General features: G+C 32.5%; 11 protein-coding genes and 2 long non-coding RNA genes across 18 annotated transcripts in view; 8 read left to right on the top strand and 5 right to left on the bottom strand.

Moving 5' to 3' along the window:
- Positions 1-702: 702 nt before the first annotated feature.
- LOC111718407 (uncharacterized) lies at positions 703-3,607 on the bottom strand. Its single transcript, XM_023493985.1, has 5 exons — positions 3,468-3,607; positions 2,215-2,288; positions 1,721-1,818; positions 1,229-1,352; positions 703-762 (listed from the first exon to the last, which is right to left on the bottom strand). The coding sequence occupies exons 2-5, from the start codon at positions 2,284-2,286 to the stop codon at positions 703-705; spliced, it is 354 nt and encodes a 117-aa protein (XP_023349753.1). The 5' UTR covers positions 2,287-2,288; positions 3,468-3,607.
- Positions 3,608-14,223: 10,616 nt separating this feature from the next.
- Positions 14,224-20,039, top strand: LOC111718392 (dual specificity protein phosphatase 18). Of its 2 annotated transcripts, XM_023493969.1 has the most exons (3): positions 14,224-14,320; positions 16,212-17,130; positions 17,225-17,388. In XM_023493969.1, exons 2-3 carry the CDS (start codon positions 16,240-16,242, stop codon positions 17,300-17,302), a joined length of 969 nt encoding a protein of 322 aa, XP_023349737.1. In that variant the 5' UTR covers positions 14,224-14,320; positions 16,212-16,239; the 3' UTR covers positions 17,303-17,388. The 2 variants fall into 2 exon arrangements, with proteins under 2 accessions (XP_023349737.1, XP_023349736.1); XM_023493968.1 differs by having other exon boundaries at positions 14,225-14,320; positions 16,212-20,039.
- Positions 20,040-25,857: 5,818 nt separating this feature from the next.
- LOC111718394 (aspartate aminotransferase, mitochondrial) lies at positions 25,858-37,938 on the top strand. Its single transcript, XM_023493970.1, has 14 exons — positions 25,858-25,948; positions 26,499-26,618; positions 27,610-27,796; positions 28,046-28,194; positions 28,954-29,066; positions 29,248-29,336; positions 29,598-29,665; positions 30,549-30,627; positions 31,291-31,412; positions 32,269-32,354; positions 35,305-35,378; positions 36,335-36,376; positions 36,611-36,693; positions 37,347-37,938. Exons 1-13 carry the CDS (start codon positions 25,863-25,865, stop codon positions 36,689-36,691), a joined length of 1,296 nt encoding a protein of 431 aa, XP_023349738.1. The 5' UTR covers positions 25,858-25,862; the 3' UTR covers positions 36,692-36,693; positions 37,347-37,938.
- A 2,191-nt stretch (positions 37,939-40,129) lies between these two features.
- LOC111718406 (uncharacterized) lies at positions 40,130-43,055 on the top strand. The gene is made up of 5 exons (XM_023493983.1): positions 40,130-40,145; positions 41,026-41,110; positions 42,025-42,138; positions 42,547-42,627; positions 42,908-43,055. Exons 1-5 carry the CDS (start codon positions 40,130-40,132, stop codon positions 43,053-43,055), a joined length of 444 nt encoding a protein of 147 aa, XP_023349751.1.
- Positions 43,056-43,534: 479 nt separating this feature from the next.
- Positions 43,535-45,240, top strand: LOC111718391 (uncharacterized). 2 transcript variants are annotated; one of them, XR_002769039.1, is made up of 2 exons: positions 43,535-44,335; positions 44,516-45,240. It is a non-coding gene; the product is annotated as an uncharacterized LOC111718391 (long non-coding RNA). The 2 variants fall into 2 exon arrangements; XR_002769038.1 differs by having other exon boundaries at positions 44,510-45,240.
- Positions 45,241-45,635: 395 nt separating this feature from the next.
- Positions 45,636-57,254, top strand: LOC111718390 (dolichyldiphosphatase 1). Of its 3 annotated transcripts, XM_023493967.1 has the most exons (10): positions 45,636-45,735; positions 46,383-46,486; positions 49,463-49,553; positions 51,270-51,386; positions 52,025-52,108; positions 53,058-53,097; positions 53,479-53,563; positions 55,505-55,704; positions 55,912-56,273; positions 56,456-57,254. In XM_023493967.1, exons 1-8 carry the CDS (start codon positions 45,649-45,651, stop codon positions 55,599-55,601), a joined length of 705 nt encoding a protein of 234 aa, XP_023349735.1. In that variant the 5' UTR covers positions 45,636-45,648; the 3' UTR covers positions 55,602-55,704; positions 55,912-56,273; positions 56,456-57,254. The 3 variants fall into 3 exon arrangements, with proteins under 3 accessions (XP_023349735.1, XP_023349733.1, XP_023349734.1); XM_023493965.1 differs by having other exon boundaries at positions 55,912-57,254; XM_023493966.1 differs by having other exon boundaries at positions 55,899-57,254.
- An 11,939-nt stretch (positions 57,255-69,193) lies between these two features.
- Positions 69,194-79,226, top strand: LOC111718405 (cytosolic non-specific dipeptidase). The gene is made up of 16 exons (XM_023493982.1): positions 69,194-69,245; positions 70,248-70,355; positions 70,621-70,701; positions 71,397-71,438; positions 72,384-72,524; positions 72,766-72,839; positions 74,426-74,561; positions 74,750-74,868; positions 75,121-75,225; positions 76,093-76,165; positions 76,521-76,565; positions 77,510-77,623; positions 77,690-77,766; positions 78,292-78,380; positions 78,526-78,601; positions 78,964-79,226. Exons 1-16 carry the CDS (start codon positions 69,207-69,209, stop codon positions 79,022-79,024), a joined length of 1,380 nt encoding a protein of 459 aa, XP_023349750.1. The 5' UTR covers positions 69,194-69,206; the 3' UTR covers positions 79,025-79,226.
- Positions 79,227-80,098: 872 nt separating this feature from the next.
- Positions 80,099-83,734, bottom strand: LOC111718389 (uncharacterized). Its single transcript, XM_023493964.1, has 6 exons — positions 83,509-83,734; positions 83,154-83,231; positions 81,939-82,003; positions 81,562-81,613; positions 81,136-81,204; positions 80,099-80,826 (listed from the first exon to the last, which is right to left on the bottom strand). The coding sequence occupies exons 2-6, from the start codon at positions 83,205-83,207 to the stop codon at positions 80,707-80,709; spliced, it is 360 nt and encodes a 119-aa protein (XP_023349732.1). The 5' UTR covers positions 83,208-83,231; positions 83,509-83,734; the 3' UTR covers positions 80,099-80,706.
- Positions 83,735-84,388: 654 nt separating this feature from the next.
- On the bottom strand, positions 84,389-94,269 carry LOC111718385 (uncharacterized). Its single transcript, XM_023493959.1, has 10 exons — positions 94,183-94,269; positions 92,562-92,689; positions 90,937-91,086; positions 89,886-90,451; positions 89,223-89,507; positions 88,802-88,921; positions 86,833-87,258; positions 85,732-85,934; positions 84,943-85,019; positions 84,389-84,530 (listed from the first exon to the last, which is right to left on the bottom strand). The coding sequence occupies exons 1-10, from the start codon at positions 94,264-94,266 to the stop codon at positions 84,416-84,418; spliced, it is 2,154 nt and encodes a 717-aa protein (XP_023349727.1). The 5' UTR covers positions 94,267-94,269; the 3' UTR covers positions 84,389-84,415.
- A 12,525-nt stretch (positions 94,270-106,794) lies between these two features.
- Positions 106,795-118,232, top strand: LOC111718404 (uncharacterized). The gene is made up of 7 exons (XM_023493981.1): positions 106,795-106,844; positions 108,923-108,941; positions 110,669-111,371; positions 111,780-112,067; positions 113,270-113,624; positions 114,587-114,719; positions 118,149-118,232. The coding sequence occupies exons 1-7, from the start codon at positions 106,795-106,797 to the stop codon at positions 118,230-118,232; spliced, it is 1,632 nt and encodes a 543-aa protein (XP_023349749.1).
- A 3,553-nt stretch (positions 118,233-121,785) lies between these two features.
- LOC111718401 (mediator of DNA damage checkpoint protein 1) lies at positions 121,786-133,127 on the top strand. The gene is made up of 8 exons (XM_023493979.1): positions 121,786-121,847; positions 123,866-123,926; positions 126,998-127,384; positions 128,097-128,243; positions 128,481-128,573; positions 129,299-130,080; positions 130,381-132,882; positions 133,012-133,127. Exons 3-8 carry the CDS (start codon positions 127,045-127,047, stop codon positions 133,087-133,089), a joined length of 3,942 nt encoding a protein of 1,313 aa, XP_023349747.1. The 5' UTR covers positions 121,786-121,847; positions 123,866-123,926; positions 126,998-127,044; the 3' UTR covers positions 133,090-133,127.
- Positions 133,128-141,638: 8,511 nt separating this feature from the next.
- Positions 141,639-142,118, bottom strand: LOC111718400 (uncharacterized). The gene is made up of 2 exons (XR_002769040.1): positions 142,043-142,118; positions 141,639-141,898 (listed from the first exon to the last, which is right to left on the bottom strand). It is a non-coding gene; the product is annotated as an uncharacterized LOC111718400 (long non-coding RNA).
- Positions 142,119-143,399: 1,281 nt separating this feature from the next.
- LOC111718413 (glutamate receptor ionotropic, kainate 2) overlaps positions 143,400-144,179 on the bottom strand; it is a 67,753-nt gene continuing 66,973 nt past the window's right edge. For both annotated transcript variants that reach the window (XM_023493991.1, XM_023493992.1), the window contains exon 35: positions 143,400-143,478. The gene's annotated coding sequence lies outside the window, so the exon portion shown is untranslated. The remainder of the gene's footprint in view (positions 143,479-144,179) is intronic.

Raw genomic sequence — 144,179 nt, 5'->3', positions numbered from 1 at the left:
TGATTTTGAACGTCGACTTTGCGCTCTAACTCAGTAAATATACGTCGCAGAAACGTTTTATATGTCTCAAATGAATCCTAAAAAATGTTTCCACAAGACTGCATACTCAGTTCAACCACCATACATTGCCAGTCACTCCCATTAAGGATTAACTAGTTAGTAGTGACCCCCTTTTACTTTTAATAAAAACATCCTTTAATTGAATAAGATTTTTATTTAATATAAAAAATGTTTATTTTGTGCTGCTGATTAATTGTGTAAAGTATAATGGTAAAATATTTAAAATTTACATTTACATTTTTTTGAATAAATGTAAAAAAGGATATTTTTTATCACCTGAACCATAGCATCGACTCCTTGGCAAAGATGAGTGGAAAATCTAATAAATTGAATCAAACCCATACATAGAACTATATCCAGTAGTATCTAAACATAGAACTATATCCAGTAATATCTAAACATACATAGAACTATATCCAGTAGTATCTAAACATACATAGAACTATATCCAGTAATATCTAAACATAGAACTATATCCAGTAGTATCTAAACATACATAGAACTATATCCAGTAGTTTCTAAACATACATAGAACTATATCCAGTAGTATCTAAACATAGAACTATATCCAGTAATATATAAACATACATAGAACTATATCCAGTAATATCTAAACATACATAGAACTATATCCAGTAATATCTAAACATACATAGAACTATATCCAGTAGTATCTAAACATAGAACTATATCCAGTAGTATCTAAACATAGAACTATATCCAGTAATATCCAAACATAAATGTCCTGTAGTATTCAAACCAACTACATCACATGAAGATAGTTAGGTATGATTAAATTCAGATTCAGAATTAAAATCAGGATCAAGATTAGGATTATGATCTGAGGTCGGAAATGTTGAATAGTAAATCAGTGGCCGAATTTAAAGAATTTGAGCGGTGGTTTAAATTTAAGCCGCGGTTTAAATATGGTTGGTTCCACTAAAAATTGTATCAAATGTTTCAAGATTTAAGTCGGCGCATAATTTAAACCGGGTTTTGGTGGATTTAAACCGCGGCTCAAATTCTTTAAATTCCATCTCAAGCTGGTTAATTTTTTAAGAGATTAACAGCGCACAAGTTTTTATCTCGGAAGAACTAATTTCTCTCGTCAAAAAAACTATTTACACCACTGCAATATATTCCTTTAATATCATAAAAAGATATTTACCTCAATGAATACACCCGAAGATGGTAGAAGTATTCCGGTAGCGGTTAAAGACATTACCGCCGGCGGTATACAGATTAACCAGGCTAAGGAGGGTCGGAGCTGGGGTGGACAGAAAGAATTTAACCTAAGTTAAAATATTTATTTATACTTTTCTTATTTGTTTTTTAACCAATTAACGTTCAAACGGTTATACCGATCCGGCCAAAATCTTTAGTGGGGCCTCACATGACCCTAGGGAAGGTTTGTGGATGGTAAAAATTAAAAAAATTTGCCTAAAAAATTTCGATTAAAAAAAATATATATTTATTACTTTAAATCAAATCATACAAATCTGAAATGCAAAAGGATTACACCATCAGGTGGAGAGGGTATAAGGAGCCGAAAATTAGAGACTGTTCAGTTTATTTCCTAAATTAAAAGACTTTTGCATTGATCCTGGTTTAAACTGAACCACATCAACCGTAAAAAGGGGCCGGCGGGGGGTAAAATTACCTGAAGAGAGTAAAAGATGCCGCAAGCCAAACTGGCAGTACATGCAGGACAAGAATTATGTACACTGCCGTCATCCAGTGTCCCATAGAACCGTACATCTAGAAAGAACTCATTAAAGGGAGTGTTCGTGAAAATCCGAATATCAACATTTTTTTTCTATCCAACTTTTCTGAAAGAGAAATTGTGATAAACAGTTCTTTAGACAATTCGCAAGAGTTGTTTTTAGATTTAATTCAACTTATAAAACTTACACGTACTTTTTACAAAATGCAATGATTTATTTATTTTAGAAAGTTTCATAAATATATTTATTAAGGTTTCCAAATTTTTGATAATTAACTTTCGCGAAATTTTGATCAGCAACATTTTTGAGAAATCTCTTTTGCGAAAATTTGTCGTAGACAATCGTGCAGCAAATTTTGCCCTTGGTTCAGCCTTTACAACCGAAATTTACAATTTTGTAACCCTGGTTATAAAGATTTCAAGCTGTATACCTGAACCGGCCCAACTAGATCTGTAGGCTCTAGAGCAGAGCAGTTCACCACATTAGATTCAGAACCAAACATTTCTAAAAATATTCGAATTTTTAAGAATATTAAAAACTAGGTAGAGTGCCCGGCGTTCAACATTTTCCAACAATTTTTAAAAGAATTTAAATTTTTTCTAAAAACATTTGGTTTTGCGGATTTTTTTTCAATGTTTAAAAATATTTTCATTTTTTTCATAGCCTAAGTCCAAACAAAACAAAAATTTAAAAATGTTGTCCAAACATCGATATAATCCCTGTTTTGTACTCACCCTGTATATAATAAAAGTTTTATCTATATATACACTTTGCTTGTCTGTCTGTCTGTCAGGGTGTCCGTGTTTATCCAATGACCGTCAGAATGGCTGGGCCCAAATTTTGTGTGGGACCTCACATGACCCCAGGGAAGGTTTATGGATGTTCATAATTGTGTTATATTGTACAAAGAAAAGATGCTCCCAGATAGAGATGAGCACGAAGCGCCCTTACACTGTACAACTGCTATGTTTCATTTTTATTGAACTATTGAAAATAAAACTTGAGACTAACTGTATTGTGAAACCACAATAATAACATGAAAACTTGAGACTAACTGTATTATGAAACCACAATAATAACATAAAAACTTGAGACTAACTTTATTGTGAAACTACAATAATAACATAAAACTTGAAACTAACTGTATTGTGAAACCACAATAATAACTTAAAAACTTGAGACTAACTGTATTGTGAAACTATAATAATAACATAAAAAATGTTTCTTTATGCTGTTTTAATGTTTTGTATTAGACCCCTTGTGAAATGGCATCAAATCACTTTATTATTTTACCCAATTTCAGTTTATGCGAATTTTCTACAATTAAAAAGTTTGGGTTAAAAAGGTGCAGGGCCTTGCGCTTTGGCTAGGATAAACGAGTCAAGAATGCCAGGGTCATTATCTAAAAAATTATGTTCGAACCCCATCATTCAAATTTATATGTTGATGCACAAAAAGTCAAATGAAAAAATATGTAAACTTCAATTTAATTGGTAAATACATTCTGCTAGAACATTTGGTCTGATTACGAAATTTTCAATTTTAGAAAATGTCAATTTTTAGATGTCTATGAGAAAGCTAGGAGTGTTAAGTATTGATTGCACTATAGAACTTAAGGGTCACTTTTTAATAAGCCATAAATTCAACTTTTTACTGTATTTGTAATTTGAGTGTTCGAAATACCTGCAGGTTTTTGTGTCTGCTTCGAGAGAGAAACCCAATATATGTTATCTAGTGAAGCACCAACAGACGAATGCTTGACTCTTGTCAACTATTTGACATTACCTCAACATGGTTTCTAGAATGCAAATAAAACATTTATCACTTGTTTTTATTACAAAAATAGCTAATAATATTTATTACATAATTTTTATTCTACAGAAACCCACCCTGTTTTTCTGAGTACTCGGCTTTAAAAGGGCAATGCATGACAAATCTGTTTACAGTCAAAATTTTTAAAATATCATCCTCTCTTGGTTGAAGTCTTTAATTCTAATACTTTAAAACAAATTTTAATAAAAGTTGGTGCTTTAGCTGATCAGTTTGTTTTTACTTCTATCATTATAAGAGCCATCCCTAACAGTTTTTTTTGATTCTCAATTGTGATATTTTTTTCTTTTTTCTTTTTCTTTTTTTTTTGTTCTTTCTTTCTTTCTTTCTTTCTTTCTTTCTTTCTTTCTTTCTTTCTTTCTTTCTTTCTTCTTTCTTTTTTTCTTTTTTTTTCTTTCTCTCTTACTTTTTTCTTTTATTCTTTTTATTTCTTTCATTACTTCTTTTGTTCTTTCTTTGGTTCTTTTTTCTTTCTTTCTTTCTTTATTTTTTTCTTTCTTTCCTTTTTTCTCTCTTACTTTCTTTCTTTTATTTTTTTTATTGCTTTCTTTATTTCTTTTGTTCTTTCTTTCTTTCTTTCATTGACTGGTTCACACGGGTAATGAGATGCATGATTCAAAGTTTACAATTTATTTTGCAAATCCCAGTCACTTGATTGCAATCAGCAGTGTGAATAGATTTCTCTTACTTCTCCCAGAGCACAATCCAGTTATTTGGTCTGTTAAAGGATTTTCAGGAATAGCAAAGGGATCATGTAAATTCAACGTTTAGATCTGTAAAAGAGGGGTACAAATCTGATACAATTTCTTATTCGTCCTCGCTGAACAATAAAATTTTATATTAAAGGAATCAGTTATTACTGCTGTGTGAGACACGTTTTATTCTAAAGGTTAAAAGGTCTTAATGAGACTAAAGGTTTTATTTCAATTGACGCAATCTAGAAAAACAAATAATATATTAATCAGATAAAGGTTTCAATAAAAGGTTCAATAAAGGTTGTGAATCGGGAATTGCTATTTTTGCATGGAGGGTCACTTTAAATTAGGCGTACAGTCCCTTTAATTCTCATCACCCAATGTTTGTATGATTGTTTATAGTGTACATTCTTATTCTTAACATCCTTCCGCATTCCACATTCCCTATCTAGATCCTTTATCAATTCTGTCTGCGGCCTGGGCCCGAAATTTAAGACAGAGTGTCGTCATGAAACCCAGTTTCGTGAATGGGGTAAGATCATCTTGTAGATATCAAGTTTTTGGTTAGAAGACCCCAAAAAAGAAACTCGGGAGTTTCGTTCAACGTTACTCTTTGAAATTCCCGGTCGGCTCTAAGTTGAAAATGTACCAAGGAAAGTACAACAGGAATTCCCATTACTGTAAATACTAGTTCATTTAAACCACCTTGCCGACTTTTAGGCAGCCAGAGCAAGTTAAACCGTTTACAGGGATAACCAGAAACTGTGGAATAGAAAGACGACATTAAACCAATACGAAGTGCATAATATAGCGTTATTACTAAGTTGTTACACCACTTGTTTAGTGAAAAAGGTCTGTTTGCAATCGGTCTGCATCATGTTATACATTGGCCCATTTATAGTAAACAAAATGGAGCTTAAAGGTCGACTTTCTATTCCTGAGTTTCCTTGTGCTACTATGATCCTTATATCTATATAAACTAACCCTTCTTCTTTACTTTTCTGAAAAAAATATGAATTAACAGACGGTGGTTATTTTAATTCTTAAATAAACTTCTTCCTCTAAATTTGAGCCTGCAGCTGTCCATTGTTTACATCATATTGTGTTTATTATTGTCCTAAACATATCTACGGGGGAGTGGGGGGTAAGCTTTCCCTGAGTTTTAAAGGCAAAGATGGCGCCCCCATACATATCAGAAAAATTGTATAGGTCTAAAACAATTGTACAAATGACTAAAATGCCATGATTTTATGTCTTTGAGATTCAGATTTCATTCTAAAAAGTACAACAGTACACACAAACAACTATAGAAGATTCTCTGCCCCCCCCTTGAAAAAAACAGTTGCGCCCTGCATATAGTAGAGTTTTATCTTATCCTGTTACCTTGACCATGAACTTGGCTATGTAACAACACAAAAATACAGTTACGCATTCCTTATACCAACAAAGCGTATATACGCATACACTTTAGTGTATACACAATATAGTGTTGTAGGTGTGCGTACAGTGTCTAGCGTATATCACTGATGTCTGAAGTCTGATAGACCGAAAGATCAACTGCGTGCACGCAAACAGACACACTCAAGAAAATAAGCAATATTTTAAAACATTATTTTACACAAGGTTCTAATGCAAGGAAAGTTATTTCGAAGGTATTTGCATTTTTGAACTGCAGTGTACTGTCTTTGGGCGGAAAAGTAAACACAAGACGGATGTCACAGCCTGACATGGAGCGCCATTTCCACAAAAATAATCAATGAAATATTTTGGTCATGGGAAACTATCATGTGATCTATCAAAATTATCAAAATTTAATGCTTTTATACTCCTCGGATACTAAACGAACACTGATGAATCTTTTCTTGTTTACAAATTCTGCCCAGAGAGAACTGGTTTCAATATGTACGCAGAGTATATGCGATTGCAATTAACTTTCCCTGCATAAGTACCTTGATTTTACCATTCTATCTCCAAAATAAATCTCATTGTAAATATTATATTTAGAATGAAAATAAATGATGTGAATATATATACAATATCTATTAATATAGCAATAAAGTGAAATGACTTTCTGTTTGCTTAACACTGAGATTATGGAATAGCTGCAATATATACTTTAGTATTTTTTCAGTATTTATACATTTTTATATTTTTATATTTTTTACTTTTATCTCTGTAATCTCTGTAAACTCAGGAATCTCTGTAATCTCTGTAATCTCTGTAACCTCTTAAATCGCTGTATCTTTGTAATTTCTGTAATCTCTGTAATCTCTGTAATCTCTGTAATCTTTGTAACCTCCAAAAACTGTGGAATCTCTGTAATTTTTGTGATTTTCTTAATTTTTTATCATTGATCTGTGTAATGAATAAATATCTTTAATCTTTAAAATCTAAAACATTTCACCTCTAACAACACCTAGTTTCAGGTAGTAGTTTCGGTATATATTTCTAGTTTAGTTCGGATTTCTAATAGCATTAGAAATAAGCTCATGATATAAAATTTCCTATGTCGGGGGGGGGGTGGGGAGCCCCCTTGTATTGTTTGTTACGTTTTCTTGGTATGCCCCCACCCCCTGCAGAAAAATCCGATTACGGCCCTATAGTTTTCGTAGATAAAAAAATATAATCTTTGTAGAGAACCCCTAATTCAACATTACAGAATTTAATTAGGAAAACTAAGCCATGTTTGTCGTTTTTGGCATGCTCAGACAAAAGTGAACCGTTGTGAATAGAACATGCAATTCTTTGAAATATAAAGGCACCAGAATATAATGCAAACCTTAATGTAGTTTTGCTTTTTTTTGACTTTTCATCAAACTGTTTAGAAGAGTTTTTATGTTTGAAAAAAATTACTTTTTTATCACTAATACATATATATTATATAATACATATATATTATATAATGAGAAACCAAATCCAGGAAAAAAGATTCTACATTTTAGGGTAAGCATAAAGGTAATCAATTGTATAAAAAAAACTTGACAATATATTATTGTTATTTTCGAAAAATGTATCTAATCATTGTACGGATCGGCAAACATCGACAAACAAAAAATCGTGAAATATAATAAAAATTGTTATCCTAAATTTATGAGATTTGACTGAAATTGTGTAATTAAACATTTTTTGAAAAAAAACATGTTTATATCTTTGTCTCTTTTATCATTTATTGTTTTTTGTTAAATATTTTTGGCATGTCAAGCACGACAGTGTCAATAAATAAACAAATAGTTTTTATTCAGCAAATGTTTCACTTTATTTTCCTGGTTTAAGAATGAGGTAAGAACCGAACTGTAAACTGTATGCTGTAAGAGGATGGGTATTCAAGTATGAACTGCATGAAACCAAGGTATATAAACCCCCCAGGTATATAAACCAGTTTAACGCAACACTGTGTAGACTGCAGGGGTAAACCAAATATCTGACAAAAACTTTAAAATAATTTTTAACAAATTTAAAAAATAATTTTGTGTAAAAATAAATGATTTTTCATATTTTTCACCCTGATATTTCTGTTGTGTTGAATGGTTTGGTTGCGAGTTTTCAACCATTATAATTTTACAGAAATTTTAACATTCTTGGGCATTAGATGGAATTCATTTGTTTTCCTCCTTTCAACGCATTCCTTCTCTCATCTTTACCATCTTGGGAACCAGGTATATGCAATTATGTTTTAGATAAGACTAGAGTTCTAGTATTGGGGTCAGTATGCTAAAACCATAATATTGGGGTCACTGCAACATCTCCTTGCGGTACTCCACTTTCGATATCTTTGTTCCAATGACCAATACTAGACTCTTCGTGAAATAACCAGTATAACTTAATACATTCTTAAGATTTTACCCAACGGAATAATTCAATATTTCAATTAAACCAATGTAGTATTATTCCCTCCCCCCGCCCACCCTGAATTAAATAATGTTTTCAAAGTTATTTTCAACCCTATTTTATCCGTTATTTAGGATTAATTGGACTAGATATATTGATGAATTTTAAATACCAGATGAAAACGAATAGGAAGGAATATAATGATAAAAAAGGCTTATTTATAATCAAAGATATGAATAGTGTAAACCTGGAGGCTGCATTCAATTCCATTTTGTGATGATTACAAATAATTAAACGTGAAATATTAATCTATATAACCATTTTGTGATGATTACACATGATTAAACGTGAAATATTAATCTATATAACCATTTTTTGATAATTACACATAATTAAACGTGAAATATTAATCTATATAACCATTTTGTGATGATTACAAAAAATAAACGTGAAATATTAATATATATAACCATTTTTTGATAAATACACATGATTAAACGTGAAATATTAATTTATATAACCATTTTTTGATGATTAAACATGATTAAACGTAAAATATTAATTTATAAAATCATTTTTTGATAATTACACATGATTAAACGTACAATATTAATCTATATAACCATTTTTTGATAATTACACATGATTAAACGTGAAATATTCATTTATATAACCATTTTTTGATAATTACACATGATTAAATAAACGTGAAATATTAATCTGTATACTATAAATCCATTTAAGACAAGTGAGATTTTTAAGATCACAAAAAAAAACAGTTTTACATCAGTATATTTCACAAAATTATTGATTGGGTAATTATTAATTATTTACAACTACTTTACAGGGAAATTAAAAGGATTTTGCTTTACCAAGGGTTACCCGCATAGATAAAGATAGATTGCGCATAACACGACATTTTTCATCTTGAAAGATATAAATGTACAGAGATGTTTTAAAGATATGCCTATTATATAGATTAACTAGGTCGGTTGTGAACATTGGCTGTTCTTATGTCCTTGAGTACTTGTGGTGTACATGAGTTCTGTAAAAAGAAATTTAAGTTAGTTTAGTTCTTCTCATGTCCTTCTTCAGTTCACGTCAATATGATATATTGCTCATAATTTGATATTCTCAAAATAAAATTCACTCCTGAGTGGTTTGATAAATTATGAAATCCATTAAAACACCAAACCACCCCGCTTATCATTGAAGTACACTTTGACCCCTAGAAGTATGAGTTCGCGGACTGTACAATTCTTGGTGATTTTGCGTACATGAGCTAATGTTTATTTATTTATCTATGGTTACCCGTGGTTAAGTAAAATATTTAATTTTTCACAAGAGTAGTTTTACACAATTTTGTCTTCTTTTAGATGAAAATGCGCGAATTTTTTCTCGAAAACTTCGCAGACCGGGTGATTATTTTACATAACTGTCCCAAGGGACGTTGATAAACTTAACCTTCCTCTGTTGGTGGAATCATAGGTAGATAATGTTGGTCAAAATGCGGTAAAATGTATAATAACATTTATACTGATCTAATCCACATGCGAATGATTACTGTATATGTCGAATTATTCATGAAAATTATGTTTGAATGCTCCAAAACATATTTGGAAATTACAGGGGGTGTACTCAAATAAACACTGGTCTTAACTTTTATAGGTATCTTCATAAGCTTCGCGAAAAAGTGCATTGAGAATTTTTGAGAATTTTTTTGGAGAAGACGACATTCAAGAACTTATCATTTTACAGAGGACAGATAAACTTCATAAATCAGAGGACAAAAAAATTGAGTTTTTGCCACAAACATTTGCCACATCTCTGCAACTGGTGGATGTAAATCTTTGATATTTCAAACTTGGATCATTTAATCTAACATAATTCATAGTTTGAAATATCAAAGGTCTACAGCAGAGTTTGTTTCAAAGACTCAATTCCTTTGCTAACTTGTTATGAAAAACATGTTTAAAACAATTTTGCAAAAAGTCGAAAAATGTTAGGAATATATGTCAACTAATTATAGTCCATGAAGTCAAAAACTTGTAACCTTAGATCAAAGATCTTTTATACATATCACTTAATTAGTGATTTAATAACTAGTCAGATTTAAGGCTATTTGCTTTGCAACTTTAACATCAAATGCACTTCAGCATTGCATTAATGTCGTCTTCCTATTCTACATTTTTCTGGTTGTCACGGTAGTATAAGGAGCTTGTAACAAACTCGTTCAAGTTTTTCATCCAAGTTTATGTCTAGTTTTATCTTTACAACATCTTAGAACAAATCTTTAGCACAAAATTTGAGCTTTACAAATCTTGTAAAAATTTAAATTTCCTAGTTTATGTGCAAGTTTGAACTCAGTCAAGTTTTTTACAAATCTTTGTTCCAAGATGTTCAAACTTGGGAAAAACTTTTTTTTCGAAATGTTCTCAAGTTAAAGATTCGTTTTTAAACTTCTGGGATGTTCTAGACATATTTTACAAGCTTTGTTCCAAGTTCAAACTTACAGAGCGTCCCATTTCATATTAGATTATCTCCAATCTTGAACGCCAAAATACGCACATAATACTAAAAAAATCTAGCATTTTCTGCAAACAAAATTTCTATTAGCCTTATTAATTTTTTTAAAATGATTCATTCTTCTTAAATTTTTGATTTATCCCCCAAAATGTAATTAAGACCCATTGATTCAGTCTAGTTTGATGTGGGACACCCTGTAGATTAAACTTAAACTTAAATAACAAACTTATTTTCCAAAATGATGTTAAGCTTAGGACTATAAGTACCTAAGATTAAAAAAATGCGTCTTTAAGAATATTTAATGATTTAATTTCTAGCATTTATATGTAAACAATTGAATGCAAACATTTTGCTAAATAAAATGTTAGAGATGTATTATCCTTTTCTTTTCTGTTAAATCAATGTCATTTTATTTCTTGAGTTTGATTAAAGGGAATGTAATTTCAAGTGACCCCCCATGTGACAATTCCCGATTCCCAACTTTGATCAAGGATGAATCATTTAAGATGCCTTCTCCAAGTGCAGAATAGGTTGTCAGAAAATGCAAGGTAAAAAATGTGAAAAGGAATTGGGTCTTTGTCACAAACATATGATTTTCTAATCTCAATATCTTTGTAATCCAATGCCGTAGACCTTAGATATTTCAAACTATGAATTCTGTTAGAAGAAAAAATCTAAGTTAGAAATATCAAATATCAGGTGGAAAAAATATAGGTATTAGAAAATCAGAGTTTGTTACAAAGACTCAATTCCTTTGTCTAATTCTACTAAGCTGAAATTTAGTGCAAATATTCGAATAGAAAAATGTTAAATTAAATGCCTTTTCTTCCTAAATAATAGATTAATAGTAATTGCCATTTATGAACAACTTTAAACATTTATGAAATATTCTGCAAAGTTAAAATTCAATGATCAAAGAAAAAAAAAAATACGATCAATTTTTATTTCAAAGAATTTTCCTTTAGCCAAGATTTCTATATAATCCAGATGTTATTTTGAAACTGTACACTATTTATTGTTGTAGTTTTTATTGATCTAGTCTTTGGGACTTGAGTTAGTATTAGAATTATAGAAATAGGCATTGAATGGAAAGTTTTTCACATGGTTTACATGTAAAAACTATGTAAGCTGTTGTTTTGTAAACATGTCTGATCTGAGTAAAACGTTTCTTCGGTTAGTTAAGAAACAGTTTAAATAATTTTATGTCCAGTCAAAACATGCATGGAAAGTTTTAATTTTACAATAACTGTTAAATTCAAGAATGAATTCAAAAATTTATATGTTAGGATTTGAAATTGAATTGATTAATAAAATGTTAGATATTTCATGTAATCTACATAATAAAACAAGACATTCGTATATATATATATATATATATACAAAATCAAAATCTGATGAATAGAGCCATACTGATGAGTCCTAATAGGACGAAACACTGTGTCTGTGGATATATATATATATGTTTCGTATGGCCGGCCAAACAGCTGAACCGATTGGACTGCATTTTTTTGTGGACACTCATGGGTGGCCGGGGGGTGTTATAGTGAAAGTCCAGAGAAAACATCTAATAAACACACCCGTCACCCAGGCTAATGAAAAGGGCACACTCCTCCCTAAATGAGAGCCAAAGTGCTAGTGAGCTAGGGTTATTAACAAGAATGCCCATGCCACCTGATAGCCAGGGAACAACTCCAACCCACAGTTCAACGTTTGATAACAAATCAATCTAGGCCAGATTTCTTTGATCTCAATCTTGGCCCTGTGAATCTCAACGAAAGTATTGCTCAATGTCATGTCTGTCATGTCTGTCATGTCTGTTACGGGTAACTCTGAGATGAGGCATTCTGAGTCTTTTTGCTTTGAATCTAGGGCTTAAAACTAAATTAGCGATTAAATAAGTGTCTAGAGAAAAACTTTGGATTTACAGATCTTTAAAATGTTTTAAATGTCTCAAATGAATTCAAAAAAGCTTTCCACAACACTGCATACTCAGTTCAAATACGTTAAATAGCCGGTCACCCCCTTTCAAGTATATAGATGCTATGATGTTATCTTTCTATTCCATTGTTTTATGGTTATCACTGTAAGGAAAAATATATGGTAAAATCTTATCAAAATCGGTCGTTTTTCGGATAAATGTTGCTGTTTTTTTGTTGCATGTATCTTTTTCTGGGGATCAAAAGTTGACAAAATGTAACGAAAGCCAAATCTTTTGAATATGCAATTTTGTTTACTAAAACATCTTTTATTTGGAACCTTTTTTAGTAAAAATTTAAAATCCAAAAAGTTTTTTAAAAACTTCAAACTTATTTTCGATTACCAAGGTTAGGAATTATTAGCTTTGATAAACTACGGTGGTAAGCGTTTATATAAACGAAAATGAAATGAAAATATTTTTAAAAAGCTTGGAATGTGTATCCATGTTGTTTAACAGCTAAGTTTATATGAAAATTTAATTCGAAAGTCGTCTTCTTTGTATTGATACAATCGCCTACCACGGTGCATAATTTGGTTTATGAATATTTAGACCTAAAACTTGACGAAATTGTTTAATAGGTTTAGTGGGTATACCTCTTACATAGCGGTTCATCCTGTTTGTTTTTAACTCATAACTGTATATAGACTACAGAGTTTCCAGCGAAAAATATCATTTTTTTGGAAAACTTTTGTTAAATTATCGCAAACTTATTTTTTACAAAATTTCTCATAGTGCACTCCCATAGATAACTAATTTATACAGTTTACACCTTTAATCAACCTCTTAGTGAGAATTTCTTCCGCAAAATTGCGCAAAACAGAATAACGCAAAAGCGGAATAGCGAAATTTCGCGCTAAATGAAGTTTGCAAATGATTGCGCAAAGTGCTATTTTTTCGTGCAAAAATGTAGCGCAACGAAAGCAAAAAATTGCGCTTTCTTTCGCAAAAATTTCGCAAAAGTTTTGCGAACATGGAAACCCTTGGGAGTGAGCCCTGTAAATTAAGATTAAATACCAAAATTTGCATAATTAGCCAAGATAAAAAATGAAAGAAATGATTTTTTAAAGCTACAGTAATGACCGGAATACAATTGAAAATTAAGACGATATTTTAGAAATAGATAAGTATATTTAATGTTGTTACAAAGCAAACAGTTTTATTAGACTCTTATTAAATCACTAATTTAGTGAAATGGGTCTGTTTACAATGCACAATTTCTGTGTCTCTTCCTTATTGAAATTTTAAAGTCATAACTTGATTCTAAAAGTCGTCTTCCTATTTCAGAGTTTTCTGGTTATACCTTTAGTCTCTGAATTGTGTTGTGTGCTGCGTAGGAGTATAATTGTGGATGTTAAAGAATCGAGTTTGTGTGCGGGTCAGCCTCCCTGCAGCCTCCCTTACGTAAAACTAACTATATAGTAAAGTTCTTCATGTTGAATCAGAATATGTTCCTTCTCATTCAGAACTTAGGAACTTTTTTATTCAAAATTTATGACCCAACAAAAAAGTAAAAGCTAGCAGATACAAAAGATCTACATTTAACGGGTAAAAATGGACTCACTGGATTTTAACCAGGACATCTAATTTACCGTGCCCAGCAGTTTCTAAGGCAGGTTAGACTTATCCTGAGCCAGGTCAAGTTTTGTTCAGTGCTCCAGTATACATACAAGTAGACACAGGTATAGNAGTTAGCCCTGTTTATGTTTATGCAGTGGAACTTTTTTGCCAATAACTTTTATGTTAAAAATCAATATTTTTTTAAAGGACTTGAGTAAAGGAATTTGAGTCTTTGCCACAAGCTCAAAATTTCCAATTTCATATATCTTTGCAACCTGATGGTGTTAGCCTTTCAAACTTTGACTATTTGATCTAACAGAATTCATAATTTGAAATATCCAAGGTATATAATTTGAAATATCCAAGGTATACGACATTGGGTTGAACAAATATAGGGATTAGAAAATCTAAGTTTATGGCAAAGACTCAATTCCTTTTTTCTAGTGTTTTTAATTCAAGAACGATTTCTTTCATGAATTTCATGGATGGATTCGAAAAATATTGTACATCAAAAAATGTCATGCAGAATGTTAGAGTTTTAAAGTTAACAAATTACATTTAAATTAATCCCGATTTATACTTTATTCAAAGGGGGGGGGGGGTCGCGGCCACTAATGTCCTAAGTAAAATCTCCCCCCCCCATTTTCAAGCTTGTTCATATGCATAATTTATATTTAGTCTCTGCAAAAAAAGTTGCTAGTCATGAGTCAGCATTCATTCAAAATCTATTTTTCATGATGAGTTCCTTCCTTGAACTTATATAATATGTGGCCTAATTCTCGGCTTATTTTTGCCTACGAATATACCTTTTTTTTGCGTATTAGCCTTGAAATATTTTAAACGAAGACATGTATGTGCTATCTTTCTATTCATCTTTTCGAGGCTAAACTACGTTTTTGCTGGCAGGCATTTTAAGACGTCATTCTTTCCTTCTGATATTATTGTTATTCTTCATAAATTGTCAATCAGTGCACACTCTATCCCAGTGCACATTGACCAAAACGATTTAAGTTTAAGCAATCATGTCTTTCAATTGCTCAAAGCAGTTACTTCAACAAAGAAATGACATATCTTAAACCTTTTTATTATTTTTGAATGAGATCACAGATATTTAAAACTTGGTGTTCATGAAAAAATGTTAATTTATGCTTAGTAAATAAATTTAAAAATACTTAGAAATTAGTTAACCAAATGTGTTTTTTTTACTGATTTTTTTCTAATTCACTTAATTCTACTAAATATATTACATTTTTATTTCGTCCTGACAAAAGTATGAGCTCTATATTATCTTGAAAACTGTCTCCATTTCACCATTATATACTGGGATCTAAATTAATGCTTTGCCTCTCACATTCCGCCTAAAGAATTTAGTCTAAGGACAGTATTCGTCTTATCTAAAATATTCTTTTTTATCCTTATTAACACAAAAGAATTGTTTTAAGACAGTTTTTTGAAAAATACAAACACAAAGAGAGAAATATGACTTACAAAATCAGAAAGATTGGGAAAAGATTATTTTGTATAACTTGGCATTGAATCAAAGAACCTGGCCATTGAATTATTCTTAACATTATAGTTGTAGCAGGCCATGTAGCAGGCGTACTTCAAATGCAAAAATAGTTCAAAACAGTATGCATGCAGTACATTGATAAATAGATAGTAATATAAACAAACAATATCAAAAAGTTAGCATTAATAAAAATAAATTACTTTAGATTCAATGCAAGTTAAAAGGGAAATATTTATGTAATTAAAAAAGCTTAAATATCTTTTCGTTTTTATACGTAGACATCATTTCAAGTGGCCCTCTTTTTATAGAGTTGAATGTCAAATTCATAATGGTACTCTTAAATGCTTCAGTCTATGATGAAAAATGTGATAATTTCTCTTGAATTATATAAATGCTCTAGAGAGTGTAAAACTGGTCAATAGTTCCGTGTTGGTAAAATGATTTCATAAAAAATAAATAAGTATATTTCATATATTTCATATTTTTCATAAATTCCTTTTCAGGAAATGAAAAGCAGCTGATAGCAGCATCATGATGCGGAACAATAGTGAGGAGTTCCACAAGACCCATCCAACAGAGCTAACGGAGCAGTTGTACCTGTCAGCAGCTAGAGCAGTAACATCAAAAGCACTTTTGGACCTTGGAATAACATCTATCATAAATGCTACCCTGGAGCTGCCTACTGTTGCTTACCAGAAGCAGGAGACTATACAAATTGCTGTTGAAGACAGGATTGCAAGTAAACTTTATATTTACTTTGACCTTGTTGCAGATAAGATCCAGCAGGTTCATTTGAGCGGTGGAAAGATCATGGTTTATTGTAGAGCTGGTCAATCAAGGTCAGCAACATTATGCATAGCATACTTCATGAAATATCATGGACTTAGCTTTGAAGATGCATTCCAGTTTGTTAGGTCAAAGCGTCCAATTATACATCCCAATATTGGTTTCATACGCCAACTTAAGGAATATGATGCCAAGTTGAAAATAAAGGGTTCTATTCCATCACTAGCAATAGCAATTACACCACTGCCTGCAAGAAAAAATAATTGCCTTCCATTGAGCTTACCGCTGCCAATCATTGCTGTTGAATCCATTGTACCTAATGACAATGTTGAGAATGAGTTGGATGAAATAGAATCTCTGCCAGTTAACCTTGACCTTGCTTTTGTTCGTATGCATGATCAATGCATGAATACTTTAGAAAATTATGAAATTCAGGTGGTTAACACCTGTGAAAAGTTGGAGGATTTGAAGTACAATCCAGATAAAACAATAACAAACTTTCATCATCCTCAATCAGTGGCCAATGTAAGAGAAGAAGATATTGGGGATAGTACTGGATATTGGGACCCTAATCTTAAAAGAAGCAAAAGCCTCAGAACTGCATTTACTCGTCTCTCCAAGCCTAATGAAATAGCTGTAAGTTTTATGAATTTAGCATTAGATTTAGCTCTAATTTCAAATAGAATAACACCTTTCAAACTCATTATTAACAAAGAATATTGTTCTTCAGACTTTTCAGAACTGCACCAAGCTTATGAGGTCTTGGAAGAAGTCCCTGATGTCTGTCTCTGTGAGATTCCAGATATAAAGACTTCATCAAAAAATCTTCTAGATGTAATTGATCATTCCATTATCTGCAAACCTCATTTGTGTCCGTCTTATTCATTTATTATACCTCTGTGTGATGTTGAAGAAATTGTTTCTATGCAAAACAAAACTTTGGAAAAATCCTCCAAGAGAACATTTTCCAGAAATTCCTCATTTAAAGGTCACATTAATTTCCGTGAAAAGTCGCAGAATGTAAACTATTCTGCATACTCCAAGTCCAATCTTAAAGCAGTCTCATCAATTGATGCCTCTAACAATTTAAGGAAAGCAAACAGAGAATACTGCAATGATTTCCTTTTCTCAACCGTATGTTTTTCACCAATCCTTTTGTGGGAAAAATGCACAATGTTGCCTTCTTCATCAATAACTTTGATTGATCTAAAAACTAATCCATTGATTGTACGACAATCATTTAAATCTGTGATAATTACTGCCCCATGCATTCTCTCCAGTGTGAATGAACAGACCAAATGTCAATCACCAGAAGAGGGATATCACAAGTTAGATTTCTCAATCACTGAATTTGAAACTTGCCAGTTTGCTATTTCAGTTGAGCATTGTTATTTGGGATGTGAGAATATAGAACTTGGAAAAGCAATGAATATATCACGGAAATATCCATATTACTGCAAATCACAACAAACAAGTGCCATTGAAATGTTTCAGGCCAAAGAGGAAGCTCACCTTAACATTCAATGGTTTCAAGAATCATATACGAAAATTCCCAACAATACAGTAAAGCTTATAAGAAAAGTCTCAAATTGCAAACCAGAATCTAAACCAATCCTACCATTAAGACTAAATTGGGCGTCAGACAGTCTTTTAACAAGTGAAGCTGGTTTTCTTATTGATATGGCTGATCACAACTGGACTGAAGAACATGCTCTGATTGTACTTGCTGATAAAGTTTGTTTTAGCTTTGAGGAAACTTTAAATCAGCCCCTGCTGAAGACGGATATCATTGGTAAATTTTATGTTCCTCATTATAATCCTATTCTTTTTCAGAGATATTGTGATGTAATATTCTTTTCACTTGTACAAATCTTTGAACCTCAGATAAATGTTATGAACAATATTTATTCAGCTCCAACAACAAAATATTTGTTTGCTAAGGGGAAAATGTTAATCCATCAAGAATTCAAAGTGGTGGCAGTGCAAACTGTTCCCCAAATAAAAGAAAGAGAAGAATTTGTTGAAGAAATACCTGAACAAATTTGTGACCTAAACACCCTTAAAATAATGCTTGCAAATGAAAACAGCAGCTCTAAGTGCAATATTTGGCTTGATGTTTTTAAGAGAACTATAATGAAATTGAGACCAACCTTTGCAACGCAAAGCTATGAACGTACTCTGAAAACAGTTTGTATAAATACATCAGCATCATTAGAATGTCAAAGTTTGTTACTCCCAATTTCTACTGTTTTCGAAGCTTTGGCGGAATCAGAGATAATGATATCTGAGAGTTCCAGTGCATGCTGTGAAGAGAAGTTTACATTTGATAATATTTTTGAATTTTCAAATATAAGTCAAATTAAGAAAAACTCGGAGCAGTTTGAAATACAAATTTCTATTGCTGATAATTATACCATAGAATACAATCCAAGCTGCTGGGAAATTGCTTTAACTTTCCAAGGTTCATACTCCCTGACCCTTCAACAATATGCTACATCCTCGGTCTCTTTTCCTAACAAGTTGTATACAATGTCTTATACTGACGTCATGGGCTCAACTGTTCCATACAATAACACCGAGGAGCACAAAAGAACAGCATTCCAAGTAGTTTCCAAACTACATTCTGTTGTGAGTCATCAATTCATGACACATTTGACTTGTAGCAAAGCACATCCAGCATATCAATTTGTACAGGATGTTGAAGACTGGCCTGATACTCTTATACATTCCATTGAAGCTAAGGAATTTGCTCATACAGTGACAATAGATACCCTTTGGTTTTTTTCTTTGGACCCAGTAACAAAAGAAGATGAATCTCCATACTCAAACTACTTATTATTCCTCCCTGATTCAGACAGCGCATCTCTTATAGGCAAGGAAATTATCAAGGGTAGCAATATGGCTGTGGTTAATACATCCCAAGTTGTTGAGGAAATAATACAAGATGTTAAAGGAGAGATTAAAATTGAAGACACCCTTGACTGGAAAACATCAGAGAAGCAGGTATCCTTTCTTGAAACTAGACATTCAGGACAGAAGTCTAAGCCTAAAGTTCGAACTATTTACTACGGGCGGGATAGAAGCAAAGGTAGACCAAGTCTCTTAGATGTCCACTCAAGTAACAATAGAAGAAACAGGTCACTTTCTAAGCATAATGAAACTGAAGTAATGCATAATCTAGCAAAATCAGTGAATGAAGCAAATAGCATTCTTGCCAGAAGAAGGGAAAGAGGGAGATATGACAGTCCCTCAACCCCGCTTATTCCAAGAGGAAGAGAATTAGAAAGAAGGTCTACATCGAAAAACAGTCCTTACTCCAAACCAGACAGTGAATTTGATTCAGATACGTCTGCACCTAAAATACTGAGAATTGTTAACATTGCCCAAAATCTTTTCACAAAGGGAGAACCTAGGCGCGAAATGAGAGACCGACTAAACACTACCAGACCTGATTATACCAGAAAATATCAATGATCATGTTTATTCTACATTTACTATGTAAATTATTTTGAATTCATAAATTAATATATAAATTATATTGTAAATGTTTGTTTAATGAAAATGTTTTAAAACTGGTCAGATTTATAAAAGCTTGGCTCTTTTCCAACTTTAGAAATATTGTTGTAAAATATTTAGAATTCAAATCGTTTCTCATAGAATATTCATTTAATAAGTGAAAAAGCAACCCCACAATTCTATTCAATGTTAGACATAAATTCTAGGACAATGATTACAACTTATTTTTTAATTCTTTTTTGCTTACTTCGTTTAGGGTTTGGATATAAATTTACTTATCAATACAAACAACTGAAATATTTGCCATTTGCTACTTATTTTGATAGATATAATCACCTTGCCTCTAGACCACTATATTTTGAATTTACAATAGCAATCTTTTTTACATTATCAAATTGAGACTTTCGACTTTTCAAAACTAAATTACAAGGAATCTTTGTTAGAGTTTTTTTAAATTTTATAGACAGGACATTTCATAGACAAGACATTTCATAGATAGCCCATTTCATAGACAGAACATTTCATAGACAGGACATTTCATAGACAGAATGTTTTATATACAGGACATTTCTAGATAAGACTTTTTATAGACTTGTAGGACATTTCATAGACAGAGCAAATTTTTTATGGCCAGAAAAAAACTCATAGATAAATATTTTCATAGACAGAAAAGCATTTTTTTGGTTGTTCAGAGTCAATTTGAGGTTTTGGGATAAAACTAACAAGATTTCGTCACAATTTAAAAAATGTGACCAGTTTGAGATAAATATTTTTTATATCAATGCATATAAATATATTGTTTCGTAATGTATGTGTGTCTAAACTAACAAGATATCAACATTATGATATCAGTTTAATGAAAAGATATGCATAATGGGCGCTATAGATCATAGAAAGATGAGGGTATGATTTATGAGAAAAGATTTCTTGGAAGAAGAAAAAAAAATTATTTTAACTATGAAAAATATTCTCTGTCTATGAAATGTCCTGTCTACGAAATGTCCTGTCTATGAAATGTCCTGTCTATGAAATGTCCTGTGTATGATATGTCCTGTCTATGAAATGTCCTGTCTATGAAATGTCCTGTCGATGAAATGTCCTGTGTATGATATGTCCTGTCTATGAAATGTCCTGTCTATGAAATGTCCTGTGTATGATATGTCCTGTCTATGAAATGTCCTATGATATGTCCTGTCTATGAAATGTCCTATCTATGAAATGTCCTGTCGATGAAATGTCCTATCTATGAAATGTCCTGTCTACGAAATGTCCTGTCTATGAAATGTCCTGTCGATGAAATGTCCTATCTATGAAATGTCCTGTCTATGAAATGTCCTATCTATGAAATGTCCTATTTATTAAATGTCTTCCTATATAATATCTTTTATGAAATGTCCCAACACCTGAAGTGTCACAATAGATAAATTTGGTCAAATGACCATGAACAAAACTCTTGCTGCCTTTGATATAAATACAGAGCGTCCCATATGATGTTAAATTGTCTCCAAGCTTTAACACCAAAATAAACCCTTAATACTCGAAAAACTTCTCATCTTCCACAAGAAAATTCTTATAAAAGCCTTATTTTATTTTTCAAAATGGTTCATTCTAATTTTATTTTCTGATTAGTCCCGAAAATCGTAATTTCGACCCATTAACGGTCTAATATGATGTGGGACGTATTAAGCAGTTTACTTCCTGCAGTGTACAAAACTAGGGTTTCCAAATTTTCGTTCCATCTCTTTCGCGAAATTTTGTTTATTTTCACGAACATTTTCGAACTTTCAATTTAAACTCTAATTAAAAAATAAATTGGAACTTTATTTAAAAAACTCGGCTTTCGCAAAACCTTTTTACAAACCGTTATGGCGAAATTGGAACCTGATTTCACTAATATTTTTGATAAGATTTAGAATTTTCGTAAATAAACCTATATTTGTAAAAGAAGTTCAAAAAAAGTAAGAACTGTCTAATTGAAGTCAAATGTATAGTTAAGTTGGTAACATTTTGTATACTAACAGCATCCCCTTCTCATAGCAGTCTTGACAGAAGAATTAAATTTAAATTTAAGTTTGAAACTGCTCAGAAGAAGAATATTTAATATACCAAGATTCACATCAACCATGATACTCAGTTTTTGTGGAATTCCGCGTTCATCAGGTTTGGAAAATAATATGATAATTTTACAAAAAATGCACATGCACATGAAAAAATGTGTGAAAAAATGCCTAAATTGAGAGAAAATAAAATTTGCGCCAAACGAAGCGTGAAAAAAGTTACCGAATTGTGTGGAAAAAATTATTAGTAAAAACTGGACGCAAAGAAAAAGATGTATGTACATTGTATATGTGGACGGACAGAAAAATAGATAAATATACTTATAGTTCACTTCATCAAACATTTATTATTAAAGTTTAGTCTTATAAGAGACATTATATAGTGAAACCCTTAATAACGAATACATCGGAAGAATTTATCAAATGTCGTCTTGACAATTTTTCAATGAGTTTTATACTATATTAAGTAAATTTCAGTATTTACGAAAATAAATAAATAGCCATGAATATACGGGAACAGTTTTAAAGAGTTCCATATAATCATTTAATTAAAAAACTAAATATCTGCAACATTCCATTATCAGAGTGAAGAATACGACATTTGATAAATTCTTTCGATGTATTTGTTACTAAGGGTTTCACTGCAGTATATAATTTTTATAATAATAGGTAATTATTAATAATAATCTAATGCTGGGTTCGCTGAGCAGTGATTTCCAGTTAGAAAAGTGTTTTTTTTTGGCGGAAATGTGTGTTGCAAATTGCAGCTACAAAACTAAAGTTTTTACGGAAGTCGATTTCGTGGAATTCTCCATCGTTTTCCCTTCCTTTCCGAAAATTCATTTTTGCAAAAAAAACCGAGAATTCCGCGAAGAAGTTTGCAAAGTACAAACAAAAATTTCGCATTTTTTCACTACAGTTTTCCTCCTGCACTGGAAACCCTGTTTGCAGTAACTAGTAAGTTTTCCCTTGACAATTGGATCAGTTTGAAAAATGGGAATAAAAATTAAAAAAAAAATTCAAGCTGCTTTGATTAGATTGTAAAATGTAAAGACATAAACCTCTGTATCACAATTTCATAATATATATGTAATAAATAATATATAATGTTACAATATCTTTGTACCCTGTTTGTGCTAATCTGTATAATTCAATGACCGTTCCCCATCGGTTATAGTTTAATTTTACCTGTACCATTATACGTAAATATAGTTAGTTAGAGATATTACTCTGAATATTAATGGTTGTGTTAATCATTATTCGGCAGAGAAACAGATTCAGAGAACTATAAGTTTAAGATTACTTAGCGAACACTTTTGGAGTTTTGGCATTTTTAATTAAATAATAATTAAAGAGAAGCTTTTTAAAATAACAGCTTTTCTTTGCTTCCATTTATTTGTGTATTTATGCTGTTTAAAAGCTTGATATAAATCAAAACTGAAACCGAAAGTCGTTTTCATTGTATTGGTATTATTGCCTACCGTATATAAACTATGTAAAACATATATAGATATATATAGATATAGATAGATATAGATAGATATAGATAGATATATATCTAAATGCAACTTATTTGATTTGTTTTGATTCTCAACAAGATTGATGTGTACATATTATACTGTGTACATATTATACTGTGTACATATTATACTATGTACATATTATACTGTGTACATATTATACTGTGTACATATTATATCCCCCCCCCCCAGACCAGAAGGGGACTTTTGCGATATTTGAAGCTTAAGTGAGCAAACTAAAAAATGTCCAAAATTTTAATTTCTGTAAGATAAGTTTGAAGGAACGGAAGACGAAGGAAAGTAATTCTATCTAAATATGTGAATGAAAGGCCTGGGGAAAGCTTTAAAATGTCGCTGTGCAGACATAACACCTTGTCAGGACCATGAAAACAGCGCATGATTCAAGCCACACAACTGCCTGGGCCTTGAAATTCCTTCATTTACAAGTTTCTTTTAAAAAAGAAGAATTAGGAATTGACTTAATCAACAAAACTTCCACACTGTTTTGGTTCTAGATTTTTGACTATTTTTTTTTCATACATCCAGGGACCAAAAACGACATAAGCTAATAATTTCCAAGTTTATACTTAACTGTAGTGAAGGGAAGGTCAGTGGTCGGTGAAAATTCAACTTTAACTTGGGAACCCGGCGCTGCCTGGGATATTCATAGTTACTCCCGCCGTTTACCCGTACTTGTTCAATTTTACGGAGAAACTAAATATTTGCTATGAAAGTCGATTTACTCAACTTAGAATCTCAAAACAAGCTGTAAGAACATTCCCGTGGTTCTCCAGACCTCACACCAAATTTGAGACAAATCGGGGTTCTAATTGGACAATTACAAACAGACAGTAGTACCTTTATATATATTTATGTAAATAGTTATTTTTTATCAAAATTTTTTGGTAGCATTAAAAAAAACAATTTTGATTTTTCATGACCGTTTTAATGTTGTGGCTAGAGTTAAAATTATATATATACAACTTGCAAAATCTTATAGATTGAACTACTGAAAATTGCTCAAATAAATAGGGGGTACCTCAGAAGTATGGATTGCAAAATGTGAATATTAATTGTAAAAAACAGGCTCTTATCTTAAAGTTTTTGAAGGTGTGTGTGTGTGGGGGTTAAAAAACTTATTAATATTTCACCTTAAATTTAATCTCACAAGCCTGGGGGCGGTTGACCCCACTCTCTGAATTAGGTTCAACTGGTGAAAAGCTTTTATCTAAAGTTTTTGAGATAATATAAATCGATAATTAGTATTGTAGGCTATAATATGCAATGCTATGTTTGTCTATTGTCTATGTTTTATAAACGTTACAGATGGGTCACACACAAAGGATGAGACATCTGAGACGACTGCACGGAATCATTTCTTCACTCATGTATTTCAATTGTCTAAAGTCTCGTCCTTTGCGGGTTTCTCTGCATGGGAAAACAAGAAAAACTTGATTTAGAGTACTAACGCTGCTCGTTGCTCATCGAGTAAAGAGAACTATGCAACACCTGGGTATACTTTTTAACGTATCAGAGTTGTTTGAATCCTCAGGATGTAACATAAATATATATAATAAAGAAAAATATGTAAAAGGTTTAATTAAAATTTTCCATTAATCAATCAATCAAGTCATAAAGTTGAACAACTCACAAGTATTGAACGCGGCATTTTTTCTACCTTGCGCAAATAATTATTTGATTGCTACGTAAGTGTTTGATTTGACTTTGAGACAGGGACAGAGACAGCAGCTTCTTGCCTGTACTTAGACCCCTAAGATCATACGAAAAGTTTTTAGAAACATTAGTTATAGAAGGCTTCCCATTAGTCCCACCGGTTGGGTCTGTCCTAGTATACGATTTTTGGACCCCCCCCCTCCTATCAATTTTGTACATGACCATTTTATTTCAGCAAATTTATTATTATTTATTTTTTGTTATTTAGGGTTAGGTTAGGTTAAGATACTTTCTGGGCCGAGCGCTGCGGCCACGGGTTAGGTTAGTCAAGACACTTTCTGGGCCGAGCGCTGCGGCTAGGATGGGCTAGGGGGCCGAGCGCTGCGGCTACGGGTTAGGTTAAGTTAAGAAACTTCGAGTCACACCCGTGTACAAAATTGATAGGAGGGGAGGGGCCTGGGGGGGGGTCCAAAAATTGTATACTAGGAAATTACCCACCGGTTCCTACTTTTTAGATCCGAAGTTGTCTAAATAATTATGGAAAGTTTACATGATGTACTTACGTTCGTTAATAAAAACCTAATTTTAAGTTTTCAATAAAATGAATCATATTTTCAGAAGAATGCTCTGCAGTTCTTTGACCAGCGCTCAGCGCTCTGCTGCCCCCCTCCTCTCCGCTGCTGCCAGGTTACTTCTTTTTTCTTCTTCAAAAAGTTGGCAATTAATGATATATTTTGAACATTTTATCATTCGGACTTTTGTACTAAACACTTGACGTTGTCTGTTTGGTTTAACAAACTATTTTTAAAACAAATTATTTTTCTGCGCTTGATAAACCTTTATTTAGCGCTTTACATGTTTGACAAGTAGACTTTAACTCTTGACATAACTTTCTTCTGTACTTGACATAACTTTCTTCTGTGCTTGACAAACTTTCTTTTGTACTTGACAAACTTTCTTTTGTACTTGACAAACTTTCTTCTGTACTTGGCAAACTTTCTTTTGTACTTTAAAAACTTTCTTCTGTTCTCGGCAAACTTTCTTTTGTACTTGAAAAACTTTCTTCTTTTCTTAGCAAACTTTCTTTTGTACTTGAAAAACTGTCTTCTGTACTTGACCACCTTTCTTCTGTACTTGACAAACTTTCCTTTTGGACAGACACTCATTTTAAACGCTTGACAAACGTGGCTTTTAATTTACCTCGAATTTTTAAATTTAAATTTGAACTTTTGTTCAGGAATTCTTCCTTCTGGAGTGGAGTTGAGATGGGTCCTCCTGATGCCATTCTTGGAGTTTCAGAGGCTTTCAAGAGAGATTCTAATCCTAAGAAGATCAACCTTGGAGTTGGAGCTTATAGGTTTATTCTTGTTTTGGATTAAAGGGGGATTTCTTCTTGTTTGTAGACTTCAGGGGATTTTTTCTTATTTGGGGTCTTTGGTGGATTTATTCTAAATTTGGGACTTTCGGGGAATGTTCTTGTTTTGGGAAGGGGAATACAACTTGTTTGGGGAGTGGGAATTATTCTTGTTTCGGGACTTCGGGAAAAATTGTTTTCATTTTGGGACTCAGGGGGAGTTATTCTTGATTTGGGACTTTTTGGGTGATTGTTCTTATTTTGGGGCTTGAAATTCTTCTTTTTTTGGGACTTTGGCGGAATTATTCTTGTTTTATGACTTTGGGGAATTATTATTGTTTTTGGGACTTTCAGGGAATTATTTTGGAACTGGAATTATTCTTGTTTTGGGACTGGAATTATTCTTGTTTTGTGACTTTGGGAGAATTATTCTTGTTTTGGGACTTTGGGGGAACCATTCTTGTTGTGAGACTTTGGAGATTTATTCTAGTTTGGGAAATAGCGAATAGCGATGAATAGAACAAATTTGATTAAATATTCTTCTATATTTAAATTCGGTGTTGATGAATGATGATGCTCCAAACCTCACAGAGTAAAATAAAAAATATAGGTGTTAATTCCACATTTTTTAAAAATATACTTCGGTCTGGGTTGACCCTCTTCAGTTCTATATAATAACAATAATAACCATCAAAATCAATGTTAAAAAATCTAAAAAAATCCCAAGAAAGTAAACTGAAAAACAAGAAAATCGGTTTTCGAATGAAAAAAAATCAGAAACGAACTTACATTATGATATTAAAAAAGATAATTTATAAATATTCACTTTTAAGAATGTTTAAAGACAATTAGCAGTTCTTCTTTGCCGGTTCAAACGCTATTGATCAAGTTGGATCCCAGTATTTCTATCTTTCTATGTGTATCTATCTATCCTGTTATCCATTTGTCCATTTAACTGTCTATCTATCTATCTACCTATCTATCTCTATTCTAGGGATGACGCTGGTCAACCCTTTGTCCTTCCCTCTGTGCACAAGGCTGAGATGAAGATCATGAGTGCTGGTCTGAACAAGGAGTATGCTCCTATTGGGGGTGAGGCTGATTTCTGTACAGCCTCCGCTAAACTAGCCCTGGGGGAGGACAGCACTGTGGTCAGGGACGGCCTCAATGTTACTATTCAGGTCAGAGACTGGGAAAATTGTATTCCTATTTTTTAGGTTTTTATTTTATACAATAAATATTTTGAGTATAAGAGAGTAAAATGATGTCCAATAGAGTTTGTGTGTGGGGGAGGGGGGTGGTTTTGCCTTTCCTTTTTTCATTAAATTATTTCCTTTTCTTGTTCTTCAAAATATTTTATAAAATGGTCACTTGTAAGTACACATCCAGTTCCTTATTACGTTTTGATTTATTGATTGATTTATATAAAGGGAATATCTGGAACTGGTTCTCTACGTGTAGGCACTGCGTTCCTGTCTAAATGGTTCCCCGGGAACAAGACAGTTTATCTGCCTAAACCCTCTTGGGGAAACCATACTCCCATTGTTAAGCACGCTGGTATGGAGGTTGGAGGTTACAGGTACATATATAGTGGAGGTTACAGGTATATATATAATGGAGGTTACAGGTACATATATAGTGGAGGTTACAGGTACATATAGTGGTTCCAAGAAAATATATTTCTTTTTTAATATTTTTTGATTCAATTCTGAGGTGTATATTTTTTAGAATTACCCCTCCCCCCGGCCCTGGATGTTTTTTTTTTGATTTTTTTCATTATTTTGGGAATGATGAATTAGACATTAAAGCCATTTTTTCATTCTTTTTCATACTTTTCATACCCTAAAATTCATTGATCTTTCCAAATTCAGCCAAAAAGCCCAAAAAAATATTTTGGGGGAAAAAATGATTTGTCTAAAGGGGGGGGGGGAAAGATAATGATTTTTCGAGAAAATATAAACCCCCTTAATCTATACTATGTTTGTCAGGTATATTGATTCTCGGAAAATTAGTTGCTCCCTGTTTAAAATAATTTTTATCCTGGAAGCTGAGTATATTTTCATGAGTGGAGCGTTATTTTTTTTTTTTTTTTTTTCTCGCTAGATTGGGAAAATTCATGATTTTTAGGGGAAATTAATGAATTTTTGTGTAAAGAGTGTTTAAAGAATGAAAAAAAGTTGTCTTCTGATGTCAAATTTCTCTCCCTCCCCCCCAATCATCAAAAATCATCCCCCAAGGGGTGGGGTGGGGGGTAATTCTGAAAAGTATACCTATGGTGGTACAGTGTTATACAGAAAACAGTCGTCTTTGTTCAGATTTTGTAATCCATGTTTGTTAGGTATTATGATGCTGGAACCTGTGGACTAGATTTTGCTGGAGCTGTTGAAGATATTAAGAAGATACCTGAGGGATCTATTATTATGCTGCACGCTTGTGCACACAACCCAACGGGTTAGTTTCCTCAATATATCAGATTAAATTAAGAGTTTTAAGAAAAGTTATTTCGTGAGAAAAAAACTGAAATGATATTAATAAAATAAAGTGCGGTATTAGTTAGGTGTTCTTATACTAGAATGTCAACAATAACAATGATTACAAGATTACAGATTTAGTTATTGTGAAAATATTTCAGGAGTTGACCCAACAGCTGAACAGTGGAAGGAACTAAGCGAGGTTGTTAAGGCGAAGAAACTCCTTCCCTTCTTCGATATGGCTTACCAGGTCAAATAGTACCCCGTAGAAATGCGTATAAAGTTCAAACATTGGTTTATTGTAGATTCATTATGTATCCTTAGACTAAATTTTTATTTTCAATATTATTACCTACCTACCTACCAATGCCGACCCTTTAAAAAAACTTTCACAATGTTTTGAAAAATTACCTCCTTCCCCCACACACTCAGGGACTCGCAGACAACAATTATCTTTATATTATACAGAAGAAAAAAATATGTTTTTTTTTGATAAAAATATTATTTTCAGGGATTTGCTTCCGGTGACGTCGACAAGGATGCTTTTGCCGTCAGACAGTTTATTGCTGACGGTCATATGTAAGTTAATCATTTTTTTTATAAACAATTAGATTATTAACGACATTGCTATTATTATTATTATTATTATTAACGACCCGGTTACTCTCGAGTCCAGTGGGGCTGGATCTTAGCTACCTCTCTGTGTGTATTAGCCTGAGTGTACACTTGGGATAGTTTACTGATGAAGGATATTATGAGTGGATTTTAATAGTTCCATGGAAAACAAATTCTCCATTAAAATTCAGATAATATACAGATTGACCTTTGGAAGTGAAGTACATGGCCTGTACAATTAGCAAAGGATAAGCCTATCACTTTATATATTAAAACCTCGTAGCTTGAGCGGTAATATTTTGGCAGGAGTGTATATTTTCTCAAAAAATCATCCCTCTCTTTTGAAAATCATTTTCCCCAGAAGCATGTTTGCGCAAAGCATAATTTTTTTTAATGATTTATTCGCTGAATCAAGAAAAATAAATGATTTTTAATGCAAAATATTTAATTTTTGGTAATAAGTGTAAATTGGCATCCATTTTTCTTGAGAATATACCCTTTAATTTTGGCTTATCTAAAATTAGCCAAAATTAGCATGCTAATGTCCGACTTCTTTCCTATTATGGTTCAGCATCGATAAAAGTCGAATTAGAAAAAAAATGTGTTCTTGGAACGGAATGTAAACGTAGATTCAAGTGAACCCATTATAGAGTAGTATAGCTGAATCACAACAGTGTCTATAAAAGAATTGTCTTTTTCTGCTTCAGGACAATGGAGGATAATGTAAGAATTAAACACTAATGATTTGTAGCAATCACTAAACGTACCTTTCTTTAAATGGAAGTTCACTTGAAAATACGTATACAGTTCCTTTTTAAGAATTCAATTGCTTATTTAATTGTCTTAGGATTCTTCTGTCCCAATCCTACTCTAAGAATATGGGACTCTACGGAGAAAGGACTGGAGCATTCACCGTTGTCTGCAAGGTAGGATCTTAGTATAATGTACGTGTAGGGAAGTGTAACGAAAAAATGCGTCTGTGAATTGTCTAGATCTCCCATCTTCCACGAGTATTTCAACTTCTATATATTATAAAACAATAACCCAAAATTAATTTTCTTCGTAGATTTTCCAAATTTTACAAAAATCAAATGCTTTGATACAATTTTTTTATTCTGACCATGAATAAACCTTTGCTGGGGTCATGTTAGGTCCCACACAAAATTTGGGCCCGATCGGTCCAGCTGTTATAAAGTTTTTTATGCTAACCAATAAACCAACCAACAAGCAGTATAGTGTACAGTAGAAAATATCTAAATTATTATTAATGAGAAAGATGAAGCTGCTAGATTAGAATCCCGGATAGATGTTACTGTAAGACCTCTTTACAGTGTACAGTGTACACTGTACACTGTACACTGTACACTGTACACTGTACACTGTACACTGTACACTGTACACTGTACACTGTACACTGTACACTGTACACTGTACACTGTACACTGTACACTGTACACTGTACAGTAGAATATACGAAAATATTAATGTTTAGGACAAGGAAAAAGCATCAAGAGTAGAAAGCTATAGAAATATTATTGTAAGACTTCTGTGTTGTGCGCAGTAGAATATATGAAAATAATAATATTAAGGACAAAGATGAAGCAGCTAGAGTAGAATCTCCGATTAAGATTATTGTAAGACCTCTGTACAGTAACCCACCCAGGCACGGAGCCAGGATTGTTACACAGATTCTGAATACTCCAGAACTCAGGTATTTAAACATAAAATCTATATTTAGGCTGATTGATTAATTGATTAATTAAATAATTGATTTCTTGTTCTTCTTGTTCTTGTGAAGTAATTCTCCATCTTCCAAATAGGAATGTTGAGAATATCTTGATTTCTTCATGTGTGGTCTGCTATAGATCAGATGTAGCTTCAGTTTTTCTTAAATCAGCAGCCACTCCATTCTCAATGATTCTTATCATACAGTTGTTTAAACTGAACTGTATTTTTTGCATGTTTAACATCATAGGGTAAAGCATTCCATAGGTTAATAATTCTGTGTGAGAAAAAATTCTTCCTTATCTCCAGCTTAGCAACAGGTTTAACAAGATTAAGACTGTCTTGATTTAACCTTGTGACTTGTTCTCTCAAACCAACAAATTTAAACCAGGTGTTCTTGTCAACATTGTCAAATCCATTGACTATCTTAAAAGTTTGAATCATGTCTGCTCTTTTTCTTCTATTCTCAAGTGTTTGGAGATTCAGCTCCTTGAGTTTTTCTTCATATGTTGATCCCTTTAATCCAGACACAAGGTAGACTGCTCTCATTTGAACTCTTTCTAAAATATCACAATCTGCTTTTGTCCATGGATTCCAGACACTGCACAGGATGCAAACTCAAGATGACAGCGAACATATTGTTTATAGAGTCTGATAAAGGTGAAACGGTCTCATTATGTTGTAAAAATTGATTGACAATTTGATTCAAGGGATTATTAATTGATATCTAGAATATTGATGATTTTTAAATTAATATTTTTTTTCGATTTTATCTTGATCAATTAACATTACATTGAATAATTGATATTTTTGGTCGATAAAATAATATTTTTGTAAATTAGATCTGAATGGTTGGTTGATGTAAAGACGATGGCGGATCGTATTATTACAATGAGAACTCAGTTGAAAGATGGATTAACCAAGGAAGGTAAAGATCAAGTTATTTCTATTTCAACCAGGTTTACAGTAAGAATTAAAGCTTTTTACTCTTGCTTTTTAAGTCGCCATTAACATTTTTCGCGGATTTTTCTGTTTTTAATTTGTGCATTTTCAAAAATAATAAATGTGGATCCCTGAACTGGCATATTACTGACTAATTGATTGATTAGGTTCCTCCTTGAAGTGGCAGCATATTACTAATCAATTGATTGATTTGGTTCCTCCCTGAACTGGCATATTACTGACTAATTGATTGATTAGGTTCCTCCTTGAACTGGCAGCATATTATTAATCAATTGATTGATTTGGTTCCTCCCTGAACTGGCATATTACTGAATAATTGATTGATTAGGATCCTCTCTGAATTAGCAACACATTACTGATCAAGTGATTGATAGGTTCCTCCATAAACTGGCAGCATATTACTGACTAATTGATTGATTAGGTTCCTCCTTGAACTGGCAGCATATTAGTTATTAATTGATTGATAAGGTTCCTCCTTGAACTGGCATATTACTGACTAATTGATTGAACTAGCAGCAAAGTACTGATCAATTGATTGATTAGGTTCCTCCTTGAACTGGCAGCATATTACTGACTAATTGATTAATTAGGTTCCTCCTTGAACTGCAGCATATTACTGATCAAATTGGCATGTTCTGTTTCACCGGAATGAAACCTGATCAGGCAAATTATTTTATAACAATATTTCCCATGATGGAAAAAAATGATGAAAACATACTTATTTATACTTTTTTAAACGTCGCATTGCTTCATTTTTGAAACCCGATTTTCATTATATATTTTTTGTTTTACTTTTATGAGCTTGCGGACTGAGCATTCTAGCTTTTAGCCGCTGTAATTTCTCAAAGCATTTTGTACATTAGGAGATGTTTTAATTAGAGGATTTCGTACATTAGGGGATGTTTTAATTAGAGGATCTCGTACGTTAGGGGATGTTTTAATTAGAGGATTTCGTACATTAGGGGATGTTTTAATTAGAGGATTTCATACATTAGGGGATGTTTTAATTAGAGGATCTCGTACATTAGGGGATGTTTTAATTAGAGGATTTCGTACATTAGGGGATGTTTTAATTAGAGGATTTCATACATTAGGGGATGTTTTAATTAGAGGATCTCGTACATTAGGGGATGTTTTAATTAGAGGATTTCGTACATTAGGGGATGTTTTAATTAGAGCATTTCGTACATTAGGGGATGTTTTAATTAGAGGATTTCGTACATTAGGAAATGTTTAAATTAGAGGATTTCGTACGTTAGGAGATGTTTTGATTAGTGGATTTCCAACAAGTGTAATTTATTTTGAAGCAAATTCTGAATTTTGACCGGCCATAAACCTTTTTCAGCGCCGGGGTCTAGAAAAATTTCACAAAGAAAATTTGGACATGTCCTTTTCAGCCGTTCTGACGTTTATTGAATACAATCAAACCAACAAACATAAAAGCCAAATACATTTTCATATTCCCTTTACTATCTATTTTTGTAGGTTGAGAGGATTACAAAGGAGTTCTCAATCTACCTAACTAAGGTAGGTTAAACATTATAAAAAGTTTGTCTGAAAATATCCATTTTTTATATTACAATTTTCGTGCGAGATTTAAACAAAATTTATATACTTTCGTTTGAATAAATTTGTATATTTATATGTATGAAAGTTAGTTTTAGCTGGCCAAACGGCTGGACCGTTTTTATATAGTTTTTTCTTTCTGTGGGCAACACCGCTTGAGCTAGTCTTATTATTTAGGATGGACGTATCTCAATGGCTGGAATTTCAAGCTCTAATGTTGGATACCTAGCTCACGCTATGCATACTGTTACAAAATAGAGGTAAAATATTTTTCCTCCTGAGCATTCTTTTGAACAATTTCATCACATTTTGGAATTTGTATATTAGTACAACCGAGTTGGGAACATTAGAATGGGAGCCGGATCGGGTCTGAAAAAATATGAGGATCCACGGATCCGGATCCAAGGGGAAAAAATCAACCAAAAACTAAAGAAAAAAATTTACTCTCAACTCAAACCTGAAAAAAGAGATTATAAATTTTTTTTTTGATTTCTGAATGGTTCATCAAATTTGAACATAAAAATAAGCGAAAAAAATAAGAAAAAACATTGGAAAATTATGCTTTGTTAAAAAAAATTCAATAAATTTTATGGAAATAACCTGGATCCGGGTCCGCGTCAAAATTAAATGGATACTTATCACAGGTTCAGAGATTAGGAAGTTTTTAATAATTTCATTAGTTAATAGTTAAGATTTATGTAGGAAATTATAAGTGTAAAACGTTTTTTTAGCAGGTTTAGGCTATGTTTTGCCACTTGGACTATCTTAATCACTGTATAAATATGTCTTAATGATAAGATTGCTGAAAGCTCATCATTATGACATATTTGTTATTGATACCTAGATTTTAATTCTGCATTTGATGTTTATTCGAACTAAGTTTTGTATTATCTATGATAATAATGATTTTCAGCAAATTATTAATTAATTGATTGATGAAGTTCTTCCTTGGACTGCCAGCATATTAATGATCAATTGATTGATTAGGTTCCTCCTTGAACTAGCATATTACTGATTAATTGATTGATTAGGTTCCTCCCTGAACTGGCATATTACTGACTAATTGATTGATTTATTTGGCTCCTTCTTGAACTAGCAGCATTTTACTAATCAATTGATTGATAAGGTTCTTCCTTGAACTAGCACATTACTGACTAACTGATTGATTTGGTTCCTCCCTGAACTGGCATATTAATGATCAATTGATTGATTAGGTTCCTCCTTGAACTAGACCATTACTGACTAATTGATTGATTAGGTTCCTCCTTGAACTGGCAGCATATTTCTTATCAATTGATTGATTAGGTTCCACCTTGAACTAGCACATTACTGACTAATTGATTGATTAGGTTCCTCCCTGAACTGGCAGCATATTACTGATCAAATTGGCATGTTCTGTTTCACCGGAATGAAACCTGATCAGGCAAATTATTTTATAACAATTTTTTCCCATGATGGAAAATAATGATTTAAAAAATTACTTGTTTATACATATTTTTAAACGTCGCGTTGCTTCATTTTTGAAACCCGGTTTTCATTATTTATTTTTTGTTTCACTTTTATGAATTTGCGGACTGAGCATTCTAGCTTTTAGCCGCTGTAATTTCTCAAAGCATTTCGTACATTAGGAGATGTTTTAATAAGAGGATTTCGTACATTAGGGGATGTTTTATTTAGTGGATTTCGTACATTAACAGATGTTTTAATTTGAGGATTTCGTACATAAGGGATGTTTTAATTAGAGGATTTCGTACAATAGGGGATGTTTTAACTAGAGGATTTCGTACATTAGGGGATGTTTTGATTAGTGGATTTCGTACATTAACGGATGTTTTAATTAGAGGATTTCTTACATAAGGGATGTTTTAATTAGTGGATTTCGTACATTAGGGGATGTTTTAATTAGTGGATTTCGTACATTAGGGGATGTTTTAATTAGTGGATTTCGTACATTAACGGATGTTTTAATTTGAGGATTTCGTACATTAGGGGATGTTTTAATTAGAGGATTTCGTACATAAGGGGATGTTTTAATTAGAGGATTTCGTACATTAAGGGATGTTTTAATTTGAGGATTTCGTACATTAGGGGATGTTTTAATTGTGGATTTCGCACATTAGGGGATGTTTTAATTATAGGATTTCGTACATTTGGGAATGTTTTGATTAGTGGAATTTCCGACTAGTCGAATTTATTTTGGGGCAAATTCTGAATTTTGACCGGCCATAAACCTTTTTCCGCGCCGGGGTCATGAAAGGTTTCACAAAAAAAGTTGGACATGTTCTGTTCAGCCGTTCTCGCGTTTATTGAATACAATCAAACCAACAAACATAAAAGCGAAATACATTTTCATATTCCCTTTAAAATCCATTTTTGTAGGTTGAGAGGATTACTAAGGAGTTCTCAATCTACTTAACTAAGGTAGGTTAAACATTAAAAAAAGTTTGTCTAAAAATATCCATTTTTTATATTACAATTTTCTTTCGAGATTTAAACAAAATGTATATACGCTCGTTTGAATAAATTTGTAAATTTGTATATTTGTATGTATAAAAGTTAGTTTTAGCTGGCCAAACCGCTGGACCGTTTTTTATAAAGTTTTTTTCTTTCTGTGGGCAACACCGGACACTTGAGCTAGTTATTATTATTATTTAGGATGGACGTATCTCAATGGCTGGAATATCAAGCTCTAATGTTGGATACCTAGCTCACGCTATGCATACTGTTACTAAATAGAGGTAAAATATTTTTACTCCTGAGCATTCTTCTGAACAATTTCATCATATTTTGGAATCTGTATATTTGTACAACCGAGTTGGGAACATTAGAATTGGAGCCGGATCCGGATCCGCAAAAATATGAGGAACCACGGATCCGGATCCAAGGGGCCAAAAATCAATCAAAAACTAAAGAAAAAAAATTTACTCTCAACTCAAATCTGAATTATTGAAAATAGAGAAATTATAAAAATTTCCTGATTTCTGAATGGTTTACAAATTTGAACATAAAAATAAGCGAAAAAAATGAGACAAAAAATTGGAAAATTCTGCTTTGTTAAAAAAAATTCAGTAAATTTTATGGAAATAACCTGGATCCGGATAAATTTTTTTCCAGTGCGGATCTGCGTCAAAATTAAATGGATACTAAGCACTGGTTCAGTAATTAGGAAGTTTTTAATAATCTCATTAGTTAATAGTTAAGATTTGTAGGAAATTTTGAGTTTAAAACGTTTATTGAGCAGGTTTAGGTTATGTTTTGCCACTTGTATTTGGATCTTAATCACTGTATAAATATGTCTTAATGATAAGATTGCTGAAAGTTCATCATTATTACATATTTGTTATTTATACCTCTGTATTTGACATTTATTCGAACTAAGTTTATTTTACAGATGATGCTGTAAGCCTTAAGAAGACTCCTGGTAGAGCCCTCAACCCTAAACCTACCGATAGGACTAAAAAAAAATCTTCCTGAAAGGGACTGTCAGCGTAATTTCAAGTGACCTTCCATTTAAAGAGAGGCATGTCAGATTCACAGCGGTAAACTTTGTCCGTGCAACGATAAGGTAGATATCCTCATTCGTACAGCTGATGAATGAGTGCCGGGAGACTCGAGGTTACATTGTTCACTGTACACACCGTGTACTTGCGCGGGTTTTTGGCAATTAATTTCCCGCTTTATAAATCAGAATATCTACAAATACTTGATAACACAAAGAAAGGTTAAAGAGTTGTAAATCGGACATGCCACTCTATGAATGGAAGATCGCTTAAAGTTACGCGTACACTCCCTTAACGAATAAAAATGGAATTTCACCATATCCCTTGTATGTAATTATGTATGAATGGTTGCATAAACATAAAACTAGTAATATAGACATTTTTAGTAGAAATCTTACACATTGTTATAAAATATATATATGGAAAATGAAACTAAATATAATCCTGGTGAAAAAAATGACCGAAATATATTTAACAACTATATTTATATATATAGTCCTATATTTTAGTCGTATTTAGTTTCAGAAAAATGCGCGGATATTTCCGCAGTTTAAGCAACCTTGTACAGACGAATCTGCTTGGTCGTGGGACGACAGGACGAATTCTGTTCTTTTGCGGATTATTTTTGCAAATACTTAATACTACAGGAACCATTTTAAGCAATCAGAATATAGGACGGAAGGAAAAATGGAAAGAAAGGAAATTAAAAGCACTGTTAAGGATCTGGATCTGGATCCATGGATCTGCGACACTAAAGTTCCTTTAATCCAAATTCATGAGACCAAATTTCAACCAAAACGTCGAAAAATAAAATCTCGCGCAATTAAAACACACATTAATTGTGTCAACTATTGAGAAATAAAAACCTTCCTGATCATAGATGTTAATAAACATCTGCTTAAACAAAAAACGAAAACAAAAAAAATAGTTAAATTTTTTTTTGTTCAAAATTACAAACAAAACTTGAAAAAAAAACTCTATGATTAATCTGGATTTCGAATCTGCACCAAATTAAAATGTTATTCAATTTACCATTTTAGACTGCAGCCAAAAAAACATTTTCATGGGTTCCCAATTATGAATTTTTATGTTGATGATCAAAAAATAGAATAATAAAAGTACGATTTTAAATTGTAGAGATGCAGATTGCAGAATGTATACTGCTTAGGGGCTATTTTATTTAAATGCAGATCCTGGATCCGTCAGGAAGAAATGATCTTGATATAGGTGCTGAACATTTTGACAAGATTTACTGTATTTTTGAGCAAATGATAACATTTTCAAATTTTGGTTTTCGCTGAACCATTCAGAGATTATGTAGTTTTAAGATTAATCTCTTATTATTTAACAATTGAGATTTGTTTAGCAGGCTCTGATTGTTGTTTTTGTCTCTTGAAGCCAAAATTTTACGGATCCGGATCCCAGGCATCAACAAGAGTGTAAATGTTTCTGTGAATTTAAATACTATATAACTTTTCAACTTGCATACACATATTTTCATAGTCGGCATCGTCGGTAATGGTATTCACCGACACAGGGTCAAACGACCTATAGTCAGATGCCATAAGAAGTACACATTACACACTACACAATAGATTAAAAAATTAAAAGAACTAAAGTCTCTCGCTCCACAAAAATTTTAAGTTCAACTAATTATGCCATGAGTTCTGATAACGGGGTGTGCTTCTAATTGGTCCCAGGTAACTCCCCAGCCATCTCACCAAAATCAGAAAACTTTTCTTATATGCTAAATTTTATAAAGCTTGTAGGAGACTCTACTAGTGTTTTTAAATTATCTAAATATCGTAAAAAATCTTTTTTAAATACTATATAACTTTTCAACTTGCATACACATATTTTCATAGTCGGCATCGTCGGTAATGGTATTCACCGACACAGGGTCAAACGACCTATGGTCAGATGCCATAAGGAGTACACATTACACACTACACAAGAGAAAATAAAAATTTATTAAAAGAAGTAAAGTTTTTCGCCCCACACACCAGGCTGCAAAAATTTTAAGTTCAACTAATTATGCCATGAGTTCTGATAACGGGGTGTGCTTCCATCTCATCCAAATCAGAAAACTTTTCTTATATGCTAAATTTTATAAAGCTTGTAGGAGACTCGACTAGTGTTTTTAAATTTTCTAAATATCGTAAAAAATCTTTAAGCCCTTTTAACCCCTCCTGTATTAGTGTAAAAATTAGTTAGTTAAAAGAACAGTTATTTTAAGTCTGATTTGAGAATTCAAGCAATATTTTTTCTTGCCTATAGCTTGCTTGGAACTGGAGACTTGACTGGTATGATTTCAACCAATTAATCAATAATGCTTGAGAAGAAAAGTTTTCTAATTTTGGTGAGATAGGTGGGGATTTACATGGGACCACTTAGAATCACCTTCCGCTGTCAGAGATGATTATTTGAACTTAAAAATCTTGCAGCCCTGGTGAATTCCGCCCTAAAAAAATCTACCATAGGGAAAAGATTAAGTTTATTTGACATCTGAACGTGTCAAAATCCACCACCCACCTCCCCAATACGCACTGAACAATGCAGAGTATTAATTTCTAAAATCGTTTTCTACAATGGGATTTCCTTGGTCTTAGAAAGGTGAAAAACTAGCCACTTTATACAGGGCCCTCAGGGAAAAGTTAATACCACCTACTTCTCCATGGCCTGGAGAGGAGGTAATGACGAGGCTGAGAATGACTAGTTTAGTTCATTGTTTAATTTTCTTTGGAGTAAATTATTATTCAAACAATTTACTTTTAATTAATATCATAGATTTCAGTCACCACACAATCACCATAAATGAGTAAATGTATCATTTTTAGTGCTGTAAACCTCCCAGATAATCAATATTATTGATATTAGTGCTATAAACCTCCCAGATAATCAATATTATTGATATTAGTGCTGTAAACCTCCCAGATTATCAATATTATTGATTTTAGTGCTGTAAAGCTCCTAGATAATCAATATTATTGATATTAGTGCTGTAAACCTCCCAGATAATCAATATTATTGATATTAGTGATATAAACCTCCCAGATAATCAATATTATTGATATTAGTGCTGTAAACCTCCCAGATAATCAATATTATTGATATTAGTGCTGTAAACCTCCCAGATAATATACTATTATTGATATTAGACAACATTTCGTAATTTTAAGTGCAAATCAATATGAGCGTGAAGAAAGCCGAAAGGGCTAAGATTAGAAAAATTCTTTTTAAGATGGGTTAAGATTAGAAAAATTCTTTTTAAAAAAAACCCCCCAAAACACTTCAATGGAGTAGGGTTCATTGATTGATTTCTAAGACTACTGAATAGTGTACAAGCAGGGTTTATTATTTACCAAAAAGTTTTTAGTGTTTCTTTTTTTAAAAAGAAATTAACTTTTAAATTAACTTTTAAGTAAAAAGTTATCAAAAAACTTGAATTTTGATGTTTTTTTTTTCATTAAGCTTCGATAGTAAATTTATTTTGATTTTTGTTTATAATTCATGAAAATATATATCCCTGTTTATAAATATAAATTGATTTCTTTAAATGGTTGATAGCAGGGTTTAAGACTGGACTTGAGAGAGGACTAATCTGTAATCAATGTATTGGTACTCATCCTGGTTGCAGTATATTCAACTATAATTGGTAATAAACAGAGCTGAGGCAGAATTTTATGAATTTAAACCGCGTCGCTGAATTTTATGAATTTAAACCGCGTCGCTGAACCGCCAATCACCGGTTCAAATTAAGCGCTGGCTCAAATATCGAAATTGAAGTTGAAACAACGATGTTTGAGCCGCGTCTAGACGCGGTTCAAATTTGTTTAATTCGGCCTCTGATTAAAATAATAATTTTAGTTTGGAATTTGTGAAGGTGGTTTAATTTTTGTATTATCATTGTTTATGCTGAATATTGAAGTTTGAAAAATACTTTGGCTCTTTAGCCTAAAGTGCCAATTGAACATTAGAAAATTTAACAAGTGATTTTTACAGAAAATCAGATAAAGCTGTGATATTTCACAAAAGGATTAAAATTAATAGAACATTTTTATATATTCATATTTTACCATCTTATAAAAACTATTTTCATCAAAAATGTCATAATCAGAAAGACCAGGAATTAATTGACAGTTAATCAGTAGATTTTACATATATATCTCTGGCAATTTTCAATGCTCAAAAAGAGGCCGACAACATTCCGGATCTTTCTGGTTAGCATTGTATGTACTACTAGCTGAAGGGGCCGGCGTTGCCCGTGAAAAAAAAGTTGAAAGAAAATTTTTATAAAAATATTGGGGGAAAAAATTCGAAATTTTCAGCCTATTACACCCCCTGGCCACCCAAAAGTGTCCACAAAAAAATTCAGCCCAATCGGTCCAGCCTTTTTGCCGGGTATACGCATCATATATATAAATGAATGTCTTGTTTTATTATATGTACTATATGTAGTTGTAATTTGTCCTCAAGAAAACAGGTTACTGTAAGATAAATAAGTTGATTGGGAGAGGNGGGGGGGGTAATTTACTCCAATTCGATTTTAATTGTAAACTTTGTTATCAGGCACTGGGGAGTGGAGTGTGGACGAAGGTTTGATAAATGCGTCAAGCTAATTGAAAGACGAGGTTCAGATACATTAATCACTAGAGATTGCTTATCAAACCTAGAGGCTTTCAGGTAATTAAAAAGGGGTATTTTCAGGTAATTAAAAAGGGGTATTTTTTGTAAAATCCATTTTTTAATAATAAAACTATTAGTCGCTCTTTTACTTCGAATGAAAAGTTAACTCTCCAAACCTTGTCCCAAATCAAGTCTTAAAAATTGAAAATCTTTGAATAAAATTGTAAAAATCTGTAAATTGCAAACATATAATTACACATGTGATGTATATCAAATATTAGAGTATAAATACATTCTTTTTGGTAATTTTTGATAATTTAAATTATTCTTTAAAAAGCAGGCCACATTTTAGACACTCGGGATTCTTTTTTTGACAAAACCAAATAGATAACAAAAATTTTGCTAAAATAAGATTAAAGAAGTCTAGTTTTTTTTTTACATATTTAAAAAAAACTTTCTGATTAGAGTTGATATTCCGGCGGACAAATATGAAGGATGTCATGCTGCGAGTTCAGATCCAAAACTGGGTGTTTATGTTCAGAACAGGTAATTATCTTCCTCTAAAGGCATTTTACTAAATATTCAACTTTTGTTATTGTTGTAAATGGTTAAGTAAATGTTATTGCTTCTATCACTGAATAAGGGAAACCAAATCTTTTTTTGGTAAATATTAGGAAAATGGGAAAAAACTTGCCATTTGATAGTCTCTAATTTATTTTTTCATCCTCTTCATATCTTCCAAAAACAATTTTCCGGATGTTATTACTTCAAAATATATATCCCTGATCATTTTCAAAGAAAATATTTGAAATATGTATTATTGTAGTATACCTGAGCTGGATATAAAGAGAAGATACTACAGCAATGTAACCTGGTGCTTCTGTAGTTTTGATCATTGGTGCAATTCATCCCGTCCATTCTCATCCTCGATCGTTCTCATACTGGTGGCTCTCAATTCAACCTTGATGACATGAGTCTCATACATCTATTTATCCCAACTATACTCATCCTCTCTATGATGAGAATACATCCCATTCATCTCCATCTACATTCATCCTCATCCTAGCTGCTCTCATCCTAACCGTATTCATCTAAGATGTCAGGATATTTCATCCAATGAAACCTCTTTTCCCATCTCTCATCCTAGCTGTGATTTCAAGAGATTTAACATGAAAAACTTATCATTGTGAGATGCAAGGAGTGCCCAACTCTGACAACAGCTTGTGTCACGTGATTGACAGCTGCAAGATCTTCGGCTCGACTTAAGGAGTTAGGCCTAATGAAAATAAAATCGATCTTAGTTGGTTTTAGTGGAAAGGCTCAATGTTGAGTCTTGTTCTAATAAGAACCCAGAATGCGCCAATTCCTACCATAAATTCCACCAAATAGAATATTTAACTGTTTTTTTTGAGTTGTATCCGAAAGCTCAAGCTGTAAATAAGGCCCAACGACAGCTTAGACTTAAGTCGTATTATCTTGAATTTTCTAAATCGCCGGCTCAGGAAACAAGAATATAATAAATTTTCATTGAGAATTTGAAACGCTTTGATCGTTTAAACTTTCATTTTTACATTTGCAAGAAGTCAAAAATTTATATCATTAGGAAGTTATTAACGTTTTGTCTTTAGAGACATTCTTGTGCATCAAGATAGGATTAATTGTGTTTATTATTAAAAAAATATAATATATTGACTTTTAAAAACATAAACAATCCTTTTTAAAATAATTGCAATGCGAGCAGTTTGTTTCAAACCAAATATCAGTATTTAATAAACTAAATACTTAATACTTACTTGGAATACTTGATGAGTTATCCCCAGGACTCCAGGTAGGAGCATAACGGGAATTTCAGTTAGGTCCTCTCGGAGAAGTGATCAAGTCCTCTAAATTTACGTCCTCCTTGTGTAACCTCTTCCACACTAATCCTGGCATAGTAGTTCAAGTAATCAGTATTTAATGTTGCCTACGTATTATTTCATTTGTGTATTCTGAAAATTTTTTTAAGCTGCTTTTTGTGACGGACACATTTTTATTGTTTATAAAACCGCGTTCAGAGATCCTTTAAATCAATAGGCTTTACAGACTTGTTTTTATTCAAACTGCTTCGGTTTCCAATATTCATTTTATTTTCAATCCGATGATTGTTAAAAAAAATTAGATTGATGGCATTGTGATAAATTGTTATTTCTAGTCCAAACACCAGTAGTCAGTAAGTTAATAAATTGAATAGGATAGTAAATTTTTAGAAACTTGGGTACCCTGAAGCACTTAGTCAGATTAGGAATAAATGAGAAATCTATGAATTAATTGCGTTGATTGATTGATTGATAATCGTTTATTTCTATAAGCCTTATTACTGGTATCTTAAATCATGAATTAATTGCAATTTGGTTTCTCTTTTAAAATGACGTTTGGACATGTGCTACAGGAATAGGTCCGAAAAATTACTTTCAAGCTAAAATACAGGATTTAATCCATACCGCACCGTCCCTTCAAGTGTGATTTTTACTCTAGTATATAAATTCTGTTTTGTGATATTATATCTAGTATTAATTATTTTTGTGATAAAATTGAAAAGCATTGTGATAAAATAACGAGTTGTTTACACGACACCAAAGATTTTTGTGATCATGTTTTTGCACGTTAACGTTTTAGTTGAATTGATTTTGAAGTTTGCATTTTTTTGTAGACACTTTTTTCCCTTGTGATTTCCCTTAAAAGATAATAATATTTCCTGATAAATTTATTATTTTTAATTTTTGTTCTTAAGTTTAAGTTTTAAATTTTACATAAGAATTAGTAATATTTTGTGCCATTCACATTATATATGATTAACTCCAGGCCTCTATCCACACGGTGGTGTGCACTGTGTAGTGCTCTGAAGGAAGTCTAGGGGTTCCACAATGGGTTCCCTTTCAGATTTAAACTTGATTTGATTTGATTTGATATGATTTGATGTTTTGTAATTTGCTTTAGCACCAGTGATAATATGATTGCTCAATTATTTATAAAAATGGTGGAATTTAAAATTTAAAAAAAAGTCTATCAATGATTATCTTAATTTAATTTTTGTTATTAGATGTTTATTTGAAAAATCAATTTTATCCTGTCAGCTTCAGAAAGCAGAAATTTGGGAATAATGACCGGGTTTTTTTTTTTTTGAAAAATCATCACCTTCCTCCCACGTCACCTTGAAAAAAAATTTGTTTCTTCCCAGAGGATAGGTATAGTTTTAGGGAAAATAAATGAATATTTGGGTAAAAATATCATAAAGAAAAAACTTGCCTTTTGATGTCTTTCCCCCCCCCCCCCCCGAGCATTACAAATTTTTCCTCTCTAGGGGCGGGGTGTAATTTCTGAAAAAAACCTTGAATTATGATTTAAAATTTAAAAAACGAACTTTTTTCCTTTTTGTGATTGAAGCCTTTTACGCCAGTAAAACATTAAAGCAAGATATTTTTTTGTTCACCAAAAAATTAATAAGAGCTTGAAATAAATTTGTGTCCTAAATAATTTCTTTTAGAATGTTTTTAAACATTGTTACTTTTGGTTTCAGGTAAAAATAAAATGGCGGATCTTGACGGGGGAGAAACAGTAGAAACAAAATGGAAGACTTTGAGTTTAACTTACGTGGAGTATCCGGAGGGTGATAAGGTAAACAGTCGGACCCATAAATTATGTAATGTGAAGACGACCTTTGTGTATATTTAATGTTGTTATAAGCAAATAGTGTTACAAGTAGCTTTAACATCAACATTTTAATTAGAAAGGGGTCCGTTTACTGTGTACAGTACAATGCATATTTGCATAATTGGTGTATTTCATGGGTGGACTAATTTCCAACCCCAGTTTTACTATCTCCAAGAGCGATAATCCTTTTTAACAAATATGGACAATTTACACATAAAGTCGTCTTTCTTTACGTCAGTTTAACGCGTCCCACTGTAGTGCACTCACAAGAACAGTTTTTTTTCAATCTCATTCTGTGTTTTAAATCGCGGCTCAAAGTTCATATTTTTTAGGGAAAGATTTTTTCTCGCCATTTTTTTCACAATGATGTGTATTGTCTATTGTATTGTATAGCTAGGAATGATATGTATTGTATTGTTTTGTATTGTATAGCTAGGAATGATGTGTATTGTCTATTGTATTGTATAGCTAGGAATGATGTGTATTGTATTGTATTGTATTGTATAGCTAGGAAGGATGTGTATTTTGTTGTATTGTACAGCTAGGAATGGTGTTTGTTATCTATTGTATTGTATAGCTAGGAATGATTTGTATTGTATTGTATTGTACAGCTAGGAATGGTGTTTGCTATCTACTCCCTGACTCCCCTGGTGATAGTGATTATCCTAGCTACTCTGTTCTTCTCTAGGCGGGATATCCACACCTTCACACTAGGGTAAGGAGACTTAAAGGGATGGGGCACGTATTTTAAAGTTACCTTTCATTTATTAAGTGGCATATCCGATTCGTAACTGAACCCTTAAAACATCTGTTTGATCTAGAACGACTTAGGATTCCTTATCCATTGTAATTAAGAAAAAGCCTTTAAATCGTCTTTGATCCTTTACATTATTTGCTGCATTCATTAGTCAACATACTGTAACAAGTTAACCTACTTTTACATGAAATTCTTCATATCTCCGATAATTTTCTGTAAGCGGGTATCACTTAAAATTACGTCTCTTGTCACTTAATATGAATTATTAATGTCTTGAAATGTCGAAGTATGGCCTCCCGGGGTATAGATCTTAATTAAATATCATCATTGATCAGTCTAAATTGTTACACACTCTCTAGTATATCTGAGAAGAGGGTTACATGATCTAGTATATCTGAGAAGAGGGTTACATGACAGTTACATGCTAGTTTTTTCCCTATACTACAATGGGAGGAATGGGGGGGCAGAGCCGCCATGAGCCCTGCAAAATGACCTTCGGGGTTAAGGAATTTGTGAAAATAAGAAAACAAAAATCTATTTTATTTTGTTGAGATTGTTGAAAAAAGTTTTTTTTTATGTAAAATCCAAATATTTTTATTGGTGACCAAAATGCGGCGCGTGGAGACAGAATAGTGTAGGCTTGGAGACATAGCGAGATGCATGGAGGCGGTTTTGTTAGCCTTGGAGGTCATTCTGCAGATCAGAAGGCTCCGGAGTCCGGATGTCATTTTGCGGGGCTCATGGTGGCCCTTCACCCCCCTCCTTCACAATGGTCAACTAGATAACGATACCAAATGTGTGCGTCCTAATTATCCACTTATCAGATTAGCATCTTACTGTCTTAAGTGAAACATCTTGTGGCGCAAACTATCCTTAAAGTACGTCATTAGGACAGACATGGGACAGACCTTGTTCATACAAGAAACGTTCCAAAGGGGCCGCAGTGTATACTGTACAGTGTACACACTTCAAATTGTACAACGGTTTGTGTACAAAGTTACGTGGAGTACATTTATGTTACAGAGTAGTTTAAAAAAACTGGTTTCAAAGTATTTTGCGTACATTTGATTTTAATTCTCATATTATATCCAACTAGGTCTAATTTTGTCTAATTTCAAAATTTATTCTTCATCCAATCACTCCATTTGCAAGCCTAAAATATTGTAATTGTAATTAATTTATAAATGGCATGAACATCATAATGTATTTGATAGAAAATATCCCTAATTCTGATCACTTTTACCTTTCAATACTGATTTACAACGGTATCCTTAAATACTTTGTCTTTTCAAGTATGAATAATATATACATATTTTTGTGGTTGAAAACTGTTTAGTTCAGGTTCTCTACAAATACGACTTGCGCATTTTTAATATTCAGAAACAAGAAATTTACAGAATTAAATAGTATTAAAGCTAGAAAAACGATGTTATATTATACAATTTTATTAAGGTTTCAAGGGTACCGTTTAAATCGGCCAGGCCCCTCTTTAAAATGAGGATTACTTGAAATACAATGACACTCCTGACTACCTTTAACTATGCTGTTAGGTGTTCAGAACTACTTCTGAAATATTACATTATTTATTACATGCATTATCTAGCTTAATTTTCATTCAAAATTAGTTTCTAGATTGAACTAAATCTGGAAAAATTCACAAGTAGTTTAAAAGAAAGCCTTTAACTGAGAGTATCATCGGTAGTTTAAATTGCATCCTGCAACCAACGCGTTTCCCGACTCTCTAGCACCCTCGTACGTGAAGCATTCTGGCTGGCAAGCACATTTTGGATGTTTATAAGATAATAAAGATATCTCATCATCAAAAATTAGACTATGCTCTTTGAGAATATGAGATCGCTTCGGACAACATACAGAGTACAACCTGGTCATGCATCTTGAACCATCTGAAATGAAGTTTCAGTGTAGCTTAAAACTGACCCAACCTGACGATAAACTGATAAGCCCTGTTGTAGGAGGGAGGGAGTGCAGAAGTCCTCAACGGGTAATCACTGCCACCCAAATGTGTTTTGCGGCATGCGCGCTTTTTAATTGGTAATCTCCTCCCCTTTATTTGGAAATAACTGTAAATCTTGTTTTCTGAGATTTCAATTTATTGCATTTTTAACACAATTTTCTATCCGTGTTTCATGGTATCTGTATTGACATAAATAGATTTTTAATTTGTTTTCAGATTTGTTTGGTCAACAAAAACTGAGAAACAAGGCATAGGTTATTTTAGCCAAATCTTGGATACAAATTGCTGATTTAATGATTAATTATTGGTTAAAGTTTCATCTCTAAATCGGTAACATTTCTGGCTGAGACAAGTCAGGTCTCAAGCCAGGCTGGATCGGTTCTACACCAAGTAAGACCAGACAGGAACACAGGTAGTCAATGCAAACGGGCAGTCAAAGCAGCAAGCACAGGTTTTGGGGTGATCCGGGGGGGGGATGGGGGGGCATAGATTGTCATATGAGTCGTTTATTTCAAACTAACATAATTTATAGTTTTTATTATGTTCATTAAAGATGTGACATATAAGGAGTTTAAAACAATAACATTCAGAGGAAATTTCCGCAAATATTCTTAAAGCCAAACCTGAAATTAAAAAAACGTAGTTTTATTGCTAGCGCTTCATGTGACATATTTAAAGATTTATTTTCGAAACTGAGGATCAATAAAGAAAGCTTTAACAATATGGTACACCATAGGGCCATTAACAGAGGTTAATATGGTCTTATTTCTAAGAAATAAACGATTTACTGTTACGCTTTTTTGTCAGATTACCAATTGAGGTAGTAGAGATTTCCAATTAAGGAGCGCACATGCCACAAAACACGTTTGGGTGGCGGTGATTACCCATTGAGGACTTCTGCACTCCCTCCCCCCTTGTTGTACACTGCCGCGTTTAATTGTCAAAATTTGTTAATTTAGAATTGGAGTAATTTTGAATCACATTCTAAACCATTTCCTGAAGCACTACTTTGCCGAGGCTAGACCAATCATCAGAGATGTCGTCTTCGAGGCAAGTAATTAATAATTGTATACATTAAAGGGGCTCACAGTGTGGTTGAAAGACCTCTAAGAGAAATCCCATGTAATTTTTTTTTGAGATTCTGAAAGAGCTCATCAAGATGAACATTTTGCGATATGTCAGCACTTTTTCCTTTAGAGAATTTTTCCGCAATTCGCATATTTCCAAAGTATTGTTTTTTTGACATTTGTAGGTAAGGTCCTTACTTGGAAAAATTTGGAAAAATCTATAAACTCATATTCTTTCTTTTTTGAACTTTTTTTGTTTTCAATTCTTTGTGGGTTAAGTTTTGTTGATATGAAATATATCAAGGAGAAATCATTTTAAAACTTTTACATTTAAATTTTTAGAGTGAAGGGTAAAATAGGATTTGAGGGAAAAAGAAATGAGTGCAAGCTAAGGACAAAGAAAAAACTAAAATGAAGGATAAAATGCTTAGAGGAATAAAAACGTAAGGATTTAGAGTAAAGGAGAAGAAAAGGTTTAGAGTTAAGAATAAGTAATGATTTACAGTAAGAGATAAGACAGGTTCTGAGTAAAGAATTAGAAATGGTTTACAGTAAAGGATAGAAAAGGCTTGGAGTAAAGAATAAGTAATTATTCAGAGTAAAGGATAAGGAAAGGTTGTGAGTAAAGGATAATGAAAGGTTGTGAGTAAAGGATAACAAAAAGAAAAGTATAAGAAATGAAAGGTAAGGAAAGGTTAAGAGTAAAGGTTAAAAAAATTATTAAGTGAAGTATAAGGATAGATTCAGAGTAAACAATAAGAAATGATTTAGGTCTATAAAAGAACATGTCTAGGGCAAGGAAAGAAAGGGGTATGAGAAAAGGATATTAAAGAGTTTTGAGAAAGTGAAAATAAAAGGTTCAGAGTAAAGGGTTAACATAGACTCTCAGACACATTCATATTTGCTTTATGTAGGTCTACACCAAGAGGAAATATAACTTCACAATCCCTATCCCTTTTCTTATTCTTAATTCTAAATTTTCCTTATAATTTCCTATAAACCTTTCCTCATCCTTCACTATAGAACTCTTTCTAATCCTCTACTCTTAATTCTTTATTAGCCTTTCCTCCAAACCTTTCCATATCTTTCAGTCCTAATGCTTTCTTTATCCTATTTACTCCTGAACCTTTTATTATCCTTCGTTCTAAGCCCACCCTCATCTTTTACTCTAAACACTTTAACATCTTATGCTCTTGACCTATCCCTTTTCTTACTCTAAACCAATTCTCATCCTTTAGGGTCTATAGTAAAGATTAGATAAAGGTTTAGAATAAAGGATATGGGAAGAAGGTCTTGAGCTAAGGACACGGAAATGTTTAGAGTAAAGGATAAGGAGTAAGGACAGGTTTAGAGTAAAGGGTAATGGGAAATGTTAACAGTAAAGGATAATAGGGAAGGTTTAGATTAAAGGATAATGGGAAAGGTCGAGAGTAAATGATGAGGGGAAAGGTCAAGAGTATATGTTAAGGGGAAAGGTGTAGAATATGGAGAATGCAAAGGATTAGAATAAAGGATTGGGAAAGGTTTTAAGGAAAGGGAAAGCAAAAGCTCTTGGACTTTAAGCAGGTCCTCTCTGGGAGAAAATGCAACTGGAAATCTACACAAATTCAATTGCACCATCCGTACACAATTCAATTACATCTTGTTTTAAATAATTCAACTTTAGTTCTGCTTAATTAAATTATGATGTATTTTTCAGGGTCACGGAATGCCTTCCAACCACAGTCAGTATATGTGGTTTGTTTCCACCTACCTTGTTCTATTTCTTAAGTATAGATTGCATCATATTGGGAACTGTATGGAAACTATTTGGAAGGTAAATAACCCTCAAATATTATTTTCAAGACATCTAGATTTTTTTCAGGATCTCAAAAAAATCTTGCTTTGTTGTTGTATTTTTTATGTGATAGTTGGGGTAAGAACATCAAGCTCAATCAGAGAAAACAAATCCCGTACTATCAACAAATGTTGGTTAGATGCCCTTAAAATCGGCGTTGGGACATTTCATAGATAACAATATCATAGATAGGACATTTCATAGATAAGACTTTTCATAGATAGGACATTTTATAGATATTTTCGTAGATAAAAAATCTCCTCTGTGTCTATGGAAAAACTTCTGTCTATGAAATGTCTTATCTATGAAATGTCTCATCTGTGAAATGTCCTATCTATGAAACGTCCTATTTATGAAATGTCCCAATGGCCTTAAAATCTAATTTCGAATTCTGATAATATTTACAAAAGATGAAATTATTTCAATTTCTACAGGATTATCCATTAAGTATCAAACTTTCAAGACTCTATCAAAATCTTTTTTATTATAAAATATAAAGATTAAATTTTTCGTACCTTTATTTCAGGGTTTGATATTTTGGAAGAAGGGCGCCTTTCAAACTCGGATTTATTTTGCTTCCTGTAAATATCCCTTACATTTATTATTATTTTTTCAAGGTGTTCTGTGGTCTCCTTATCCTAGCTTCAGCAGGACTGATGGCCTACTCTAGGGTATACCTGGAGTACCATACTGTTTCCCAGGTAAACTAATGGAATCCTACTCTAGAGTATACCTGGAGTTCCATACTGTTCCCCAGGTTAGCTAAAGGACTCCTACTCTAGGGTATACCTGGAGTTCCATACTGTTTCTCAGGTTAGCTAAAGTAATCTTACTCTAAGAGTATACATGAAGTACCATAATTGTTTCCCAGGTAAACTAAAGTAATCCTTATCTAGAGTATACCTGGAGTACCACACTGTTCCCCAGGTAAACTAAAATAATCCTATTCTAGAGTATACCTGGAGTACCATACTGTTCCCCAGGTAAACTAAAGTAATCCTTCTCTAGAGTATACCTGGAGTACTATACTGTTCCGCAGATAAACTAAAGTAATCCTACTCTAGAGTATACCTGGAGTACCATACTATTCCCCAGGTAAACTAAAGGACTCCTACTCCGAGTATACCTGGAGTACCATACTGTTCCCCAGGTAAACTAAAGGACTCCTATTCTAGAGTATGCCTGGAGTACCATACTATTCTCCAGATAATCTAAAGGACTCCTACTCCGAGTATACCTGGAGTATCATACTGTTCCCCAGGTAAACTAAAGTACTTCTAATCCAAGTATACCTGGAGTACCATATTGTTCCCCAGGTAAACGAGAGGATTCCTACTCCGAGTATACCTGAAGTACCATATTTGTCGTTAATTGGATACAAACAAACGAACAAACAAACAAAGAACTTAGAGTTTATAGATAGATGGTATAAAAACAATAATATATATTTATTACGCGCTTGCTGGACTTTTTTTGACCTCCTCTAATACTGGTTTAAAAGCACATTCGAACACTGGTATTTTAAAAGGTTCGAATTTTGATTTAATTTCAGTTTCTGATTCTGATTGTATTTTAGTCACTTGTTGAGAAATGCATTATTGAAACCAAGTTTAATCCATTTTACCGAAACACATTTTTTTTTTTTTTTAGGTGGTATGGGGCTCTGTGATTGGTGCATTTTCTGCTTTAGGAAACCCATCCGTTTTTCAACACACATTTAAATTCAATTTCAATTTTATTAACAATTTTTCAGGCACGAAACTATTTTTCTAATATTTAGAAAATTAACCTCTGAAAAAAAGGGAATTCAGCCAGTATGAAAACATACAGGGTAACCCACAAAGAATGCAGCTTCAGAGACGACTGTACGGAATTTAATTTGCCTGTTTCCTTATATTCATGATTCCCTGCAACTGTAAACTTTTTTGTTTCTTTGCCAAATTATTAGATAAGCCATTAGAGACAGAATACATAATTTAACCTTGGCATCGTCACATTTATAGTCTCGTCCTTTGTGGGTAACCCTGTATATGGAAAAACTCAGTCTTGTTATTTGATGGGTTGATTTTAGTTTGGTTTCTGATAACCCATTATATTTTTACTCCATTCTATCCAACAATTGTTGGGTGGAGGATTTCAGAATTCTTTTTAGTCAGGTATATTTCATTTCCAACTTTTTTATTTCGCAATTTTTTGTGCTTTTTTGCGCTGGTCTCTGACATTTGATCTCACTTTACTAACTGCGCGATTTCGCAAATAAGTTCCCGAAAGCTGCAAAAAATCATTATTTTATCGGTATTATGATAAAAAAAATCTGTTTTTGCGTCCTTTTGATAATCAACAAAAATAGATAAAAACTTAAGAGCTTTATTGAGAGAAAATAATTTAATTGTCTTCTAATTTGAAGAGTGTTATTAAAATTGTTTGTTAAAATAAATGATAATACGTTTTACTTAACTAAATAGATATTATGAGCTCTTTATAAGCAAAGATAAGAAAAACAAAGATAGATTGAGTACAATAGTGTTGTTTAATCAATGTTTAGCGGTGTTAACGATAACTGAATAATATGAAAGAGTTCCTCTTGATTTTTGGTTGTTGGAAAAGTTCCAGAAAATTATAACAAGTCATTCTGCTTAGTTTAAGCTTGCTCTGTAGCAAGTAACATTCTGCTTAGTTTAAGCTTGCTCTGTAGCAAGTAACATTCTGCTTAGTTTAAGCTTGCTCTGTAGCAAGTAACATTCTGCTTAGTTTAAGCTTGCTCTGTAGCAAGTAACATTCTGCTTAGTTTAAGCTTGCTCTGTAGCAAGTAACATTCTGCTTAGTTTAAGCTTGCTCTGTAGCAAGTAACATTCTGCTTAGTTTAAGCTTGCTCTGTAGCAAGTAACATTCTGCTTAGTTTAAGCTTGCTCTGTAGCAAGTAACATTCTGCTTAGTTTAAGCTTGCTCTGTAGCAAGTAACATTCTGCTTAGTTTAAGCTTGCTCTGTAGCAAGTAACATTGTGACAATTTGCTCTACAAAGATTTCTGTGTATTTAAGTGTTTATATGAAGTTTATAAAAATTCCTCCCATTTAACACACGTACATCAAGAACTTCCCAAACTGCATTTTATGGACTTTAAATTATCCTAGGTCATGACGTCGTCTTTGTATAACTTTTTTTGAAAATATTTAGAAACTAACTTAACCACTGACTGTTAATTTGAAACTATTTTTCTTTTCTCTTATTAACAATGTTAACAATAAAACTTTTTTTCAGCTTCGTTTTATGAACTCAAAATTATCCGTAATCTCAAAGTCGTCTTCGTATTTCAACATATTTTAAAAATATTTAGAGGCTGACTAACTACTGTTAATTTGAAACTATTTTTCTTTTCTCTTATTAACAATGTTAACAATAAAACTTTTTTTCAGCTTCGTTTTATGAACTCAAAATTATCCGTAATCTCAAAGTCGTCTTCGTATTTCAACATATTTTAAAAATATTTAGAGGCTGACTAACTACTGTTAATTTGAAACTATTTTTCTTTTCTCTTATTAACAATGTTAACAATAAAACTTTTTTTCAGCTTCGTTTTATGAACTCAAAATTATCCGTAATCTCAAAGTCGTCTTCGTATTTCAACATATTTTAAAAATATTTAGAGGCTGACTAACTACTGTTAATTTGAAACTATTTTTCTTTTCTCTTATTAACAATGTTAACAATAAAACTTTTTTTCAGCTTCGTTTTATGAACTCAAAATTATCCGTAATCTCAAAGTCGTCTTCGTATTTCAACATATTTTAAAAATATTTAGAGGCTGACTAACTACTGTTAATTTGAAACTATTTTTCTTTTCTCTTATTAACAATGTTAACAATAAAACTTTTTTTCAGCTTCGTTTTATGAACTCAAAATTATCCGTAATCTCAAAGTCGTCTTCGTATTTCAACATATTTTGAAAATATTTAGAGGCTGACTAACTACTGTTAATTTGTAACTATTTTTCTTATCATTTACAATAAATCTTTTTCTGGTCTGTGTTTTAAGGACTCACATTATCTGTAATCTCAAAGTCGTCTTCGTATTTAATCTTATTTTGAAAATATTTAGAGACTGTACGAGTATACCAAACATCATGTGGTTCGAATTCTTGAATACCCGAGCCGAGGCGCATTCAAGAAAGAAGAAAGAGAGAAAGACAAAGTAGTTCTTAATCCAATGGACACGGAAAGTTAATGGAATTTATGCTTTTAACGTATTTTTTTATTGAGTTTAATTTCTATTCAAATGCTAGACTGGGACTTTAGAAAGTATTAACACTGGCAGACAGGGCTTATTCAGGAATTTGTCTGGGAGGGGGGAGGTCTTGAACTTTTTTCTTTACAGTGGAGGGAGGGGTAGGGGGGGGGTTTCAGAACCCTTTGGGGACCTGAAAACTCTCTGAAATCCATAGATTTCACAGGTCCACAGGCCTTAGCTTCCATAGCCCCTCCCCCTGAATAAGCCTCTGCTTGCAGAAGACGATATATATGATTTTAAATCCTAATCTGTGATTTTTTTCATCACGCTGTTACTTAACTTCTCTAAAGGGACTGAAGGCGTAATTTCAAGTGAATTGTATAGCTTGTTTGATTCACAAAGGCACCATTTAAACCTTTGTTTAAGCTTATCTCTCTTAACATGTATGGTCACTTGAAATTACGTTTATTGTTCCGCCTTTACGCCTTTCTTGTTCATGAAAATAATTTTGTTCTCAGATCATAGAATTCATGACTATAGCATATTTTATAATGCTTTGTAAATATTAGAGCCTGCCTGAATTTTAGCTATACACATTCAAAACCAATCATGACATTTTTATGCTTACTAAATGAAACAGGTATGTTTTAGTTAGTTAATATCTCTTTTTTGATGAGTGAACATCCCTTTCTTAGTTTTCTGACGTTTAAATTATTAAAAATCACAAAATCATTTTTTTTTCATAGCTTAACAATCTAGAGTTTCGCTAGTTTCTAGTAGATTTCTAGTTTTTTAACTTTAACAATAATTTATTGATTAAAGGGTGTGGGCACACGCTCACACATACACATAAAACGATACATTAGTAAACCTGATTCCAATGTGTTATTGAGATCTTTCTATTGTTTTATTTTGCCCAAGATCCGATAAGAGTTATGTTGCATTGTTGTCCCAAAAAACTTGACCATGGGTATCAATATTTACCATAGTGAACACTTTTTTTACGCGTGCTGATTTTGCTTCCTGTTTTTCCTTAATCTTAACTATTAGGTTTGGATGATTGATATTGAATTTTATTACTCACTTGTACCATTCATTTGCTAATAACTTGGTATAGACTGGATTTTTACAACATAATGGAGTAATGTTCTATTTTTCTTCTCTAAAATAAAGAGAGAGAAGAGGAAAAGTAAAAAAATTTAAAAATAAGATTTTTTTTGTTTAAAAAATTGGTTTGGTTTTCTCTTACTATTCTCTTACGTCTATCATTTCCTTTCTTGTTTTTTGTTCTTTACTTTCTCTGGCTCCGTGAAAAATTCTCTCTCATTTTCTCCTTATGCTGTCCTTCTGCACTTTAATTGGATCAGCCTGTGTAAATGTCATGTCCATCAGTGCCCATATTTTGTCTATTAATTGACAAAAAAACGCAACACTCCGGTTAGAATACACTTCCCCGTCCTGCTTTTAATAAAAAAAAAAAGACAAGACGTCATCAGCTGTTAGGAATTAGTTTTACTTATTATTTAATTAACTGGCATATGTTTTAAACCTATGTACATCAAACATAATAAATTGTAAACAATATAATGTCGATCAGATAATAAAAAAGAAACAATTTTTTCAGAATGGTTTATCATTTTAGTTCTTGCCTCATAGAGTTGTACTAGTTTTTTTGTAAAAAATATTTATTTTCAGCAAAGGTGAAGCAGGAAATAATTTGAGTTTTCATGTATATTTTGGAAAGATAAAAATTAGAAAAAAAAAGAAATTGAAAGTCATTTTTGAGTTGATTTTTGAAGAATAGTTAGGAAGATATATTTAGGAATTGATATTAGACTTATTAGTATTAATTTAGTATTAAATACTTTGTTTGAATTATAATAACTCTTTTAAATTAACTAATTTTTCTTTATCCTACTAGAATGCACTTGCATCTTTTAATTTTATGTTCTGTTTGTATTTCCTGCTCCTTCATTAAGCTTGTTTTGCTCATTTTTAATCATTTTTTTTGTTTTAATGAGATGCAAAACATGTAATTTTAAGTTTTATTGATTTCTATTATCTGAGACATATAACTAATTAAGATCTTATTATTGTACTAGTTGTTGAATCGAGAAGGGTAAAAGACACAATTTCGATAGATTGCTAATAATTGTTTTGATTGACAACTTTGTAACATTTCTTTCCATTATCTAGTTGTTGACTTTTCTGAGCCAGAAGCATTTTCCACATCTGATGACTATAAGGATGATTACTCCGATAAGAGCAATGATTTCTATTCCGTTGAATAGGAAGGAAAGAGTATTGATTGATAGCAGGAGAGATAATGTTGATTAGCTGTTCCATTGATTCTAAGTGTTGGCCTTGAGAAGTAAAGTCTATTTTCTTTCTGTGTTGCTCCGGGGTTTTCATTTCTTCCATTTCTGTGCTCTTTCTTCATCTTGCAGCACAATTTCCAATCCCTGGATTTTGAAATACAGTATCTGGATGTTAAGTTTCGAATTGACACTTGATCTCGACATTTGCTTCATATGTTACATGCCATTCCATCACTGATCTGGTGTTGAAGTCTTTTTTCGTTTTACAGTTAGTTTCAAATTCTTTGTTTATTGCTTCACATTGTCTCTGCGATTGTTGATTTGTGGTTCTGGTGCTCAGTTTAACGCTCTTCAGTCCCCTTGCTGTCAGTGTGTCTTGATGTCTGATTGCTCTACCAACACACCTCTGATCCATAGTCCACATACATTCTATAATTGTTTGTTGGTCGTTATTTTGCATAATGGTGAAGAACTTTCCGATTTGTACGGTTTGTTGGTTTAGAAACTTTGCCTTCACTCTTTTGGTCTTGATAAGGTTGAAATTGAGCTTTACTAGGTTGTGCAGTCTTGTACACCCATGAGGTCTTATAGTTTGGTCTTGGTTAAGCCCTATTCCATATCTGCTTATTATTTCTGTTGGGTTGATTCCTGTGTAACTGTAAAAGGCTTCTTCAGCTTCTGTGAAGAATTTGTCTGCCGCATCAGCCATCAGAGCTAAAGTTGCTTTCTTCATCTGTTTGTACAGTAACTCGGAGAGGTCTTGATTTCTTTCGCTGAGGCTCTCCTCGCCTTTCATCAGAGATTCAATGTTTTTTGTAAAGGCAGATTCATGTGACAGCAGGAATTTCATCATTCCTTGTGATTTTTTAATTTTATTTATAGCAATTTGTAAATCGCCTTCGGTGGCAACTCCGAAAAGTGATGAGACAAAGGTAGATCTTCTTTCTCATTCATTCTGTTCTTGGGTTACTGAATTATTGTTGCATTGAAGATAGTTGATCTGCTGTTTCAGTATATGAAGTCTGTGTTGCATTTTACGAATCTGTATTTGATGATAATCGTATTGTATGCCAGATAGCTTTGATGCTGCTTGAAGTCCTTGTACTTCCCCCTCAATGGTGCCTTAGTCAAGTGTTACTGTGATTTTCTCAATAGTATCTATTATTGGAATCTTGACAATCTTTGGTATTGCATGTTTTTCTCCACGAATCTTGACAATCTTTGGTATTGCATGTTTTTCTCCACGCAGTATGTCTGTGTTATGCTGCCAATTCACTGTCATTCCATCACAGAGGCTATTGTAAATTATTAACGTGAATGCAGTGATGACTGCATTTGTAGTTTTTATCTTCTTCATGTCTAATAGTCTACAGAGCACAGCGAGCTGACTTTCTCTGCTCTGCACAGTCTTGGTTGAATTTTTTCTGTCGCTTTATTGAAAATTATGTATTCACAAACAAGGCTATATCATTGGGTATAAACATGGTGTAGTCTTTAATTTTTTGGGCTCTTCTGTCATTTTCTTCAATTAGTTTTTCACAAAAGTTTATGTCTCTTGAATTAGCTTCTCTAAACTTTCTGATTTGGACCATGAATTTTCGAATATGAGCATTTCTTCTAGTGTTTTCATAAATTTGTCTCTCATTGCTTCTAGATGAATAGATTTGCTGTTTAACTTCTTGGATTATTTCTGACAGTGGTTCATTTTCTGAATGTGATATGAGTGGGATTCCTTTCATGTAGATGATATTTTCTTGTGTTAAGCTTACAACTCCTGGCTTTGACTTGGTTTCTTGAACAATGTTTTGCAGATTTTCCCACAATTTGTAAACATATTCATCACAATCTAGGAATGCTTGTTCTATGATTTCTTCATGTTCACATTTTTGACATTTGTTATTAATGTCCCTTCCAGACTTAAATGCTTTTGATTTTGTCCATGTAGTTCTGTTCAGTATGGAAAGGTTAAGAGATTGCTGGTATTCTGAGAAGTTGGATTTGTAGTTCTTTTTGTATGCTTGATTGTATATTTCTTTCTCTGGGATGCTGATTCCATCTCTGATTTGTGTCTGCCTAGATGGAGCAGTTTCCCATTTAAGTTCTTGTTTCATTTTTCTTTGTTTTTCAAATGTTTTGATATTGTGATCTTTTTCTCAATGAGGATTGCTTCCACATGATTTTTGGTGAGTGGCGCATTTCTGAATTCTCTTCTCTTGCTCTTGATGTTTTTGATGATATTGGTAATCTTCATTTGTATGCTTCAAATTGGTATATTGATAGTGACAGTTTTTTCAAATGATCTTGGCTCATCCGTTGAGAAAAGTTGGCTTACTGTTGTGAACCCTGCTCTTTTAAGTTCATATCTTTTAGCTCTTTTGAAGGAAAATGGATGATCATAGACAGAACCTCCAATAGCTGATACTTCCCATGAGTCTTGTTTTTCTTCCCATTCTTGGATTGTGTCAGCTTGGTTTGTTTATGTGTGTGTATATATTCTTGCTAGATCAGTCATTTTCTTGCTCAGATCTCTAATTTGTCTTGATACCATTGTTAGAAGGTCATCTACCTGTAGATCATCTGTTTCAAGAAGTTTAGTGATATTTCTTTTTATCATTCTTTGATTTTGGATCTTCTCATGTTTAAACCTCTTACTCTGATAGGAGCATGTGTTCTTTCCTTGGCAATTTGATGCCTGCCTTCTAGGTGCCCATCCTTATTAATTTTTTTCTTCCACAGAGCTTTATAGATGATTTCTTGTATCTCATTGAGGTGATCTTTGGTCAAATTCAAGCTCATTATTATATGATTTGTTTGACAATGCAGAATTGCTTCGATTAGCAGAGCTCTTGTGTATACAGAGCACTGGTTTCTTTTTACCTTTCTGTTGGTTGCTTTTTCCATTCTGCCTTTTAAATAATCAAAGTTGACTTTTTCCATGTTTTCTTCTGCACTGGTTAACCATATACCTAGATGTTTCACTCTGTTTTTGACTGCTTCTTTTCCAAGGTTGTTTATTTCATTAATTAGCCCTGGATTTGTATTGAAGGCTAATATTTCTGTTTTTGCTTGATTGATTGAATATCCAGTGATTGCACTGAGGGAGTCGAAAAAATTCAGAAGTTCTTTGTAATCGTAAGGTGATTGTAGTTGAACTGGGGATACTTGTATCATCTGCAAAGCTGACTGGATCAACAATTTCATCCCCATCTTTTAGGGCCCAATCAAATCTCTTAACTTTGTAGAGCAGAGTGTTTCCTTCATCAGTAGCATCATACTTGACTGAGTTGGCAGGGTCGCCCTGTCCAGTCCCCCCACTGAGAATTTAAGTTTTGATTGAACTGGCTCCATACATTTCTACACAGAAGAATCCTTTGGTTGTCAGTGCATTGAGTTTTTTTACTAGTTCATCTGGTGCACCCAGATGTCTCATCATTGCTGTTGTAGCTTCTGTTCTTGTGAGGTCAAGGGCAGCTCTTGCATCCAAAAATACTATTTGTATAGCTTCTCCAGTTCTTTTAGCTCTGTTAATCACTGTTTGTAGGCATGTTGAGGCTTCAGAAACTGTGGGTGTTGGTATGAATCCAAACTGTGATTTAGAAATATTCTTGTTAACACATTTTCCAAGTTTGTTGGCCAATAATTTTGCAATGATCTTGTAGTAAACTTCAAGGAGACTGATGGGGCGGTAACTCTCTATTTTGTTTCTTGGTCTTCCAGGTTTTGGGATAAAAATAATCTTTCGTTTCTTGATTATTCATGAGCTTTGTTCTCAGTGTGGTGATTTATATATTCATTTAGACCTTTAGCAAAGAGGTTGGGGATCATGGAGATTAGCCATAGGAAGAAGCTTTTTGTTGTTCCTGATGGTCCTGTGGTAGATTCATTTTGCATATTTTTTAGAACTCTTGTTATTTCATCTATTGAGAATCTGTTTGCTTCTTCACTTTCCTCTTGGGAAGGAGTATATGCTGGATGTTGGATGTTAAATTTTATCATTTTTTGGCTGATCGGTTTGGATTCGTCTCAGTTTTTGGTCAGCTACTGACTCAGCTAGGTGTGCTCTGAATTTTTCTCTAATTTGTTCTTCTTGTGTGATAACTTGATTTTCATCTTCAATGCTTATGATCTTTGAGTCTAACTTTTCTTCTTTTGTATGTCTGAATATTGCAGCAGTCATTTTACCATTTTCATTTTGGTAGAAGTAATCAATTCTTTCCCTGAATCTTATCTCTGTTCTTCTCAAGTGGTTTCTTCGATTGTTCTTTTCTTCTTTTAGATCATCCTTTGTTTCCTGTTCAGCTTCCTCATTTGTTGCTCTGTTCATTTTCTTGATTAATTCCATGATCTTGTGGTTGTGTTCTATCATTTCTTTTTCAGTCTTTTCCTTTTATTTTTTGGCCACTTTATTGTATATGTTCTTAACCTTGTGGATGATTAGAATCATTATTTTTGTTGGGCTGTTCTGTATTTTAAATTCTAGTTTCTTTTCTGTTTCAGTTGGATTGGAGTGTTTCTCTAGTAATTCCTCAAAGTTGGCCTATCGGTTTGTCAGCCACTCTTTAGAGTGAAGCATTAATGTTTTGACTATTTCATCCTGTGCTTGTAGAAGAAATTCATCTTTTAGTAAGATAAGTCTTTCACTCTGTTTTGATTATTGGCTGTTTTGTTTCTGCTAATCTTGAAAGTTATCCAGTCGTGGTCAGAAGGTGATTGATCCTGTGAGACCAACCATTGTGCATGCCTGCTTTGATTTTTGTCTGCCAGAAGAATATCAATTCTTGAGCACTGAGTAGCTCTATTTCCATCTCCTCTCCTTGTGTATTTGTCTTTGCCATATTTTTTTCCAAAATCTTCTAGATTCCATGTTTGAGTAATGTTCTGAAGACATTGTAAGATTTCATTATCTTAAATGTAGGATGGATCAAGATTGAAGTCCCCTGTCATGAATATATTTCTTGTTTTGTGATTTGGATCATATTGATTGATAAAGATTGCAATTTCTTCTTCTTTTGTTTTCCAAAATGCTCTTTGTTGATTGAGACCCACTGGAGAATAGATTGCAATGAGGAAGAACTTCATGGTCTTGTTCTGTTCAATGAGAGCAATAATTCCATGTCCACGACAGATTCCAGAGCTATTTAACACTATCATTTCTTTTTTCTTTGCAAGGACTACTATTCCCCCTCCTCCTCTGCCCCTTTCTCCAATGAGTGGCTGGGGGTTTCATTGTATTGGATTGGGATTTGGAATATGTGGTTCTTCTTCTCTTCCATCTGTTATTGTATATTCTATGGATTGGTTTGGTTTTCTTGCTGGGGTTTGTAGTATGGTCTCTCTCCCTTTAGTCCATTTAATTTTGAATGGTTCTCGTTCAAGATTTCTGTTTTCTGTTAGGATGATAAGGTCTTGGTCACTGCTAGCATTATTTATAAATTTTTTCTTTGTTGCTTCAATGCCTCCTTGTCTTGTTCCAAGGCTTCTGGCATTCCAGGTAGTGATTCTCATATGTTGTGTCACTGTTTGTTTCTTGTAAGTTGAGTTTTATTTATTATGCGTGAGGATTTCAGGGAATAATGTTTGAATTGAAGGTATATTTGTTGGAGGATATAACGCTTAATTTTTAAGGAAATAATAGTAAGAGAGTAGGTGTTTAGGGTTAACCTGAGGATTTTCATACTCTTTCCAAAGTTGTAGTTAGGAAGATAGGTTTAAAAGTACGTGCACTGACAATGCAGGCTCTCAAGCTCTCAGATTTTTGTGTTTCTTTATTTTTCAAGAAGGAGGAAGGTGAAGCACTAATTCATGAGGTTAGAGGACAAATAATGATCAAGAGAATTCCGTCCAGGATGAAATCTGGAACCAGATGGAGAAGTTGATCCAGCAGACCCTGCTCCCTTCATAAGTGGGAACACTCCCATCATCACTATTCCAGCCTCAGAGGATGAAGACATAGCTGAGGAAGTTGTAGAGGACAAAGATGAGGATCATGACGATGAGTATCTATCCAAGACAATGCAGGCTATGCCGGATGTCTTTGAGGAACTGGAGGAAATTGATAGAGAAGTAACCCAGGAATTACAAGGATTGAATCAGGAGATAAGTAACTGGGTGTCCTCGCCCTGCAAGGGTACAGATCCTCCCATTATCACTGTCCCAGCTTCAGAGGACGAGAATGTGACTGAGGATGCTCCAGAGGATGTTGAGGAGGATGCTACACAGGTACTCCGAGATGCAGTCCAAAGCCTATCAAGGTTGAACCAGGGGCTGAGGAGTGTATTGTCCCTTAGCAGGGACACTAGCTCACAACAGCATACTGATGTCCCTAAAGTTGATATATGGGACACAGGGAAGGCTATAGAGCAGGAGTTCAGGCTGTTCCCCAACCCGACCAGGAAAGGGTTGAAGGACAGGATTGATAACCAAGTATGGAACTTGCTCCGGATCATACAGGAACGAGTTGACCAGGGAACCTATAATAATACAGATATAAGACTAGTAGATGGATTACAGGCCATATCTGTTGCTAGTGTCCCTGCTAAGGGACAATACACTCCTCAGCCCCTGGTTCAACCTTGATAGGCTTTGGACTGCATCTCGGAGTACCTGTGTAGCATCCTTCTCAACATCCTCTGGAGCATCCTCAGTCACATTCTCGTCCTCTGAAGCTGGGACAGTGATAATGGGAGGATCTGTACCCTTGCAGGGCGAGGACACCCAGTTACTTATCTCCTGATTCAATCCTTGTAATTCCTGGGTTACTTCTCTATCAAGTTCCTCCAGTTCCTCAAAGACATCCTGCATAGCCTGCATTGTCTTGGATAGATCCTCATCGTCATGATCCTTATCTTTGTCCTCTACAACTTCCTCAGCTACGTCTTCATCCTCTGGTTCCTGTTCCTCGATGTAGGCAGGGTTCCACACAATGACTGGAATAATGTTCATCTTCTTATATCTCGTCCAGAAAGGTTCTCTCTGTATGCTGTCTGTGCACTGATTTAGCACAGGTCCCTGGACGGCTATGTGCAGGGAGACTTGTGTCTACTCTGCAGCGGTCCGGGATGTACTGATTTCTCTGGCTTCCTGTTGGATTCAAGGGACTGTTCACTCATATACCGAACCATCCAGAATACAACAATATCTCCCTGAGCTAACCACTATATCTGGAATAAACTATGCTGACATACAACTCGTGGAATATATTGACATCTTCCCATGGGAGTTCATCATTGGAAATAAGATGTTATCTAATGATTATTGTGCAATGAAATCCAAGTTGAACTTCTTCCACATGGGTGATCCAACGCCCAACTTTGAAGAAGAAATGGATCAAAATGAATCAAAAATAGCCAAACACAAGAGATCCTCACCAGAAACGCCCACAAAATTAGAAAAGAAAACAACTGCATTTCTAGCAATGAAAAACAGAAAACTAACTCCAATTAAGCCACGTTTACTGGAGTTATTCACTCTAGAAATCAATCAATCAAGAATTGAAGACAAAAAGATTGAAGGCTTTTCTAAGATACATGACAGCTCGGAGAATCTAAACCTGGAAAATCTGGAGAACGAGATTGGGGGGGATAGCAGACCTCAACAAGCCTCAATCTGTAAAGAGAGGGCCGCACCAACACAAAAAGGACACTACCACTCTATCCATGAAAGCTGCTTCAGCTCTCTACAACAAAGTAATTGCTTTTAAAAGATAAGTCAAAATCTTTAAATCCACATTGATTTGAACATAAACATTTTGTGAAAAATTTAAAGTATGTAATTACAGTATCTGGTATATCTCATCGCTCAATAGTGCAGTCTAAAAAAGAAAAAATAAGAACAAATTTTTGGGCTGGTTTATAGAGTCTTGTTGAATAACCTCTATTTGCATTCTCAGCATGACGACTTCTGGGTCTGCTTCTTCTTTTCCTCCATATATTATTTCTGGTTGTGGATTCATGTTGGCGATTTCATCCTGAAGAAGAAGGTACGAAGTTGATATTCATGTTGATGGTTTATTCATGACCTCTTCATGTTTAGAATTAAGCTTCAATTTTGGGATTGGGATTTCTGGGATTGGGCGATTCAGAATCCTTCCTTTGTTGTCGGTGTTGAGTATTCCTTGTTGGTATCTATTGCTCTCATAATAGTTTCTGGAAGTTGCAATATTCTTGTGTGGTTTAGGGTAGGCTTGCTCTCCCTTCCTCTCTCTTATAAGCAGTCTATTTGCGCCTGTAGCAAACTGATTATTCTTGTTGTCTGTTTTCTTCTGAGCCACCTTTCTGGGGTCACCATGAGCTGCTGCAGCGCTCCGTCCCGCTTCAAGGTTTCCTTACAGTTTTCCTGTGTTTATTTCAAACCAGGCAACATTCTCATATTCTCGTCCTTTTATCTGCTGATTGGCTACATATCCAAGAATTGTAGCTTTTGTTGATTTTATAGTCTTCTGCTGATATACATATGCTAGAGTTCCAGAGTTAGCTTCATACTTTACAGTTTGTACAAAGGTAGGTACAAAGGTACCATTCTCCCTCATATTGACCAGCTCGTTTTTGAGCTTAGCCAAGAGTGGCCTGTATGATTTTGGTGCAACTTGTTCCACTATTATCAAGGAAGCGAGTTTTCTTTCTGGAGAGTTGGGGGAAAGTTCTCTTTCCCAATTTATCTTCATTCTGATAGCATTTCTTACCATGGATTTTGAATCATGCTTGATCCACAGGGTCATATACTCTCCATCAGAGGTCGCCAATATCCATTGGAATTGATTTGCTGAATCAACTTTTAGTTTTTCGTGGGCTAAAGATTTCATCATGGACAGAATTCTCTTGATCATTATTTGTTCGCTAACCTCATGAATTAGTCCTTCACCTTCCTCCTTCTCCTCCTTCTTGGTGATCTTCTCTTGTTGGTTCTTTACAGGGATGTTAGATCCTGAACCATGTTTTCAAGCTTTTCGATTTTATCATTAGCAGGGTTCACACCAGTTCCCATCTTTTTAAAACCAATTGCACACGCCCCAGCAAACAACGATAGAGAATTCTGGATTCCATCGAATGCCGCTTGGCAGTTATAAGATGTCATGGTTGCCTGTAGGCTTATGAAATCTTCACTTATTATATTTTGTTTGTTTATATAACTTGTGAACGTTTGGTATCTTATACACTGTATATATCGGAGGGATGAATCAGATTTGTGAGCGATCAAGCCAAGCCTGTGATGTCACTTCTTCCTCTGATAGAATCTGGAGGTTTATTTTGTCTTTTTGATCATTTAGACTTATTGTTTTCTAAATCATGATTTCAAATCGAACTTGAGAGACTGATCTGAAGATATCACGCTTGAATTCAAACAATTATCTCATACCTTTACACTAAAATCACTGTAAAAAACCTCCAATATAACAACAGAGATGTTTGCACTGCTTGGTGTCAGGTCAACTAGTAGATTTCTAGTAAATAAAATCTGTTTACCCAAAGGATAATACATTAAATCTACATGACTTCTAACTCTTTTTAAAATCTTACTTTTCAAAGGTTAAGTTGATCTTCCATTAAATATTAGTAAATGCTAATCAAGAACGCGGCTAATGGGGATTGTAAAAGTAAAATTTAGGATTTCTGTTGGACTGTGAGCGTAATATTAAGCGACCCTCCATGCAAAGGTATTAATTCTGATAAACAACGGTTTCCTTGAAACCTTTATTTGATCAATAAAAGTGTTAATATCTGATAACTTCTATATGATTTCCTAAAAATAATAATTGTCTAAAAATAATGATTTTTGGATTTACATTGATATCCAATTCAAACTTGATCTGACATAATGGCACCATTGTGTATTGGGCATTGTTATATGCAGTGCAAGGGGTAAAATATCAACCAAAAACTGCAATACAAACTCTTTTACTCCTATAACCCAAATCTGAAGTTTAAAAAAAAAAGGGAGATTATAAATTTCCTCATTTCTGAATGGTTTTAGGATAAAAAGCGAATAAAATAAAACTTAAAAAATTTTAAAATTACTTTTTGTTAAGAAAAATTCAGGAATTCTTAAAGAAATGCCCTGGATCCAGATCTATTTTTAAATGGATTCTAAGCACTGGTTATATGTTAGCATGTAGACTTTAATTTAAGCTTTCTCTAAGTTTAACAACGTTAACCATAAACCTTCTCCTTTCTGGTTTTTATATCTAGAAAATTCTGTCTATAGCCTTTCTTGTCTTTGCTGAAAACAAATTCGCAAATTATATTTAAAGTGAAACTGAAATATTACAAAAAATGTTGTTGCTCAAAAAACTCCTGAAGGATATTGCTGTGAATTAGGCATGAATGGAACTTTGAAGTACACTGAGAGTTCCTTTAAAAAATAAAAGTTTAGAGGTGATCAAAGCCATAATTTTTGTTACTGATCATATTGCTCGAAAATGTTTTTTTTTTGAAATCATTAAAATCCCAGCACTTTTTCGTTGGAGGTATTGAAAACATAAACAAAAATTTTGATTTATGAACCATAATACTGAAATGAATAGAATTAGTAAGTTGGGATTTTTTATCTTTAAAGACTACTTCCCGACCCGCCCCCCCCCACACTTTATTATCAAGGATTATAACAGTAGCCTTATCAAGTATTAAGTATTCGACGCATAAATTGAGGATGATGAGTTTATACTGGATTTTGTTGAATATTATTCAAATATTTGTATAATAATGTAATAATAATAATAATTGCTTTGTATAATAATTTTGTTAATTGCACTTACTTAAGTTAATAGTATTTAGTAAAGATTAACATCAAACGATTACTTAAAGCAAATTATTGCCTTAATGTTAGCATTTAAATTTTTTTATGTTATTCACCAATTTATTTTCGAGTCTTTGACTTGTCAATAATAGTTATGATAGAAATCCACAAATTTATTTCTAGTAAATTAAGGTGTTTATTAGAAGGTTTTCAATGGAACTACTCCAAATTTGTAAAAACACATCTTGAATTAATTTGCATCTTGAATTTGCATTAGAACTGTTAACAGTCCCTTTTAGTTATCTATGAAAGCAAATACAATGAGATAAAAATTCTTCAGTCCTTAGTCTACTTAAACATTTTAACAACATTTGAGTTCATAGATTTTAATTTAATAAGCTAATTTTGATGTTGATTTAGTACCTTCAAGTTGTTAAATATTTCTTGGGTTAAGATTTATGTGACTAACTGACATGAAAAGAAATTTTGTTGATATATTTTTATTTTCAGATTTAAATTTTACTATGGCAGCACCCGAGCCCATGAAAAGACTTTTCGCCAAGGTAGAATTATGATTTACTTAAAGTTTTTTTTCGAGTTTTGATCTTGGTTTATATAAATAGTAATAAGTCATTTTTTATCCAGATCATGATATCTGGTCTGCTGGGACATATCTGAGCTAAGATTTTAAAAGCTTTTACCTGAGTAAAACCTGGACTCGACCTCAGTTAAGGCCCAAGTCAGGATTGGTTCTTATTTGACCAATGAGAGACTGCCTAGAAAGCATTCTCTAAATCGCAGACATGATCAGCTGTGATAAGGAAATGTAAATTTCGCAAATTTGACTATACAAATAATTCACAAGATTTAAAATTGAAAAGGACGGTAAGACCGGGTTTTATTCTGGTTTAAGCTTGTAAAATCTCAGCTCTGGTCTGTTTCTTATAAATCATGATATTTTGTCTGATTTATGATATAGGATAGACAGTGTACAGTGTACAGACAATGATATAGGATAGACAGTGTACAGTGTACAGACATTTGTACTAGAACCCTTAAAAAGATTGATTGGGAAAATACCTGTTACAAGATAAAGCAAAATTAAAAATGCTTTTTTGACCTTGAAAGAAGTCTGCCTATTCTTTAACTTTGCCAGGAGCACAGGCCTTTTTCTGATACATCAGCCAATGTAGATCTTTATATTTTCCTTTGTGAAACCTAATCTTTAACTTTGCCAGGAGTACAGGTCTTTTTTGATACATCAGTCAATGTAGATCTTTATATTTTCCTTGTACAGCCTAACCTTTAACTTTGTCAAGAGCACAGGCCTTTTCTGATACATCAGCCAATGTAGATCTTTATATTTTCCCTTGTGCAGCCTAACCTTTAACTTTGTCAAGAGCACAGGCCTTTTTTGATACGTCAGCCAATGTAGATCTTTATATTTTCCCTTGTGAAACCTGATTTTCCTAGAAACATTTTTCCTTAAACAATTTTAAATTTTTAACACTTTTTTTCTGTCTGTTTTTTCTTCTTATATTTATGCGCCATATATGTGTGTTTAGATTGATGAGAATAAGAAGAAGTATATAGATAACCTGGCCAAGGCTGTAGCGATCAAGTCTGTGTCTGCCTGGCCGGAAACTAGAGATGAGATTGGTAAAATGATGAAGGTAGACACTTAAAACTGGTACCATATTTAATTTTACCCGTGCCATATGGAGACTGTTAATTTAGGAGAATTTTTCAATTTTTGAGAGTTTCAACTTTGGTAAAGTGTAAATTTTAATTTTGGAAAATGTTAATTTGGAAAACTGTAGAATGTAGATTTTGGAAAAAATTTGGAAAATGCGATTTTTAGTTATATTCATTAGGTTTTTGAGAATCTCAATTTCTGAAAAAATTCTAAGGAAAAAATGTTAATTCTGTTTGTTCTAGTGGATGGGTGAGGAACTGAAGAGCCTAGGTGCAGAGATTGAATATGTTGATATCGGAACTCAAACACTTCCGGATGGGAAGGTAACAGTGTAATGTCTTTTGTCAAATCAAATCAAAAAATTAATCATTTTCATTTCAGTGCTTAGGATTCGGATCCGTTGGATCCGCAAGATTTTGGCTTCCTGGATCCGAATTCGGATCTGCAAAAGTATGCGGATCCACGGATCTGGATCCAAGGGGTAAAATATCTTGAACAAAACTGCTGAAAAAAAATTTTTGCTCCTAAAACCCAAATCTGAACTTTTGAAAAAAAGAGAGATTATAAAAATTTCCTCATTTCTGAATGGTTCATTAAGTTTTTAGATAAAAATAAAACAAAAAATTTTAAAATTATTTTTTGTCAAAAAAATTAAGTAAATCTTAAAGAAATAACCTGGATCCATTTTTTTCCAGTGGATCCGTATCAAAATTAAATGGATCTTAAGCACTCATTTTTATGATTTATAGGAAATGTCAAAATGAATTCAGATACAGCTAAAACCCCATTTTTCAATCGGGACTTGAAACTCCAGGCTGATGAATGAAACCTAAAGCTTGCCCTTAAACTTATGATTTGATTCGAGTCGAGTCGAGTCGAGTCGAGTCGAGTCGAGTCGAGTCGAGTCGAGTCGAGTCGAGTCGAGTGGGGTCTAGTCAAGTCGAGTCGATTTGATTTGATTTGATAGAACGTGTGGCGAGTGTACAGTTTCCAGTTATTAAAATATGCATTGTTGCAGGTTCTGAAATTACCCCCTGTTCTAATGGGTGAACTGGGAAAGGTGAGGAAATAAAATAAATACTAAAAAAATTCATTTATTTTAAGGTTTAAAGCCTAAAAAAAAACTTTTAAAAGAAATTTAAGCGTAATTTTAAGTGAACTTTCAATTCAAATTTCAAAATTTCAAACGGTAGTATTCGAAACTTTGTCTGATGAAATATGAATTAGATTCACGGTGTCCCATGAAACATGACAATTGGAAGACGACTTGAAAGACGTCTTTGGTATTTGAATTTATTTGTGACATTTAGTCTTCTATCTACTTTAACATGTATGATTCTTGAAACAATTATCACATAATTCTCCTAGCCCTGGCATTTCCATAAAGTGGTCTGCGTGTTTTGTGCTTTCAATATAATTTTTTTCAGATTTAAATTTTTTTAAATAAAGGCAAAATTGTCAAAATCTGAACGAAATTCTTCATATCTTGGGCAATATTGAAAGCACATAAATGGCAGACCACATTTTGGAAATGCCAGGACTATGGGAATTTTGTGATTGTTATCTCTAGAATTTTTCTTCTAAAATTAGGTTGACAAATAAATCCAGCAAATTATATAAAAAATCAAGACGGTTTTTCACGTCGTCTTGCATACTATCATGTTCATAATTTTGAAAACGTATAGGAATTATCAGATTTAAACACTTTGAAACAAAGAAAAACAACAATATCTTACACATTATTGATCAGATCAATGGTAACGTTGTGAATTGTGCATTGCCATCTTTAAATAGAGGGTCCCTTGAAACAGTCCTTTCAAGTAAAACTTAACCAAATGGTTTAGTGTCTTTTCAATGTTATTATTTTTCATTCTTTATTGATTATCAATTATGATACAAAATCAATTTTCAATTTTCCAGAATGTAAAAATTTACATAGATAATATATAACCATTTTTTCGATTTTTCTACAAACAAATGTTTGTATATGTGCCCTGATCTCTAGGACCCTGCTAAAAAGACGCTGTTAGTGTACGGACATCTGGACGTTCAGCCGGCGGCCTTGGAGGATGGTTGGGATACAGAACCCTTTGTTCTCACCGAGGTTAATGGCAAGCTCTACGGTCGAGGATCTACCGACGACAAGGTAAACAAAGATCTTCCTTTGCTGAGTACCATCATGGATTAACAATGATGCTCCTTAATTCTTTTTTTTCTAGAAATTATTAAAAGCTTGCGGATTTTTAAAAATGAGACTCAGGGATTTTTAAATACAGCCTAGCTAATAACAAATACACCTTGCATACTCTTTTCAAACATGTGATTTAAGGAGGAGAGTGGGGGGGGGGGGTGTTTATCTATCAATTATATCCCCTTTATATTTTCAGGGACCTGTCCTAGGTTGGATTCATGCTCTGCAGGCTTACCAGGAGTGTAATATTGACCAGCCTGTCAACTTCAAGTAAGCTAATATTATGTTACAGTATAGTACAGAACAGAACAGTACAGAACAGAACAGAACAGAACAGAACAGAACAGAACAGAACAGAACAGAACAGAACAGAACAGAACAGAACAGAACAGAACAGAACAGAACAGAACAGAACAGAANAGTTCTCAGTGGACTGAAATCCAAGAATGTTTGAATTTGAATTAATATTGACTAAATTAAAAAATGTATTGACAATTATTGTTGATTTCTGTTGTATATCTGACAACTACTGTAAATTGTTGTCTTCAGGTTGATTTCTGTTGTATATCTGACAACTACTGTATATTTGTTGTATTCAGGTTGATTTCTGTTGTATATCTGACAACTACTGTATGTTTGTTGTATTCAGGTTAATTTCTGTTGTATATCTGACAACTACTGTATATTTGTTGTATTCAGGTTGATTTCTGTTGTATATCTAACAACTACTGTATATTAGTTGTATTCAGGTTGATTTCTGTTGCATATCTGACAACTACTGTATATTGTTGTCTTCAGGTTGATTTCTGTTGTATATCTGACAACTACTGTATATATTTGTTGTATTCAGGTTGATTTCTGTCGTTTATCTGACAACTACCGTATATTTGTTGTCTTTAGGTTGATTTCTGTCGTATATCTGACAACACCGTATATTTGTTGTCTTTAGGTTAATTTCTGTTGTATATCTGACAACTACTGTATATTTTTTGTTTTTACTCTTTAGGTTGATTTCTGTCGTATATCTGACAACTACCGTAAATGTATTGTCTTTAGGTTGATCTCTGTCGAATATCTGATAACTACTGTATATTTGTTGTCTAGGTTCATTTCTGTTGTTGACAAGTACATACAACTGTATATCTGACAACTGCTGTATAATTGGTGTCTTTAGGTTGATTTCTGTTGTATATCTGACAACTACTGTATATTTGTTGTCTTTAGGTTGATTTCTGTCGTATATTTGTTGTCTTTAGGTTGATTTCTGTTGTATATCTGACAACTGCTGTATATTTTTATCTTTACTCTTTGGGTTGATTTCTGTCATATATCTGACAACTACTGTAAATGTGTTGTATTTAAATGTGTTCTGTCGAATATCTGATAACTACTGTAAATTTGTTGTCTAGGTTCATTTCTGTTGCTTACAACTATATACAACTGTATATCTGACAACTGATGTATAATTGGTGTACTTAGGTTGATTTCTGTCGTATATCTGACAACTACTGTACATTTGTTGTCTTTATGTTGATTTCTGTTGTATATCTGACAACTACCGTATATTTGTTGTCTTCATGTTGATTTCTGTTTTATATCTGACAACTACTGTATATTGGTTGTCTTAGGTTGATTTCTGTCGTATATCTGTAAACTACTGTATATTTGTTGTCTTCAGATGGATTTCTGTTGTATATCTGACAACTACCGTATATTTGTTGTCTTTAGGTTGATTTCTGTTGTATATCTGACAACTACTGTATATTTGTTGTCTTCAGGTGGATTTCTGTTGTATATCTGACAACTAATGTATATTTGTTGTCTTCAGGTTGATTTCTGTTGTATATCTGACAACTACTGTATATTTGTTGTATTCAGGTTGATTTCTGTTGTATATCTGACAACTACTGGCTGGGGAAGGAGAAGCCCTGCCTAACCTATGGACTACGGGGGGTCTGCTACTTCTTTATTGAGGTCGAGTGCGCGGCAAAGGTAATATTAAGGACAATAGACTGTGTAGACATATTAAAGGCTAGAAAGTGCAACATTTCTCTAAAGCGGGTTCGATGAGTTCATATCATAAATGAACAGTTTTGTTAATGGGAAAATTATACCTCATTCTTGGGAGCTGAATTTGATTTGATTTTAACATATTTGAATTGATTTATTTGATTTTTAAGGACCTACACAGCGGTGTGTTTGGTGGAACTGTGAGTGAAGGTATGGCGGACCTGATGTGGATGATGAACCAGTTGGTGGACGGGGAGGGGAACATACTCGTTGAGGGTCTCATGGACAGGTTTAAAATCTAATTTTCTAACTAGTTCCCTCCCCCCTTCCTTTCAGTTTTAATTTTGGAATTAATATTTCATGGAATGCTGGATGGAGTCGTAATAAAAGAAACTCGGAATTTATCCAGAAATAAATAAAGTTCCAATTAATTTTAGATTTCTTTGAAAAATAAATATCTAACAATACGCGGCATTAAGTTGATTTAAAATGTGTATGCGAGAAATTTAAAACACACAAATAGATGAATTAAATATTTTAGTGTTGCGCCACTCACTGATGCTGAGTCTGCTAAATACGACAACATTGATTTCGACCCTGAGGAGTACAGGAAGGATATTGGGGCACCANACACAACCTTAGATGGGTAAAATAATAATAAACAAGTTACCAGCAAGAGCTATAAAAGTTTGATTCTATCCTATTCTTTGATTTTTGGTTCAAAACAAGTTTTCATTACGTTACTTTCGTAGTTGTTATCATTATATATGAAGTTGAAATCTCTGTTTGTCTCTCTATTTGTTTGTTTGCCCAATCATAACTCATGAACCCTCTGGGCCGAGTTGCCTCAAATTTTAAAGAGGGAAAAATAGCTAAAATCGTAAATTACGACCAAGTGCGGGTAAACGGCGGAAGTAAGTATGAGTAACATGGGCAACGTTGGGTTCCCAAGCTAGTTGAACTGTATAGTGTTATTGTAAATAAACAATATAGTTACAGAATATTTTAGTTTAGACAAAGCTTCCTTGTCCTTGAGCAAGGCTGTCAGTTATAACAACTACCAAGCCTTCTTTACAAATTTTACTTTCGCCTTTGTTTAAAATAGTTTAAATGCTGTTCTAATTACGTCACCCTATGTCCGTACAATTATATTCATAGTAGTATCGGGGTTGAAAGTATATATAAGGGCATGAAAGTACTCTTTATGCGCCAGTGTGAACTTTGTCAAGTTTTTGTGTACGTGTACTACGTAGTTCAGAAATGTGTACTGTATTTGGGGTGTTATAAGATGTAAATATCAGTAATCAATATAAGAGATAAATTATTATATACAGAAAAAATACATTCTGTAAAATGTTTTTTTTTCTACAACTTGACATCATACTCTAATTGTTTACAAAAACAACATGGTAAATTTCTGTCCCTAATATCAATCGATCATTATTGGGGATCTAATTTGATGGTATTTTATGGGCCCCTGCCTCCCCTTCGTTCTACTCATATTGGTTCTTAGGTTCAAGGGTGATAAGAAATCCATCCTCATGGCCAGATGGAGATATCCTTCCCTCTCCCTTCATGGAATACAGGTACATAACCCACTGCACGATCTTACCAGGCTACATTTGTTGCATAACATCTGATGGGTCGACTCTACGCTGGGTAGTCCAGACTGGAAAGCACGACTGAATTTATATACAGAACATTTACATGTTGTATCGGCTCGGATTATGCAACTTTTAGACTGAATTTATGTACAGTACATTTACATGTTGTATCGGCTCGAATCATGCAACTTTTAGAGTGAGGGGAACTGGGAATAAGAACTTGGTTTTCTATTATTACCCGTAGTCCAAATTTGAAATAACAAGCTAGCAAATGAACAACTGGGGAAATTTAACTATAAGTATTTTTATCTTTATATTCCTCTACTTTTTCTTGTAGGGAGCTTTTGCTGATGCTGGTGCTAAGACTGTGATTCCAAGGAAGGTTTGTATTTAGGGCTTTAAGCCATTATAGATTTGAAAAATTGATTTTTGAAAAATTTGGGGAGTGGATGAAATCTTCAAAAGAAAATTTTTTAAATTGTATTACTAAGGTGAAATGTGGGATGTGCATCAGCCTTGCCACTGGGCTGCTATACAGTATTTATGAATTATTTTTATTTTTAATTTTATTTTATTTTTAAAGCTAAATATGTTTGTAAATTTACACATTTCACTTTTATTCTATCCTATTATAAAGCTTGGTAACTAACCACCACTACCCTAGGATGATCATTTTAGGTATTTTATCCGATAGTTCAAAGAAGGTTTTTTGGGGAGGATTTTTTTTGCCTGGTTTATTGGATCCATAATTTACCAGATTCTCTATTCAAAATAGAACTGGGATGTATATGTATAGCAGTAACCCGTCCATAGGCTGATGATTAAGGATTCTTCTAAGGCCTTCTTCGAAAGTAGAACCTAACCTAACCTAACCTAACCTAACCATTTCAATATCAAACTTTTTCGAAATCTTTTTGACGCCTTTCCCAATAATATCAGTTATTATTTCAAAAGTTCAATTTTGCAATTAAATACATCAGAAGTTTTCCAGCCTAGTGGGGAGGAAGGATTATTGAAGGATCGTTGAAGGAAGGGGTGGGGGGTGGCCTCAAGGTTTTTATTTTACAATTACTCATAATAAGTTTACAATTCTCCAAATAGTCCTTTTATCTTTGTCAAAGCTGCAGAATCTGTCTAAAACTTTCCTTCTCCAACTTGATTTGATTTGATTTGATTTGATTTGATTTGATTTGATTTGATTTGACTCAAATGGGGGGAAAAAAACATAATGGAAAGTGTATAATGTATATTGTTTAAAGTCATTTTTTGCTTTGGATACAACAATCGTGGAAATATTTTTGGTTTTAATAGCAGTTTCTTTTCTAGGTTATTGGTAAGTTTTCGGTCCGAATTGTTCCAAACCAAACTCCAGAAATAGTGGAGAAGGTCGTCGTTGATTACTGTAACAAGATATGGGCAACAAGGAAGTCAGAGAATAAGGTTAGATTCTCCTTTTTTGTGAACAGTCTCTTTGATAAAGATATAGTGTAATGATTGATATTGTAGATGGTTGCTTCCATGTTCCACGGAGGACGTTGCTGGCTTTCTGATCCTGATCATCCGAACTATATTGCTGGATCCAAGTAATCATCTTTAATGTCATCATCAGTTCCTGCTTAGCATTGATTATTGTTTTAGTCATCCTCTTGATCGACATTTTGATCATCATTTTGATCATCTTGTTCTCAATTTTTTATCAAAATTTTTAATCATTTTAATCATTATTTAAATCATCATTTTGATCATCATCTTAATCTTAATGATTATCTTGAACCTCATTTTGATCATCATCTAGATCATTATCTAGATCATCATCTAGATCATCATCTAGATCATAATCTTGATCATCATCTTGATCATCATCTTGATCATCATCTTGATCATCATCTTGATCATCATCTTGATCATCATTTTGATCATCATTTTGATCATCATCTTGATCATCATCATGATCATTATCATGATCATTATCATGATCATCATCTTGATAATCATTGTAATCATTGTTTGTATTATTATTTTAATCATAATTTTTTTCATTATTTGGATTAGTATATTCATAATCATATAGAGCGGTATCTTAAATAAACTGATTAATTTTAATCCAGAGCCACTAAGATGGTTTATGGAGTAGAGCCAGATCTAACTAGAGAGGGAGGATCTATCCCTGTTACTTTAACCCTCCAGGAAGCTACAGGTTAATTCATTAATATATTAATTAATTTATCATTTGATCATCATTCATTGATTTATTGACGTCGAAGCAAAAAAAATATTTGAATCTTGAAGGTGAAATAGTTTTCCGAGAAAAATATGGAATAAATTGATTGATTTAAATCCAGGTAAAAATGTGATACTGCTTCCAATGGGAGCAGCAGATGATGGTGCACACTCCCAGAATGAGAAGATCGACATCAGGAAAAAAAATCATCCAAATAAATATGGTAAACTCTGAGCAATTTTAGAAAGTCATTTTTTTAAATAAAGAGTTTAAGAAAGTCGAATTAAAGTGTTAGAGTAAAGTTTGTTGTTCTGATACATTTTTTCAAGTTTGTATCAACTATTTTAGTTCAATACATTTTTCAAGTCAAATTAGGATTAGGTTTGACAATTTTTCAAATTCTAATATTTTTTCAGTCAAATTAAATCTGAAATCTAAAAGTCAATTTTTTCCAAATTCTAGAGTCGAATTTTAAATTTTTCTAATCAAAACTGAAAAAAGATTTTCACTTTTTTGTTCAGATTTTGCTATTGCATTGGCTTGATTTTTGATATGTCAGGAATTACATCGAAGGTACAAAACTGCTTGGAGCCTATGCTTACGAACTGTCCCAACTTTAACTTGAGGACATTTGCTGTCATAATTTTGACATCTTTCATTTTGTCCAGCAATAGCGCTGTCATGCAAACTCGAGATATTTTTTGGAGATTTTCATTGATTAAAGGGCTTTTATTGCTCTTACGTAAATCCCTTTTGTGATATTAAATGTGATTGAATTTATTTTTATTGGCAATTTTAGATAAATAAAATACTCCAACTAATTTTGAAACTAGTTTTATGTTGGTTTATGTCGTTCAGCAAGTATTTTATAAAATGAAACTTGCTAAATATCATTATTTTTTCATTAATTGCATGGAGGGGAGGAAGGCCAGCCACAACTATGTCTCATCCGAGCCACGTTCTCCTCATTTTCTCGTCCGAGCCATCCTCAAATTCTCGTCCTTCCATTATTATGTTTTTAAAGTGTCAAATCCGCGAAGATAAACTATTTTTTAAATATCTGGCCACGTTAGGGCAAACAATACCACATTTAATTTCCATGTTTATTGAGACACCCTGTATAGATGCTAGATGGCGGTTGGATCTTTCTGTGTAGATTATAAATACATTAGTTCTGTGTTAAAGTTTATTGGGGTGTTAGTAAGCAAACGACTAATCGTTCATAGTTTGAAAAATGGCAGAAACACAAAAATAAGAATTTTTTACAATGTACTTCTTATGTTTAATATGCGTATAATAATAAGCTTCATGTTTTAGAGATTATAGATATAAATTGCTGAAATATCGAGGGAAAAATATATAAAATTTGATAATGCAAGACTACCCAGATAAGATGAGACTGTATCTGAAATTATCTCAAGGTTGAATTAAATCTTCCGCCTGAGATATACAGGGTGTTCCACAAAGGATGAGACTTAAGAGACGATTTTAAGGATTTGATTAGTCCGTTTTCTTATATTCAGAGTGATTCAGGGTTAATTGCAGGCCAAAACTGGCTTATCAAGTAAACAATTGAAATGCTCAACTGGATGGAGAAACAAAAAAATCACGCTTTAAATCGTCACATTTTTGAATTTTTGGGTCGTCTTTAAAGTCTCATCTTGTTTGGGTAACCCTGTATATTCTTAAAATTGCTTATTTAATGATTGTATTCAGAAAAAATTAAGTTTACAATTGCATGAAAATCATGAATATAAGAAAGCAGTTAATTTAAATCGTTACTGTAGTCTCATCTGTCGTGGGTAGGTTGGACGAAAAAATGACTTTGAGGCATAATTTACGGTCCGGAGTGAAAACTGGTGCAGAATGCTTTACCTCCCTCGTTGGGACTTGTGCTAATAGCTAAGACATTCAATTGTGAGTTGAAACAAGCTGACTGACTTGCTACTAATATATTTGAGAAGCAATCCAGCCACAATATATCAAACTTTCATTTTGATCAAAAAAGGATGATTATTACATGATCATTAAATTTTCGATCATTACAATAATGTAAAATTGCGAAGAGGCTTGAAAAGACAACTGTTTGGTTGCGATCATCAATCATACACTGTCTAATTAGGTTATATGATCAGAAAGACGATCGTGATGATAACATGATCGATCCTTATACACCACAGACTAGCGTCGATCTTTTTGATCTAAATGATGGTTAAATATCCAATCAGATACTGTCAAACTTGCGCAGATGATAAGAAATACGATTGTTACAATTTTTACATGTTTACAAGATTGTCGAAAATCAATCATTATACACAGTCAAACCAGCATAGATGATTAGAAACACGATTGTCTTAATGAGAAATACTATTTGAGCAAGAAAATTATAAAGTTCCTTTTTCCCCATCGCCCTGAGCTTGTCCTGGAGTTAGAGATGGACATAGTTTTTTTTCAAGAAAACGACATTTTTCGTGTAGGATGGTGTCGTTAAGAGAAAAAAGCGAATGACTTGGATATTTCTGAGAAACGAAACGCTATCTTTTTTCTGAGTCAAGCGAAAAAAAAATTGAACGATTATTCAGTGAGAAAACGAACGAAATTGATGAAAATAAACAATACTTTTGAGAAAGAACGAAAAAAATTTTGTAAAAGATTGAAAAAAAAGAACGAAATGGGTCGTCACAAACGATAAATGAACGAAATGAAAAAAACCGAATTTGTCCATCTCTACCTGGAGCTGGTAGGATAAAGTGGTTTCCTTGGGGTTAACTCGTTTCACCCTTCTACTCCACATCATCGGCTAAGCAAAGATTTTATTTATAATTTTTTAAAGATTTTTTTTTATGACTTTATTAGAACTAATTTTTGGAATAATGGAAATTTTAAAAAAACTGCTAAGCTAATTGATAAACAATTATCCTAGGATCAAATTTAATGATTTTGATCTACGTCGCTGAATGGCCTACTTCCGGTTAAATTTTCAACCATCGATTTAAAGTTGAAGAGTCAGGAAGGTTTTGATTCGGTGATTAAATTTTGAACCAGTGGTTAGCAGTTCAGCGACCCTTGAATTCATTAAACTCGGTCCCTAGTTTGGCAATTCTTAATAATTTATTTGAGGATTTAAGGATTTATTTGATATTTTAAATTTCTTTACCCTGTTTTCTGCTTTTTCGATAAAGATATGAATGATTGTGATTAAGAACACACTGAAACAAAAAATAAAACATAGTCCTTATGAAATCCACAAAGGGACAGTAACGCCAACACCCCCCCCCCCCCCCCCCACAAAAAAAACCTTGAACACCTGGTTTAAACTGCAAAATCATATCATATAATCTTATAATCTATATGATAAAGCTCTTCGCTCATATATATATTTTTATGTATGTATGTATTTTTTAAGGGAACCCATAGCAGGTACCCCGGCAGTAACATACGCTATAAAAAAATCGATTTTTTTTATCAAAATTCGATTTTTTACATATTCCACGGACAACACCGGACACTTGATCTAGCAAATAATAAACTGACCTGGCAATGAACCAAACAAACCAAACATCAATCATTATCAGTCCAGAAGTCGGGGGAACATTTTCCTGCAAAAATAACATTGATAACAAAATTTAAAGGATGCTGAAAGATTTGAACCTTTTCCGAGAAACACACTTTGTTTTGTTTTAAAGAATAATGACAAATTCAGCTATTTCTTGCTTTTACGAAAACGTAATTTCTGGAGACCTTCAATTTCTGGCATTGACTGTCCGATTTACAACAGTACCCTAAAAAGCTGTGTCTGGTTCAGAAAAAAAAGATATCCACTATTTCTCACAATTATTTTTAATTTTGGTTTCTCATAAAGGTGTCTTTCGCATTTCTTGCTACAGAAACAAATTAGGAAATTATGATAATTAACAATTTAAGATATAGGAAAAACGACGACATATTTCACATTAAATGTTAGAATATAGTTAGGGTTTCCACTTTGCACACTAATTCGCTAACTTCGTTTTGCGCAAAAATTACGCTATTCTGAGTTTATTCAGTTCTCATAAGAGGTTGATTAAAGGTAAAAACTGTATGAATTATGTGTCGAATGAGAATGCGCTTTTAGGAATATAATTTCAATGCTTTTAATACTTGCCTTATCAGTTTGAAAGATCATAAACATAGATATCTAATTCATACTTGATCAGACAAAGCTTTTACGGGTACCGTTGTGAATAGAGCATTGCCATCTTTGCACAGAGGGTCACTTGAAATTATGTGTACACTCTCTTTAGTTAGTCGAAAAACACACTGTCCTTCTCTTGTACCCAACATTGTCTGTTATTGCTGTTCCAGAAGACTTTTACTCTTATACAGAGTTACCCACAAAGGATGAGACTTTAAAGACGACCTCTTTCAAATTGCCGATTTCACGGGTAAATTAAGTATTCTTCCATGAATACAATCTTGTTAAATGAAACAAGGTTAAAGTATTACATATAAGAAAACAGTCTCATCCTTTATGAGTTACCATGTACCAAGGTTCTTTAATAAGGTTGGTTACTCAAGATGCGCTCCAATGTGCGGAACATGTCGTCTTCTAAAATAGATAAAAACTTGATATCACATCACTCTGGCCTCTTTAATCAGTGACGTAATAATAAGGTTGTTTATCTATCTATCATAGGAGACGACATTTTCCGTACATTGGAGCGCATCGAGAGTAACCAACCTTATTATACACAACCTTGCCAGCTGTACCTTGCTTGAACTCAAGAGTGCGGCCATCACTAGTAAAGCAGTCAGGGCTCCCATATACCGGTCAGTAAAATCATCAACCTAGCAACAATTATATCATGATTTATAATCAAATATTTTGGAATCTTTGTAAACCATTTTAATTTTCAAAATATCCCCCAGCTATTGACGATCATTATGGGTGCACACATGCATCAGTTGCAATATTGTAAGCTAAAAAAAGTAATCAAGTAAACATTGGTTTACAGATTATGCAATACACATATAATGGAGAAAAGCATTAAAATGATTATCCATCTGTTGAATCTGTTGAATAGATGATACAAAGACATCAAATTGATTATCAATTTATAGAAACCTTGATAAAAAATGACAGATATGCTAAAATCCAAAGAATAAAGGTTTGAAAGAATATAGAAAGAAGGAGCTGAGAATAAAGTCTTGTCAGATCAATCTTAATGTAGAACAAACTTTTCCGTCCAACCAGGCCAGCAGACCAGCTGATAATACAATCCTCAAGTAACAATAAAAATATGACATTAAAGGGACTGTACGCGTAATTTCAAGTGACCCTTTATATCCGATTCACAATGATACTCTTAAAAGCTTTGCCTGATCAAACATAGATTTTATATTTTATATTATTTTCAATTGTGGTTTCTCTACAAAATAGACTTGCGCATTTCTACTGCAGGAAAATATAAAGGAAATCTAGGATTTTAACACTTTTAAAACTAGAAAAACGATCGTATCTTCCACATTTTTGATCAAAGGTTTCACTGTGAATCGGGCATTGCCATTTTGTGAATGGTGGGTCTGCACTTAAAATTACACGAACAGTCTCTTTAAATTTCCATTTGTGGAATTTAATTATTAAAACATCACGATAAAGGAAATAATTTAAAATGTTTCCTTGTTTACTGAAGTGATAAGTGCAATCATATGGCTAAAAGTCTTGGGCCTTTAAGGCATGCATCAAACAATGTTGTTAAGCTGTAGTTTTGTCTATGATTATAAAAATTCATTCAATGTAGTTTCTGGCACAATGGATGACTTAACATTTAAGACATAAATCCAGGATCATTTTTCAAGCAGTAAAAAAAGTATGTTTTTAATATTAATTGTTAGGAATGAACAGACAAAGCTAAGAAAAGCAAACTTTATATCAGTCAGTTTAAAAATTAACAAACTATGAACCAACGAATTGAACAAAAATGAACGCGCCCATCTATAAATATATACTCTATTGTTTCAATAAAGAAAACTTAAGAATAGTTCCTGATATCTCCGACTTCAAATTCATTTAGATCTTTCGGTCCTTCATACAGAACTGATATTCCCTCAGATGGTGTCAGTCGGATCGAATTATTTCCTTGTGTTCTAAACATGGAGAACAGAAATGTAAAAAATTTTGAGTTTTGCGACTACATTTTCGGCCTAATTTTTGTATAAAAAAAGGAAATCTCTGGTTGGGTGAGATAGTTTTTTTTATCCTGAATACCCAAGTTTGATTTTGTTCAATGCTTTCTGTGATAGATAAATAAAATTCTAGAGTAAATTCCAAACAACCAGGACAAGACGATATGAATTATGAATATGATATGTCCCAACTCAAAACTAATAGATTTTGGAACTTTATCGAACATTTTTGCGGTATTGGGTTCTAAATGTGCGAAAATCTCGAAAATTGCTCACCAAAGATTTTCGCGAAAGAGATTTAACGAAAATTTAGCTGATCGAAATTTCGCAAAAGTTATTTATACAAATTTTTGCAAGTTATACAACAGTTTACCTGATGGATAAAATTACTTCACAACTCTGTTCATCAAAGGGAAAGTTGAAAATTTGCATTTCACAAAAGAAAACTCCCTTAACGTTTTGTTAACACATGTTAGTTTACAGGAAATATGAAAATCTAATTTATGTGGGGGTTGCAACTTCAAAGGAATTGAGTTTTCGCCACAAACTCAAATTTTCTAATCCCTATATCTTTGAAACCAGTGGCCGAATTTAAAGAATTTGAGCGGCGGTTTAAATTTAAGCCGCGGTTTAAATATGGTTGGTTCCACTTAAAATTGTATTAAATGTTTCAAGATTTAAGCCGGCGCTAAATTTAAACCGCGTTTTGGCGGATTTAAACCGCGGCTTAAATTCTTTAAATTCCATCTCTGATGATGTAAACCGATGATATTTCAAACTTAAACTATTTGATATAACATAATTCATAGTTTGAAATATCAAAGGTCTACGCCATCGGGTTGCTAAGATATAGGGGGGACACAGTTAGAGTTTGTGTCAAAAACTCATTTCCTTTGACCCACAAAAGCTGACAAGTCGGAACTTTTGGATGTCTTAACGATAATCTTAAACCCTTGATCCCAATATTCAATAAATGGAATATTGATAAGGGATTAAATTAATCCGTTGGGATTAAGAAGCGGATCAATGCTTGATCCCTAGATTCACAATACAAAAATTCTGACTTCTGCCAAAATTTATTTCAGCGATTTTTTTTCAAAAAGCTAATATAACAGTTTTTTTGTTAAAATCATTTCAAAGTAATTAAAAAGATTTAAAACACCTGGTATCTTCTAGTCATAGATAGGGTGGTGTCAATCCCTTTAAATTGAATTGATTCAACTGTAAGTTCTGCAGAGAAAGGGATTGGGTCTGCTGTAGGAGATGCAGTCACAGTATAGTCATCGCTAATAAGAGTAGTTCCAAGAAGTCCATTTTCAAAGATCAAATTTTTTAAAGGAAGCCAGATCTCTTCTCGAGCAGAAACTATTGAAGGATAATAAAATAGTTTGGTTCAAATAACTCATAATGCAAAGGGTGGTAAAAAAAAAGTTTGATTAGTGTCCTCTTGTACAAAATTGTCATTTGGTCGATAAAAACAAATCCGCAAAACTTTTATCTTCTCAAAATCAAAATCAAAAAATATATTTAGTGTACATTTCTGTCTAAACATAAATTTAATAAAAATCAGATTCATATGGAAATGGAGTAAATTCGCCAAACCGTCTTAGGAAAATTCGCAATAATTAGTTTTTGTGAAACTGTTTCAGCAAGGCTATCAATGAAACAGATCTAAGAATTAGAGCGGTCAAATTTCTAGAAAAGAAATTGAGTAAAGGACCTGTGTAAAATTTCCCTGGGATGTTTGAATAAACACTATTACTAAAAGTATTAAGCCAACGATGAAAATTTTCCCTGCAGTATCCTAAACTACCCCACAGAACCACAGAGTACCCCACACTATCCCACAGTACCCCACAGTACTCCCGCAGTACCCGCAGTACCCCGCAGTACCTCACAGTACCCCCATAGTATCCCCCAGTACCCAACAGTACCCCACATAGTACCCCACAGTACCCCGCAGTACCCTCACACTTAGTACGTCAATACAATTCACCAAAACCATATACTGCAGTACTTCAATTATCATTTAGGGACATCTTTCTAAACATCCCAGGGAAAGGTTTTACAGTTTCTTTCCGATCTTTCAATTGCACTCAGACAGGTTGCAATGAAACTTTAGGATTAATAGCAAATATCCATTATAGCAATGTGAGTTGAGTTTCAAAAAATGAAAACAATATTCCAAAATATTGCATAGATATCATGCTTAAGAATTATTTGAAAACAAGGTTTGAAGAAGGCAACGCCCTGCATGACTTACCCTCTAGTTCTGTTGTTTGAAGAACGTTTTCATCATATTGTCCAATATTGTCGAATATTACTCTAGGGTCAACCCATTGTATTTCTATGTCCATTGTCAATGTCAATGTCAGTTCTAAAGTGTTGACCTTATCAAATTGGACAATTTTGACGGTAGTGAATAATGGATTGAAAGTGTCTGGAATTTCTGGAGGCTCGTCTCTGAGATAAGTTTCATCAACAATTACCATAGAACACTTCAATTCGTCGGACTCGTCAGAGCACTCGGTGGTTCCATTACAGCGTGCAGGGAGTTCTACACATTCTCCAGAGTTGCAAGTAAAATATTCATCAGAACTGCATGTGGATAAAGTTAACTGTGTTCTGTTGTTGTCCAGTCCACATGTTGTATCTGTTACTTGCCACATGTTTCTTCCAAGGGGATGATCTGATGTTAAAGGTACAAATAAATCTGCAGTTCTTTTTAAGCTTTTTGAATATCTTTTAAAAGGAAAAAACGCAATTAAAAATTTATCTTTTTTACTTTAGGCAAATATCCTATTTTATCCTATTTTAGAACCTTAAATTATTATTTCATAAATTTGTTTAAGCCTCCTGATGTTTTTAAATTCTGTTAAAGGGATTGTAAGCATAATTTCAAGTGACCCACCATGCAAAGAAGAAAATGCCCCATTTACAAAGATAACCTAAAAACCTTACTCCCAGCAAGAACGGGAGACGACCAAGGAAGTCTAAAATTGACTTACAATTATGGGGATAGGACGTTCTCAAGACCCACAATTACACCTTTAGAGGAATTTATATTTAGACCTATAAGACGAGGTTCAAGATGCTGCTCATGAATAGGAGTAGGGTTTCCACGAAACAGTCAATTCTCTTGAGCAACAGTTGCGTGGTTTTGCACGAAATGACTTTTTTGCATGAAATTCCGCATTATTTTCGTATCAATACGAAACCAGTTTTGCACAAAATTGCGCATTCATTCGAAAGAAATAAATATTTTTTGCACAAAACAAAATTTCTTTTGCATCAAGAACTAAGGAGCGAGGGAGTTCAGAACATGACGATTTTGTTCCAAATTACTATTATTATTATTATTAAACTAAACTGCAGTCACTCTTTCTACTTAAACATCTAAAGAAATGAATAATTTGATCTTTAAAAAAAAAGTTATTCTAAAAAAATTATTAAAAGTTGTAAATTGTAAAAATGTTCAGGGTGTTCTTTTACATATTCCAAAGACAGCATTTTCACAGCTGAAAAATCAAGTCCCCCTGAAAGACTTTACCTTCTTAACAATATGTGACACCAAATAGAAGTGGGGGAGGGGGGATCAGATTTCTTTCTTAATAAGGGGAAGCCTGGGAAAGTTGTAAAATTTATATAGTCTTGGCATTGTGTTTTGGTAAGAGGACTAACACATGTGGATGAAATATGATATTGTCATAAAACTGAGGATGGTCTTGGCATTTTGTCTTGACAAGACCACTAGCAGATGTGGATAAAATATGGGGAGGAACAGGCTATAATGGGGATGGGGGAGGAATTAATTTTTTTTGACTTGACACAAGACTACTTCAAGACTTGGGGGATAACAGAGAACACACCTGAAAAAGGGTTGGGGTACAGGATATCCAAATATTTTAATGGTTATATCTCATATTATAAGATATTTGATGAAATTTGATATTTTTTGGAAAATTGAGGGTGTTGGGGAGTCTTCAAGACCTCCTCGACTTCATGCAAGACACTCTCAATCTTGCTGGGCTTTGTTTGTCGAGTACAGAGATGTGTGTGTAAACATATCTGTATCTTTTTGATCAGATGAAAATTCTGGTGTGAACTTTTTAGTGCATACAGTCTGAACTCAACTCAGCGCACAGCCTTCCCCTCTTTGCATGGAGGGTCACTTGAAATTGCGCTTACAGTCTCCTAAAGTCAACAAGTGAAATGTTTGAGCTTTTTTCTACCTAATGGTTCTTTTAGGCTTTTCAGGACACTGATTCCTTCTTCTTGTCTTTGGCTGAAAAGAGTCCATTCCGAACTATTCCCTGTTATAATTCCACCTTTGTATCCGATGTAGTAGGCACCTAGAAAATTTATTTGGTTGTTAGATATAGATGTCAGTTCCAGTGGAATGGAATAATCTTAAATTCCACACTTTTCAGGGAATTCTGTGTTCATCTGAATTATGCAAAAATGTAAGTTTAGATAAAAAAATGGAAATAATTGACCCACCTTTGGAAAAAAACCTGTTAGCAAGAAAAAGTTAGCAGTTAGGCAAAAATCTACTGATTTAATCAAAAATACTTCTGAGGAAGTTCAGTTTTTATCCGTGGAAATACTGTGGACCCTTTTTTCTGGAAAAACCCATGAAGGCCTGAATCTTACCATCCAACGTTGTCTCTAGATAATAGTTGAAACTAAACCATGACTTCCGACAAGTTCCTTTTAGAGTATAAACCGGTTCGGTAGGTGTTGAGCACACAAAACACATCTTAAAATTTACACACTCTCTTGATGTTGCGTAATAATACCCGTCTGTTCGTAACGTGGCACATTGGGTAATTTCCCCTGGAGGTATTAAGTAGTTGTCAAATACTGGTGGTCTTCCATCTTGAACTGTGACCATCTTATTAACACTATTTTTCACAATTCCAACCCATGAGAGAACACCTAAAATGGAATCTTTATGTTCAAAGCTGAATAAATGTGTTAACTTTTGTATAGTGAGAAATGTCTTTTTGAAAATCAGTGCTTAAGATCTCTTTAATTTTGATGCAGATCCGGATCCAAATCCATATCTGGATCTGGATTCGGATCCAGGTCATGAACATTTCTGAAAGATTAACTGATTTTTTGAATTTTGGAACTGTTTTTTTTCTTTTTTCGCTTTCTTAAATTTTGATAATTTCACTTCCTTAAACAGTTCAGATTTGGTTTTTAGAGCAAAGAGAGCATTTTGCAGTTTTGAATTGATATTTTGCCCCTTGGATCGGGATCCAGAAAAACAAAATGTTGTGTATCCAAGCACTGTTGGAAATAATGCCTTACCTTCTGTGTGTCCAAGGTTGGGTTCCCTACATTGTTTATACTTGTTTTCTAAAAGTTCTAAAAGTTTTTCATTCTCATCTTTAGACCTTGGAGCATAAAGAAACCCACCGTGAATCTTGCAAAATTCTATGGCGTCAGCAAAAAACATTTTTTCAGAAATCATCAACAACTTTCCAGAAGGAGTGCAAAAATCATCATACTCCATGTTCATAGGTTCAATGTTAAAAAAATCAACATGTTCGAGTTCCCAAGAGGCAATATTTCCTTTATGATCAATTTTACACTTTGACATTTCAGTAATCATTTCCATTGAAATCACTGAGTCCCACACGTTAAATTCTGATATTCTTCCCCTCAGGGACTGTTTTGGATTAAAATCTCCAATCCATGAGTCCGGTTCTTGTCCAAGCATCATATCAAAAGTCTCATTCCTGTGTTCATCCATGAAATAAAAGGCATCATGTGTCAATTCTATCTGAGAAGAAAGTTCAGCATTGACATAAAACTTTCCTTTGTTGTCTGAGTGAACCCAACAAATATGATCCCATTTCCGATGGCTAATTTTACTAAATAAAAAAAATAATCGATATGTAAATTTGTTTAAACATGGTTTAAATGGACTAAGTGTAATTTCAAGTGACCATCCATTCAAAAATAGCAATGCCCGATTTAGAATGGTACCCATGTAACCTTAATCCGATCAAAAATATGGAAAATAACTTATTATTTTCTGACTCAACGTGCTTATTTCTGTGAGTTTCTTAATTGTTTCTTTTAAGCAAGAAAGTCCATTTGCTGAGAAACGGTAAATAAAAATAAATCAGTTTGCATAAACAAAAACATGGATATCTATTTAATACTTGATCAGATAAATCTTTTAAGGGTACCGAATACCGATGTAAGAGCATTGTCATCTTTGTATAGAGGGCCACCTAAAATTACACTTATGTAAATGCATTGCTTCAAAATTATCAGTTCAAAACTTGTTGGGATAGGATCATCATTCATCATGTCTTATATTGTAAATTTCAAGAACGTCTAAAAAGTTGACCTTTTAGTGATAAGCTTGGTTGTTCCCAGGTCAATCCCAAGATTGATTTTTCTTCCATCGTTCCCACCATCAATGTCGGGAAATATGTAAAGTCCAAAAGCAGGGTTTGTTGGAACTTCTTTAGATACCAGATACAGAGAAACATAGTTGCTGAAAGGAATTGAGTCTTTGCCACAAACACAATATTTTTATCCCTTTATTGTAGGCCGATTTTAAAGAATTTAAACTGCCTCAAGGAACCACCAAAAACTGTTTTAAGACGTTTAACCTTGTGGAAAAGCAAGCCACCCTTGAAACTGGAAATTAGAGAATTAATTCATCCAAAAGGGGATGCACAATGCACACCACAGGCTTGAAAACGATGCAGGAGGAAAGGCATAACCTGGGCTAAAGCCGGTGTCATGCCTGCAGAGAACTCGTACCTGCAGCGGACTCTGGTTATGCATGCGGCAAAGCGCAAGTTTCTTGAAATGTAAACAAACAAAAATAATTTGATTTATTTGAGTTTACGGCTAATTTTGAAGTTTAACACGGCATTTTAGAGAGAAATACTTCTTACTACAAAACAATGAATTTAAGTAGACTAAGAAGCCTAAACACATTTTTTTTCGGAGAAACCTAGTAGTCTAACACTGAATTAATAAAAAATAAATATTAATCTATTAAAATTGAAAAGTTGAAATTGCGTGTGCAAGCATAATAGTTCAAGGGAGGGGTCAAAAATCCCGATATTAGAACTGAAACAAATCCGTTCCATAAATATAAGTGTTTGTTAATGTTTAAAAAATCTTGCGCTTTGCCGCATAGCATAACCAGAGTCCGCTGCAGGTACGAGTTCTCTCCAGGCATCACATATCGACCAGTTGTGACAAAGGGTTGGGAGAGATATCCCGATCAGGGCGAATGAAAAGTGGAAGATCCGGCACGAGAGCTCCAGCTTTCTATGAGTCAATGATTCAGTAGAATCATTTTATTTGTTATTGTTTTACTTGTAAATACATTTTTTCCTTTACTCTGTGGATTTACTAGCGTCAGTTTTAAGGCTATTTAATTACTTTACTCATACCACTTTTTAATGGTATAACAATACAATATCAAGTGGAATTACCCATGTTTGGAACAGGGCTTAAATTCTTTAAATTCAGCCTCTAATAGTGTAAACCTTTAACATTTAAAAATTATATTATCTGATATAAGAGAAGTCATAGCTTTAAAAATAAAAGTTTATGCTATTGGGTTTGATCGATATAGGGATTAGAAATCAGAGTTTGTGGCAAAGAGTCAATTTCTTTCAAAAATCAATTAGTAATTTTCATGGAGAAATTGTTATTTAGGATCAAGATCCAATAGTTCCTCGATGTTTCTCAGGATCCTGATCAAATTGGAGAATCATCAATTAAAGGGACTGTAAGCATAATTTCAAGTGAATCACTATGCAAAGATGGCAATGCCCCATTCCCAACAGTACCGTTAAACCTTTAATCTACGAAAACGCTTTTAATGTTTTAACTTTTTGTTTACAAGAACATTCAAAGTGTTAAAGGGTTAATCTTTGCTTTGAGGGTCACTTGAAATTACGCTTACAGTTCTTTAAGTATCCTAAAAATTGTAATTATTCCTGTCACCTGACAGCAAGGTTTTGGAACTTGCTGTATGCCCAAAAGCACATTGTAAAACTGGAAAAATTGACTGAAGTCCAGGTTCCCTCAACTGGCCTTATCACAACCATGTCCGTTATCCCGACCTCATCCTCCTAATTTTACAAGGAAAAGCAAATAAAATGTGATCCATGAATAAAGATGTTAATTTTTTTCCCCCAAAAAAATATCAAAAGGAATAGAGTCTTAAATGTTGTATTCCTAATATTCCTTATATCTTTGTATCTTTGAAATTTCAAATTTAGATTATTTGATCTAAAAGAATTCATAGTTTGAAATATTTCATGTCTACGATATTGGGCTACAAAGATAGGAATTAGAAAATCAGAGTTTGTGGTAGAGACTCAATTCATTTGCAGTTGAATCCAGAAGTTTGGAGACAACAACAGTAATTTAATAATATTATTATATAAAATATCTAACATCTAAGCTGAGACTTTAAAAATAAAACCCAACCTTGAGTCTTGGCTTGAACTTTACTTGGGCTTAAATAGACACCAACAGACTGGTTTTTACTCGGGTTTAAGCTTTTAACATCCCCTAGAAACCAGAAGTCGTCCTTAGGACGTCATGAGGACGTCAATAATTACCAATGGGACGTCCGACAACGTCGTATTTTAGGTGTTGAGGACGTGTTGAGGACGTTTAACGCAAGGATTCTTACATCCTCACAACCTAATTTTCGAAGTCGAAATGACGTCACTTTGGACGTCCAAATGACCAAACTTTTGACATCCAAATGACCAAACTTTTGACGTCCAAATGACCAAACTTTTGACGTCCAAATGACCAAACTTTTAACGTCCAAATGACCAAAGTTTTGACGTCCAAATCACCAAACTAGACATTTATTTATCCTATTTATTAACCACTGAGCAGAGTCTAATTTATTCTATTTCCAAACACGACCTAGGGGGACTGGTCATATTCCGACCAGTTTGGTAATCTGACGTAACCCGACCTAATCTGACCTATCTTGACCTAATGGGACTGGTCGTGCGACGTCGCTGGTTTCTAGGGATCTCAGCTCTGGTGAAGTCTTTCTGACTCGGGAATTCTAATCACCAACCGTACCATGTACCCAGCATATGAATCATCTACATTATAGGGATGTTAACGTTTTCATTTTTTTGAAAAAAGATCGTTTCATTATGAAAATGACCAAGAAAAATCGTTTTTATAAAACGACGACCCTTCGTTAACAATCGTTAACATAATTGTCAATAAATTGTTTTTTTTCAAAAACGATCGTTTTTTCAAAAGCGATAGTTTTTTGTAAACAATCTTATAAAAAACGGTCACAAATCGTTTTTATAAAAACGATCGTTTTCAAAAAGGATCCTTATTCGTTTTCTTAAATTTCAAAACGAGTGGGTCGTTTTTAAAAGCGATCGGTTTTTCCGAAAACGAAAGGATCGTTTCTGAAAACGATTGAAAAACGAAACAATAAAACGACCGTTTAACGATCGTTTTCAAAAACGATTAACAACCCTTTACTTCACAAACAATGATAAGGTTGATTGGAAAAGCAACTAAACAACCAAAACTCAAATACATAATCATAAACATTTATGGATTCTATTATAACCTGAATGGAGGCATAAAATGTCTGTTTTAATGATACAGAATAGCATCGTAGAAGAATTACAAGCAAGCTCACAACTTTCTTCATGTCTAATCTTAAACAGTGAATACGACATTTTTAACAAGAGTAGATAGCACTTAAATTCAATTTTTTTAATTCGATTTAAATTTCCGGGGACCAAATTTAATGAATTGGAAAGGTTGCTGAACCTACCTACCGCCGGTTCAAATCCTGATTCACCAATTCAAAGTTAAAGTTTCATGAGTATGTAGGTAATTAATTGGCGAGTGAATCGGTGATTCAGGATTTGAACCGGCGGTAGGTAGGTTAATGAGTTCTCACAAATTATTAAATCCAGCCCCAGATGAACGACGAACAGTAGAGGTCATCAATCATAATTTTTGAAGTTACCTCAGAATATACATATATATAGTATAAATATTCTGAGGAAGTTACACACTGGGCAGAACCAATCTTGGTATTCGGGGTCTTTAAGCCCGGCCCTGCACGGAACTCTGTTGGCAAGATAATAGTGTACACTTGTACATAGTTGCTCTATACACTATAACCTCCTTTGGACGGACAATATGTTAATAGGAAAGTTTGAAACGAAATGGACTCCGGATGAACGTTGAACAGTAGAAGTAGTCATCAATCATCTCTTTTTAATTTTGATGTTAAACACTGCAGGCGGAACTAGTTATAGTCTTTTTCAGCAGCATTTCCTGGTTTACAGTTAAAATAATTAGATAAGATGGAAATTAACAAAAAAACGTGTTTTTCACATATCTCGTTAATTTGAACTTTAAAAATCCATACACACATTTTTGGCCTTTCATAATGTTTGATATACGTCAAATTTTGTAGAAGATATAGCTAGATTAAAAATCGAGTTTTTGGTGTATGGAACACTTTTAGCAACCTTGATTAAATAAATTGTTCAATATAGAGAGTTTTTTTAAAAGGTGACAATTTTTAAAGCATTATTTCTAACAGCGACCTCCTGTAATGAACAGTGTTAAACTGACCTAAACTATTTGATAATATCGTTTTCTATAATATCTTTTATTGCCGGTTTAAAATGAGGAAAAAGTAATTTGACATTATTTTGATGAGTTTTGTAAGGTTAATCTATATTAAACATTTTTACTGTTGTTAAATAATTGAATTGTTTTAGTGGCGGAAGGAGAAAGATCAAATTCAAATATATATAATGTAGATCAAATTCAGATATATATAATGTAGATCAAATTCAAATATATATAATGTAGATCAAATTCAGATATATATGATGTAGATCAAATTCAAATATATATAATGTAGATCAAATTCAGATATATATAATGTAGATCAAATTCAGATATATATAATGTAGATCAAATTCAAATATATATAATGTAGATCAAATTCAGATATATATATATAATGTAGATCAAATAAAATTTAAAAGCAAAGAAGACTTTAGAGAACTTTGAACTTTGAATAAAACTTTAGAATTTTTTGGTTTGACTTTGCGACTTTACATCTCGATCCTTTGAAAAATAAAAGTTGGTTGGTTAACTGCATCATCCAAGAATAGAATTTTATTAGCTAACCTACTCAATTTAGAACCAGGCTATAAACATAACGGTGGTTCTACAGAGTTCCCACTAATAATTTGAGGCAAATCGGTCCTGGGATTAATGAAATCCAAACAAACAGAGATTACTATTTTCAGGGGCGGATTTTTTAAATCTAATGTTTATTTTGAAATTGATTACTACAATTGATGTATTTTTTAAGCAAAAAAAAAAATTTAAAAACTTTTAATTCCTATTTGCGCAAGTGACAGAGAGACCAGACCATTGAAAATAATCAGTTTTCAAAATTATAAATATTTTTATTTAAATTATTAAACCATACCTCATCCGACAAAGTTTTAAAGGACACCGGCCGTAGTGACTTGGACATTGCCATCTTTGCATGGAGGGTCACTTGAACTTAAGCCTTACAATCCCTTTAAAAGTGTTGAATTCTGTAATTTACATTCTTTGTTCCTATTTTCGCAAATCTCTTTTAAATAGAAACTACATTTAGAAGTTTTTGTTATTAAAGATAGACAAACGAGGAAATTTTTTATTTTTTGTCTAGAGATCGGTTTGAAGGGTACCAAATTGTGAATCGTGAATGGAGAGTTACTTGAAACCAAGGAGATATTGAATAGAAGGAGAGGGCGATAGGGTTTCCGTACACTTTGATAAAAAAGATTGAAAAAGTTAAGGATTTTAGTTTTATACGAAAAAGAACCTTATTACAGCGACATTTTTATTCAAATTCAAGGTTATCCTGCCCCCCCCCCCCTTTATAAATACGCCAGAGTTGCCAGATGTCTGTTTATCATTTGTGTTATCGTTTACAGTCTTTATTATTGTTGTTAGGCAAAAACTAGTTCTTCAGCAGTCCAAAAACGTCACAGCAAAGTGTACGGAAACCCTATCGCCCCCTCCTTCTATTCAATATCTTCTTGCTTGAAACTAAATCTACACCCAACTGACCTTAAACAGCAAGGAATATTAGTAAAAATCTGGACAAAATTAGAAATGGGAAAGCTAAATGGAATTCCGTAATAGAATTTTTCAAAGATTTGAAACAGTAAACACTTTTTTCTCTATTACGTAAGTTCAAGTAACCCTACATGCAAAGACAACAATGTCAGATTCAAAACGTTACCAGTGAAAGCTGTTTCTGATCAAGTACAGTGGTAAGCGGTTATATCAATGCAAAAAAGACGACATTTTTATTTGAGTTTGATTGTTAACAAGCTTTTTCGAAATACAAGTTTACAAATAATCAAAGAGACGCTGTTTAAATTGACAGCTTTTCTGGACTTATATGCAATACCTACCTATGCAATAGGACTCAATATGTATGTATAAATGATATTTTTTGATAAACAGTTGTATGTGGTGTTCTCCAGGGAAGTGTTCTTGGGCCCCTACTATTTCTCATATACATGAACGGTTTGCCATTAGCAACGTCTTTTTTTACTAATTTATTTGCCGACGACACTAGTTTTCTAAAATCATCTCCATATATCGAAACTTTAGTAATTAATGCCGACTATGAACTAAAAAAGGCAGCTGCATGGTTTCAGGCAAACCGTTTAACATTAAATGTCTCCAAAACAAAGTTTATGATATTTAGGAATAAAAATGTGCATTTCGATCCTAAGAACTGCAAATTAAAAATTGGAAATGAGATTCTAGAAAGAATAGGAACTGACTGTACAAATAAATACTTTAAATTTGTTGGACTCAAAATTGATGAATTCTTAAATTGGGACTATCAAATAGAACATGTTTCAAATAAGATTGCTAGCTCAATTTTCGCTCTGAATCAGATTAAAAACATTTTACCATTAAACATTCGCCTACTAGTTTATAGTGCACTTGTAAGGCCACATATTGAGTATGGAATTATAACATAGGGGAGGGGGGGCGTAAAAAATGTTAAACTACAGAAAATCAAATCTTTGCAAAAAGGGCAATTAGAGCAGTAAATAATAGTTCATTTAAAGCACATTCAGATCCAAAACTTTTAAATCTTGATGATACATATAAACTAGGTGTTCTATCTTTTATGTTTAATTACTTTTATGAAAACCTTCCAACTTCCTTCCATGATATGTTTAATTCTTTAGCTTGTTCCAAAAACGTGCAGTATTTACATTTGACGCCTACATCTTAAAGTGCAATAAACCCTTTTGTTATTCTTGCAAAAAATGAATATAGAACTTTGTAGATTTTTGTACATGCTTAATCTTATTCTGTTAAACGTACTAAACTTAAAACTGAAAAATCAATTATTTTGTTATGCTGCACCTCGGTCTCTCTAAATTTGTTTCATTTTCAGCCTATGGTTTGATACTGTTTAATTAAGGGGTTGGGTTGCAGTAATGCTATGGCGTATGCTAAAATGTTACATATTTATTCATGGTATAATATTACATATTCAAACAATTTATAAACTTTTGTAAGAAAGTCAATTTTAATGTTAAACTAGTTTGCTAGGTATATCATTAATATGTGGAAATTACACAGTTCGACGTATGAGCAAACTCAGTATATTGATTTGATGCATATCCCATGAGTGTTTTGTATAAAGCTTGGGATATTCCAAGTAACAATTACTTTATTTAAGATTGCAAAGTCCCTAAAGGCTAAAAATGAATTTTTTGATTTGTGTCACATATTAAAATTTCTCAACAAAAAAAAATATTTTTTTATCTTCCTGGCAGTTATTTTAGCACAAATTGTCCTTTTAAGGTGGTATAAAAAACATAACATCTTCTTCATATTTTGCTAAGACTGGAGATCCTTGACTTGTAAAATCATCATGCCTGAAATTTTTTAAATATTTTAAATAGTTTTTACGTATGTGGTTTAGTTTGTAAATCTAGAGCTCACCTACAGCTCGGATTGTTTTTAGACAAAATCAATAAAACTTTCAAGATTTCAAAACTGTATCATGATAAAGTTTGCTTTCATTAAATTTTACATTATCTTTATCTAACAAAAATATAATTAAAAAAGAAAAACGATTGTTACAGCTGTAACGATCATTTTTGCATCGATTTTGGATCGATTTTGGATCGATTATGGATCGATTATGGATCGTTTTTGGGACGTTTTTGCATATATCTCCTGTCAGAGTCCAAATTTGACAGAGTTAAAGAAGTGCAAGTGTTTAGCATTAAAAACTTGGAAAACATTTGCTAATCTTACATTATGCCAAATATGAACCCTGAAAGAAAAACTACAAAAAAAAGAACCATCTAAAAGCACATCCGTGTATACCTGCAACCTCTATCACAGTAAATTGCAACACCATTTGCCAAAACACAACAGATTTGTTTCACTCCGTCTCTGGGATTTCTAAAAACAATACAAAAAATCAGCTAAATTTAGTTAAAAACTTAATAAATTCAGATAGTTTCTTTTTGCTGAGGATAAAACACTGTTTCAGATTTGAAAGTACAAGTACCACAGTCTTATTTTGACATCTCATACAAAATCCATCAAAAATACCGTAATAGACCACAATAATAGTTTCAGTAGAAGTAAATATTTCCATTCAGTGTACAGCGCCGTTTGAAGGATTCATATCTTTAATTGGATAATAAGATAGATAGAAAGATAGATGTTACCGCCATACTATTTCTATTGGTAGTTGGTACAGAATAAACAACAAACACAGGAATGAACCCTGATTGGATCAGGCGCTAATGGACTCGGCATACGGGAGTGATACCTTCTACTAGCTTGGGAACCGGAGGCCGAATTTAAAGAATTTGAGATACGGTTCAAACACGAGACACGGCTCAAACATGGTTGGTTTAGCCACCTGACCTTTGATATTTCCAATTTAAATTATTACATCTAACAGAATTCATTGTTTGAAATATCAAAGGTGTTCCACATGGGGTTGCAAATATACAAGGATTAGAAAACCTGAGTTTTTGTAGGTAAAACTTCTATACAGAATATAATGACACAAGAAGAATTATAATAGAGTATTTTTGTACGATCCGTACCCAATATTTAAAAATTCATAATTATTGTTAAAATTTATGTTCAAAAAATAAATTGACATGTTAAAATTATTGCTTAAATATACATACAATATTTATGTAAGTGCAAAGAGCTTTATTATAACATTGATATATCACTTTATTTGTATTTTTTGACTTATAACATTATTTTGACTGTGAATGATGTTCTATAAATTGGCATAGTGCAATAATTTAGTTTTAATGCCATCTTATTAAAACATCAGCTAACATTAAAGAGTGGTTTGCATTTAATACACGATGAGCCATTCATAACTTATCTAAATAGTAATGCGTTGTAATAGAAAGTTGGGTTTTTTTCTGAAAAAAATTAAGAGCGATTTTGACTTAAAGATTCTATTTATCCACAGTTATCCAAGTGCTTTATAATTTCAATATGTAAATGTCTAGAGATACAAAGAGTAGAAGTGATTTAGTGAAATAAATGGTTAAGTTTTATGAATTAAATTGTTTTATTTACTGTTTTAAGTTCATTATATTTTTTTTTCTTTCACCTTGAATTTAAAAAATATTAAAACTTGAAATTCCGCGAAATTCCAATGCTGTAAACCGGGAACTTAAATCCAACTTGTACAGAACTGCATAGTTCTAATTCTTAACAAAAGATGTCGATAGTGAGCTCTACTTTATTTAATAATAATTTTGCTTATAAAATAAATTCCATTCTGAATTAAAGGAATTAGAGTTTAAATACGTTCTGGATACATATCCTAGGTTTTAAATCTCAATAAAATATGTTCTTATTTTCTATCAATTGTTTTATATATTCCGTGCTAAATTTTTGTTTTCCAGTCATCATAAATGGCAATCTTCTTTTTCCTTTTCTTGTACTTTCCATGACCTGAAAAATTATTTGTAAGGCTATACATTGCCAATAAACATTGTATGCAAAATCAACGTTTTGGCTTTGTGTTAACTTACTTCTATACTTTTTAGTAGCCCTAAACATATACAGTGAAACCCTTAATAACGAATACATCGGAAGAATTTATCAAATGTCGTCTTGACAATTTTTCAATGAGTTTTATACTATATTACGTAAATTTCAGTATTTGGGAAAATAAATAATTTTCCATGAATATGCGGGAACAGTTTTAAAGAGTTCCATATAATCATTTAATTAAAAGCCTAAATATCTGCAGCATTCCATTATCAGAAAGTGAAGAATACGACATTTGATGAATTCTTTCGATGTATTCGTTATTAAGGGTTTCACTGTATGTTTTTTGAAGAAGGGTTGCTCAAGAAATAAAAAAATTAAATATCAAAATAAATTTCACCTTGAAAAAATATATCAATTTTATTGACTCAAATAAGTTCGAAGTAAGATTTCGACTCCACATGGAGATCCCTGGAGGGATTTAAATTTTTCTGAAAGGGTCTGGAAAATCGCTTTTTACAATTTGAAACTTTATGCAAGGTGATATATATTCGACTGGAGGAATTCAGATATCCTTTTTGGAGGATCCCATTGTCGGGAGTCAAATGTCCTTCCAGGAAGTTTATAATTCCACTGGAGGGATTAAAATATCTGTCCTGGAGGTTTAAAATTCCAATGGAGGGATTCAATTATCCTTCCAGGAGGTTTAAAATTCCAATGGAGGGATTAAAATATTCGTCCAGGAGGCTTAAAATTCCCCTTCCTGTTGGTTTTGAATTAGACTGGAAGGATTAAGATATCCTTCCTGAAGGTTTATGTTTCCACTGGAGGTATTCAGAAATTCCTCCAAATAAAAGTTCCCAGGATGAATATCTGAATCCCTTCTGTGGAATTTTAAACCGACAGGATTGAAATATGAATCTTTCCAGTGGTCTCAAAAATGACCTGGATGCATATTTGAATCTCTCCAGTGGAATTATAAATCCCCAAAATTGATATCTATAATGCGTTGTAAAAGTAAGTTTGTTTCTTTTTTTCCGAAAAAAAATAAAAACGATTTTGAATTAAAGATTCTATTTATACACAGTAATCCAAGTGCTTTATAATTTCAAGATGTAAATGTCTAGGGATACAAAGAGTAGAAGTGATTTAGTGAAATAAATGGTTAAGTTTTATGAATTGAATTTACTGTTTTAAGTTCATTATATTTTTTTTTCTTTCACCTTGAATTTAAAAAATATNAAGTTTCAAAGCCTTTTTTACCCCCAGGGTACCCTTGGGCTCCGTCAAATTATTTGAGCCCATTTATTTGGTCCACCCTTTTGGCTAGCTGTAACTATACATAATATAATGACACAAGAAGAATTATAATAGAGTATTTTTGTACGATCCGTACCCAATATTTTAAAAATTCATAATTATTGTTAAAATTAAAGTTCAAAAAATAAATAGACATGTTAAAATTATTACTTAAATATACATACAATATTTATGTAAGTGCAAAGAGCTTTATTATAACATCGAATTATCACTTTATTGAGAATTTGTATTTTCTGACTTTTTATTTGACTGTGAATGATTTTCTATAAATTGGCATAGTGCAATAATTTAGTTTTAATGCCATCTTATTAAAACATCAGCAAATATTAAAAAGTGGTTTGCATTTAATACACGATGAACATGATGAACCATTCATAATTTATCTAAATAGTAATGCGTTGTAAAAGGAAGTTGGTTTCTTTTTTTCTGAAAAAAAACAAAACAATTTTGAATTAAAGATTCTTATCTAAGTGCTTTAAAATTTCAAAAGGTACATGTTTGGGGCTTTAAAAAAGTAGAAGTTAGTTAGTGATATAAATGGTTAAGTTTTATGAATTGAATTGTTTAATTTACTGTTTTAAGTTCATTATACTTTTTCTTTCACTTTGAATTTAAAAAATATTAAAACTTAAAATTCCGCGAAATTCCAATGCTGTAAACCGGGAACCCAAAGCCAACTTGTACAGAACTGCATAGTTCTAATTCTTAACAAAAGATGTCGATAGTGAGCTCTACTTTATATAATAATAATTCTGCTTATAAAATAAATTCCATTCTGAACTAAAGGAATTAGAGTTTAAATGCGTACAGGATACATTTCCTAGGTTTTAAATCTCAATAAAATATGTTCTTATTTTTTAACAATTGTTTTATAAACTCCGTGATAAATACTTTTTTTCCTGTCATCATAAATGGCACTTCATGCATTTAATTATATTTGTTCCTCGGCCTAAAAAGTTATTTGTAAGGCTATACTATAGCCAATAAACATTGTATGCAAAATCAACGTTTTAGCTTTATGTTCAAAAAATAAATACATGTTAAAATTATACATGTTAAATAAAAATACAATATTTATGTAAGTGCAAGAGCTTTATTATAACATTGATATATCACTTTATTGAGAATTTGTATTTTCTGACTTGTACATTATTTTGACTGTGAATGATTTTCTATAAATTGGCATTGTGCAATTATTAAGTTTTAATGCCATCTTAATAAAACATCAGATAATATTAAAGAGTGGTTTGCATTTAATACACGATGAGCCATTCATAACTTATCTAAATAGTATTGCGTTGTAATAGAAAGTTGGTTTTTTTTTTCTGAAACAAAATTAAGAGCGATTTTGACTTAAAGATTCTATTTATACACAGTTATCCAAGTGCTTTATAATTTCAAAATATACATGTCTAGGAAAACAAAAAATAGAAGTGATTTAGTTAAATAAATGGTTAGGTTTTATGAATTGAATTATTTTATTTAATGTTTTAAGTTCATTATACTTTTTCTTTCACCTTGAATTTAAAAATATTAAAACTTGAAAATCCGCGAAATTCCAATGCTGTAAACCGGGAACTTAAATCCAACTTGTACAGAACTGCATAGTTTTAATTCTTAACAAAAGATGTCGATAGTGAGCTCTACATTATTTAATAATAATTCTGCTTATAAAATAAATTCCATTCTGAACTAAAGGAATTACAGTTTAGATGAGTACAGGATAAATTTCCTAGGTTTTAAATCTCAATAAAATATGTTCTTATTTTTTATCAATTGTTTTATAAACTCCGTGATAAATACTTGTTTTCCTGTCATCATAAATGGCAAGTATTTTTTCATTAACTGTAGTATTTTTAACTGTAACTGAAAATGTTTTATTTGTAAGGCGATACATTGCCAATAAATATAATGAACTGCCTGCATAGGATGAGAATTCATACTCGGTTTAAATTCAGCGCCGGCTTAAATCTTCAAACATTTGATACAATTTTAAGTGGAACCAACCATATTTAAACCGCGGCATAAATTTAAACCGACGTTTAAATTCTTTAAATTCGGCCACCGGTCTATCAAGTATTAAATGCAAACCACTCTATAAAAGAAATTTCAAAAATGGGAAATCCACGAAATAAATTTGCAAAAATCCGGGAACCAAAATCCGACCATTTTAGAACTGCATAGTTCTAATTCTTATCAAATATGTTGAAAGTGTGCAGTGTGCACAGAGGGATTAGATAGCTAAAGAATACTTTTAGTGGGGTAAACATCCTAATTACCCCCTGACTCAAATAACTTCGACCTCCTTATTTAATACTTTCCCCGCTGAATCTGTATTAATGATATATACATCAACAATATTAACAACAAAATTTACTTTTTAAACTTAATGCACAGCAGAGTCAATCTTATGATCATGCGGAAACCTAAATAAAGAACAAAAATTGGAAATTTCTGCTGAAAACATTCAGAAGATTTTTTCATTGTTACTTTATTTGGTGCTATGAATGGCACATTCTTTATTTCTTTAAATACAATTAGATTATTAACTACCATTATTGTTCTGAATTTTTCTAAATGAATTCTCATAACCTGTGATTATGCATATGTTTGCAATTGTCAGGATCAATTATCGTAATCAACCCGACTTGGCAGATTGACAGTCTGACCGCAGTGGTGTTTAGAGCGTGAAATTAGCGCGGCAAAATGCAGCACGTGTGCGCACACTTCAGTCGTCGTCCACACATGTGATAAATAAGACCTAGTTTACTCTAATATAAGTTAATTTTTCCCACATTCCCCCCCCTTATTTAAAGTTGTTGAGCCTATGCTGCTCACTACAGGGTTACCCACAAGGAATAATAAAGACAACCTGAAATTCATTTTGACGATCCCATGGAAAAATTAAGCCTTTAACCTCATATTAAGCCTTTAAATGGCTTATTAAATAATTTGGCAAATAATTACGGTTGCAGAGACTGGTGAATATAAAGAATCAGCCTGATTGTAATATGTCAGTACGGTCGTATCTGAAGTCCAATAATATCCCTGTATATTAAGTATACTTTAACTTTAAAGAATTGAAATGAGTTTCTCAGATGATTATAGCTTCTTCTGTTAAAATTACACAATTCGAAATATATTTGTTAAAATGCTTCATTTCTTTGTCATCCTATAGAACCATTAATAACATTGTATTATAGTTCTTTAAGAGACCAGAGGGTGAGAGTAAAACTTGATAAATGAAATATGAATGAAAAATTAAACATACCCTGTGTATTCTTTATAGATTTGAATTGAACATATCAGAGCTTAAAAGGGACTGTAAGCGTAATTTCTATTGGCCTTCCATGCAGGGGCGACTTATAATATTTTCCAGGGGGCCGGGCGCCACATCAAAATATTTTTTTATAATCTATTATTAAAATTTAAATTAAAGGACTATAGAAGGTCGTTCTCTCTTCTTTCGCCCAGTTAGTTTTCATGCGAGGGGGACGTCCGGCGTAACCCAATTTTCTTTTCCAGGTGGGGAACGTCCCCCCTTTCCCCCCATAAGCCGCCTATGCTTCCCTGCAAAGATGGTAATATCCTATTCACTAAGGTACCCTTGAAACCTTAGTTTTCAAAATTATTAAAATTGCATTGAATGTAGGGATGGGTTGTTTGAAATTGCGCTGATGGTCTTTTGAATCGCTACTAACTATGTCAGTTTGAATCTACTTGACACATTAAAACATTGACAGTGACACATGATAAATTGACAAATGTACTTTTTATTGTTATTATAATAACAGAATAACAATATTTCAGATAGAACATGAACAGATAATGAGTTTGACAATAGATATTTAAAAAGTGAAAGATAATCTAGTGAAAAGTGATAATGAAGGGACTAGCAGTGATTTTTCTTGTAATATCACTCAAACATGGATCAACTCAGTTCTTCAACAAAGATGAACTATCAGTTCAAAATTTAAATCAAGGAATAAATTAAACTGAAACTTTTTTTTTGCTTCAAAGTGTAGGACTTTCAAGCACGTTGAAGTAAATAGTAAAAATAATCTACAGACTTAAAGACTGTGGAATAGAAATACGACTTTTAAACGCGAGTTATGATTTTAAACAGTCCAATTACATGAACTAAAGCAATTGTGCAGTGTAAACTGACCCATTTCAAGCAACTATTAAAACTATAATTTGCTTTATAACAACACAAAATATATATATGGGTTTTGTAGTTTTTCTTTTGCATTTTTTTGTCCTTCTAGTTGCAGTTTTAAAGGTCGAGTACCTCGTTAGAAATGATATTGACATTCATTTTAAATGTAAATTTTAAAAGTTTAATTTAAATTGTCAGATGTAGAACAGTTTAATGCTCTAGAAGACGACCTTGATGCAGCTGAATCAGAATTGAGTGAGCAACAAGTTAAGATCAGGGATTTTTACAGGTAACCTAGAAATCCGCAATTATAGTGGAAAAATCCTCCAGAGGTCAGCACTTTCGTGTAGAGTATCATTAATCTTAAACGCTTGATATTGATAGCCAATGTGAGCACTTTTAAATGCTCCATCCATCAATTTAAGTTATCCCTATACAGGGAATGGTCACCATAGGATATCGGAAAGGAAATAAATTAATTCTTAGGTCTGCATACGATTAAGATCAATGCTAGATCCCAATATTCATTACTCAAAAGTTCTGACTAAAAAACTTTTGATTTTGTAAAAAATAGCATTTGGTTATTCCTTGATATACAGTTTAAATATACAAAGAACATTAACAGAAAATTCATAATAATTCATATCTATGCCTGGCTCTGGGTCTAGACCTGGGTCTGGATCTATGCTGACCGACAGGTCAAACCTCACCACATTCCGTGGATCAGCTTATCCAATTAGCTCTTCTTCTGTCTCAGCTGTCTCGTTCTTGGGTTTATAACTTATCTCTATGTTGACATCAGATAAACAGCTAAGGAGGAGGAGGGGTTTTAAATCCTTTTTTACAACTTTATTTTTCATTTATCAACTGTCGGATATCAAAGACAGTTTTAGGTCGTCTTTTTATTTCCATGTTTGTTCATTATTACAGAGAAGGAATTTATAGTATTAAAATAAATACAAATATATAAATATATTTATGTTATCATTTTAGTGAGAGTGTTTCTCCCATAATTAATAATCATGACAATATTTAAAAAATTGTAATGAAGGGGGCAGGGGTTGATTAAATCGTTTATGTGATGAATTTTCTGAGATTTCAATGTCGTTACATTCTTAGATTATTAATTACTATCTTTGATTAACTTAAGAATTAATTTTTATTTCTTTTATATTACATCATTAGCTAAAGCATAGTATCTACATGAACATCTTTTTTTTCATATTTTTGTTGCAAATATTTATTTTCTCAAACCAAATGATTTTTTATTCAATGGCCAATAAGGACAAAATTATAAATTATTAAAGGTCACTTTAAAATTGCGTGAATATTTCCCTTATTTTTGACACTTTTTTACAGTATTTGTCATCCGTGTTAATTGATATTTTTCTCTCATGATTACATGGAGTTAATAATTACCATAATCATCACGTGATTAAGAAAATTTAGAAACAAAGGAAGTACACACATGCCTCAGACTACTATCTATTAATAGCAACCTGATGTTGTAAACCTTTGAGATTTCAAACTGTGAATTTAAAATCGTGGTTCAAAGCATCTGGTTGCAAAGATATTAGAGTTTTAGGCAAGTGCTCATCAGTTCCTCTTAATCACAGTGGTTGTAACGGGGGGGGGGGGAATCCGTGGTTTACATCTTACAAATATAGCTTGCACCAGTAACCATAAAGAAAACCATCAGCTATAATTATCCGTATAAGAAATCTTTTTAACTGGTCAAACTTTTATTTCATTGTTAAAAAAATGTAAATTGTATTGACCAATTATAAAACACTTTGAGTGGTGATATAACATCTGGGGGTTGTTAAACGTTTTTCTTTTCATTAATATGTAATTATAGAGGAACAGAGTTTAAAAAGACAATCAGTTTATTAGTTTATACATGTAAAAATTTATTTTCATTAAACAAAACAATAATCTTCTTGATAAACGATGATGCAGATTTAACATGACGAAAACTTGTAAACTGGAAACCAGAGCAGCGAAACAGTTTTTTACAGATAGGGATGGTGGAAATAGCAAGATTCGTTTTACGGAAACTTTTAATGTTTCTAAACGTTTAAAAGGTTTTACGACAATATGAGAAGGTTCCAACATTTTAAAACTTTATTCTATAGAAGTTTGCTTTTATTAAACATGCAAATATTTTACCCTTGAGAAAATATAAGACAAAAAATATCGTTTTCAAACTATAGTTTTTTGGGGATATAAAACGATCGTTTTTGGTTCGTTTTCTCCTTTAATTTTCACCTAGGAGAAAAAATTTACATAATTAAATAATAAAAACTTCTATTGAATACAATTTCAAATCGTTGGAACCTTCTTGGATTGTCGTAAAACCTTTTAAAAACCTAAAAATATTAAAAGTTTCTGTAAAACGAATCTAGCAAATGCCCATTGCTGAATACACCACGCATAAGTCAACAAAGAAACTTAATTTTTGCCACACACCCAAATTTTATAATAACTACATCTTTGCAACCTGATGGTGTAAACCTTTAATGTTTTAAATTTAGATTATTTCATTATTATTAATTCATAGTTTAAAATATCTAAGGTCTACGACATTATGTTGCAAGGATGAAAGGTTTAGAAAAATTGAATTTGTGGCAAAAAGTCAGTTCCATTCCTTGATTGTTTAGAACATTTTTATCCAAATTGCCGGAAGGGACAGTCAATCTGTATGACCTGTACCCCCAATAATTAAAAAAATTAAATTTAAAAAGAAAGAAATGTTTTTGACAAAATTATTATTTAGAGCTCGACGCCCCGGACTGGTTGGTGGAGATACCAACGCCATTTCCCGGATAATGAAACAAATAAAAGAATCAAAAACTAACACAGAGAAAGAAAAAGAGCCGGTCGTACAGAAGACGGACGCAGAGCGAAGACGGTCGCTACTCAAGTCAAGAGGAAGTCGGCCGTTACCGTCGGTGGTTGCTCCGTCGGCCGATTTTAAACTTCAAATACTGGAGAAAGGAAGCGTTGTAAACAAGGAAAATTCAATAAAAAATTTCCTTTTTTTACTTTTTGCGTCAGTAATAAATCATTTTTGCTACAAAGTTCCCACGCTAAGATTTATTTCCTAAATACTATTACCACAAACTATTTTTCAAAACTAAATTTTTTGCCCCCAAAATATATTCGATTTTTAAATCCTTTATCTTCAGGTCTTGCAGAGGTTATAGAAATCTTCAATTTTTTGCAAGTTTTTTTTCAGTGTTTTTGGGAAGGACGTTATCAACCCTTAGGACAATTATTGTAAAACTGTTTTTTATTTTCTCTTTTCGAGAAAAAGACGGTTTATATTTTACAATCTTATTCTATTTTATAAGACTTTTGATGAATCATTGTAATCAATTTTAATTTACTGGACAATGGGATGGTAAAACCTTATTCATATATTTAAATTTATGACTATAATAAGTAAGGGAGAGAAATGAATAAAAAGGGGATTAAAGGAGGTTAAAGGGGGGGGGGGGTTATGATTTCATAACATTTTATAATTCGCCGTAAAATATTGTTAAGTTGGCTACTATAATCGTTAATTTCTATGCATGAGAGATTATAGACATGATTAGACTGGGCTTTAATTAGTTTTATATATATATATATATATTTATGTATTATATGGAATTATAATGAGTTATATCAAAATTTTGTTCTCCTACATATGTCATTTTTTCGGTAAAGTAATTAAAATTTACTGCATCATTAATATTCACGCATGTTTATTTTTCAAAAACCAGAATTCGAATAGATATGTGAAGCTTTATTAAGAATAATCTGATACACAGGGTTACCCACACAAGATGAGCTTTCAGATACGACTGTACGGAATTTTTACTGTCTGTTTTCTTATATTTATGATTCTTTGCAATTTTAAACTTATTTCGTTCTCATCCTAATCCTTGTGTTTCATGTCGTCTTTACAGCCTCATCCTTTGCGAATATTCCTCTATGTACTATGCTTACTGTAACTTCCAATGAATTTCAAATTCAAGATTGACATGCCATATCACATCTGTGGCCTTAACAGGATTTCTCTTTTTTCATTTTGCTTTCCTTCCGTTCTTTTTTGTATAGCATATATTTTGTTATAATAACAAAGGTACAAAGGTACAGAGTGTACCATTGTGAATTGGGAGTAAACTATAGTTCTTTAAATAGAGGTTCATTTGAAATACCGTTGGAAGATCATGTAGAAAAAAATGTTTATTTTTAAATTTAGTTTAAGAACTGCAACTGCAGGAAGCTTTCTTATGAATTATGAAATATTTATTGAATTTTGTAAAAGGTCAATTCGGAAGATAGTAAAGCTACAAGAAAGGTAAAATAATTTATATAATATTTTTATCATGCTTTGTGCATGAAATCTATATATTTTTTTTCTAATGCAAAAAATGAAATCTGCGCTGTTAATTTTCAAAAAATGTTCGATCCTTCCCTCTGAAATATTTTCATTAAAAATTAAGATTATATAATTTATTTGTTTTTTTTCCAGGATAATTTTGTTACGTCCAACTCTGTTACGACACAAAGCAACTTGAAAGGGCTAAGAAGGTTTAACTGGAACAGAAGGAAGAAGGAAAACATATTTAAACAGGTGAATACTGCTCTGAAGGATACCATTACTGTTTCTCCTGTGACGGTTGATGCTACTACTGATGCTGCTGGTATTGCACCTGAAACTGATATTGATACTTCTACCAAGAAACCTTCTGAAGAAGACAGTCTGGAAGAATTCGGCGAATCTATGAAAACTGCTAAAACAACCCACCATGTAAACCTTCATATTGAAGAGAAAAACGAGGAGCCGATTAAACCAAAGTTCAGATTTCCACCGAAGCGAAGAATAAATGACATCAAAAGAATGCGGGAAAAAGTGGTGGCCGACGAAAACAAAAAACTTGCTATTTTAAAAGAAAAACTTCAACAGTTAAAATATAGAAAACCAGAAGATATCAACCTGCACAGCATTGAAAACCCAGAGATTAAGAAGGTTGAACAAAATAAACTTGCAGACTTTGCCAATATTGAAACCAATACTGAAGATGGTACACTTCCAATTGAGAACATGTTCACAGCGCATTCTCAGGATAAACATAATGTTGATTTGATATCTAAAAAAGAGGAGGTATTTGTACCCCCTCATGAAAACATAGAATCAAAAATGGAAAATAACAGTGAAGAAAACGAAATCCCAAGTTCTATAGAAGAGCTTTATATTAACCCTTTATCTGATCCTAAGAAGACCAAAGTATATTCTACTGAAGAACATGTTGAGGCAAAATTTGAACCAAAAGAATCTGATGATGACACTCAATATGATTCTGCAGATTCTAATTCAGCTATAAAACAATCAATGGAAGATTACGAAAATACAGTTTATGAATCTGAATTGAAATCATTAGAAGAAGAAGAAGAAGGAAGAGAAGATGAAGATGTAGAAGAAAAAGAAGAAGCAGAAGAATTAGAAGAAGAAGAAGATGAATATGTAGAAGAAAAAGAAGATGCAGAAGAAGTAGAAGGAGAAGAAGAAGAAGAAGTAGAGGAAGAAAAAGAAGAAGTAGAAGAAGAAATGGAAAAAGAAGAAGAAGTAGAAGGAGAAGAAGTAGAAGTAGAAGGAGAAGAAATAGAAGAAGAAGGAGAAGAGGACATTATTGCAAAGGAGACGGAAGAAGTACAGAAAAGTTCTGCTATTGAAGCTGAAACTAAATCTATCGAACCTAACTTCTCTGATGAAACTGGAGAAGATAAGAAGAGCTCAGAATATGAATATGTTTATGAATATGAAGAAGAAGATACTCCTGAGAGTGTGCAAGATATAGTTACACCTCCTCCAATGGAGGTCACAACAAGTATTGATGTCACTACTGGAACACTTTCTACTGAACATTTAGGTAGGGTTTTATATCCGAAGTTTAGAGAATCCCTCATTTCAATTGAATGTTCATAATTCTGCAGAATTTAAAATAAAATTAAATACAATACATACCTGCTTGAATCTACTTAAATTCTTGTCTTTATCCAATCACAATAATAATTGTATTTTTTGTACGCTTCTTATTGAATTTTTTCTTAACCTCGAATACTTATGAAAAACAACAAAGAACAAAAGCTGTAAAAACAGAACACTGTAGCAGCTAAACAATACCAATGTCGAGTAAAGAGCTGGTTTTAACATGAACATGCATACAAGTTTTAAGATGAGTGAGGTTCAATGTTAATTGTTTTAAATAATTGTTTTGAGAATGAATTGAATTTCATGAAAATGTTCTTTATTTGCAATTATATACTTTAATAAGCATTTATTAAAAAGTACAATTTTCTAATGTAAATCAGGCATTGCAAATACAATAAGCCGTAGGTCATAAATTCAGACTAAAGCAATGAATCAAATTTTTAACATCTGTTCAGGCATTGTCTGGAATTGGCTTCAAACCTTGATTTGCGGTTTTATGAATTAAAGGCTTGAGAATTAGAATCACTTCTTTTGGAATAAGAAATTATTTTCAACTTGATAGTCACGAATTAAACCTACATAAATTACCACAGGGACAAAAATAACATTGTATTAAAAGGCAATTTTGTAATCCTCATATCTTTGCAACCCGATGATGTAAACCTGAGACTAGGACTATTTAAACCAGCAGAAAGGTATTTGACGTCTGGTTTAAAAGAATTTAAGAATTTTGAAAAAAGAGATTGAATCACATGAAAATAAAATTCCAAAAGAAAATCAATAGATTTATCTTTATATAAATTCAGCTTGTCTGTCTGTTTGTATCCAATAAACGTCAAAACGGCTGAACCATTCGGGCCAAAATTTTTTGTGGGACAGCACGTGACCACAGGGAAGGGTTATGAATGATAAAAATTAAAAAAAATGTGTTTTAAAGGTTTTAAATTTTGTAAAAAAAATTTAAATTCTTGAAAATCCGCAACATTTTTTTCTTCTTTGTTTTGAAATGTAAACAAAAAGAACATGTTCACAATGTAAATAGAAGATGGGCGCGAAGCGCCCTAAAAGCCTACAAAGAAGGGCGCGAAACGCCTTGAATTTCTAGTTTAATAAATTTTTCAAATTTTTGCTTTTGTTTAGACGATGTTTACAAGAATGAGATAGGACTGATGAAGTTGAAAGATACAACCAAGGTTGAAAGAGACTCAGAGATGATAAGTAATGATGAACTAGGAATGACGGATGAGTCACAAATGAAGAAAAACTCCGGATTTCAAATGAAGAATGACAAAAAATCAAGTTTTCTGAACAAAGACAAAATCCACGGTTTTTTTGAGAAAAATATTTCTCTGAAAGATAACAAATTTCCCAGTTCTACCCTTAACCTGGAACTATCCAATGCTTTCCCCCACCTGGAGCTAAAACCTATACCTGGAGATCAGATCTCTGTGCTACCTGAGAATCTTCTAAACAGTATCCTAGGAACACATAATAGGTACTGTCAGTAAATAGAGCCCGCGATTTATAAAACTCGGGAAAATACGGCTCGGGTCCAAGCTGTCGTTGGGCCTTATTTACGGCTTGAGCTTTCGGATTCAAGCTGCATCTTATTTTCTACAGAGTTAAAAAAAAACCTGTTTAATATTCTATTTGGCGGATTTTCATGGAGGGAATTGGCGCATTCGCATTTTATGAGAACAAGACTCAACATTGAGCCTTATTCTCTACTAGAACCAACCAAGGTCGGTTTTATTTTCATTGGGCTTAACTCCTTAAGTCGAGCCGAATATCTTGCAGTTGTCAATCACGTGACAAAAGCTCTCGTCAGAGTTGGGTCGAAGATTGGGTCTTAAAGTCAGGTTTATGGAATTACGACTTGAGTCGAAGTTTTTAAATCGCGGGCTCAGGGGACATTAAAGGGACTGACAATGTAATTTAAAGTGAACTTTATTTAAAGAGGTATATACCTGATTCACAAACGAACCCATTAAAAATGATGCAGATATTACAGTTTTTCTATCTAAACTTTTACATTTTTAATCACGGCTTCTCAATTGAAATGAATTATGGATTTCTTTAGCAGAATTAAGAAGGAGAAATTGACTGAACTCGCAATCTTTAAGATGAAAGAGTGAAAATCTTCTTCATCACTAATCAGATAAAAAGTGACCAGAATTTATTTATTCAGAATATATTTATACATTTCATTACCGATTTTTCAATCTGAAACGGATAAAGATATATATCAGCATTTTAATTTTTTTTTTCAAAATGGTCTCATACTTAACAATTCAGCTACGAAAAGAGCAAAACAATTTCACTGTTTTATGAAAAATATCAAATGAAAGTTTTTAAAGGTCCAGTTGTTAATCTTATGATTATGATTATGATTGAAAGTAAATCTCTTTTATTCAAAAGAATTGTTTTCAAGTGTTTAATATGATTTATTTATTTCAGTAAGTTTGATGTCAAAGGACAAATGTTGGATCGAAATATTGAATCTGCTTTAAATATAAGTATACCTGAACAGAATAAGCCTAGCTTCAACCAATCTCAGAGATATCAACGCCACTCCACTCATTCAAACAAGGTAAAATATTCAGTTGAGGGAGGTTGAAAGAAAGTGTTATCATCATAGAGAAATTTAATTAAAAAATTGTCAAATGTTTGCAGTCAAAAATCTCAGAAAAAAATCTAAAAATGATAAAATCCTCCCCCCCCCCCTAAAATACGAGCACTCTATATACAAGTGTACAGATTGTACGTACATATCGTAATGCACGTACAATCCTCCCCCCCATAGAAGAAGAAGGAGAAGAGGACATTATTGCAAANTTAGGAATGTTGACATCCTTTTTCAGACAGTTTAGGAATGTTGACATCCTTTTTCAGACAGTTTAGGAATGTTGACATCCTTTTTCAGACAGTTTAGGAATGTTGACATCCTTTTTCAGACAGTTTAGGAATGTTGACATCCTTTTTCAGACAGTTTAGGAATGTTGACATCCTTTTTCAGACAGTTTAGGAATGTTGACATCCTTTTTCAGACAGTTTAGGAATGTTGACATCCTTTTTCAGACAGTTTAGGAATGTTGACATCCTTTTTCAGACAGTTTAGGAATGTTGACATCCTTTTTCAGACAGTTTAGGAATGTTGACATCCTTTTTCAGACAGTTTAGGAATGTTGACATCCTTTTTCAGACAGTTTAGGAATGTTGACATCCTTTTTCAGACAGTTTAGGAATGTTGACATCCTTTTTCAGACAGTTTAGGAATGTTGACATCCTTTTTCAGACAGTTTAGGAATGTTGACATCCTTTTTCAGACAGTTTAGGAATGTTGACATCCTTTTTCAGACAGTTTAGGAATGTTGACATCCTTTTTCAGACAGTTTAGGAATGTTGACATCCTTTTTCAGACAGTTTAGGAATGTTGACATCCTTTTTCAGACAGTTTAGGAATGTTGACATCCTTTTTTCAGACAGACTTCACCAACATGGTGAATATTAGCAACTAATAGAATAACTAGGAAAAAAGCACAAAATAATTGAAAAGGAAGATTGATATTTTGCTAAACTCGTTCTTTAATTTTTTTATCATATCAAATATATAGCATTAAAGTGACAGTTTTTTTCTAGTTGTATCAAAGAGAGAAATTTCGAAGAAAGATGTTTTCATCCGTTTTTATCAAAAATATAGTCTGTGTATTAAATGACAAATTGGTTTAAGTTAATTTTAGTTTTAAACTTATAAAATTATCCTGAAAACAACGCCTGAAGTTATTTCAATGTTTATAAGTGGCTTTAATAAACAAATGCTTAGCTGAGCGCATTTGAATAATTAGAATGTTTAAAGCGAATTTTCGTAAATTTATCACACACTTTTGATGATTTCTAGTTTTTGAAGCTTTTATAATTATAAAAAATATGTTTTCTGTCACCTGAATTTTTTATTCAAAAATTCAACATCAGTACCGTGCTATAGTATTTAGTTGATCCATAACTTAATTCAGTATTTGCCTTAAACTTGGATTTTCTAACTAAGAATTCTGTCACATCAACTAATCTACAGGGTGTCCCAATAAACATGGGAATTCAGTGACGAATTCGATATCGTCTTGGTTTTGAATTGACATTGTAATACCTGATTTCAAAAGCCATAATATCATTTAAAATTCAGTGATGGTGATGGACCAAACCTCTGTAGAGTAAAAAAGTAGATGTTAGTTCCACATTTATTGAAAATATATTTCGGTCTGGGTTGACCCTCGTCAGTTCTTGAGATTGTTTCTTCACAAAGATTAAAAACAAACATATCATTATGTCTGCTACAGTTTATTATATTAAAACGGTAAATGGCTGTAAAGATGTGATTTTAATGTCTCCGCAAGATGAACAGTGAAGACGGACAAGTTTACTCTTTTTGTATACTGTAATTTTCTTGTTTTACTAAGTACAACCGTACGCAGTCAAAACATAAACAAACAAATTGTAAACATAGCAAACGAAACTTTTACAGATTGCAGCTTTCTCAGTAGGTATCACTTTACTAAATCAAAGAATTATTTAAACAAACGATATCGAATTTGTCATTGAAATCCCATGTTTATTGGGACACCCTTTAAGTTTGAAATTTAAAATGTTTACACCATCCGTTTGCAAAAATATGGGGATGAGACAATTTACGTTTGTGACAAAAACTTAAATCCTTTGATTACGTAAAGTCACATATATGCACCTTTATTAAAAGATGACCTCAAATAAAAATTTTATCATTATTGAATTGTTTTGTCAGTAACTCAGTTATAGTACACTAAGAATTTTACTTATATTTATTCTTAAAAGATACGTATCAGTATCCCCACAGTGGATACTGATACATAACTTTTGTATGGAGTATTGTTAATCTTAAACGCTTGATCTCGATATTTAATGTGGGAACTTTTCAAATTGAGGATCAAGGCTTGATCCTCAATTAAAGTTTATCTCTGTAGGGTTTGACCACCACCGTCATTAAAGAGGAATTAAATGAATCCGTTTGCATAACTTGGGTCAATGTGCTTAATCCCAGATTCAAAACACAAAAGCTCTGTCTTCTATTTGACGATTTTCTCTCTAACTTTTAGCTGGTCGGATACAAAGGTTGTTTTATGAGTCTGTCGAGAGATATCATCCTCATTGGAGTACTATTAGAGACTGTACCTTTTATTAGAGACTCCCATTTACATCTGATTGGAGATACCCACCCTGCATAGTTTCATTGGAGACACCCAGATTTTCATTTGAGACCCCAAATTTTCGTTATCTGGAGGTTATTCAACAAAAACCTTGGGTCTTCAATAAAAATATTGGGGTCTCTTACGAGAATTGGGGGTCTCCAACGAGAATTGGGGGTCTCCAACGAAACGTCTCTGGGGTCTCCAATGAAGGGAGTTTTCAAATACATAATCCAATGATGATGGTTTCCTCTCAGACTTGGTTTTTATTAATTTTGAAAGTGAAAATAAAAGTAAAAATTTAAATATTCGATCAATTTTCATGCAAGGGATAAATTCAGCCTAGAACATTTTCCTTGAAAGCAAGATATTATGTTATATTTCATGAATAGTGCAGCCTGCGGCATTGCGATTTAAAAATATTTAAAATTTGTGCAATACATGCGAGAGTAATTCGCAAATTGCAAACTACAATTCCACCGCAAATATTTATTAGAGTACAACATGTTAAATTCTAACTTTATTAAATGACGGGAATACACGCAATACTTATATCTATTGATTACAAACTAACAAACCAAATTAAAATATTTTTACTAAATGAATAAAATATTCAAATTAGGTCGAAATAAATATAAAATTTACACGTTCATTTGAATAAATGTCGGTAAAACATGAACAAGGGAAGCACAGGGAAGGGGAATGTTCCAGTTTGATGAATTTTTTTACACTTCCGTAAACATGAATATTTGCCAAATCAAGATTTACAAATATTATTATTTTTATCATATCGTATATTTCAGAATGATGAATCCTACTCCTTCAATTACGCGATACTTGATGAAAAAACTGGAATAATGCATTCAAGGAATCCTTCAATCAATTAATCAATTAATCAATCAGTCAAACCAAATAATTCAATTAATAAAACTGAAAAGCAATTGTTAAATGAAATTGAATACTTCATCAATCTTAATATCAGTTTGTCTTCTTGTTCTTGTTCTTGCTTTTTTTCTTCTTGATCTTCTTATTGTGCTTTTTTTTCTTTTTATTATTCTTGCTTTTGTTCTTTTTATTGTTCTTGCTTTTGTTCTTGTTCTTGTTCTTGTTCTTGTTCTTGTTCTAGATACAGATACAGATACAGATACAGATACAGATACAGATACAGATACAGATACAGATACAGATACAGATACAGATACAGATACAGATACAGAAAACAAGTAATTTAAGGATTGTTAAGAAGCTTGTAGTGTTATCAACTATTTTGTTCTCAATAGAATGTATTATATCACATCTTTTAATAATTTTTAATACTTCTTGAATTCCCCTTCAATATTTCTGTTAAAAAAATGAAATTGACAATACTGGAGAATGGGCAATAAAGTTGTTAAACAATAACATTAAATATTTTGTTTAACATTTCGTGTAAAACGAATATAATTTCTAAAAAACTAGATGTTTGCTTAAAGTGACTACTTTAACTTTAAATTCACTTTATGTAAAAACAAATTTTTTTTTTATTGTTTATGGATAATTTTCCTTTTTATATTTTAGTTTCCCTGATAAATACTTTTAAAAATAGTTGTTTTTATGATACACGCCCAATGATTATTTTCTGATATTAACACAAAAAAGATTCGATACAAATATTTTTTTTTACTCTAGATAATGTGTCTCATGCTTACAAAGCACCTTTTGCTGCAAACACATTAAAAAAACTTCCCGTTGAGAAGCATGAGAAAACAATCAATTATTTTATCCCAGAATTTATTGTGTAATTGAAGAAAATGAACGAAAAATAGAAACTGAAATTGTTTGATAAATTACGTAGAAAACATGACAAACTACTGATAGACAAACTTACATAAGACAAACTACTGACAGACAAGTTACATAAGACAAAATACTGACAAACAAACTTACATAAGACAAACTACTGATAGGCAAACTTACATAAGACAAACTACTGACAGACAAGTTACATAAGACAAAATACGGACAAACAAACTTACATAAGATAAACTACTGATAGACAAACTTAAACAAGACAAACTACTGATAGACAAGCTTAAACAAGACCAAATACTGATAGAAAAACTGCTGATAGACAAACTTACATAAGACAAACTACTGATAGACAACATTAAATAAGACAACTAAACTACTGATAGACAAACTTAAACAAGACAAACTACTGATAGACAAGCTTAAACAAGACCAAATACTGATAGAAAAACTGCTGATAGACAAACTTACATAAGACAAACTACTGATAGACAACATTAAATAAGACAACTTACTGATAGACAAACTTAAACAAGACAAACTACTGATAGACAATCTTAAACAAGACAAACTACTGATAGACAAATTTAAACAAGACAAACTACTGATAGACAAACTTAAACAAGACAAACTACTGATAGACAAAATTGAACAAGACAAACTACTGATAGACAAATTTAAACAAGACAAACTACTGACAGACAAACTTACATAAGACAAACTACTGATAGACAAACTTAAACAAGACAAACTACTGATAGACAAACTTTCTTAAGACAAATTAAGGATAGACAAACTTTAGTAAGACACATTTTAGAGTGACAATTGACAAAAGAGAAAAACTTTGGTTAAAATACTGTATTGGTCAATCTGTAAAATATCAAAGACCTCATTATCTAAGTAAAGATGCAATATGCTGCAATGTGATTTTAAAAATATTATATTCCGACAGAACGGATGTCAAATCCAACCCGTTGTATAGTTTTGAGTGCATTGATTAAAAATTATGATTAAATGATCCATATTTGAAACCTAGAAAAGGTTTAAATCTGTATTTATTATCGTCTAAAAACGTTTCCGTTTATTTAGTAATTAATTATAGTTTACATAATTTAAGTATATAAATACCCTTCCCCCCCTCCTCCCACCACCTTCTCTATTGGAGCCTGACTGCTTCCTTCTCATCAATTATCCATTTCCTGTATAAAATAAAAATCCCTTTAAAGGGACTGTAAGCGTAATTTAAAAATGATTTTCCATGCACACATGGTAATGCGGATTCACAACGATACCCTTAAAAGCTTTGTCAGATCAAGTATGAAGTTTGAAAGGAAAAATGTTTAAGATATTATAGCTTTTTTTTCTTCAAATTGATATTTCCCAATTCGTGGTTTTTCTGTAAATGTGACTCGAGGATTTATGCAAATAAGACAAAAAATGAAATTTACAGAATTCAAACCTTTTAAAGATAGAATTAAAAGAATTATAAGAATGCTCTATGAAATACTGTTTTTTATTAGTCGCCCTGTTTTAACGACTGACTTTTTTTTATGAATCCCTCTAATTAAATAAATAACATTTATATGAAATCAATTCAAATTTTTCGTCTAAACTTGAAAATTATAAAATAATCTACATCTTTGAAGGATAATAAATCACTAGTAAAACATATTGCGACCTCAAGTGCAATAAATTGCAATAAATCAGCATAATTCGCACATATTCAGTACCTTGTATACTTACTGGGGGGTTTATGTAACCACATAGTGCTTGTACTCCGGCNTAAAGGGGAAGAGTGGGGTACGTACATGGCTAAAATTTATTGAGGAAAAGGTGTAAGAACAGATATTTTAGGAAAGAAGGAAAAATAAACATGGAAAGAAGCCTCTAATTGTACTGTTACATTATAGCATTACATTGGTTGTAGTAATACAATACCTTTTTAATGATTTTTAAAATTTAATTTACAATTTTAAATTAATTCAATGCTTTCTTTAATGTCTAATTCTTGGGTGTTCCAATAAACATGAGAAATTGAGAGATGACTTGAATATCGTCTTTGATTTGGGATAATTCATAAATGGTATCAGGTGCAAAAAAAGAACTTGAATGTCTAATTACCTCTCCAAAAATTGACAGAGATATTAAATATTTGAACATTTTTTAATATACTGGAATCTGGACAAATTTCCTAGTTACTATTTTTTAAGGAAATAAATTCAACAAACTCGATCGTTCCTGTGTAAATTAAGAGAGTAATTAGTGTATCTTTCTTTATAACGACAACAACAAAACTTTTCCATAAATTTCAACGTACAGGGTGTCCCAAAAAACATGGGAATTCAGTGACGAATTCAATATCGTCTTTGTTATGAATTAGCATTGTAATACCTAATTTCAAAAGCCATATCAATACATTCCGTACAGATCTTCAGGGAGAACTCAGAAATACACAGGGGTGACAAGCAGACTTTATACACGCAGCATGGCTCGCGTAACACCTGTGTTCAGACATATTTAAAACTTATTTAAACTTAAACCGTCAATATTTAAATATATAATTAAGTGCTTTTTAAAGAGACTTAAAATGTAGAAATTCACGAAGGCTTTTTGTTTTGCACGCTTCATATACACTGTACATATTCTAGGTGTTGGATCCCGACTGTACAGTACGTAGACTTGAGTACAAGGCTGATGATGTCAATGGGTTTCAGGTAAACACAGATTGCAAACAAACATCAATATTCTGAACTGTAAACAAGAATAATTTAAAATATTTCCTGTCTTTTGACCGAATTCCTGGATTAAAGTTGAAGTTTTAAATCTATTTGAAATTAGAAAATGCCTTATCTGGTTCCTACAGTTGGATATCTAAACTTAATCTTAATTCACTCTATTTTATAAAATTAAACTTTTTCAACAAATTATTGCGTAAAACATCAATTAATGAACTATTTAAATTTTAGTATTTCCGCTTGTGTGTTTTCACAAGATTTTTTATATTTAATCAACCTTATCGTAGGAGAAAGCAAAATAGAATATTTATTAATTAATTGATTGATTGATTGCTTAATTGATTGATTAATTGATTAATTGTCCAGCTTGTTTCAGACTCAAGACAGGGTGAGAGACCTCCAAACTTCATTTTATACAGTGATGACATATGAACATAAGACACAAATATCTGTGACTGCTGATCTAGAAATTTCCAAAAAATATTTACCTTTTAAACCTTTCTTGAAGCACGATGGAAAAATCTTTTTTTATCTCCATAATTTTTTTTATTAAAGGGAGTGTTCGCGAAAAATGAAAGGGGGTATAGGCTTCATGCGATAAAAAAGCGCTTTTGATCGCTACTAATCTTACTTCTATATGTTGCGTCTATAAGGAGAAAATTGTTAAAAACGACTAATACCGAAGAACGTATAGTGTCCATACAAATTCAGAAAGATGCAACATTCAACTCGGATCGTAAACAAATCAATTTAATTCCAAACATATCATTCAGATATTACAAACAATAGTCACCGATTATTTTTCGACGCATTCGTAAATAGTTGATATTTCATAATATTTTGTATTTTTCATGATCTGAGAGTTACTTTTGAAAACATTTATTCCTGTTTCGAGGATTTTTGATAATGAAGACGACATTTTCATATTTTCCAGGCATGTTCGAAAATCCAGCGCCAGCGAAAATCATTTAAAAAAACAAAATCAAAAATAATATGAAATAATAATTATATACGAATGCGTCGAAAAATAATCGATGACTACGGTTTGTAATATCTGAATGATTTGTTTGGAATTAAATTGATTTGTTTAAGATCCGAGTTGAATGTTGCATCTTTCTGATTTTGTATGGACACTACGTTCTTCAGTATCAGTCGTTTTTAACAATTTTCTCCTTGGAATAATAATCTTGTTATTCAGTGCGTGCGTTTAATGAAACTATAGCATTTAGGTAATAATTTTTCATTTAATTGTACTCTTTTTTTCACCCCTTTACATGATGTTGTAATTTTTTTTAAAAATCCTTTACAGTTTCTTTTTTAACTGATTGAGGTATGTTTCAAGGGTTTATATAACTTTCTATTTTTATCTTACTCGATGACTTTTTTGTGTACTCTATTACTTTCTAATACTTCCTTTTCTTTTCGTATCAATCTTCCTTTCTTACTTTCCGTATCAATCTTCCTTTCTCCTTTCGGCACTTCTACAACTTTCATCATCTTTTTATATTTTTTTCTTACTTTTCTTTTTATTAATATTTCTGCGTATTCGTATATGTTTAAATATCTCCTAACACTAATATATCTTTCTACCTTTTAATTTATTATTTGTAGGAAGTAGCAACGGTTCGGTAAGTATTTAAATACAAGAAATAATTAATTTATAAAACTTTTCTCACATTTGTCATTTTTACATGTTTTCAACATAAAAAGAAAGCTTTTTTACGATAAAAAATGGTCAAAAAAATGGGCATAATGTGCAATTGAATTTTCTTTCTCAAAATATTCGATTAACATTTTTTAGAAATTAGCCTGAATCCACATTTACCGAAAAGGTCCTTATCTAAATTTTCTAAATATAAAAGCAAAGACGATATTCCAGTTCATTAGTTGTAATTATCAAAAACTAATTGTTTGCCTAAAGGTTCAGAATAAGATATGGATGGTTTATTTGGTAATAAATTAAATTAATTAAGCAACCAACCCTTATAATAATCTAGATACTACTGAAGACGGAGAGGTCCTGCAACGAAAGCAATTCTTCAAAACCAGATATTTTAGGTAAATCCATATTAATGAATTAAAGAAGAAATTAATTGAAGAATTAAAGATGAAATGTGTTAAAGAATAAAATAATGAAATAATCGATTCAATTAATGAACTAATTCGTAAATAATTCAGTTATTGAATTAAAGAATGAATAAATTAAGGAATTAATGAATTAATGAATTTATGAATGAAAACTTGTCAATTAATGAATTAAAGAATTTATAAATACATTGCATTACACAGAAATAATAAGTGTCCCGAATGTAATTACTATAGGGGGGAGGCGGGAGCCGGGAGCCCCCTCCCCCCTTAAACTGACCCCGAAATCTCAGTTATTTACAATTCTAATGATGTATGGAGTATTTACATTCTCACGCAAATTACGCTGATATCAGAAAATAATTGTCATACATGCGTATATATATTATATATGCTAAAATTTACGACATGGGCCGTATCTATATATGATAATATATATAAATAAATAAATACGATGTAGGTAACCCTGTATCTATGGTAGTATATAGATAATATATATACGCATGTATGACAATGACAATGACAATTATATATATACAATTATATATTTACAACCTGATGGGTAACTCTTTGATATTTCAAACTGAAATTATTTGATCTATCAGAACTCATGGTTTGAAATATCTAAGGTCTACGACATTGGGTTGCAAAGAAACAGGAATTATAGAAAATCAGAGTTTGTGACAAAGACTCAATTCCTTTCTTTAAGTCATGCAGATCCATTTTATACATTTTTAGAGTTAGGACAACTTGTGTCCGATAGGTTTATTAGGGCACTCATACGTTCAAGATTTATTAAGGACAAGATAAGGACAAATCATAGAAGTGGAAAATTAGGACAGATGTAGGACAGGTTTAGGACAGATGTAGGACATGTTTAGGACAGATGTAGGACAGGTTTAGGACAGATGTAGGACAGGTTTAGGACAGATGTAGGACAGGTTTAGGACAGATGTAGGACAGGTTTAGGACAGATGTAGGACAGGTTTAGGACAGATGTAGGACAGGTTTAGGACAGGTTTAGGACATGTTTAAAAGGACTGAAGGCATATTTTCAAGCGGCATTTCATGCAAAGATGGTCACTTGAAATTAGCGTACGGTCCCTTTAAGACATGCAAAGAACAGATTTATGTAAGGTTTATGTAAGGTTTATGTAAGGTTTATGTAAGGTTTATGTAAGGTTTATGTAAGGTTTATGTAAGGTTTATGCAAGGTTTATGTAAGGTTTATGAAAGATTTATGTAAGGTTTATGTAAGGTTTATGCAAGGTTTATGCAAGGTTTATGTAAGGGTTATGCAAGGTTTATGTAAGGTTTATGCAAGGTTTATGTAAGGTTTATGTAAGGTTTATGTAAGGTTTATGTAAGGTTTATGTAAGGTTTATGTAAGGTTTTTATATAAGGTTTATGTAAGTAAGGTTTATGCAAAGTTTATGCAAGGTTTATGCAAGGTTTATGCAAGGTTTATGTAAGGTTTATGTACGGTTTATGCAAGGTTTATACAAGGTTTATGCAAGGTTTATGCAAGGTTTAGGCAAGGTTTATGCAAGGTTTAGGCAGGGTTTAGGCAAGGGTTAGGCAAGGTTTATGTAAGGTTTATGTAAGGTTTATGCAAGGTTTAAGAAAGGTTTATGTAAGGTTTATGCAAGGTTTATGCAAGGTTTATGGAAGGTTTATGCAAGTTTTCTGCAAAGTTTATGCAAGGGTTAGGCAAGAAAAAGAGAAGGTTTAATATTTAAAATCTGTTTACACAAACAATTAAATACACTCCGCCCCAACACGCTAAACTAAACTAAATTACAGGAAATCTTTTATGTTTTTAATCATAACTCCTTCTGTAGAAGAGCTATTGAGAAGAAATTAACATTATTTGACCGAATCAATTAGTAAAATAGAAAAATTAGAGGTCGCATGGTGGTCCCAATTATGTCCCGAGGTCGCACAGTGGTCCCAGTAATGTCTCGAGTCGCACAGTGGTCCCAATTATGTCCCGAGGTCGCACAGTGGTCCCAGTAATGTCGCATAAAGTTTATCTTAGTTTACAGTGGCACTTGTATACAGAATACACCAGTTGGAAACAAAACAATAACAAACAAAACAAAACAATTAAAAACAAAGATGGACAAGAAGGGTTGGGTTGGATAGGAAACATTAAACACATAATTCTTCATCAAAGACTTACAGAGTCTAAAACTAAAGAATGAAAAGTTCTGACTTAATCTTTAAGTTTTAGCTTAAATGCCACTTCTGACTTAATTTAAGCCTGAATTTTAACCATGGGGTTTAATATTTACTTCGCAAAAATCGAAGAGTTAAAATTTAAACCCAGGGTTAAAATCTTGATATCCTGCAATTTCTCTATTTGCCTATTAATCAATCATCATTCAGCTGAGAAAGCGGCATTTAACTTTACGATATATTTAAAAGTGAAAACCTTGATGAAGAAATTTCACGTTTTAGATTAAGTAATTTTTGCATGTAAAACCAAAAAATGATTGTAACTGTAAATAGGTTTTTTTGGTTACGTATTTTTTTTAAATTAACAGCTGATAAAAAACTCTCCGTAAGTAGCAACTCATTATTTTACAGAACTTTTAAGCTTTAACTTAAATTTCGCGCATTCTCTAGTTTTAGACTCTGGTAGCACAAAAAAACACATATAATGTTTATAAAAGGGTGGGAATAGGATTGAAAGTAAAATTGCAAACTTCTAAATAATCGTGTACAATAATTCTGAAGGTTTGACCCTAATTTTCTTGACAATGTAAATTCCGAATATTTTCTCACATTAAAACATTATTCTTGTCACCAGCAAATTAAGGCCAGACAGATATACTGGCATTACGGTGCAAGATAGAGTGCTAAAAAGATAGTTACAAAATAAAATAAATAAAAAAGAAAAAGAGAAAAACCAAAAATTGTTATTTTCTCTTTTATTACCTTTTTAACGCTTGAGTCATATTAAATCATTTTTCCAGTTTTTTGCGAAAAGTTTTATCTTTTTTAGTTTTTGTTGGTTATATTTCTCTAATTAAGATTTTTAGGTGAGAATTCTATTTCCAAGATTTACCAAACCGAAGAATTAAAAAAAATGGATTCACAAACCAGCGATCCATTCGAACCCATTGACAACAACATCATCAATCCATCAAATGAAAAAGAGATTCTTGAAGACATGGCTAATTCTGTGTTCACGGATATCTCTGATAATGCTTTTAATAATGCTGCCGATGATGCGTTTAACACAATTGCTCGAACTGGTGATCTTGATCATTCTTCTGATCTTGATCTTTATTCTGATTCTGATCTTGAATCTGATTCTGATCTTGAATCTGATTCTGATCTTGAATCTGATTCTGATCTTGATCAAGAAATTGAAGATGTTTATTCTCAAGAAAGTGAGGAATATCTTGACGATGAGCTTTTACAAGGTGAAAACATTTTTTTGATTAAAAAAGCGCAAAATGTCAACATGAAAATGTGCGAGTTTTTTAAATTTCAATTTTATGTATCTAGTTTTTTGATAATAATTTTAACTGTACTTTTCATTTGCATATTAAGCCAATTTGAAAATATTGCTTGAAACCGCAAAAAAAAACAGACAAAAGAAGACAATATTTTATTTCAAGAAATACAGGATTAAAGCCAAAGTGCAGAGTGGCAAGAATAAATGCTCAATGTTTTAAGCTTCATTCAGGGATTGTCAACGGTACCCTTGAATCTTTATCCGATCAATAATGTTGAAGATATTGTCGTTTTTCTTTAGGTTTAAAAGTGTTTATTTCTGATAATTCCTTTATGATTTCCTGCAGTTGTAGAAATTTGCGAGTCACTTGTATACATGAGAAACTACAATTGAAAATAACCTGTTATTATAATATAAACATTGATATCCAACTCATACTAAGACCAGGCAAGGCTGTTAAGGGTACCGTTGTAATTCAGGCATTGCCATATTTGCATGGAGGGTCATTTGAAATTTTGCTTACAGTCCCTTTAATCTAAATTTTGAAAGTAGAAAGATATGTTTAATAAAAACAATAAATAATAATGTCATCTTAGCTTGTTTGAGGCTGCACTTCTTATTTCGCGAATTGTCCCTTTAAAGAATAATTTCTATAAAAGTTTTCTATGTTTTCCCAGGGGAGAGCCGTGAATCATTTTCCCCAACACATCAGGTTAATCGTCTTCTTCCCCACCCTGGACTAGTTCAGGAGAGAAGACGACCACAGTCCCCTGCACAAGATCGTCTTTTCTTCAATCTACCTAAACTACTTTTTGGAATACAAAGTAAGTATTTTTTAAAAAGTTAATGGGTTTAGGTTCAGTTCAAATGTATTATTTTCTAGATATGTAACTTTTTGCATTAAAATGTTATAAATTAATTTGATATTTTAGAATCTATGCATATATATATATATATATTATATCGCTATCAATGAATATAGGTATAATTCAGTCGAAACATATTATCATTTTGTTTTTAAATCTTAAGCTTCCCCCCTTAAGTATTTTATTTTGTTCCAGAAAAACGACCAGCAGGTCACCATCAGAACCCTCAATCAAGTTCTCATAGTTCAGGAGTAAACCCATCCCATCCTATACCATCATCTGCTGAAGGTTACTTGTCTTTTTTAGCATAAAAAAATTAAATAAAGGAGCAAGTTGGGAAATAATCTAGTTGCCAATGATATTTAGGGGTAGGGGGGCTGCTAAAATTATCATTAGCATTTACTGAAAGCTTTGCTTGTTTTCTAGTCACCCTGCACGAAAACAGGGCAATTCACCCCTTTAAACCTTTTTATCCAGAGAGCTCTGTGTGTAAATCTTTCTAATTGCGGTTGAATTTCTGTAAATACCAGTGTACGCTACATACAGTCTAAACTTGATGCTGATTTGTTAATTGAATCGAATATTTCATATTAAAAGCAGTTTTCAAAAATTCAGAAGTAAATTTTTATTTTCTATAACTTCAAGAAAGTCCTTTTTGATATTTTTAAGTTATGAACAGCATGCAAACAAAGAGTTTAGTAGATTAAAAACAATATATCCAACATCCTTGATTAATCAAAGGTTTAACGGGTACTGTATTTAATCAGACACTCCCCTGTTAAAATCAAGAGTCCCTTGAAATTACGCTTACAGTTAGTTCCTTTAATAAAATTTGAACTTTGGACAAATCTCATTTTCTTGCTTTTAAAAAGTTTTCGGAATTTCTAATTCATTCCTTGTAATCTGATGTCTTGGAAGTCAGAGTCCACTTAAAGAGAATTAAATTTTGAAATGTTAAATATTTAACTTTCCAGTTTTCTATGGAGCACCTTAAGGTAATTACATTTTTTTAGTTGATGGTTATGGATCTCCAGTAGCATCTGTGGAAGATTCTTATGGGTCACCTTTGGCTCCAGTTGATGATTCTTATGGCTCTCCTGTTGCCTCAGTGCATGATTCCTACGGATCTCCGGTGTCTCCTCTAGACAACTCCTATGGGTCTCCTACATCACCCCTTGAGGACACCTATTCCGCAGCTCCCCCTGTTTTAATTCCACAACCTCCTGATTTTATATCTCCAGAGCCACAGTACGGTTTTACTCCCTGTCTATCTTGTCCAACAAGTCCAACAACACCTACTCCTTCCCAAGCACCAGACTCTTATGGATCACCTGTTGAAGATCCCATTTCAGCCCCAGATGCATATGGCATACCTTCAACAGATCTAGTATCTGCCCCAGATTCCTATGGAATACCATCTCAGGATCCAATTGCTGCTCCAGATTCATATGGCATACCTTCAACAGATCTAGTGTCTGCCCCAGATTCCTATGGAATACCATCTCAGGATCCAATTGCTGCTCCAGATTCATATGGCATACCTTCAGCAGGTCCAGTTTCTGCCACAGATTCCTATGGCAAACCTTTACAGGACCCAATAGTGGCTCCAGATTCCTTTAGAATACCACCTTTAGACCCAATAGATACTCCAGATGCCTTTGGAAAGCCTATAGATAACTTTTTACCCAACAGCGACTATGATATTGATCCATTTGATGAAACAGTCACTTTTGAAGGAGCATTCACTCCAGTATCAGCTTCAGACTTCTACGGAACACCAGATGCTTCTAATTCGGTAAATGCTCTTAATAGTAACTATAATTCAATAAAAAGACAGATGCAAAAAGATATACTTCCTAAAGGACTTCCTCTTCCTGTTGAGGGAATTGTAATAAATATTGGCGTGGAAAACAATCTCATTCCTTTTCCTGTTTCTAGTCCCACTGAATCAAGAGAAAATCCCTCCCAACCAAAGTTCAATCGACAGGTTTCTCTCCCTTCCTACAATGACAACCTTCCAACCTATAATAATCCTAATCCTGTTCCTTCCTCCCTCCCTTCCTACCAGGACACATATGATCCATTTGTTTTCCAGGCTGAGAATTCTGCGAAGCCAACTGTCAAGACAACCCAAAGACCAGCTTCAACTACACCTAGAGTAACAACCAGAGCAACAACTAGAGCATCAGCAAGCTTACCTACTAGATTACCATCAAATATAAATCCAGATGTGGAGTTAATAGAAATTCCAGACTTTGTTGTTCCCATTAGTGCAAATCAAATACTAAAAAATAAGACAAACACTGCTTCAAGTTTTAGCTTTACTCAATTTGGAGACAGTGCTCCCTTTGGATTTGTCAATAGCAACGAAGAAAGCTTTGGTTTCAGCAACAATCTTAATCTTAATTCTCTTGAGAACAACAATAATGTTGGAGGTTCAGAGCTGTTCAATCCTTTTGGAGTTAGCTTTGCTTCAGGGTTTGGTGAGAAGAAACCAACAACTAGAACTCCTACACAAAGAACTTCAACAACCCCAGCAATAACAACGTTAAAAAGCACAACCAGGAGACCTCAGCAAAACTTTCAACAACAGATCTCACCTTTCCCTAATGACGCAAGACCAGCCAGTGGCTTTATTGAGCAGGAAAATACACATCCACAGTCTCCAACAGGTGGCATTGGAGTCTCTAATGGGTTCCAATCAACACCCAGCCCTTTTGGTAATTCCATTCCAACCCAGACCTCTTTTTTTGGAGGTACCATAACACCACTACAATTTGTACCATCAACTGCAAGACCAACCACAAGAACAACTAGACCAACTACAAGACCAACTAGGTCAACTACAAGACGTCAAGTTCTTCTCCAACAATCTATTCAACCAACTATTAATATTGATGATGGATTAAAAACCGAGAGTTCTTTAGGGTTTAACCAACCAATTTTTTTTGGAAGCCCAGAAAAACTACAAATTAGTAGCTTAAATGAAATAACTGGAGCTTCAGGAATATTTTTTTCCACTCCATCATCTCAGTTTGTTACTCCTGAGGATTTTGCAACACCAGTTCCTAAAAACTTACAAACTTCAGATCCTAATTCTCAGGGTTCTCCAAGAAGGCCAAATAGTGGAGAGAGATTTAAAGCCAATCAAATTGCAACTACTGGATCTCCAACCTTTGCACAACAAAACTCCAAGCCTTTACCAAGTGTTGAACTAACAGTACCTTCAAGTATTGAGACAAATTCAGAGACTGAACAAGGAAAAAACAACTTGTTTAGTGGCAGCACAACCTTTGGTGGACAGTTTCTAAAATTGCCTCAGAAAAATAATCCGAAAAAATCAAGAGGTTCAAAACAATCCTTTGGACAGAAAACAGACATTTCTCCTGGATTTATTCCTGGAGGAAACTCTTTACAGCCAGCAAATCCCTCACAAGGAAGAATTGCTAACAGTAAAAGCATTGAGACGGATATTTCACCACCAGAAAAAGATATCCAAGAAGTTACTGATGTTCAACCAAGACCTAAACAACAGACAATTGACATTCAACCAAGAAAGGAATCTGAGGAAACACTAACTGTATTCTCAAGACGAAACATGTTAATGAACATTATCCTGAGACCTGGAGGAGGAGATAAGGACAAAGCTCTTCCTAGACCCAAGGTTGAAGTTACATCTGAGGGGGCAAATGTTATTTTAGTTCGGCTAACATTCCCAGAGAATGAAAACATTCATGGTCTACGTGCATTTACACCTACTGATCCAAAGGAATTAAATAAGTTTGATGAACTTAAAGACGCATTTGGCCCAGAAGCTAGAATAGATAGAATTCAAGGACTTAGCTCCGAGGAAAGTTCTGAAGATGAACTAATCAATTCTAGAGATTTGAAAAAAACAGAAAAACTTACTGCCCTGAGACCTAATGCAATACTAAGTTCACCCACTCGACCAACAAGACCTCCAAAAAATGAAAACGCTGTTACTTCTTCGTTTAGTTATCTGCCACCACCAAGTGCGCCTGCTCCAAATCCAGCTCCTACCCACAGTTACCTACCCCCTTCTGTCTCTTTAACAAAACCATCTCTAAACAACTTTCCTCCTCCAATCAAACCTCAACAAAAAGGCTTTAATTCAAATAACAATGGATTTTTCAATCTGAAGCTAAGTGCAGAAGACACAAGTTCTGAGAGAGAAGGCAAGATTAAACCTCGTAATATACAAAATCCTCCTCAGCAACTTAATGTAAACTTACAAGAGAGACCAAGAGCCTATTTCTACCCAGTCACAGAGTCTTTCAGATCCCAAGAAGGGTTCAGCAACGAAGTAAGATCTACTGAATTCCTTTTCAGAGATACTCCTGAACTCCTGGAAAATGAGATTTCAGGGGAAAAGCTAAAATACAAACCAAAAACAAAATGGGGTGGACAAATCCCGCCACGCCCCAAATCCCCTCCAACACATCTCCAGAATGAGCCCCTGCTGGGAAACCATCCTCAACAAACATTGCATGGAAGAGAACATCGGCGACAAGGACGAAAGGACATTCCATTAAACAGTCAGGAATCAAAAGAAAGAAAAAAGCACAACTTTTTTGGGGTAAGAACTTTTAATTATTCGCAATTCAAATTACTTGATGTAAACTTTTTTAAACAGTTTTTTTTTGTAGGATAACAACAAAATATTTTAATGGCGTTGGGACGAATTATCTTATGCCTTACTTTTTAGGTGGGAGACTTTTTAGAGACTGGAATAGCAGGGTTTAATTTCTTAGTTCCTGAATGGAATGGATGGAGAAGACTTTGAAAAAAAAGAAAATCCATTGAAATAAAATTTTAAAACCACCAAAGAGAAAGTGAGCAACACAAAATCGTGACAAAATAATAAAACAATTTTAAAAAAAAATGTTGTTAATCTTTAAAAAGAATCTTATAGTTGATCAAAAGCCCCTCCAGGAATGGGGGTGGGGGAGGAAAAAAGCCCACTCCATGAAGAGGGGGGAGGTAAGCCCTCTTTGATTAAATATATTGAATATGCACTGGCAGTGATATGTTCCAGTTGAGTTGACTGGTTAATCATTAACATACAACAAGGACAAATTAATCGTAACCAGAGGAAACCATTTTTCTGCCAAATTATCAATTTTATTTTCATTTCCTCAAATTTGAATTTGAAACTTGTATCTCGTCACTATATATATAAATATATATATATATATTACAGGGTCATTAACTTTAACATGTAATTTTGAATCCAATTTTTAAAGCTTATGTTTATTTCTTATATCCAGTATTTTTCATTTAAAAACTTATTTTGTCATTGTTTAATGTTTATGTACGACCATTTAAAAAGATGTTCATCATGATATGATACGTTTATGTACATAATCATATTTTTTATGTGAAACATATTTTTTCATCAAAATCCGATTCTGAAATCAATGCAACTTGATTTCAAAGTTCTTTGATACATTATCCCACAAGTAAGATACCTATGAAATCAAAAATACTTCTTAGCAAACCTGAGGCCGAATTTAAAGAATTGCATATACTGTTCCTAAAAGGGAGAAAAAACATGATTGTAAGTGACCCTCCAAGCAAAGAGAGCAATATCTAATTAATAACAGTACCCTTGATCAAGTATGAATTATATATCAATGTTTTATTGGTTTCAACTGTTTATTTTCACTTGCGGGTTTTCTGAAAAAGTGACTTGCGCGCATTTTCTGCTTTTGAGAGTCCCAATGGAAAAACTCACAGAACTAAAAACTTTAAGAGTAAGAGTAAGAAAAACGACGTTATCTTCCATATTTATTATCAGATTAAGGTTTCAAGAATACCATTCTAAATCGGGCATTGATCTTTTTTGCACAAAATTATACTTACAGTCCATTAATTACACTTACAGTCCATTAATTACACTTACAGTCCATTAATTACACTTACAGTCCAATAGTTACACTTACAGTCCATTAATTACACTTACAGTCCAATAATTACACTTACCGTCCAATAATTACACTTACAGTCCATTAATTACACTTACAGACCATTAATTACACTTTCTATCCATTAATTACACTTACAGTCCATTAATTTCCATTAATTACACTTACAGTCCATTAATTACACTTACAGTCCAGTAGTTACACTTCAGTCCATATATTCTAAATTGTTGAATTGAATAAAAAACTGGTTTATGAAATTTTTTTTCTTAATATCTGTACATTTCCAAATCTTAGAATGTGTATGAGAGTGTTGATATTTAATTTCTCGAATATTTCGTGACTTTACTTCAGGTTGGATTCTGCTTAATGTAAACGCTAGTCAAGCCAAACGATTGTCATAACAAAGAGTTAAATTTCTGTATTTTTCAATAGTTTTTTACTATTGCTTGCAGCAGTTTATTGTATACATGTGTCTAGTCATATTTTTTCTCATATTTGTACAGTTAGACCCATTGAATAAGGAATAGGAAGACGACTAAAGTAAGGATTTTAAATAGTTAAATAAATATGAATAAATATAGCAAATACATGTACAGGGCATGTACAGTACCATTTTCTTATATTTACTATAGCAAATACATGTACAGGACATGTACAGTACCATTGGCTTATATTTACTATAGGAAATCTCGGAAAATTTTCTCATTTTATAAAAAAAAGGTCAGTAATCTCCTTTGTAAACATGCATAATACCAGTTAAAAGCGGAATTAAGCCTTATTTATCATAGAGCATGTCGAATTATACGGAATGTCGAATGTCTATATAGTTTCAAGTGACCTTCCATTATATGATGCTGAAGTTAATTATCCTTTATTTTAATCTGAAAATTGATAATTTTATTCTTTTGTTTTTTATGTAAAATAATTTTTGCAAATTGATGCAGATAATGTAAACATAAAAATCTAACCGTTTTCTAAATATACAAAGTTATATTCAATTTTTCTTTAGATTAGAGTAAAAATGATTCCAACGCAAACACATCTCTTGAAATAGGGGTCACTTGAAATTATGTGGACCTTCTTTTCAATCATTTTCTTTCTAACAGTAAAAATGAGCCCTGAGCTGAAAACTTTAGAATGAGATATCCTTAATCCCGGTTACTTAATCTGAGTATCCAATGGACACACTTTTGATTTTCTTCTCAAACCGTTCTTTCTTGGATATAGAGAAAAATCAAAAACCGTATTTCTGTATCTTATTCTTAAATGGCGCGCAAAATTTTAAATTTATCGGCTACTAATATGCGACTCTGATTGGTTGAATTTTATACACTTTTCAGGATACAAGTACAAGATTAGGTTAGTCATGATATTAAAAAAAGAGAGGATCAAGCATTAATCTTGATCCACCATTCTAATGTTTTCAGCTCTGACTACATTATCAACTAGAATTGAACGTAGATGATTTATAATTTGCTTTATTTTGGTAAGTTTTGTATCATATCATCCATGGTCCAATCCAAGATTTAGGATATCTAATAATATACTTATGCTTTAAACTTTTTATCAAATAATTAATAAATCAAAAATTTGTTTTGAAAATGTTTGTTCTAGATAATTTTTCGCTTGTTTTAACGCTCACTTTTTGCTATGTTTTTATAATAAATTTTGTATTTTACAATAAATATTTAGTTTCAAAAATTAATTTTTAAGCAACCATAATATGATTACTGCAAATAAATCAAGTACAATAGGTGGCAACAGAGAAATGAACCAATTATGCACAACGTCACAAGTGTCAAATAACGAAATTGTCTCACATTAGTTGACATGTTTTCCAAAATTACATAAAAACAGAAACTAAGGAATACTAAAATTGCACTTATTTTACTGTAAGATAAACACTTTATTCTAAAATTATCACTATTATTGATAATTTTTTCAGGCACAAAAACTGAATTGACACTTGTGACGTCAGAATACAACTGTTACTGAGAGTGTACAAATTCTACTTTGCCATCTATTGTACTAAAATCTATTTTGATTACTCCAATTTGTTTTGTATCTTGATGACGACTTCGTATCTTAATACTTTACTCTTAATAACTCTAGATTGAAACTTTCATCTTATTTATTTTAAACAACCCAAAGCCTTTTGATACAGAATTTCAAATTTTTCAGGGAAGTTTTGGGGTTTCTATTGTACAGGATTGAAAGCAAACGTCTATCTAAACAAGCCTACAGCTTGTAGAAAGTCGTAAATGAAAGTTTTTTATTGAGAGATGGAGTTAAACTGAGATGGAGTAAACTATAGAACTTTAAAAAGATCTCCTTTGTTTGTAATATACCATAGGCATTCCAATTTTTTTTCTTTCCTTAAAACTCTGCACAGAATATTTGGGATATAGCTTGGAAATGGGGTTTTGCCATAAAATGGTAAAAATATGAAATATAATAAAAACTTAAAAAATTAAGTGTTTCAGGAGAAATAATTTAAAAACCTCTAAAAGTAGAGGTTGTGGGAATATTTCCCCACAATTCTAGAAAAGTATAAAAATAGAAATAAAAGGAACAGGAAATGAAAGGATAATGAAAGTTACATATTTATTGTTTACACTATATTTAATATAAATTGGTGGTGAATTGTTAGTATTTTTAGACGATGAACTATAAACTTTTAGAAATAAAAAAATACAGATTTATTTGTAATGTTAAAAAAAAAGTAAAAAAAGCTTTATGGAGATATAGGTTCTATGAAAAACGGGAATTTTTAAGCATCTTTTTAATAGATTAATAATTAATCCCCGTATATCTCTGCATTCCGATGTCGCAGACCTCTGATATTTCAAACTATGAATTATGTTAGATCAAATTGTCTAAGTTTGAAATACTAGCCTTAGAGGGCGCTTCGCGCCCATCTTCTAAATTAATTTTGAACATGTTCTCTATGTGTACATCATAAAACAAAACAAAAATAATTCGCGGATTTTCACAAAAAAATTCGTGGATTTTCAAAATTTTCAAAAATTTAATGAAGATCGAAATTTGATGGAGACAAATATTTGAAATTTTGATCATTCATAAACCTTCCCTGTGGTCACGTTATGTCCCACAAAAGATTTGGGCCCGATCGGTTCAGCCGTTTTGACGTTTATTGGACACAAACAAACAAACAGACAGACAAGCCAAATTTATATATAGACTAGAAATTCAAGGCGCTTCGCGCCCTTCTTTCTAGCCTTAGAGGGCGCTTCGCGCCCATCTTCTAAATTAGTTGTGAACATGTTCTCTTTGTGTACATCGTAAAACAAAACAAAAATAATTCGCGGATTTTTGCAAAAAATTTCGCGGATTTTCAAAATTTTTAAAAATTTAATGACGATCGAATTTTGATAGAGACAAATATTTGAAATTTTGATTTTTCATAAACCTTCCCTGGGGTCCCTAGATGTCCCACAAAAAATTTGGGCCCGATCGGTTCAGCCGTTTTGACGTTTATTGGATACAAACAAACAAACAAACAGACAAACAGACAAACAGACAAGCCAAATTTATATATAGATAGGTTGATACCATCAGGTTGCAAAGATCAAGGAATTAAAAATTCGAGTTTGGGCTAAAAACTCAGTTCCTATGTGAGATATCTTTAAATTAAAAATTTCGCACAATATGTTCGTAACATCTCAATGCTTCCGGTTTTTGACATAAAGAACAAAATATTATGTTTTTTACGGTAAGGCTATAAAAAAGTAAGCATTCTTTTTTTTGTTTGTATTATAAAACTGTTTTATGGAAGAGATATCTAAAAAAATCTAACTGGTCGTAGTTGAAGAGGTTTGTATTTTCGCATTCAATTTACCTACTTTTCATTTTTAGGTTGTCTGGTTTTTAATGAAATATAAAACAAATAAATTCTGTAAAATATTCAATATTTCAATGAAAGGAATTGGTTTGTCTTGTATTTAATGAAATATAAAACATATAAATTCTGTAAAATAATCAATATTGCAATGAAAGGAATTGGTTTGTCTGGTGTTTAATGAAATATAAAATTTTGTGAGGAAATCATCCATTTACGAGAATGGATCCCAGTATGAGATCTATTGGGAATAGATAAGAGAAAACAATCAGAAATTGGGAGGGGGGGGGGNTAGTCACTTTCATTCAATGTTCGGCAGGGTCATTTTTCATAATTTTTTACTTTAAAAAACGTTTGAATTAACAAGAATTTGCAAAAAATAATAATTGATTACAAGAATTAAATCAACACTCGCTTTACCAGGAGGTTGAAAATAAACTTATTTATTGAAATGGGGTTCTGCACAGTTGTTGAGTTTTATATTCATTTTAAGAAGTTAACAGTCGTATTTCTTTAAATCCGGCTTTTTAGGAACTTCAATTCCAGATATATAAATGAATATTCCCATATGGGAAAAGAGGAGAGGATATTAGCTATAACCTGCTAAGACATAGGACTTTTTACAGATGAAAGATATAGAAATTATCAAAGAACTATAAAGTTAAGATAGTAATTTTAGATGTGTACGCTTTTTTCGTACTGCAGTGTACTGTCTCTGGGTGGTAATGTAAACACAAGACGGATGTCACAGTCTTACAAGGAATCCATTTTCACATAAAAAATCTATAAAATATTCTGGCCATAAACTGTTACGTAAATCATAAAAATTTAATGCTTTTAACCTCCTCGGATATAAGAAAAACACAGAGAACTGGTATCAATATGTATGCAAAGAATACACAACAGCAATTAACTTCCCTTGCATTAAAACCTTGAGTATGAGTAACCATGCTTTAAATATTACATTTCTTGCATAGATTCCTACCTGACCGCCTATTTAGCAGTACTGTACAGAGTAAACTTACAACTGTAACAACTACTAACAAATGACGAAAGAAGATTATTTCCTAACCTACAGTACAATAATCAAATATTCAGTACATCATTTTTCATGTAGTTCCCAAGAATGTAATGCAAGGAAATTGCTGTTGCGTATACTCTGCGTACAAATGGAAACAAGTTCTCTCTGGGCGGAATTTGTAAACATGAATAGATGCATCAGTGTTCGTCTAGTATCCGAGGAGGTTAAAAGCATTTAATTTTATTAATTTTGAAAATTCACATAATAGTTTGCTATGACCAGAATATTTTATAGATTATTTTTGTGAAAATGTATTCCATGTCAGGCTCTGACATCCGTCTTGTGTTTACTTTTCCGCCCAAAGACATTACACTGCAGCACAAAAAATGCGCACACCCCTGAAATAACTTTCCTTGCATTAGTACCTTGGTTGATATCTGTGATCGTAGACAAATATTTCCAAGATAGTGTATTTCTTATGTTTTGTTTTCTTTATCTAAATCTACCAAACATTAGCTGCTGTGTGTATATAAATATATATTTATAGATACTGCTTTATCGTTACTGCTCGCTAATAAATTATCACGCTAACTTCGGAATTTATCAGACTTTAAAACAGAATTTTGTTAATCTATGGAAATCCATGATGGCTTCTCTAAAGAAATCAGCCAAATATAAGCATATGTGAGCAAACAGCTTTACTAAAAAGATATAACAATGAGAAACTTTTAACATTTATTAAATTCAAATTCAAAGTTTAACACACAGAGAATCAGATAAACGATGCAATTTACATAAAATATTAAAAATTCACGAAAAATAATAATTAACAATAACAATGACAACATTTAAATTCTCTATTGGGAATTTTAAAAACTTTTTCGTCGCGTTTACAAATTTTATGTAATAAGTCAAAAAATTGACAACAAAAGTTGAATTATGACTTAACATGATCGTAATAAATTGAAATGGATATTTAGATTTAAAGTGATGTTCATGTATTTACACAGATATTGAATCAAACAGTACATGACAATACATGACATGAAATTTCAAATCTTTAAAAAACTAATTACATTCATCTTAAAATTATAAAATGATTAGAGATCATAAAATCTTGGTAATATGCATAATACTATCACATACTACGTATTCTGGTATATTATATGTATTGTTTAAAATACAAAATTGAAGACACACAATGACTAACTACATTTTGTATTTACACAATTTTTTAGGCGAAAAATTGATTCTGAATGAATTTCTTAAAGTTATATGAATGGTTATTTCTACAAAACTGAAAACACTATATGTCCGTCATTATTTTTGCCTTTTTACAGACAATTTTGTTAGTTCTATCGAACGAAAATTTTGGTAAAAAACAGAAATATTAAAGTTTTAAAGCAATTTTCGAGATACCATTAACATTCTGTTTATAATTTAGCAAAAGAAGCAACCCCAGTCTAAAAGTAGCTTGATCCGTGCCGGTACAACATGTACTGTACATGCTTTTAGTCGTACGTTGTCCAGTCAGGCTACCTAGTGTAGAGCCGGTACAACATGTACTGTATATGCTTTCAGTCGTACTGTCCAGTTAGGCTACCAAGTGTAGAGTTGACCCAGCACGTTTTATACAATAAATATAGATATTATAGATAACCACAAAACTTTAGAATTGGAAGACGGCATTAAAGCAATATCGAAGTGCATTTCATGTTGCTACAAAGCAAAAATAGGTTTACTAATAAGATATTAAATCACTTATTAAATGCAATGGGTCTGTTTAGACTTCACAATTGTTGTGCCTCAAGTTCATGGGACTATTTAAAAAATCGCCTTTCTATTCCAGAGTATTCTGGTTATCACTGTAGAGATAATATATTACAAACAAAATGCAAGTTTCTTTTTTTTACATTTACATTGATGATTATACTCAATATTTATTTTTAAAAATGTTATTTAAAAAATTTGAGACTTAACGACACAAAATGCATTTATTTTTCAGCACCTAAATTCCAGCGATAGATTCCTCTAGTTTAAACTAATACTGTTTTCCTACTTTAACACCTTAAAGGGCCTGTAAGAAAAATTTCAAATGACCTTTCATTTAGAGAGATTCAAGTCATATTCACAACGGTACCCTTCAAACCTTTGTCCTGACAACGATGAGGTAGATACCATCTTTTGTATAGCTACTGCTGAAGATTGAGTGCCGGGAGACTCGAGGTTACAGTGTACATTGTACTCTCCGTGCTAGTTTACACTCGCGCGGTTTCTTGGCACTGCTATACGAATAATTTCCCGCGATATAAAGAAGAATATCTACGAATTCCTTGATCAAACAAAGGTATAAAGGGTATCGTTGTAAATCGGACATGCCACTCAATAAATGGAAGGTCGCTTGAAATTACGTGTAACATCCCTTTAATAAAGGGATTCTTTACTCTTGCATGCAAAAAAAAAACATTTTAAAACTTGCACATAAACACTTTAATGGAATTTTTATCAATTAAATGACTTTAAAATAATCAAATGATAAATAGATTTATTCTTCTCTAAAAGTGCAAAATTTGGAATCTATACATATTTCGTTTTTCTAGATTTAACATTTTTGTATAAACATAAGCTGCGAGTATATAAAATGGAAAAAGTCACATTTCATAAAGTTGACATGACACTGTCACATTTAGACACTTTTATGTTTATGTGTTCATAACATGACTTGATTTTGTTTATGTTCATGTTCGAAAAACATTTAATTTCGTTTGCTATAGTGTGGACACTGTTCCTAAAAATAAAAAAAATATAAGAAAACTATTTTTTAGTTAAAAAGAAATGTTCGTGTAAATTAGGACAATATATTTTTTCCATCCAGTGCCAACATTTCTAAGAAAACACAACATGATAATAAATACACTGATAATAATGATACCTGGTGATGGTAATGAACATAATGTGTTGGAGTACAATTTGAAGGAAGGACAAACCCATTAGGGGCTGGGGGGACTTAATAATAATAATAATAATAATAATAATAATAATAATACCTATTTGAATATCCTACATTAGGAAGACTATGCTGGGAGCCCCTGAGTAAAAATATAATTGTTAAATACAGGTTTATTAAAGGAAAGAATCTTAATTTTTGCATCAAACTCTAATATTTAAATCCTTGCAATGGATGTCGAAGACCTTTAATATTATTAATTCATACGAGATCAAATATCCAGAGGTTTATATCATCAGGTTAAAAAGATATGAGGATTTAGAAAAGAGTCTGTGGCAAGAACTATTGTTAGATGTTAAGATAATTTATTGTGGCAGACTTTTACGTTTCTAGTCACTGTTTAAGTATAGACTGTGTACAGCATAAACATTGTTGAGTATGCACTGTACAGCGTATAAATTGTGGAGTTTGTACTGTACAGCATATACACTATTGATTATGTACTGAACAGCGTATACACTAATGCTTATGTACTATTCAGCATATACACTGTTTAGTATGTACTGTACAGCATAAGCACTGTTGTGTATGTACTGTACAGCATAAACAATGTTGAGTATGTATTGTACAGCGTATACACTGTTGAGTATGAACTTACAGAACATACATTCAAGAGTATGTACTGTACAGTGTACACACTGTTAAGTATGTACTGTACAGCATAAACACTGTTGAATATGTACTGTACAACATATGCACCAATGAGTATGTACTGTACAGTGTACACACTGTTACGTATGTACTGTACAGCATAAAAACTGTTGAGTATGTACTGTACAACATATACACCAATGAGTATTTACTGTACAGCGTACACACAGTTGAGTATGTACTTTATAGCATATACACTATTGAGTATGTACTGTACATCATATGCACTATAGAGTGTACTGTAAAGGGTAAACACTGTTGAGTCATGTACTGTACAACATATGCACCAATGAGTATGTACTGTACAGCGTACACACTGTTGAGTATGTACTTTACAGCATATACACTATTGAGTATGTACTGTACATCATATGCACTATAGAGTGTACTGTAAAGGGTAAACACTGTTGAGTCATGTACTAAACAGCGTATCCATGGTCCTGTATGTTCTGTACAGCGTATACACTGTAAAGTATGACTGTACAGCATAAACACTATTGAGTATGAATTAAAGAGTGTATACACTATTGAGTATGTACTGTACAGCATACACACTGTTGAGTATGTATTGTACAGTGCATAAACTGTGGAGTGTGTACAGCATTAACATTGTGCAGTGTGCATCGCTAACCTGGATAATGTGTTTGTACTGGTATTACATCTAGAGAGAGAAACAGTACCATGTGCTGCCAGATCCAGATGGGTCACACCTATAAAGTACAGATTACAATGTGTGCATAATTTATACAAGTTCTAGTAGTTATCAGCAATATAGTACTTTTAGTACATTAAGAATCCTATAGTAGTATATCAGATAACAAGAGGGATAAAAAGAATATTAAGAAACTAAGCATAAAAATAAATACAACCAAGTCATTCATAGAGCTGGGCACGTTCCAACTATTTCAAGCCATTTCTTTAACGTTTAGTTCCAACTGGTCTTAAAATAAAATCTTAGTTGACCGTAAAGAACGAAACTTCGTCTCGTTAACTTTTTTCATTTATTTTTGTCAAGTTACTGTAAGTTAACGATCTAATTTTACTAACGGTGTCGAGGAAAATTTGTAACAACCATTAACGGCTCCAGCCATTAATGGTACCATCATTACAGAATTAACAGAGTTAATGGTGCAAAGCGAAAAACAAACTTCTTTAACCGTTAATGAAATTGTTAACGGCACAGCCATTAGCGGTCTTTTACAGTATTAACAGTATTCGCGCCAAAAAAAATGGTTCATGAAATCGTTAATGAGTGTGTACAGAGAAGATGACATTTAATAGTATCAAAACACATAAAAAAGTTTCATGCAATTTTAATGAGAAAAAAATCACCATTTCTTTTTCGTTTTCAAGCGTAAATGTTTTTGTCTACGATTTTAAAATAACGTTAACGGACTCTTCCGTTAATTTT

Source organism: Eurytemora carolleeae, unplaced genomic scaffold (genome assembly GCF_000591075.1).
Source record: "Eurytemora carolleeae unplaced genomic scaffold, Eaff_2.0 scaffold74, whole genome shotgun sequence".
In the NCBI taxonomy this organism is placed as follows: Eukaryota; Metazoa; Arthropoda; class Copepoda; order Calanoida; family Temoridae; genus Eurytemora; species Eurytemora carolleeae.
This window is presented reverse-complemented; position numbering and strand designations above follow the sequence as displayed.

Excerpts from the sequence above, each read along its gene's own strand:
- LOC111718407 (XM_023493985.1), bottom strand. The coding sequence starts at position 2,286 with ATGTTTGGTTCTGAATCTAATGTGGTGAACTGCTCTGCTCTAGAGCCT. Across the intron at positions 1,819-2,214 it reads ATCTAGTTGGGCCGGTTCAG|ATGTACGGTTCTATGGGACA; the intron begins GTATACAGCTTG and ends AGTTCTTTCTAG. Across the intron at positions 1,353-1,720 it reads GCATCTTTTACTCTCTTCAG|GTTAAATTCTTTCTGTCCAC; the intron begins GTAATTTTACCC and ends ATTTTAACTTAG.
- LOC111718392 (XM_023493968.1), top strand. The coding sequence starts at position 16,240 with ATGATGCGGAACAATAGTGAGGAGTTCCACAAGACCCATCCAACAGAG.
- LOC111718394 (XM_023493970.1), top strand. The coding sequence starts at position 25,863 with ATGAATCATATTTTCAGAAGAATGCTCTGCAGTTCTTTGACCAGCGCT. Across the intron at positions 28,195-28,953 it reads ATGGAGGTTGGAGGTTACAG|GTATTATGATGCTGGAACCT; the intron begins GTACATATATAG and ends CATGTTTGTTAG. Across the intron at positions 29,337-29,597 it reads TCTTCGATATGGCTTACCAG|GGATTTGCTTCCGGTGACGT; the intron begins GTCAAATAGTAC and ends TATTATTTTCAG.
- LOC111718406 (XM_023493983.1), top strand. Across the intron at positions 41,111-42,024 it reads AGTATATTCAACTATAATTG|GCACTGGGGAGTGGAGTGTG; the intron begins GTAATAAACAGA and ends CTTTGTTATCAG. Across the intron at positions 42,139-42,546 it reads TCAAACCTAGAGGCTTTCAG|AGTTGATATTCCGGCGGACA; the intron begins GTAATTAAAAAG and ends CTTTCTGATTAG.
- LOC111718390 (XM_023493967.1), top strand. The coding sequence starts at position 45,649 with ATGGCGGATCTTGACGGGGGAGAAACAGTAGAAACAAAATGGAAGACT. Across the intron at positions 46,487-49,462 it reads ATCCACACCTTCACACTAGG|AATTGGAGTAATTTTGAATC; the intron begins GTAAGGAGACTT and ends TTGTTAATTTAG. Across the intron at positions 51,387-52,024 it reads GTATGGAAACTATTTGGAAG|GTGTTCTGTGGTCTCCTTAT; the intron begins GTAAATAACCCT and ends TATTTTTTCAAG.
- LOC111718389 (XM_023493964.1), bottom strand. The coding sequence starts at position 83,207 with ATGGGAGCCCTGACTGCTTTACTAGTGATGGCCGCACTCTTGAGTTCA. Across the intron at positions 82,004-83,153 it reads CACTCTTGAGTTCAAGCAAG|GAAAATGTTCCCCCGACTTC; the intron begins GTACAGCTGGCA and ends TTATTTTTGCAG. Across the intron at positions 81,614-81,938 it reads TTTGTTTGGTTCATTGCCAG|TGTGTTCTTAATCACAATCA; the intron begins GTCAGTTTATTA and ends TTTTTGTTTCAG.
- LOC111718385 (XM_023493959.1), bottom strand. The coding sequence starts at position 94,266 with ATGAAGAAAGTTGTGAGCTTGCTTGTAATTCTTCTACGATGCTATTCT. Across the intron at positions 88,922-89,222 it reads TCTAGAGACAACGTTGGATG|GTGCCTACTACATCGGATAC; the intron begins GTAAGATTCAGG and ends TAAATTTTCTAG. Across the intron at positions 85,935-86,832 it reads TCAAACAACAGAACTAGAGG|TTTCTGCTCGAGAAGAGATC; the intron begins GTAAGTCATGCA and ends ATCCTTCAATAG.
- LOC111718404 (XM_023493981.1), top strand. The coding sequence starts at position 106,795 with ATGCCTGGCTCTGGGTCTAGACCTGGGTCTGGATCTATGCTGACCGAC. Across the intron at positions 112,068-113,269 it reads ACTTTCTACTGAACATTTAG|ACGATGTTTACAAGAATGAG; the intron begins GTAGGGTTTTAT and ends GCTTTTGTTTAG. Across the intron at positions 113,625-114,586 it reads ATCCTAGGAACACATAATAG|TAAGTTTGATGTCAAAGGAC; the intron begins GTACTGTCAGTA and ends TATTTATTTCAG.
- LOC111718401 (XM_023493979.1), top strand. The coding sequence starts at position 127,045 with ATGGATTCACAAACCAGCGATCCATTCGAACCCATTGACAACAACATC. Across the intron at positions 128,574-129,298 it reads TATACCATCATCTGCTGAAG|TTGATGGTTATGGATCTCCA; the intron begins GTTACTTGTCTT and ends ACATTTTTTTAG. Across the intron at positions 132,883-133,011 it reads AAAAGCACAACTTTTTTGGG|GTGGGAGACTTTTTAGAGAC; the intron begins GTAAGAACTTTT and ends CTTACTTTTTAG.